The sequence below is a fragment of the Oreochromis aureus genome, linkage group 11 (genome assembly GCF_013358895.1).
Source record: "Oreochromis aureus strain Israel breed Guangdong linkage group 11, ZZ_aureus, whole genome shotgun sequence".
In the NCBI taxonomy this organism is placed as follows: domain Eukaryota; kingdom Metazoa; phylum Chordata; class Actinopteri; order Cichliformes; family Cichlidae; genus Oreochromis; species Oreochromis aureus.
Window position 1 is genome coordinate 24,626,475 of NC_052952.1, and position 108,161 is coordinate 24,734,635.

General features: G+C 41.9%; 4 protein-coding genes across 4 annotated transcripts; all 4 read left to right on the plus strand.

The window, feature by feature from the left end:
- Positions 1-800: 800 nt before the first annotated feature.
- On the plus strand, positions 801-6,290 carry trim35-28 (tripartite motif containing 35-28). Its single transcript, XM_031726113.2, has 6 exons — positions 801-1,447; positions 2,268-2,363; positions 3,117-3,347; positions 3,453-3,475; positions 3,680-3,798; positions 4,388-6,290. Exons 1-6 carry the CDS (start codon positions 1,034-1,036, stop codon positions 4,960-4,962), a joined length of 1,458 nt encoding a protein of 485 aa, XP_031581973.2. The 5' UTR covers positions 801-1,033; the 3' UTR covers positions 4,963-6,290.
- A 1,738-nt stretch (positions 6,291-8,028) lies between these two features.
- On the plus strand, positions 8,029-31,460 carry LOC116309522 (multiple epidermal growth factor-like domains protein 8). Its single transcript, XM_039619733.1, is given in 40 exon segments — positions 8,029-8,154; positions 8,870-9,056; positions 9,143-9,306; positions 11,644-11,853; positions 12,012-12,192; positions 12,465-12,553; positions 14,341-14,554; positions 14,655-14,838; positions 15,329-15,474; positions 15,554-15,658; positions 16,131-16,294; positions 16,434-16,535; positions 16,698-16,845; positions 17,233-17,370; positions 17,373-17,395; positions 17,726-17,929; positions 18,228-18,425; positions 18,537-18,797; positions 18,900-19,018; positions 19,115-19,246; positions 20,241-20,354; positions 20,508-20,591; positions 20,703-20,936; positions 21,041-21,225; positions 21,366-21,579; positions 21,681-21,921; positions 22,006-22,138; positions 22,244-22,488; positions 22,763-22,873; positions 22,972-23,090; positions 25,373-25,598; positions 25,687-25,858; positions 26,026-26,189; positions 26,285-26,420; positions 26,503-26,734; positions 26,833-26,959; positions 27,051-27,261; positions 27,373-27,587; positions 28,696-28,891; positions 29,013-31,460. Coding segments are annotated over 40 exon segments (6,504 nt in total). The 5' UTR covers positions 8,029-8,109; the 3' UTR covers positions 29,144-31,460.
- Positions 31,461-32,322: 862 nt separating this feature from the next.
- LOC120442699 (multiple epidermal growth factor-like domains protein 8) lies at positions 32,323-55,390 on the plus strand. Its single transcript, XM_039619732.1, is given in 44 exon segments — positions 32,323-32,763; positions 33,480-33,669; positions 33,757-33,920; positions 34,030-34,239; positions 34,397-34,577; positions 34,850-34,938; positions 36,351-36,564; positions 36,664-36,847; positions 37,340-37,485; positions 37,569-37,673; positions 38,155-38,318; positions 38,458-38,559; positions 38,727-38,874; positions 39,262-39,425; positions 39,757-39,960; positions 41,792-41,989; positions 42,101-42,361; positions 42,464-42,582; positions 42,679-42,810; positions 43,567-43,680; positions 43,834-43,917; positions 44,029-44,268; positions 44,373-44,557; positions 44,699-44,912; positions 45,014-45,254; positions 45,339-45,471; positions 45,577-45,821; positions 46,124-46,234; positions 46,333-46,451; positions 47,243-47,468; positions 47,561-47,732; positions 47,900-48,061; positions 48,064-48,294; positions 48,377-48,608; positions 48,707-48,833; positions 48,925-49,135; positions 49,247-49,461; positions 50,574-50,769; positions 50,889-51,057; positions 51,144-51,336; positions 51,436-51,606; positions 51,738-51,868; positions 52,063-52,195; positions 52,325-55,390. Coding segments are annotated over 44 exon segments (8,745 nt in total). The 5' UTR covers positions 32,323-32,739; the 3' UTR covers positions 53,816-55,390.
- A 1,012-nt stretch (positions 55,391-56,402) lies between these two features.
- On the plus strand, positions 56,403-60,061 carry LOC116309490 (zinc finger protein 2 homolog). The gene is made up of 3 exons (XM_031726099.2): positions 56,403-56,587; positions 56,838-57,307; positions 57,907-60,061. The coding sequence occupies exons 2-3, from the start codon at positions 56,869-56,871 to the stop codon at positions 59,289-59,291; spliced, it is 1,824 nt and encodes a 607-aa protein (XP_031581959.1). The 5' UTR covers positions 56,403-56,587; positions 56,838-56,868; the 3' UTR covers positions 59,292-60,061.
- Positions 60,062-108,161: the final 48,100 nt, after the last annotated feature.

Here is a 108,161-nt window from a genome sequence, read left to right on the forward strand (position 1 = left end):
TCTGTTTAAATGGGACTTCAACACATTTTTATCCTTTGCTCTCCCCATACTGAAAAAATGTTCTACATTTTGATTACCTTTAATTTTTAAAAATCAACACCGTAAGGGAAGATGGTTTTCTAACATCTGGCTGCAAAGCACCAAAACGTTTCATTGTGGGTCTCCTGCAGGCTAAGGTGTTATTTAGTTTCCACGCTGCAGCGAAGTGGAAAAATGTTTGTCACTGCAGATTTTAAAGGTTGTGCAGATTTCTTTGGAATAGGCTTTAAAAAAATAACCACGAAGAGAAAGAAAAACAGCCACAAGAATTGCAAACATCCACTGGGTGAAACTTGCTGACGGTGACTGGCACAGGGTTTTCCCCTGTGTTGACACCTATCTGTCAGTGTCATGAGAAAGCTGTCGTTCTGAAAGAAATGTGCTAGCAGATGGATGGATGGATGGCACCATCTCTGAAACCTGAACTGAAATAACAGCAAGGAGCTCATATAAATGTTACTGGGACAAAATAGAGAATACATGAAAGTAAAACTATGATTGAAGGAAAAGAAGAAACCTCATGTTCCTTTAAATGCTGGCTGTTTATGGAATTTTTGAATGTCAAATTTAAGAAAAAATAAATTTCTTCACATCCTTTTCAGCACTAGAACCGTGTCCCTCATTTTTCCACACAAGCAAACTCTTTGTCCTATATTTAGTTTGTTGGGATCTGCTCATCCTGCTCCTCACCAGATGTTTACTGTTCCCTCCAGGACCACTAGAGGGCAGTGCTTCAAAAAACAGTGAGTAGATCTGCTTCCTGTAGCACAAACACGGAAAAGGAGTTGGGGAGGGAGAAGTTGTTGAACTTCGTCAACGCAATGATAGTAAATTTTCGTTATTTTTTGCTTTCTGTTTTAATCTAACCAACATTTCGCCAGTTCTCGCCGTGGCCTAACCCACGGAGGCGGGTGGATTCGTGTCTGTCTGCCTTTAACTGTCGATTTTCGGTGTTTTTGAAAGCGAAAGCAAATTGAAGCGGGCCTGTGAAGCCATGTCTGACAACATGGATGAGGATGAGCCTTTACCTCTCCAGCAGGACCTGACCTGCCCTGTATGCCAGGGCATATTCCGGGACCCGATGCTGTTGCCTTGCACCCACAGCTTCTGTCGGGAGTGTCTGGTGAAAAATTGGGAATACAACAAAAAGTGTCCCGTCTGCAGGGAGGTGTGTGAGGAAGACAAGGCCATCGCCAATCGTGCGCTCAAGAGCGCCTGCGAGACCTTCCTTAAACAGACGAACAAACGACCGAAAACCATTCAGCCCAGTGAGGCAGTCTGCAACCTGCACCTGAAACCCCTGGAGCTGTACTGCGAGAAGGACGAGGAGCCGGTGTGCGTGGAATGCGTCACTCTGCACAGCACCCACAGGCTGTACACACTGAGCGATGGAGCGCCCATGTGCAAGGTAAGAGTTCCCCCAACCAGTTTTTCAGACTCTTCTTGAGAAAAAATGGTATGCAATCCTGTTTCCACAAGGAGGAACTGGTTTGTTTGAGATTTCTTAAAAGCTGACAAACTGTAGTTGAGGTAGAGCTGCCCATTTAGTAATATGTTATGTAAAGGTGTGTAATTAACAGTAAGTTTCCCAAACGTGGTTTAAGGCCAGTGCCAGACTAAAAAATAAGTTTACAAATAAGTTTTTAGTTAGCGTTAATGCCCTTTCTATCAGCTATGTATGCTCTGATATAATGTCATCAGCAGGAACGTTGACAAGTTTGGATCTTCTGTAAAAGGAGATCATCAACAAATAGATCAGATGCACATAATCTGCCATTAAAGACAGAAAATTGTTCACAGGATCGTTACTGCAGTTTGTACACGCCCCCAAAGCACCACAGTGAATGCTTGTGAATATCTTGGCCTGCAATAAACGGTGTCACCCTTTTTTTTGGTAACAGCTCTCTGGTAACTCTTTGCCCCACAACATTTTTTGTTGAAGCACAATCTTTTGGGCAGCAATGGCTCTGGTAGTAGAAAGGGTCAATCCCCAGATCCTACGGTCTGTTGAAGTATCCTTGAGCAAGATACTGATAGATGGCTAGCCCTAGTAGAAAGAACTTTGAATGCTCATATTAAATAGAAGGCACAATATAAGTATATAATATAAGTACCAGACCATTTACAATTTGATGTCATCTTATCTGTCTAACATATGTATATTTGTGTTGTGTGTGTAACCCTTGTCACTGGCCTAAAGGATTTTGTGATAATGATGTTTTTTGCAGAAAGAGCTGAGCGACAGAGTCCACATTTTTGAAAGGAAAGTGGACACTTACAAGAAAACATCTCGCAATCTCAAAAACGCAGTGAAATACATCAAGGTAGGGTCACTGACATGTCTCACGGTGTTCTTATTACATGTATAGTGACTAAGCTGGTTATTAATAGCAGCAGTACTGGTATTTTAAATTCAGACGTCTTCAGTTTTTAAAGCGTGGCTCCCTGGGGCGATCTGTAAAGTACTTTGCCCCCTTATGCTAAACTGATCCGGTGCAGATTACATTCCAAAGGAAAGATGAGACTATAGAACATGTAGATGGGAAGTTATGGAGAGAAATATGCCTCAGAAGCATCTCAAATACGTACGATATTACCCACAGGCAAAAACTACACTGTACACTGATTTATGTGCAACTTCTGTGGACTCCAAAATACAGGCTTCAATCCACACAATAATACAAAGCAATTTGACCACACATGCGCTGTTCTGTTTATTGAGAACAAGAAAAGACTTTTTCATTAAAAAAAAAAATTTATACATTAAAAAAAAAGACAAATACGGAGAGCGATCCCAGATGTGTCCATTTCACTCTGTGTCATGAAACAAAAGTTTCACAAATCACTGTACACAATTGTACGCTTGTGGATCATATCGTTCATATTTGCAACGCTTTTAAAGCATATTTCTCTCCATGGGATATGGGGTATTCATTTCACTGCTGCACATTAATATTTTTCTGGTACACAGCACAAATGTACAGTACAAATGCAAAACATAAAACACCAGAGGCTGCTCACGTCTGATTTCATACGCGATGTTCCATAAACAAACTCTCTGCTCTGTCTTAATACAGTATCAGGCTGAAGAAGCAGAAAAACAGATCAAAGCAGAGTTTCAGAGGCTTCACGACGTGCTTACTGCAGAAGAAGCCATGCGTCTTAAAGCACTGTCTGATGAGGAGGGGGAGAAGATCACTGCCATACACAAACTGATTGAAAGCACAGAAAAGGATGTTGTCGCTATGAAGGAGCTCATTGATACAATTAAGAAGGAGATGGGCAATGAGGATCTACCGCTCCTTCGGGTAAAAAAAAAAAAAAAAGTCTCTTATCACAATGTCGTTTTGTGTCTCACAAGTGCTTTACATGACTTGAATCAAACTCATTTCGGTCACTTTTTTTTGTTTCAGAATTTCCAGAATTTAAAAAGACAGTAAGTCCCTGCAAAGCTCGATGTAATCAGAAATAATCTTTGCAAAACAATCTCTGTTATAGATTAAATATATCTAAAAAATTCATTACAAAGATGTTTTTAATAAATATTTGCACAATCGATTTTCTTTATGTAGCTCTCTTTTTCTTTTGCTAAGTTACAACTGTCTCTCGTTAACTTTACACATTGCCGTCTCTTGTCTAGAGCTCACTGGCCTCGTTCAGAGCCTCGCCTTCCCTACGGATCCCTTTTGAACGTGGCCAAACACGTTGGTGGTCTGGGCTTCAACGTATGGAAGAAAATGCAGTCTCATGTGAAATATTGTGAGTACGTTACACGGTGGGATTTTGGAACAGTGGAACTGCCTTTATTGTCTGAAATATACACAAATTTTAGAAGGCCTCATTTTTACTTTGAACCACTAATTGGTAACATTTCCCCCTTTTGAAGACACACATGCGCTAGAATGCATCTCATAGGCTAAATTTTATTATAGGAATTGTGAATGTAAATCAGCATTACACTTCAGTCATTGCCTGAAAACCAGTGTTGTAGTGGACTGAGCTGTTTATCATGTATTTGGTATCATTTAACAGTGATCCAGATCCTCCATGAAAACTGAACTTGTGCTTGTTGATGGCTATGCTACAGACAGAAGGCAAAAATAACTAGTCTGTTTATTTATTTCAGACAGAAAGAAATGCTACTGAACCTTGGAATCAGTACATTTTAATACTAGTTAGTCTTTTCCTGCCAGCACTTAATAGTGGATGCAACAACAGTGTTTGTAGTCTTGAGCTCTAGAACAGTGCATGGAGATTGTATGTGACTTTCATACATTTCATACATTTAGCATATCTCTTCACAAGAAATCTGACCCCCATTGTGCCTTTTCTCACCCTGTGTGTGCAGATCCAGTGCTGTTGAACCCGAACACAGCCTCGCCTTGGCTGTCTTTGAGTCCAGACCTGGTCAGTGTGAAGGAAAGCTCAGAGCGGCTGACCGTCCCCGATAACCCAGAGCGCTTTGATCCCTGCGTCTTTGTCCTAGGTGCTGAAGGTTACACCTCCGGGAAACACAAATGGGATGTCCTTGTAGGTGACAACCCCAAGTGGATAGTGGGAGTGTGCAGAGAGTCATTGCCGCGTAAAAAGAAGTTTACAGTTGCAACAAACCGCGGTGTGTGGGCCTTAGGACTGAGCAAAGGGGTGTATAGTGTAATGACAACTAAGCGTGAAGAGCTGCAGCTTCAGCAGCGACCTGAAAAGATTCGAGTCAAGCTTAATATAGAAAAGGGAGAGGTGTCATTTTGGGATGGAGGGTTAGGGAAGCACCTGGTCACACTTACACACAAGTTTGAAGGTGCGATATTTCCTATTTTTGGTCCTGGCCTCCATAGCTCGCCCATGGATCTGGTTCCAGGAAAAATAGCTATACACATGTCAACAACCCAAGATAAGGTTATTGACGTAAAGATGCAACATTGAAAATCAATGATGAAAAACTTTTAAAAGCAAGATAAACTCGACAACCCTTTACCAGTCGGTCAGGGGTAACGAGAACATCAAATAAAAGTTTAAAAGATTAAATCTGCCAGTAGATGAAACATCAGTTTAAGTATAAAGATGAAAATAATGACGCTGACATAATGTTCGAAACGCATGATAAAACACAATGTCAGAAACGCAATTTAGAGTGAAATGCCTAAACTTTAAAACATGCAAACCAGCCTGCAAAAGACAGTCAAGATGAAATGTGTTGACGGCGTGCAGAAGACAGAAACCAAGAAGTGATCAAAGGATGACACTTTGTGCCGTAGTGCCTTTGCTGAGGGAAACCGAATCCACTGATCTTTTGGCACCTTGCTAGTGACCGACCAAAGGAGGAAAAAGTAAACTGAATTTGGGATGTCACGGTATGTTGTATCGAAGATGATCGCCATGATCGAAAGTTTCTTGCTGTGTTAATATTACCCATATGATAGTCTCATAAATAATTAACAGTGACTGTGATGTATGACACCACCAACATAGGTGGTGATATTACAGCTTAATGCGGGCTGCCGTTCAGGCTGCGATTTACAACCACAGTAAGGATGTGGTTATTTATATCAGAGCGATGAGTTATCAGCCTGTGGTCCACACACAGACACTCATGCTTTTTGTCCCGTCTCTACTCATAGATGTATTTTGTTGTTTCTTTCTTTTTTCTTTGTTTTCATTATGCATTGCATTGATGGAAGATTTCAGGCCTTATTGATTTGTTTATGAGTTCACGGAGTTGCCTTTACACAGTTTGTTTTGCACAACTGTTTTCTGGCCCTCTGCACCTCCCTACCCTCGTGTTTTGAGCGTAGTTAATGTGGCCAAACAGAAACAAAACACATGACGAAAACAAAGGATTGGACTGATAGCTTTATTTATTTTTTTAACCAATGAAATAAAGGCGATGATGGTGATTGTTTGAAACTTCACTGTTATATCTAAAGTCACTTGCTTCTGGGTTTTAGGGGATGTTATTGTAGTTGTTGTTAGCCTTTGATTCAATTTGATTTTTGTGAGGAATCAACATTTTCTCAAATATACACTTAAAAAAACGTGTTTCAAATGTTTTTGGTGATGCTGATGTTTTGGATTAAAATGCAAAATGAAACTGCTGATTGTTGGGATAGTTAGACTCCTATGCTGGCTATCATTCACTATACTAAGTTCATGCTTAGCAACACTTTGTGATATAAAATATACTACTGCAGTGTGTAACCTCAAAACATTAACAATTGTGTGTCGGTCTTCAATTAAAAAAGTTTCAAATTAAATGTGTGTTGACTTCTTTTCAAAACATTTACAAACAGTATGGGGAACTTTATTCAGCAGGGAGCAGAGGAGTTCAGCAGTGGTGAAAATAATACTTTAACCTGTTAATTTGCAGAAATCAATAAGTGCTTACAGATACTCAAACAAAAAGCAAGAACATAAGAGGGAGAATGAGAATGACAGTGGGACAGATGTAGCAGTGTAGATACAAGGAGTAGAGGTAGTGACGGGAGATGAGTTTAAATACCTGACATCAACGGTCTGCACAAGAGCAGTGAAGAGAGTCCAGGATGGAGGATGGTGATGAGTCTGCATACCAGCAGGAAGTTGAGCGGCTGGTACTCTGGTGCAGTCAGCACAATCTGGAGACTCTTAAAACTGTAGAAATGACAGTGGACTTCAGGAGACTCTGCCCCCCCTTACCATATCAGACAGCCCTGTGTCGACTGTGAAGAGCTTCAAGTTCCTGGGTACCACCATCTCCCAGGACCTGAAGTGGGAGACCAACATCAACTCCATCCTCAAAAAGACCCAGCAGAGGATGTACTTCCTGAGACAACTGGGGAAGTACAGTCTTCCACAGGAGCTGCTAATCCAGTTCTACACTGCGGTCATTGAGTCTGTCCTGTGCTCCTCCATCACAGTCTGGTATGGTGCAACCACTAAACAGGACAGGAGCAGACTGTACGGGCAGTAGAAAGGATCATCGGTGCCCCCCTGCCCTCCATCCAGGATCTGTACCTCTCAAGAACCAGGAAACGGGCAGGGAAAATCATCACAGACCCCTCACACCCTGGACACAGACTTTTTGATCTCCTGCCCTCTGGCAGACGGTACAGAAGCCTGCAGACCAGGACCACCCGACACAGGAACAGTTTCTTTCCCCTCGCCATCTCCCTTCTAAACAGTTGACCTGTCACACTGCTCCCACTGCCAGACTGCAACTGCACCTTATGTACATTCTGTAGTATTCATTCCACCTCATTTCATTCCTGTATTTTATGTATATAAGTTTAGATTAGTTATTTATAGTTGGTTTACACAGCTTTGTGTATGTATGTGCATGCATGTGTAATGTATATATGGACACGTGTGTGTGTGTGTGTGTGTGTGTGTGTGTGTGTGTGCGCGTGCGTATGATTTACATGGCTGTGCTTGAGAGCCACCATCTACCGGAACCAAATTCCTTGTATGTGTCTGCGCATATACTTGGCCAATAAACACGATTCTGAGATGAGAATCAGGGGTAATTTGTGATGGAACGAGAAGGTTCAGAATAAGGTAGTGAGACCTGTGATGTGTTGCTCTGACCAAAAGCACAGGAGGCAGAGCTGAAGATGCCAACATTTACAAGCAACCAGAATGGACAAGATTAGAAATTAATTTTCGAGAGGAACAGCTCAGGCTGAGAAGTTTGGACACGTGCAGAGGAGGGATTGTGGATGTATTGGACTAAGGACGTTAAATATGGAGCTGTCAGGTAGGAGGAAAAGAAGACCACATAGAAGATTAATGGATTTATAGTAAAGGAGGATATGTAAATGGCTGGTGAGACAGGGGTGGGGGAAGATACAAGTGATCCACCTTATCCACAAATAAATGACATAAATAATGAACAAAATATTTCATAAACAACCCTCCGTTTATGGCTTACACAACATCCAAGTGTAAACCTTGAATGTCTCCGCTGGGTGGCAGTAGTGGGATGGGTTATTCGCTGCACTGTCTTTGTGTTGGTCACCGTTGGCTATTGCTCGCCTGCCAAAAAGCACCAAAACACACTGGCTTCTCACCATAACATGGTCCGCAGGAGTAGCGTCGATGCTTTTAAAACGTGTCGCTGATAGCTGCAAACAGTTTTCCGAGGTGTACCATCGTAGTTTTTGAGCCATCATTTTTTTATTACATAATGAAGAATTACTCTCAAGAATGACTGATTCTGTTAGGGTCTGCAGCAACCAACGATTGCGCATCTGGATTTGGCCGAGCCGCTCCCACTAGCTAGCGGACAGGCTAGCAGAGCAGAACGCTGTAGCGCTGTCCTCTGCAGTGAATCCAATTTAGCTTAGCTACCCTTTCGTAAACTGTTTGTGTGATATTTTAATGCAACACCACAGATGTGGAGTATCGTCCTTTCACCTTATGTTTGTATTGTATGATTTCTGGAGTCGTAATGTTTGCGAGCTACTTCCTTGTGCATAATCAGCATAAGAATTTTTGTAGTGGCTTTTCTTGAGTCTGGCAGTTTGTAGTAATCCTTGTAATCTGATCATTAAGCCTAATGGGTTGTTACTGCAGGGTGAATGGCACTGCAGTTGACATATGACTCATAGCGTTTTAAATTGGACCCTTTCAGTGGCATAAGACTGCACAGCGAGACCTGAGAACAACTAGGGGGACTAAGATTGCGCTTTGATGTCCATAAGACATTCCCTTGTATCCAGTTAGCATAGTTTAGTTGTTATATGTGGTCGATAAACTTAACTTAAGACATATATGGTCTTCATATATGCTGCAAATGTTTAAGGTCTGTTATTAGGAGACCAACACCCACCTTGCTCTTTCCCTTTCCATCCTTCAGGCAGTGCCAATGATGGCCTCCCCCCTCCCTGTCTCCTTCATCCTGGTGGTTCTCCTGTTGGTCAAGTCACCTGTGTGCCAGGCAGGGGCCTGTAAGGGCCACAGGCAGGTTTTGAGGGGACCACCTGGCTATGTGACAAGTGGAGGAGGAAACTCTCTCAATGGGAATTGCGAGTGGCTCATCAAAGGTGGAGAAAATGTTTTTTGTCATTATTTTTTGTTGTTTTCTGTGATTGTTCAAAGTGATATTTATCTAATTCTTCATATCTTTCAGCTCCCAGCAACAGTCACCGCATTATCTTGAATTTCATCTTCATGGACACAGAGTGCACTTATGACTACCTTTTTGTGTATGATGGGGACTCCTACCAAAGCCCCCTGCTAGCCAGTCTGAGTGGCAACAAGGTGCCCCAGCCCATTGAAGCAAAGTCTGGCAAGGTAACCAAGAAAAGATACCACAGCTGAAAGGCCAGGGTGATTCTTGACACTCCATTAGCATTGAATTCTAACTTAATTTGTGTTTTGATGCATGCTCTATCATCCAGGTAAGTAAATCTCCAAAAGTTGATTCTGTTCATCTGGCTGTAGCCTCATACCACAGGCTATACCCAGGGGAGTCTACACCAAGACTGTATGGTTTACCGAAAATACATAAACAGGGTTCACCTTTAAGACCGATTGTCTGTATGATCAACTCGGTCACCTATAACATCTCCAAGTTTCTGGCTTTGATCCTCAACTATGGGCTCAAAATGTGGTCATAAATATTTTGTACTTGTAAATCAGTTTTGTACTTGTAAATCAGGATTTGTGTGTGTAAAAAAGATTTGTATGTGTAAAAAAGATTTGTATGTGTAAAAAAGATTTGTGTGTGTGTAAAAAAGATTTGTATGTGCGTAAAAAAGATTTGTGTGTGGACTTAGCCAAAAAAAAACCCTGCAAGTTACAAGTACGAATTTTGACCCTATTTTTCTTCCTTTCATCTGATTGGTCAATGTCATGTCAATCACAAATGTAACAATCCAGTCAGAGAACAGATGGGTTTGGCTGTCGGAGGGGCACTTTTTTGAACTGCAGGTCCTTGAAGGGTAATACAGTTTGAAGCTGGAGGATCTCTATATAAATATCCGATAGCAGCTAGTCAACCCGCTGGTGGGCAGCTCTGAACACCACATCCAGAACACTCTGGATTTTGTTGAGAAGGTGAGAGATGTCATTATGGAGGCAGATGAAACCATGGTCTCGTACGACGTTACATCTCTCTTCACTTGCATCCCAGTCACGGAAGTGTTGGAGGTAGTCCGTAAGAGATTACAGGTTGACCCCAACCTCAGCAACAGGACCACTCTCAGCATCGACCAAGTGTGTTTGCTTTTGGAACTGTGTCTTCATTCCACCTACTTCACATACAAGGGTCAGTTCTACAGGCAGAAACATGGGTGTGCCATGGGCTCCCCAGTTTCACCCATCGTGGCCAATTTGTACATGGAAGAAGTGGAAAAGAGGGCTTTTCTATCCTACCCTGGAACACCACCAAGCCATTGGTTCAGATATGTGGATGACACCTGGGTAAAAATCAAATCTCAGGACGTACCACAATTCACGGATCACATTAACTCGGTGGACCGACACATCAAATTCACCAGAGAGTATATGAAAAGTGGCAGGTTAGCCTTCTTAGACTGTGAGATTTCCATCAGTAATGGGGGACATCTAAAAGCTGATGTGTACCGTAAAACTACACATACGGATCAGTATCTAAGGTTTGACTCTCATCATCCACTGGAGCACAAACTGGGTGACATCAGGACGCTACAACACAGAGCGAACACCATCCCCACAGACACAGCGGCCAGGGAGGCAGAAGAACAGCACATCAAGAAGGCCCTGAGTAAATGTGGTTATCCCAGCTGGACTTTTGTCAAAGCTGGAAAGGCACCTAAAGAAAGCTCCAGGAGAGAAGGACAACCGCTGCCCAAGCGAAAACCTGTAGTGATCCCATATGTGTCAAAAGTATCAGAGGAGTTGAGATGCATTTTTTCTAAACACCGGGTCTCTGTGGTTTTTAAACCCCAAAGCACACTGCGCTAAAAATTGGTCCACCCCAAGGATCAGGTCCCCCGACACAAACAGAGTAACATAGTGTACGCTGTTAAGTGCCAGGAGGATTGTCAGGATTTATACATCGGGGAAACCAAACAACCTCTGGCACAACACAGAAGAGCCACCTCATCAGGCCAGGACTCTGCAGTCTATTTACACCTACAGGCCAGTGGACACTCTTTCAAGGATTAGGATGTACACATCCTGGACAGGGAGGAACGCTGGTTTAAGCGCAGAGTCAAGGAGACCATTTACAGAAAAAGAAAAGACCATCTCTGAATCGAGGAGGGGGCCTAAGGGTACATCTTTCGCCATCTTACAATGCTGTGATTGCAGCCATTCCAAACTCTCTGTGAATGGTACTCATGGCCATTGATCAGTGTTCTTTGATCAGTTGGTTTTGGCCAGTGGTTGTTGATCAATGATCATGAAAATTTGCATAATTAAGATTAAGGAACTGACCTCCTAGCCCATTGTTCCTTCAGTGGGCTGGTTTCAGTCATTATGCAAATGTACTGTTTATAAGATTGGGGAAACCTGCAGTCAGCTGAGACTGAAGAAGTCACTTGGATGAGTGATGAAACGTTTCTCCCACAAAACGCTACGTCCAGATGAACAGAATCAACTTTTGGAGATTAATTTGTGTTCACTGTTAAACTGTGTTTGTTCCAGATGCTGCTTCATCTCTTCAGTGACGCTAATTACAACCTCCTGGGTTTCTTTGCATTTTACACCTTCTCTTTGTGCCCTGGAGCGTGTGGCGGTCATGGCCGTTGTGATTCCTCTACATCAAAGTGCCATTGTCATCAGGGTTGGGGTGGGCCCTCATGTACAACCCCTCTGTGCACTCAAGCTTGTTCTGTGAACGGCCAGTGTGACAAGGTAAGAGTAGGGATAGGGATGATTAAATGAACACACACACAAAAAATATATACTATAGCCGTACAGTAACTCGTTTCTCAACCTGATTAGGTTATTCATTTGTGTGCTGTGATAAAACTTTTCATATTTGCCTTCATTCATTTATTTATTTTTTTCAGAAAGGAGAGCGTTGTGTGTGTAAGCCAGGCTTCGTGGGTCAAAGCTGCCAGCTTGGTCTCTATAATGACAGCGGTGCAGGGAAGTGGTGGCGTGTGAGTGAAGAAAACCCCTACACACCTCCCAGGACAGGTTCTGCAGGCGTGTACCTCTCCTCCACAGGAGCCATGTACCTCTTTGGCGGTAAGAGCAACATACAGTTAAATTCCACTGATACAATGTTTTCTGTTTAGAAAACAACATTTTTAACACACAAGACAACGGCAAGGTTTTTGACTCTGATTCTTTAGTATATGTTAATAAATCATAACTCAACACAATTTGTTGTTGTGTTACATATTAACCATCAGTGATATTGATGTCTTTGTTATAGCTGAATGTTCACGTCTGAGTCATCAGTCTCATATCTCATTATTGGCCTTGTTTGAATAATATTTTGCTTATCTTCTTTGCAGGATTTGATCTGAACAGAGCTCTTGGTGACTTGATCAAATACAATTTCACATCCAACCAATGGGAAAGCAGGTCTTATGGTCATTCACCTGTAAGTGAACACACTCAAACAAGTGCTGTTTTTCTTTCCTTCTGCTATTGCATTTGCTTTGTCATTCTCTATGCAAACAAGTGTTCAAGTTACTGTCAGCACTTTACAGTAAATTGATCCTCAAAATGTCATGTAGGCAAGAAATCTAGTTTCCTTAATCAGGAGAATGGATTCAAAGATTTTCTCTCAACGAGGAGGTGTATCACTTCTCCTGTTTTTCACCTGGAGACAGCGTTTGCACTGTAATCTGCCTTTGGTGGCTTTTTGGCAGCAACTGTGACATTCACTAGTAGAACTGACACACAAAACAAAACTATCGACTGCACTACACACAAACTGCACAACACAACACACTAAGCACACAACAAACACGGTAAACGTCACAAATCTCTCACGTCTCAAAACTCGCTATCTCTCTTTCTTTCGCTCTCTCGTTCGCTCTCACCGGCGTCACTCCTAAAACTCCTTCCTCTTCCTAAACAGTGCCACATGTTGCCATATAATTTTTTGATTGGTCGACTTGGTACACTTAAACACCAATAGGGAAGGGGTATTTTTTCTTTTTTCTTTGCTTGCTCACAAGCAGAGAGTGCTTGCTAGGGCTGTCCTTAGAAAATGCTGTTTTTACAGTTTCTTCCCCCTCTAAGTACAAATGTTTTATTCAGAACAGTGGTGTATATTTTTATCATAATTCTGGTTTTACATGGTCATCAACACAATTTAAAAACAGGTATATAGTTTGAAGTCTGCACTTTCAACCCAAGTTGAAATGGAGACTCTGGGTCGCTGCATCTTCTTGCTGTGTCGTCTGAAATTGGTCATGTGATTTTGACGCACCAGCGCGTCCATCGACCCCAGAGGGTTAAAATACAGAAATATATAACTAACGAAAACGGAAATATACCAGTTGCACAAAGTTGGTCTCTACAGCTGTGTAATATAATTTGTAATATTTTAATACAAATGTTTGTTTTTTTTCACTCCAACAACTCAGTCAATGCAGTTCATTCTTAACAATTTTAAAAAAATGCTGCTCTCTGGTTGCTGTCCATAGTTACTGTCCAAACATATGACCTAATCTGACCATAGCACAACTGTTTGACCAGTTTTTGACAGTTAGCAGTTAGCAAGGACACAGACAGCTCCAGACACCATGGATGGTCCTGTCTCTTAGACTTATATGAAGTGTGCCTGAAGGGCACATGGTAGCTAGTGCTCTGTGATGCAGTGTTTCCATGGATGCATTCATCCAGTCACAAAAGACTGGCAGGCATGCAGAGATCTGCACGAATCCTTAAGGGTCACCATCTAGTGTTGAAATTTCCATCACTTGGATTTAAGTAGATCCTAGCAAACTTGTGGATATCAAAACTTTTAACATGCCTTTCTTGTTTTCTTTTATGTATTTATTTATTTTTGTTGTTCAGTGCTGATTGACCATATTTAATTAATGCCACTTTGTGGTGATAGAGTATTACATTCTACTGATTGCTTGTTAAAAACAAGGGTAAATGGATTAAGTCAAGAATATTTGCTTAATAATGTTGTAACTGTTTAAGAATTTATTTTTTAATTTATCAAACCTGTTTACCAAATGTGAATTGTTATTTTTTATAGAAATCACTTTATTGCAGTGTATACTCTGCTCACTCACTTTTCTTTAATATACCCTATTTGTTTGCACATGTAAACATAGTCGATGGGAATTCTATTATTCTCATCTTTTGTTTAACATCTCAATCGTATTCCTTTCCTTCGTGCTCTCTTTGGCTCTCCTACTCTGTCAGGTGGCTCGTCATTCCCACACAGCAGTAGAGTATATGGGTAAAATGGTTATCTTTGGTGGAGAGCTAGCCAACGGCTCCCTGGCCAATGATGTGTGGATGTACCGGCCTCTCAATGATGACTGGCAACAGCTTGGCTTTTCCACTTCACCTGGTGCTCCTAAACTGGCTAATCACGCTGCAGCTATAGTAGACAGTTATCTCTATGTGTTTGGAGGTGGGTTCGCACGTATACTGTCACGTTGCACTTTGTCTTTTTTTTTATATCAGCATTTTTAATCCACTAAGAAATGAACAAACCCAAATTTGTTTCCCAGGTCGTACTGAGGAGGACATGTTTTCCTCAACTCTGTATCGGTTCGGCCTGCATGGCTCTGGACGGTGGGAGACGGTTCAGCCCACAGGTGGGAAGCCACCTGCCACTGCTGGGCACTCCATGGTCTTCCACAGCCCTTCCAGGACATTGCTTGTCTATGGAGGGCACAGGCCTATCACTGCCAGGTATGTACCTTCTCCTACATTACAGTAATGACAATACATTGGTTTTAGGTATCTACTGATGTTGAGTATTAATCTGGATTGAGAGGAGAGTGGGAATCTGTCTTTTATGTATAAGACCACATCACACTCACTTAAACATTGCTTTCCTAAGTTTACTAATTATACGATTAGTTTAGTCTATGTTATGTTATCAATCCCTCCTGCTAGTGATGCACTGCTGCTGACATTTTGTGTAAGCATCACATATTATGTTCCCTAGTTTGGCTCATTGTCACTGATGTCCAATTTAGCTTTTTAAGTTAGTATTGGACCAATTTTTAACCAGTGGATCCCAACATAATAAGAAATATTTGATCCCAAGATTTAATTTTTTTGTGATAACTTGCTACACGAAGATAGTTAAATGCTACAGAAAAATCCAGGAAGTGGGGATTTAAAAAAATGACAACTTATAGACACTAGAAATACACATACTCTATATGTTTCTTAGGTTTAGTGCCAGGGTGAACAAAATAGTCGTGTTCCATGTGGATCGACGATTTTGGACATCCTTCCCTTCGCGTTTCGCAGCAACTGGCCCAAGAGAGCGAGCTTTCCATTCAGCCACTGTCATCGGAAACTACATGGTTGTCTACGGTGAGTCCTGAGATAATTAGCAAAGTTTGTTTCATAATCAGTCCAGCCATGTTTATATTTATCTCTGTTTGTCTTGCAGGAGGGAATGTGCACATTCATTACCAAGAGGAAAAGTGCTATGATGAGGAAATCTTTTTCTACCATCTGGGTTGTCACCAGTGGGTCTCGGCAAAGGAGAAACTCGGTGAGTATGAAAATGAAAGCTCAGTCGACTTCTAGATTGCACCTTACTTGTTTTATTTATTTTTCTAACGCATTATATTTTATTTGGTCTTGAAATGGTCGTGATTAGACAGCCAAATAAAGTCCACTTTGTATATGTAGATGAAATAAACACTAAATGTCTTTATGCTCCATGGTGAGCATATTTGTACAAGCCTAAGGACAATCAGAAGGGTTTGGGGCTAAAATCTGTTTGAGATCTGAGCAGGTTGCACAAATGCACAAGTTTATTTTCACTTCTCCTTTTTACTTCAACATTTTTCATTTTCATCATTTTCAGTTTTTTCCTGAGTGGGTAGCCTCTTGCCAGAACTCTGAAATGCGAAGGCACATGCAGTTGCAGTTTTTGTTGTTGTTGTTTTACATTTGTTTATTTATTTAAGGTCCATTTTAAACATCATCCATCTTAGTGATTATTACCTGTGCATGTGAAGTGTTCACAGAAGGTGGAGATGCTGTGAGGGGGCGTTACTCACATGTTGCTGCAGTGATGGAGGGACGAGTGTTGCTGGTTGCTGGAGGTTACAGTGGCGTTGCGCGTGGAGACCTTGTGGCTTACAAAGTTCCCCTTTTTGTCAGTAGCGACCAAGGTGACAGGGTGAGTGAAAGCGCTGTAAACCAATAGTATTTGGAAGACTGGCTGTGGCTGGAAGAATCTCAGTGGCTGAAAATTATGTTGATCAAGAGGATATAGTAGTAATGAAATAGTTGTGTGTGTTTGTTTGTTTCATCATCAGGATGCTGTTTGTGCTGAGGCAGTAGATGAAAGTATGTGCCTGAAGAACCCAGAGTGCAGCTGGTGTGAAGGCCGCTGTCGAGAGTACCAGCCCACTAACCCGGTAACACTTCTCTCAGCCTTTTTGTTAAATTGTAACAATGCCTGTTTTTTTGTTTTTGTTTTTTTTTGGGGGGGGGAGGAGATCCATTTTTACATTTCCAGAAATCTAATCCTTTCCTTTTCAGACTGTTTACAAAGTGCATGTTCTGTTTTCTGGTCGCAGTGTGGAAGTACTGGTTGCTTGGGCCTTGCTCGCTTCCTGTCTGACTGCCAGTCCTGTCTGGTGTTCAGTGGCACTCCAGCTTCTCTGGCCCGTGCCCCTGGTGAATTTGGCTGGTGTGTTCAGAATGAGTCCTGCCTACCAGTGTCAGGTGAGACCCAGGGAGGGAGGAATGAGGGCAGAAGAAAAGGGTCAAGACTGGAAAATGATGTTGGGAGTTGACATGGGAGGGACGTAATTGACTGGTGTTTGGTGTGTTTCAGAGGTGAAGTACAGTGACTTGGCTACACCCAGCTGAGACTGGACAGGCTCCTCAAACCACGGTTTGACTCGCCTGTCTAGTCACATACTTCTGGTGCAGTGAGGTCATTTTACTCCTTCAGAACACACGTCAAACAAGAGTCACCAATTACATTCATTTCAGTACAGTAGTGCACAGTAGAAAGCTGCTGTAATATGAGATTTAAGAGGCCCGATGTGTGGGGGTATTTTGGGTTTTTTTTGTGTATGTGCTGACCTTTCCCTCTCGGTCTCACAGAGCGAAGTGCGTGCCGTGTGGACCAGATCTCAGGGGCGTACGGCTGGTGGGGGGAGCGTACCCTTTTCCTAACCTCCCTCCACTCCTGTCGCACCGAGAACTATGTCCCGGGACTGCACCTGCTCACCTTCCAGCACCCCATAACGACTCCCAGCCTGACCAGGTACGGAGTCCAAATGTATTGATTTTACCAGTTGAGCCTGTAACTACTTCCCTCTCTGCTTATACTTACTCCTCCTTCCTGCCACCAATATTGCATTCGAGTTTGGATATAATGATTCTCTATTTGTTATTTTTTCTTTGTGCTTTATGCTTGTTAACCTCGTCATGTCTCTTTTTCTTTTTCTCTGTTTGTTTTGGGTAGAAAGGATATTTTTGTTCAAGTAGTTTGTGAAACTGTGTGGAGCCGTTAGTAGAGAATAGTGCCTCTGTTGATGTGTTTCCACTTCCATCATCCTCCACTGTCGTCCATCCTCATCACCCCTCACATTAGGTAACCATCCTCCGCACCGCCACCATCATGCTTGGCCCCACCACAGAAATGGACGTAGCCTTACAGTTTAGGGGGTTTGTCCATCCATTGTGGGGCGGGCCTCCACCTGCACCCCCTCCTACAGAGACTGTCTCCATGTGGGCTCGCATCCAGAGGTTTCACTTTGAGGCTCGAATGGCAACAGGACCCAACTCCAGCCAGATGGTGAGGATAAGTGCATGTCAGCTGTAATCTTTATTTCTTTTTCTTTCTTTTATTTCAGCAAATTGAAATACCTTTTGTCTCTTTTTTAAATCCTTCACTGGATTTGTAATAGATTAGATAATAAAATTAAGTAATTTAAATTTCATATGGACAAATATTGGAAGGCTTTAGAATTCTCAGTGAAAGCCAATAACCTTGTACCGAGGGCTGAGTGTTGTGATTGAACGTTTTTTACTGTTTTATCCATATTTTCTTCATGTCCAATTTTGTATGCATTGTGAACCCATTTGCTGATCAGGAGGTGGTGGGTCGCTGGGCAGCTCAGCAGGAAAAGGAGCTGAAGCTCCTGACTCGACCAGATGGGAGTCGACTTTTCTCTAACCTCACTCGGGGAAACCATTACCTTGTTCAGGCGGAGGGCTACCTGAACAACTCTGGCTCAGGACAGACAAGTGAGATGGCCTTGATTTGGAACAGAACGTTGCCTGAAGGAAGTGTGAGTTTAACTTTAGCAGCAAAACTAATTTATGCAAAATTCCTTTGTGATTTTTCTTAGATCGTGAAACAAGCATAGTGTTAATACCCTTTCCTTTACATCTCCTTCTAGGAGATCAACTTCCTATTCTTGGAGCCGTACCGCTCAGGTTCCTGCTCAGGGTACATGTCCTGTCTGGCCTGTCTGTCAGACCAGTCTTGTGGCTGGTGCCCGTCTTTGTCCCGCTGTCTGCTGCGTGACAGCCCAGACCTCGAACCCTGCCCTGAGGGCCAGAACAGTGAAGGGAAGATGGAAGGTCAGCGCCATCTGCTGTTGGCACCCCAGCACTGCACCATGTGTAAAGAGTACACAGACTGCTCTGCTTGTACTCAGGTACAACACAGATGCACATAAAAACTGACATTGTCTGCCATTCTGCTGACTTGTATACCATAACTGTATTGTTGACTCATGCTGTGCTAACTTTGATTGTAGGACCCTTATTGTGAGTGGCAGATAAACTCCAGCAAGAAAGGCAACTACCAGTGCAGTCGGCGGGGAAGAGTAGATGGATCCATACGTGATCCAAGGGGGTGTCCTAAATTGTGCAACCAGTAAGTTGAAAAATAATATTCATTTTAGATATTATTTTAGGTCATACAAACATCTGCAGCTCATCTTTTCTACTGTACTATCACTTTCTTTTACAGGAGAAAGACATGTGGTGAATGCCTTTCCAACTCCAGCCTCTGTGCGTGGTGTGAATCTGCTCAGGCCTGCTTCCATTTTGCTGCCTACCTCACAAAGTATCCCTATGGACAATGTAGGGATTGGTATGACAGGTAAGATGAGAACATTGTTAAGATTTTTCAGTTTTTCCTTTTGTTTTATTTATAATCATTATAATATAGTCATTATGTCTATAATGCTGTAATGACTATAATCACTTTCTTTTTCACATTTTAAATGTAAAGCCATGCTTAACATAAACAAATGATACCTAAATTCAGTAAAATCATCATATTAAATATTTTGTAAGATAAGATAAGATAACCATTATTAGTCCCACACGTGGCAAATTTGTTTTGTTGCAGCAGAAAGTGGACAGTGCAAAGGTGTATAGGAAAAATTAAAAACCCATAGCCATCTGCATTTTTTCCTTGCCTTTTTCTGGGCGTTAGCAACTGTACAGTTGGACTGAGATTACATAATTGGCTCTGACATTTCAAGACTGTTCTAACTGTATTTTTATCCTGTGAAATGATGAAATGTGTTTGACTGCCTCTAAAAATTCAAGTTATGTTCTTATGCTCATCCATAAGACTACTGCTGGTCAGGGCTCCTGCTTGTACCGGTCTTATTTATAACTTACTTCTTACTATAACTAATGGGAAATAAGTTCATATTGCTTTTTCTGAGCCTTATTATGATGAGTTGTAGTACTACTAGTAGTAGTAGTATTTCCCTTACATAGCAAGGTCAACACAGACTAAGAACTCCACTTCAATTTAAATTGCAACCTTCACCACATAATCAGCTGTGAATGCAATTTCTTCAATTTAATTAAATTAATTAATTTAATCCTTGTATTTTCAATTTAAAACAAGGATTTTGGATTTGGTATCAAAAGCAGTGGCCAGTATTTGATTAAAAATGGAAGGTTACTGAAGCCTAAACCCTGAAAAGCAGAGAATTCATTCTTTACTTTCCAAATGCTTTCACATGCAGTAAGATGAACAAAAAACACGAGAAACAACACATTTAGATTTTGCCAGACAGTTGAATTGACCCTTTAATGGCAATCAATAATAAAATACTTATTTTTTTGCTTGTCAGTGTTCACTCAGTTCCCCGGTGTAAGCAGTGTTCAGCTTTAAACACATGTACAGAGTGCCTGAGGACTTTCCAGTGTGGCTGGTGTGGTGACTACAATAATCCCACAATTGGAAAGTAAGTATGGCAAACCCATAACAACACAGAAAGTATACAGATTCCCAGAATTGCATATAAGGCAAATGCAATCTTTATATTATCAGGTTGCTGATAAGTTAGCAGTCATTGGGATTTCTGTATATATTTCATATTTTCTGCCCTTCTTTTCAGGTGCTTGAGGGGAGACTGGGCAGGAATGGATGATCCATCAGTGTATAACTGTAGTGTGGCTGTGGCTGAAGCTCGGGCTGCAAAGTGAGATATCTCTCATCATGTTTCTTGTACATATAACCTGAACAAACTGATAGCCAGATGTGTGTGTAGTATATCAGTCCAAGTTTACATTTCTCTTTCTTGCTTCTCTAGCCCTGAACCCCAAACTTCAGCCCCACCGCGCCCCCTAGAAATGGAGATGGAGCATTTGAGTCATGAAGAGCAAGATGCAATCTGGGCTTATGGCACTTGTCCTGATGTAGAGGAATGCAGGCTGGGCCTCCACAACTGTCACCCCTCTGCCACTTGCATCAACACTCCCACTTCATATGAGTGCCGTTGTAAGAGAGGATTCACAGGGGATGGCACACTGCACTGCAACCAAACGTAAGTGCATAAAAATACAGTAATCCATGAATTCCTTCCTTAAATCTCTTAATAAAATCTTTTTATCCGTCTTGCTCATTGAGTTATCTTACTTTGTCCCACAGCTGTTACAATGAGTGTCGTGAGGGCCAGTGTAGCGGCAGCCCACGGTTTGAGTGTGAGTGCGCCCTGGGCTGGACATCTGATCCCGCTACTCTGGTTCTGAGTGGTGTAGAATGTGATGTTGACTGTGGCTGCAACTTCCACTCCACATGTATTACTGCTCCAGGGATCTGTGATGAATGCCAAGGTCAGATTTTGATAAATGGATTATAGTGATTTGATTTCAGTCACTATACATAAAACTGAAACTGTGGGAGGCATTTTGGTGTTTGGTAGATAAAGGCTATTGTGTTGTTTATTGGTTAACATTCACTTGTTCACTTTCAGACTGGACTACAGGGCCTCACTGTGAGCACTGCCGTCCAGGTAGCTTTGGCTCAGCCCTGGCTGGTGGTAGCGGCTGTGTTCCCTGTGAGTGTAACGGACACGGCGACCCTCTCCAGGGATACTGTCACAACCAGACAGGCCAGTGTTACTGCACCCACAACACTCAGGGACCACACTGCGAGTCCTGTCTGCCTGGTTACTATGGAGATCCCAGGTAAAGATCTTCAATATCTTGCTCAGTAGAAACAATTTCCTTGGATGATTTTTAGTGTATTCTGTGATTGTGACTTGTCTGTACTATCCTGTACCATCTAGGAACAATGGAACATGTTACCGCCAGTGCCAGGGCCGCTCTGTCCTGCTGTCCTCCACTTCCTCCACCACTATTCCCCTGTCCTCTTCTTTGGGGTGGCGGAGTGGCACAGAGGGGAAAGGTGGGCTTTCTCATTGCCTGTGGGTCCTCTCTGTGACTGAGAACCTGGCACCCTGTCTGCCAAGACAGTTCTGTCCCCCAGTAGCTCTCACGCTACACCCAGACTCTCATACACATTGTAAAGTGAGTTCAAATAAACACAAATTACTTAACAGCTCACTGTTCCTCAAACTGTGTTCATGACATTCAGGATGCTTTATTTTTCAGAGTTCGTATGTCTACGTGTTCGATGGCCTGCCTCGTTTTCTGGGTAACGGAGTCGTACATTCTGATCACAATCTAATTGGAGCATTTTGTGGCACCACGAGGACTCAGCCTATCACAGTGGAGGCCACTTCAGGTTTATCCTTAACTCATTGATTAATAAATACACTGTTTAAACTACAAAACCAGTTTACATATACACAATCACTCAGCATCGTATAATCATCTCTTCTACCTCCAGGTGTGATCTCAGTCTACTTTGAAGCCAACGTCACTTCAGACAGACCTCAAGGCTTCAATGCATCTTTCTGGGTACGACGGTGTCAGCAGAGCTCTGAGGATGAAGATGGATCTGTATGTCCAGGTGGAGCCCAGTGCCAGGGTGGGCTCTGCCAGTGCCCTCAGGGATATGGGGGACCACACTGTGACCGGCTAGTGTGCCCTCAGGATTGTGGAATAGCAGAAGGAAGAGGAACTTGTAATATAGTAAGAGCTGTGAACTTTTTTTTTTAAGTTTACTTTTCTTAAATTTCCAAGTGTCTCTTTGATCAAAAGTAAAACTTAATTTAATATACTGTGACATTTTTTATTTAGTGCCTTTGTAACGCCCATAAAAACATATTTCTAGTTGTGCACTGTATAATTATTGTTTTTTTTGTTAACCAGGACTTTGTTTGTTTGGTTGGTTGTTTTGTTTTGTTATGTAAGTCAGTTTAAATAAAACACAGAACATTAACCAGCATAACTTTGTTTGTCTTAGTCTCTGGGAGTGTGCGTGTGCTCAGAGAGCTGGGTTGGGTCAGACTGCTCTATTCCTCGAGACTTCAACAGCTTGGTGTGGGAAACCTTACTGGACGCACAGATGACTGTGGTAAGGACCAAAGAAAAATGAACCAGAACAATACTGAAGTGTGCATGGCTGAGACAACGCAGCACATACAAATAAACATTTTGCTTCCCCCCCAACAGAACCAGGCCCACAGGTTCCTCCACAGGATGGGACACTCTCTGGTGTCTGGACCACAGGGAAACCTCTGGATGTATGGAGGGCTTTCTCTGACAGAGGGAATTCTGGGAAATGTCTATAGGTAAGAAAGTGCAACAACAGGCTATAAATGCTTAGACAAAGGGCTTGTAAGAATCAATTTTCAGTAGTATTCATGTTTCAGGGTGGGGCACATGTGACTCAGGAGCTAAAGTAGGTCGTCTATTGGAAGGTGACAGATTAGAGACCTGGGCTACTCTAGACTTCATGTCAAAGTATCTTTGGGTAAAATACTGAAGCCCAAGTTGCACTTGATGAATCTATCAGAGTGAGTGTGTATGAATGCTAGGTTATAGGCACTGTGTGTTTGAATGGGTGAATGGGTATGGTAGTAGAAATACATTTGTACTGCTCAGAGAGAAAAATGCCAATCAGGCAACAAGCCCATCCATTTGTGAAAACTACTGAAAACCTTCTGTCTTATTACTGTGAAAGTGTTATGTGTTTAACTCCTTAAAGGAATTTGCTTGTGTGAATAAAGCAGTGTGTTTGTAAAACACAAATACTAAACACAGACTGTTGAACTGATTGAAAATCTACAGTCACATAATCTACAGTGTGAATATTTCAGAACTCAACATTCGTGTTACCAATTCCATTAAACCAAAAATCAAAATGTAACTTATTCAGATCCAAAGTGAACAATGGTTTGTCCCATATATGCATCTTAAACATTTTGAACTATAATCTACAGCCATGTCTTAGACATTTTAATCTATCACAATCACCTTTATTGGCATAATAATAATCTCCTAAAAGAGAATTATGGATTTGATCAACTGGTCTCTGAATGCTATTGACACCCTTTTCTCAACGAGAAGTCTGGGCTCGGGAGAGCCCGAGTGCCCTGGAGGTACTTTCCCTGCCGGATACACGATGGACGGGTGGCAGAAATGGAGGATCGTGTGCCTGGCGGGACTGTCAATCGAGGACGCTGAAGATATCTACCTATTCGGAACCATGATAACAGGGTTCTTGCTGATCGGAGCTGGCTTGGCCCTGGCTTATCGAAGAATTAAGACAGCGGAACCGGCTGTTCAAACCCCCCCAAGGCTGCCCGCTGGGATTGAAACGATGGGACGAGGCGCGACTTCTCAGAATGGGCTCACTGAGTGCAGCATGGTTAAGATCTTGGAGAAGCTTACGGGTGCCGTGAATAAGATACTTAGAATAAGACCTCTGAGCATACATTGGATTACATCATGGAGAAGTTCACTCAGAATAACACATCTGAGCGAAAGTTGGATCACATCTTGGAGCAGCTCACTGCGGTCGTGAGGTCTCAGAATCTGCTCTTTGAGCACAAGAATGACAAGACCACTGAGCGCAAGTTTGATAACATCATGGAGAAGCTCGCGGCTCTCCAACGGGAGATTGAGAGACCAGTGTTGGACTGTTAGAACAGCTTTGAAATTCTCATGAGTTGTTCGCATAAAAGAAAAACCACCATCATAATGCGGCTATCCCTTCGGCGCCAGCTGTGGGCTCAAGGCTGGAGCCGAACAAAAACTCCCTGATAACGACTGTGTTTAGACTGTTCCTTCCCATTCCGTGCAAGGCCACCTGGGTTGGCTGGAAGACTGTTTACTTAGCCTGGCAGGGTGAAGGACACTGTCTCAGCTGAACTCTGGACACTCACACACATACACATACACTGATACGCACTCACTCATCCCCCCTCCCTTTCCAAACGCCTTCGATGCTTGTTCCCTCCTGGGGAACACGGCGGGTCTGAGCCCGCGCTGGAATAATAGCGCAGGGCAGGATGGCTGCTGTGTTTGCTTCGGATTACTCCTCAGCCCCCACCCAGCCCTGTGGCTTGTCACGTGTTCCATAATGTTGTGCTGTGGACATTTATGTGCCTTTTGTGAAGAGGAGTTTTTTTTGGTTTCCTGTTCTCATGCTGTCCTCCCATAGGAGCCCAGCATGAGTAGAGGTCTCTTTTTTTCCTCTTGTACTTTCCCATTGTAGTGTACATTTCAGTGTTTTTCTGTAAGGCTACCGATCTCCGACCTGTATCCCCATGTGATGTCTGTGTTCTGTGTGTAAGGTCGGGGGGGGTCCCATTTCACTGCAGGGCAACCTGCATGTGGCGAATAAAGCCTTGATTGATTGATTGATTGATTGATTGATTGATTGATTGATTGATTGATTGATTGATTGATAATATTCTCAGACTGTAGCATAGGAACAATAAAACTTACATAACCTTGTTGCATATATCTTGGCAGAGGCATCCAATAACAAGTTGGTTAGGTAATCTCACAGTCACATAGTGCAGTGTTGCCTCTGTGTGTGTGTAATAATTCCTTCTGGTTGGTTTAGATATTCTGTGTTGGAACGTCGTTGGACCCCAATGTTGACAAGCTCTGTGGAAGAAGGGTCGATGCCAAACCCTCGCTACCATCACGCCTCTGCAATGCTGACTCATGAGTCTGGCTCTGGAGCCAATCACAACTTTATGTTGGTAGTAGGCGGGGTCACTCGAGACGGCGTTTCCATGGATACCTGGACTCTCAATCTTAGCAGTTTAGTTTGGAGAGAGCACAAGGTTGATATCTGACTTGATATGGAAATAAAGAATATGTGAAAAAACTTTTTTTTTATTCTTTAACTAATTAATTTTCTTCTGCTGACAGAGCACAGTGCTTCCTCCAGTGGCAGGTCACACTTTAACTGTACGGCGAGACAGCTCTGTGCTGTTGATTGGCGGGTACTCTCCTGAAAATGGTTTCAATCACCATTTACTTGAGTTCAGCCCTCAGTCTGGAAACTGGACCATTGCCCCCCACACTGGCACACCACCTACAGGTTTTTGAAGCCTTTCATAATGTCAATAACTCACTGATGCACTGCTTATTGTTATAACAAAACAGAATCACATTGTGAAAATCTTTTTTTAAAAAGAGACAAATATAGCTCTAAATACTCTTTTCATTGCACATAAACCTATTTTGCTTGCTTTGTTCTTGGATCAGGTTTGTATGGCCACACGGCAGTCTACCATGAACAGACTGATGCCATCTATGTCTTTGGAGGCTACCGCTTTCACGTGGAAAGTGTAGAGCCATCTGCTGAGCTCTACAGCCTGTATTACCCCAACCTCACCTGGTCTTTGCTGGCCACCTCTCAGGGTATTAAGGTAAGAAGTTGGAAAATCCAAGCAGTTGACATCCATCCATCCACTTTAGAAAGATAACTTCTGTATTCCTGCTGTGTCATCTCTCTCCTGTGTAGCCCCTGTCCCGTTTCTTCCACGCTGCTGCACTGATTAAAGACACTATGGTGATTGTAGGCGGCAGGACGGAAGCAGAAGACTACAGTAACTCTGTCTCTCTGTACCAGATCAACTGTAACACCTGGATACAACCAGGTAACTATACATTTCTAGCTGCAGATTAATTTGTAAATCATAAAACATCATAGGCTAACCTCTTTTTATGTTTTTCTTTTAGTGTCAGCTGTTGGAGATCCGGTTAATGGTTCGGTGTCCCTTGCCATGACGAGCTGGGGCGGTCGTCTCTTCCTGTCAGGAGGCTTCAATGGCGTCACCCTTGGCAGACTCCTAACCCTGTCTGTGCCCTCTGACCCCTGCGCCCTTCTTCCCACACCAGAGGCTTGCAACACCACCACAGGCAGCTGCATATGGTGTAGAGGGAGCTGTGCTTCTTCTGACACTGCTGAGAGGTAACACATTGTTTGACAGCAACTCTGAGCTTGAAGTTATGTGCAGCTATGAAATAAAATGCATATGACATTCACTTCTGTTCCTTGTTTTCCATCAGAATGGAATGCTTCACTGGACAGTCTCCCTGTTCTCCAACCCCTCGTGAGCCAGACCAATGTCGCAGACTCAAGACATGCAGTGAATGCCTTGCACGACACCCTAAAACATTTTCCAGTCCATCCCAGGTAACATGTAATGCTCCTTCTCAAACACAGTTAATCACTCAAAGAGAGACCGTAACTGTGAACTAAAGTCTGTTCTTAATAAATTCCCCAGCCTGTTTTACAGTGTAAGTGGTGCACAAATTGTCCAGAGGGGGCTTGTATCAGCAGCTCTCTCAGCTGTACAGCTGTACAAGACTGTCGAATCAACCAGAGAGAGATCTTCCTGTCCAGCAACTGCACTGAGACTAGCTGTGAGGCTTCTGACTGCCCCAAGTGTACAGCTTCTGGAAAGTGCATGTGGACTCGCCAGTTCAAACGCACAGGTACCCAGGTTCAGATAATTTGTGTGTTACAGAAAATGAATTTTATGATTAATAAATCTTTTCCAATAAGAAATGTCGACCCCCTTCTTTTTTTTTTTCCCTCTCCTCCAGGCGAAACGAGGCGCATCTTGAGTGTGAATCCCACTTATGACTGGACATGTTTCAGCTACGCTCTGCTCAAAGTCTCACCCATGCAGGTGGAGTCATCCCCTCCTCTGCCGTGCCCTCCGCCATGCCACAGTCTCCATAACTGCAGCCTTTGTCTGAGCTCCAATGGCTCTGATGGGGGCTGGCAGCACTGTGTGTGGAGCATGGCCCTGCAGCGGGTAAGATTTGAATTAGAGCAATCGAACCATGTCACATCATCAAGATAACACCTGTATGAATTCCTACATGATATAAAATGTCACGTCATAATATCACTGCTAAAACAATGCAATTTAATACATAAAAAATGAGCTACTTCAACAACCTCCAACAAACCTTAATACTTGGCAAAATATGCAAGAAAATAGTTCCAACTGAAGGTGGAAACGACCAACGTTTCACCAGTTGAAGCAAAAACACTAACAAGTGCAAACAGGATATGAAGGAGGCAATATTAGCGATTGGTGTCGTGCTGTCAAAGTGTGAAAGAACCACTCTACCCAGTGTCGCTGTAGCACTCGCTAATTTCACTCGCAGGTTGCACATGACAGAAAGAACAAACAGTGGATGTAGTTGACTTTTATTTGGCTAAAGATATGATGCCAATACAGATTGTGGTGAAAGGGGCTTTGACCAGCTGGTAAACACTTTACTCAAGAAATGATATCCCAGGTAGAAAACATTTTTCACTTTCTCATGTAACAAAGTAGTGGTTTACATGTTCTCCTAACAAGTAGCAGATCCCTATCCCAATTCTGGGTGGATAGCTTTATGGTTGCATCAGGAAGAGTGTCTAATGTAAAAATCTACCAGATCAAACATGATGTGGCGACTCCTTGTAAGTGAGGGAGCAGTTGAAATTAGCTCTGATCATGCATTATTTAACACTAGCTAAGCTAAATTTTTGTGCTTAGGTTTGACTTTACTCTCACTGTTTGTGGTGCTGTGTCACTACTATTGCACTGTGTTGCTGCTACCGCTGGCACCTTGTTTTAGAAGATTCACATTTCAAATTAGTAAATTTGGCATCAGTAGTAGCTCATTGGAAAAGGAGGATAGATAATGCAGTTCATTTATTTACAGTAATAAATGCTGCTGTGTGCAACCATTCTTAAAATGTTCCTATATTTTTTATGTTGTAGTGTTATCATTAAAACATAAGTTTTCTGAAAATATCGTGACATAATTTTGAGGCTGTATCACCCACCCCTAATTGGAATGTTGGACTTTAAGTTAATTCATTTTCTTTTTAATTTAAATATGCAAATATCTTTCCCCTTCCTGTAGTGCATGAGCCCATCTTTTGTGCCCCTCCGGTGTGAGGCAGGCCAGTGCGGTCGACTGCTTTCTAGGGGAGACTCCTGCTCTCCCCAGTGCTCCCAGCTCACTCAGTGCTCCCAGTGCATTGCTAGGCCTCAGTGTGGTTGGTGTTCTTCTCGCGGGGGCAATGGGGCTGGACGCTGCCTACAGGGAGGACTTGATGGTGAGAACAATGTTAAATTTTGAAGAAGCTGAGCATCTTAGCATGTAATGAGTGGATTGTTTTGTTATTTATCGGCATACCTCTGTTTCTTGTTTTTCTGTCTTTCTTTTTTTTCCCACAGGTGTGAGTGAGGGTGTTTGCCCTTTGACAAACAGCAGCTGGTCTTTCCTCCATTGTCCAGAGGAGGATGAATGCGCCAACAGTCATCACAACTGTTCCTTTAGGAACACCATGCATTTGGGAAATGCATAGTGGGCATGCTGTAGTCTATGTTGTAGTTCATAGGTTTCATTTCTCCTTTCACTGGGGTGAAAACACCTTGTGTTTTATATGGGACTGCAACATATTTTTAACCTTTGCTCTCCCTTCCCACATACTGAAAAAATGTTCTACAGTTTGATTACCTTTAGTTTTATAAAATCAGCACCCTAAGGCAAGATGGTGTTCTAACATCTGTGTTCTAACAAAACCTTTCATTAGGCGTCTCCTGCGGGCTAAAGTGTTATTTGGTTTCCACGCTGCAGCAAAGTGGAAAAAATGTTGTCACTGCAGATTTCAAAGGTTGTGCAGATTTCTTTGGAATAGGTTTAAAGAAAACACACACATTTAAGAAAAAATACATTTCTTTACATCCTTTTCAGCACTTGAAGGGTGTCCCTCATTTTTCCACACAAACAAACTCTTTGTCCTATATTTAGTTTGTTTGAATCTGCTCATCCTGCTCCTCACCAGATATTTATTGTTCCCTCCAGGACCACTAGAGGCCAGTACTTCAAAACACAGTGAGTAGAGCTGCTTCCCGTTAGTGATGGGATTTCCGGCTCTTTTTAGAGAAGCGGCTCTTTCGGCTTGGCTCACTAAAAAGAGCCGGCTCTTTCGGCTCCCAACTGGCTCTTACCTAACCAACTGGCTTCAACGTATGGAAGAAAATGCAGTCTCATGTGAAATATTGTGAGTACGTTACACGGTGGGATTTTGGAACAATGGAACTGCCTTTATTGCCCGAAATATACACAAATTTTAGAAGGCCCCATTTTTACTTTGAACCACCAGTTGGTAACATTTCCACCTTTTGAAGACACACATGCGCTAGAATGCATCTCATAGGCTAAATTTTATTATAACAGCCTTGCCTTGGCTGTCTTTGAGTCCAGACCTGGTCAGTGTGAAGGAAAGCTCAGAGCGGCTGACCGTCCCCGATAACCCAGAGCGCTTTGATCCCTGCGTCTTTGTCCTAGGTGCTGAAGGTTACACCTCCGGGAAACACAAATGGGATGTCCTTGTAGGTGACAACCCCAAGTGGATAGTGGGAGTGTGCAGAGAGTCATTGCCGCGTAAAAAGAAGTTTACAGTCGCAACAAACCGCGGTGTGTGGGCCTTAGGACTGAGCAAAGGGGTGTATAATGTAATGACAACTAAACGTGAAGAGCTGCAGCTTCAGCAGCGACCTGAAAAGATTCGAGTCAAGCTTAATATAGAAAAGGGAGAGGTGTCATTTTGGGATGGAGGGTTAGGGAAGCACCTGGTCACACTTACACACAAGTTTGGAGGTGCGATATTTCCCATTTTTGGTCCCGGCCTCCATACCTCGCCCATGGATCTGGTTCCAGGAAAAATAGCTATACACATGTCAACAACCCAAGATAAGGTTATTGACGTAAAGATGCAAGATTGAAAATCAATGATGAAAAACTTTTAAAAGCAAGATAAACTCGACAAGCCTTTACCAGTCGATCAGGGGTAACGAGAACATCAAATAAAAGTTTAAAAGAATAAATCTGCCAGTAGATGAAACATCAGTTTAAGTATAAAGATGAAAAACCACAACCACAGTAAGGATGTGGTTATTTATGTCTGAGCAATGAGTTATCAGCCTGTGGTCCACACACAGACACTCATACTTTCTGTCCCGTCTGTACTCATAGATGTATTTTGTTGTTTCTTTCTTTTTTCTTTGTTTTCATTATGCATTGCATTGATGGAAGATTTCAGGCCTTATTGATTTGTTTATGAGTTCACGGAGTTGCCTTTACACAGCTTGTTTTGCACAACTGTTTTCTGGCCCTCTGCACCTCCCTACCCTCGTGTTTTGAGCGTAGTTAATGTGGCCAAACAGAAACAAAACACATGACGAAAACAAAGGATTGGACTGATAGCTTTTTATTTATTTTTTTAACCCTTCAAGGAAATAAAGGGGATGATGGTGATTAAGTTTGAAACTTCACTGTTATATCTAAAGTCACTTGCTTCTGGGTTTTAGGGGATGTTATTGTAGTTGTTGTTAGCCTTTGATTCAATTTGATTTCTGTGAGGAATCAGAACATTTTCTCAAATATACACTTAAAAAAACGCATTTCAAATGTTTTTGGTGATGCTGATGTTTTGGATTAAAATGCAAAATGAAACTGCTGATTGTTGGGATAGTTAGACTCCTATGCTGGCTATCATTCACTATACTAAGTTCATGCTTAGCAACACTTTGTGATATAAAATATACTACTGCAGTGTGTAACCTCAAAACATTAACAATTGTGTGTCAGTCTTCAATTAAAAACAGTTTCAAATTAAATGTGTGTTGACTTCTTTTCAAAACATTTACAAACAGTATGGGGAACTTTATTCAGCAGGGAACAGAGGAGTTCAGCAGTGGTGAAAATAATACTGTAACATGTTATTTTGCAGAAAATCAATAAGTGCTTATAGATACCCAAACAAACAAAAAGCAAGAACATAAGAGGGAGAATGAGAATGACAGTGGGACAGATATAGCCGTGTAGACGCAAGGAGTAGAGGTAGTGACGGGAGATGAGTTTAAATACCTGACATCAACGGTCTGCACAAGAGCAGTGAAGAGAGTCCAGGATGGAGATGAGAATCGGGGGTAATTTGTGACAGAAAGGTAAGAGACAGAAAGAAGGTTCAGAATAAGGTAGTGAGACCTGTGATGTGTTGCTCTGACAAAAAGGACAGGAGGCAGAGTTGAAGATGCCAACATTTAGGAGCAACCAGAATGGACAAGATTAGAAATTAATTTTCGAGAGGAACAGCTTAGGCTGAGCAGTTTGGAGATTGAGGTCGACAGACAAGGCTGAGACAGTCTGGACAAGTGCAGAGGAGGGATCGTGGATGTATTGGACTAAGGTTGAATATGAAGCTGTCAGGTAGGAGGAAAAGAAGAAGAGCTCATTGAAGATTAATGGATGTATAATGAAGGCAAACGGCTGGTGAGACAGGAATGGGGGAAGATACAAGTAGATGATCCGCTGCTGAAACCTCTAAAGGCATTCACTTTATCCACAAATAAATGACATAAATAATAAGCAAAATATTTAATAAACAACCTGCCGTTTATGGCTTACACAATATCCAAGTGTAAACTTTGATTGCCTCCGCTGGGTGGCAGTAGTGGGATGGGTTATTCGCTGCACTGTCTTTGTGTTGGTCACCGTTGGCTATTGCTCGCCTGCCAAAAAGCACCCAAACACTGGCTTCTCACCATAACATGGTCCGCAGGAGTAGCGTCGATGCTTTAAAAACGTGTCGCTGATAGCTGCAAGCAGTTCTCCGAGGAGTACCATCATTTGTTATTACATAATGAAGAATTACTCTCAAGAATGACTGATTCTGTTAGGGTCTGCAGCAACCAACGATTGCGCATCTGGATTTGGCCGAGCCGCTACCACTAGCTAGCGGACAGGCTAGCAGAGCAGAATGCTGTAGCGCTCTCCTCTGCAGTGAATCCAATTTAGTATCGACTGGATAATTTAGCCAGCTGTCAGTTTGCAGCCCTCACTAGTTAGCTCGTGCAGTAGCTGACGTTTAAAGGCCTGCCGAAAATGTAAACCACCATGCAAACAAAGAGACGGGAAATGGTAAGTGTTATGTTGAATCCATACCAACTGATGAGCCCAGATTAACTGTATTCCGTTAGCTCCCTTAGCTTAGCTACCCTTTCGTTAGCTTTGTTGTGATAGCCTGCAGAGACCCTTGCTGATAATTGTCGTCGGTTCACCCTTTGGCTAGTTGGTTCTAAGAAACGCAGTTGATAAAAGTTAACCTGTTTGTGTGCTATTTTAATGTAACACCACAGATGTGGAGTATCGTCGTTTCACCTTAAGTTTGTATTGTATGATTTCTGGAGTCGTAATGTTTGCGAGCTACTTCCCTGTGCAAATGGGGCTATCACTTGTTAGCAAAATCAGCATAAGAATTTTTGCAGTGGCTTTTCTTGAGTCTGGCAGTTTGTAGTAATCCTTGTAATCTGATCATTAAGCCTAATGGGTTGTTGCTGCAGGTTGAATGGCATTGCAGTTGACATATGACTCATAGCGCTTTAAATTGGACCCTTTCAGTGGCATAAGACTGCACAGCGAGAAGTGAGAACTACCAGAGGACTAAGATTGCGCTTTGATGTCCATAAGGGACATTCCCTTGTATCCAGTTAGCGTAGTTTATTTGTTATATGTGGTCGATAAACTTAACTTAAGACATATATGGTCTTCATATGTGCTGCAAATGTTTAAGGTTTGTTATTAGGAGACCAACACCAACCGATTCCCACCTTGCTCTTTCCCTTTCCATCCTTCAGGCAGTGCCAGTGATGGCCTCCCCCCTCCCTGTCTCCTTCATCCTGGTGGTTCTCCTGTTGGCTGAGTCACTTGTGTGCCAGACAGGGGCCTGCAAGGGCCACAGGCAAGTTTTGAGGGGACCACCTGGCTATGTGACAGATGGAGCAGGAAACTACTCTGTCAATGGGAATTGCGAGTGGCTCATCAAAGGTGGAGAAAATGTTTTTTTGTCATTATTTTTTGTTGTTTTCTGTGATTGTTCAAAGTGATATTTATCTAATTCTTCATCTCTTCCAGCTCCCAGCAACAGTCACCGCATTGTCTTGAATTTCACCTTCATGGACACAGAGTGCACTTATGACTACCTTTTTGTGTATGATGGGGACTCCTACCAAAGCCCCCTGCTAGCCAGTCTGAGTGGCAACACGGTACCCCAGCCCATTGAAGCAAAGTCTGGCAAGGTAACCAAGAAAAGATACCACAGCTGAAAGGCCAGGGTGATTCTTGACACTCCATTAGCATTGAATTCTAACTTAATTTGTGTTCACTGTTAAACTGTGTTTGTTCCAGATGCTGCTTCATCTCTTCAGTGACGCTAATTACCACCTCCTGGGGTTCAATGCAACTTACACCTTCTCTTTGTGCCCTGGAGCGTGTGGCGGTCATGGTCGTTGTGATTTCTCTACATCAAAGTGCCATTGTCATCAGGGTTGGGGTGGGCCCTCATGTACAACCCCTCTGTGCACTCAAGCTTGTTCTGTGAACGGCCAGTGTGACAAGGTAAGAGTAGGGATAGGGACGATTAAATGAACACACACAAAAAAAATTATACTATAGCCGCACAGTAACTCGTTTCTCAACCTGATTAGGTTATTCATTTGTGTGCTGTGATGAAACTTTTCATATTTGCCTTCATTCATTTATTTATTTTTTTCAGAAAGGAGAGCGTTGTGTGTGTAAGCCAGGCTTCGTGGGTCAAAGCTGCCAGCTTGGTCTCTATAATGACAGCGGTGCAGGGAAGTGGTGGCGTGTGAGTGAAGAAAACCCCTACACACCTCCCAGGACAGGTTCTGCAGGCGTGTACCTCTCCTCCACAGGAGCCATGTACCTCTTTGGCGGTAAGAGCAACATACAGTTAAATTCCACTGATACAATGTTTTCTGTTTAGAAAACAACATTTTTAACACACAAGACAACGGCAAGGTTTTTGACTCTGATTCTTTAGTATATGTTAATAAATCATAACTCAACACAATTTGTTGTTGTGTTACATATTAACCATCAGTGATATTGATGTCTTTGTTATAGCTGAATGTTCACATCTGAGTCATCAGTCTCATATCTCATTATTGGCCTTGTTTGAATAATATTTTGCTTATCTTCTTTGCAGGATTTGATCTGAACAGAGCTCTTGGTGACTTGATCAAATACAATTTCACATCCAACCAATGGGAAAGCAGGTCTTATGGTCATTCACCTGTAAGTGAACACACTCAAACATGTGCTGTTTTTCTTTCCTTCTGCTATTGCATTTGCTTTGTCATTCTCTATGCAAACAAGTGTCCAAGTTACTGTCAGCACTTTACAGTAAATTGATCCTCAAATGTCATGTAGGCAAGAAATCTAGTTTCCTTAATCAGGAGAATGGATTCAAAGATATCCACTCCAAGATTTTCTCTCAACGACTTGTCAGGCCCCAGCTTATCCTTTGACGACCAGGAACTCAGGAACAACTCCAGAATCAGGATTTTCTTTAAAGATATATTAAGACTCATAAGCTTATTGTTTCCGTTCTGTTTTACATATATAAAAATAACTTGAAAGACAATAGTATAACTATAGTAATAGGATTAAAGGCAAAACCTATCACTATTACTTACAACTTCATGCTGTTTTTTTCCTTTGGTGGATCATCTGATATACATTTACTTATGGCCATTTATTACAATAGCCTAAATGCAAAATCTTAAAATACAGAGGTGTCTAACTAACTAAAACAGAAATATACCAGTCACACAAAGTTGGTCTCTACAGCTGTGTAATATAATTTGTGAAGTTCTAACACAGATGCTTATTGTTTTCACTCAAACAACTCAGTCAATGCAGTCCATTCTCCGCAATTTTTCAAAAAGAAATGCTGCTCTCCGGTTACTGTCCATAGTTACTATCCAAACATACGACCTAATCTCACCATAGCACAACTGTTTAACCAGTTTTTGACAGTTAGCAAGGACACAGACAGCTCCAGATAGCATGGATGGACAAGTCCTGTCTATTACACTTATTTGAAGTGTGCCTGAAGGGCACATGGTAGCTAGTGCTCTGTGATGCAGTGTTTCCATGGATGCATTCATCCAGTCACAAAAGACTGGCAGGCATGCAGAGATCTGCACGAATCCTTAAGGGTCACCATCTAGTGTTGAAATTTCCATCACTTGGATTTAAGTAGATCCTAGCAAACTTGTGGATATCAAAACTTTTAACATGCCTTTCTTGTTTTCTTCTATTTATTTATTTTTTGTCGTTGTTCAGTGCTGATTGGCCATATTTAATTAATGCCACTTTGTGGTGATAGAGTATTACATTCTACTGGTTGCCTGATAAAAACAAGGGTAAATGGATTAAGTCAAGAATATTTGCTTAATAATGTTGTAACTGTTTAAGAATTTATTTTTTAATTTATCAAACCTGTTTACCAAATGTGAATTTTTATTTTTTATAGAAATCACTTTATTGCAGTGTATACTCTGCTCACTCACTTTTTTTAATATATCCTATTTGTTTGCACATGTAAACATAGTCGATGGGAATTCTATTATTCTCATTTTTTGTTTAACATCTCAGTCGTATTCCTTTCCTTCGTGCTCTCTTTGGCTCTCCTACTCTGTCAGGTGGCTCGTCATTCCCACACAGCAGTAGAGTATATGGGTAAAATGGTTATCTTTGGTGGAGAGCTAGCCAACGGCTCCCTGGCCAATGATGTGTGGATGTACCGGCCTCTCAATGATGACTGGCAACAGCTTGGCTTTTCCACTTCACCTGGTGCTCCTAAACTGGCTAATCACGCTGCGGCTATAGTAGACAGTTATCTCTATGTGTTTGGAGGTGGGTTCGCACGTATACTGTCACGTTGCACTTTGTCTTTTTTTTATATCAGCATTTTTAATCCACGAAGAAATGAACAAACCCAAATTTGTTTCCCAGGTCGTACTGATCAGGATATGTTTTCCTCAACTCTGTATCGGTTTGGCCTGCATGGCTCTGGACGGTGGGAGACGGTTCAGCCCACAGGTGGGAAGCCACCTGCCACTGCTGGGCACTCCATGGTCTTCCACAGCCCTTCCAGGACATTGCTTGTCTATGGAGGGCACAGGCCTACCACTGCCAGGTATGTACCTTCTCATACATTACAGTAATGACAATACATTGGTTTTGGGTATCTACTGATGTTGAGTATTAATCTGGATTGAGAGGAGAGTGGGAATCTGTCTTTTATGTATAAGACCACATCACACTCACTTAAACATTGCTTTCCTAAGTTTACTAATTATACGATTAGTTTAGTCTATGTTATGTTATCAATCCCTCCTGCTAGTGATGCACTGCTGCTGACATTTTGTGTAAGCATCACATATTATGTTCCCTAGTTTGGCTCATTGTCACTGATGTCCAATTTAGCTTTTTAAGTTAGTATTGGACCAATTTTTAACCAGTGGATCCCAACATAATAAGAAATATTTTATCCCAAGATTTAATTCTTTTGTGATAACTTGCTACACAAAGATAGTTAAATGCTACAGAAAAATCCAGGAAGTGGGGATTTTTTAAAAACAGCATCTTTATAGACACTAGAAATACACATACTCTATATGTTTCTTAGGTTTAGTGTCAGGGTGAACAAAACAGACGTGTTCCATGTGGATCGACGATTTTGGACATCCTTCCGTTCGCGTTTTGCAGCAACTGGCCCAAGAGAGCGAGCTTTCCATTCAGCCACTGTCATCGGAAACTACATGGTTGTCTATGGTGAGTCTCGAGATAATTAGCAGAGTTTGTTTCATAATCAGTCCAGCCATGTTTATATTTATCTCTGTTTGTTTGTCTTGCAGGAGGGAATGTGCACATTCATTACCAAGAGGAAAAGTGCTATGATGAGGAAATCTTTTTCTACCATCTGGGTTGTCACCAGTGGGTCTCGGCAAAGGAGAAACTCGGTGAGTATGAAAATGAAAGCTCAGTCGACTTCTAGATTGCACCTTACTTGTTTTATTTATTTTTCTAACACATTATATTTTATTTGGTCTTGAAATGGTCGTGATTAGACAGCCAAATAAAGTCCACTTTGTATATGTAGATGAAATAAACACTAAATGTCTTTATGCTCCATGGTGAGGATATTTGTACAAGCCTAAGGACAATCAGAAGGGTTTGGGGCTAAAATCTGTTTGAGATCTGAGCAGGTTGCACAAATGCACAAGTTTATTTTCACTTCTCAAATTATTTTAGACCTTTTCAACTTTTTTTATTTTCACCATCTTCAGTTTTTTCCTGAGTGGGTAGCCTCTTGTCAGAACTTTGAAATTCGAAGGCACATGCAGTTGCAGTTTTTGTTGTTGTTGTTTTACATTTGTTTATTTATTTAAGGTCCATTTTCAACACCATCCATCTTAGTGATTATTACCTGTGCATGTGAAGTGTTCACAGAAGGTGGAGATGCTATGAGGGGGCGTTACTCACATGTTGCTGCAGTGATGGAGGGACGAGTGTTGCTGGTTGCTGGAGGTTACAGTGGCGTTGCGCGTGGAGACCTTGTGGCTTACAAAGTTCCCCTTTTTGTCAGTAGCGACCAAGGTGACAGGGTGAGTGAAAGCGCTGTAAACCAATAGTATTTGGAAGACTGGCTGTGGCTGGAAGAATCTCAGTGGCTGAAAATTATGTTGACTAAGAGCATCTAATGGTAATGAAATTGTTGTGTGTGTTTGTTTGTTTCATCATCAGGATGCTGTTTGTGCTGAGGCAGTAGATGAAAGTATGTGCCTGAAGAACCCAGAGTGCAGCTGGTGTGAAGGCCGCTGTCGAGAGTACCAGCCCACTAACCCGGTAACACTTCTCTCAGCCTTTTTGTTTAATTGTAACAATGCCTGTTTTTTTTTTTTTTTGTTTTTGTTTTTTTTGGGGGGGAGGAGATCCATTTTTACATTTCCAGAAATCTAATCATTTCCTTTTCAGACTGTTTACAAAGTGCATGTTCTGTTTTCTGGTCGCAGTGTGGAAGTACTGGTTGCTTGGGCCTCGCTCGCTTCCTGTCTGACTGCCAGTCCTGTCTGGTGTTCAGTGGCACTCCAGCTTCTCTGGCCCGTGCCCCTGGTGAATTTGGCTGGTGTGTTCAGAATGAGTCCTGCCTACCAGTGTCAGGTGAGACCCAGGGAGGGAGGAATGAGGGCAGAAGAAAAGGGTCAAGACTGGAAAATGATGTTGGGAGTTGACATGGGAGGGACGTAATTGACTGGTGTTTGGTGTGTTTCAGAGGTGAAGTACAGTGACTTGGCTACACCCAGCTGAGACTGGACAGGCTCCTCAAACCACAGATTGACTCGCCTGTCTAGTCACATACTTCTGGTGCAGTGAGGTCATTTTACTCCTTCAGAACACACGTCAAACAAGAGTCACCAATTACATTCATTTCAGTACAGTAGTGCACAGTAGAAAGCTGCTGTAATATGAGATTTAAGAGGCCCGATGTGTGGGGGTATTTTTGGGGTTTTTTGTGTATGTGCTGACCTTTCCCTCTCGGTCTCACAGAGCGAAGTGCGTGCCGTGTGGACCAGATCTCAGGGGCGTACGGCTGGTGGGGGGAGCGTACCCTTTTCCTAACCTCCCTCCACTCCTGTCGCACCGAGAACTATGTCCCGGGACTGCACCTGCTCACCTTCCAGCACCCCCGCAACGACTCCCAGCCTGACCAGGTACGGAGTCCAAATGTATTGATTTTACCAGTTGAGCCTGTAACTACTTCCCTCTCTGCTTATACTTACTCCTCCTTCCTGCCACCAATATTGCATTCGAGTTTGGATATAATGATTCTCTTTTTGTTATTTTTTTCTTTGTGCTTTATGCTTGTTAACCTCGTCATGTCTCTTTTTCTTTTTCTCTGTTTGTTTTGAGTAGAAAGGATATTTTTGTTCAAGTAGTTTGTGAAACTGTGTGGAGCCGTTAGTAGAGAATAGTGCCTCTGTTGATGTGTTTCCACTTCCATCATCCTCCACTGTCGTCCATCCTCATCACCCCTCACATTAGGTAACCATCCTCCGCAGCGCCACCACCATGCTTGGCCCCACCACAGAAATGGACGTAGCCTTACAGTTTAGGGGGTTTGTCCACCCATTGTGGGGCGGGCCTCCACCTGCACCCCCTCCTACAGAGACTGTCTCCATGTGGGCTCGCATCCAGCGGCTTCACTTTGAGGCTCGAATGGCAACAGGACCCAACTCCAGCCAGATGGTGAGGATAAGTGCATGTCAGCTGTAATCTTTATTTCTTTTTCTTTCTTTTATTTCAGCAAATTGAAATACCTTTTGTCTCTTTTTTAAATTCTTTACTGGATTTGTAATAGATTAGATAATAAAATTAAGTAATTTAAATTTCATATGGACAAACATTGGAACTGTTGGAAGTAGGGCTGGGGCATATCATACCGTTCACGGTAATACCGGTATAATTTTAGGCAATGATAAGAAAATGAAATCTCGAGATAGAATATGGGTAAAACGCGCATGCGTAGTGCCTTTGTTTTCATACGCACATGGCGGCAACGTTGAATGAGAAGGGCGAAAGTGAATCGTCGAATGAAACAGATGAAACAGAATTGGTTTGTAAAAATGCTGCAACTTCAGTGGTGTGGAACTGGTTTAGCTTTTGTCCGTTAGATACACACCAAAGCACATTTTTTGGTAGAGCATGCAAGCGAGCCGTCGTTATTACCAAACCGATTTTATGTGGTACACGGCGCTCGAAAATCTGTCAAAAAATGCTTTAGTACGACTTTGCTAAGCTACGAAGCCGCACGGCTTGATGGATTGTTGGAGCATTACGGCTACCGTAGTCAGGAGCCTGGCGGAGTGATATGTACTGTGCTTCAAAAGAATATTACCGTATTGTGTGATTAACCTCTTTTTAAGTTTTCTGGATATTATACATTGTTATGCTGAGGATATGTCGGCCAATTTCCACTGGACATGCCTTTTGGTTAAACTGTCAGCAAGGAATTTGCATTTGCACTTTTAAATTTTTATATAACTTTAATGCACATAAAAAAACAGCTGCTTGTTTAAGTGAAAATACATTGATGGGTTTTTTGGGGGTTTTTGCACTAATAAAGTTGTGGAGTTGTAAAGTATTTTGTCTTGTGTCAATTATATCGTCAGTTAGGGCTGTGCGATATGACCAAAATCTCATATCCCGATATTAAGACATCTATCGTCGATAACGATATAAATCACAAAAATGTAACATTTCCTGTAAATTCTGTGAATGTCGGGCAGCTCGACTTGCGTGAAGTGTTTCCAGCTGGGCGCTGAGTGTTTTAACTGATGCATGAAACGATACATTGTTAGACATAGGTTGTAAGGCCACCGTTTTCTTTGTGAGTATTTATTACACAGCGTGCTGCGGGGAAAAAGCCTGTTCTAACGTTTGAGGCTAAGGTTTATTTTTAGCACCTGGCGGCTCTTTTTGCTTTCTCATCCGTAAATACTCTGCATCTTTCACGTGATTCAGTTTATTTTGAAAAGTCTCAACAGGATCTTGAGCTTTATTGTGAAAGGTTTATGTGGAAAATAAACAAGCGGACACGAGGTGGTTTTACCGTCGTTGTTGCTAACGACAACGCATAAAAACAAGCGCTTGTCCGTCTATAGTGTGGTTGTATTAAATATAAGAGAAAGAGAGAACTTTAGGAAATTAATATAGCCACTACAGTGACCATCAAAATAATGAAAAAATATTGCCGTAAACAGTTTATTTTGCGACACCACGAAACAAACGATAGCGTAAAATGAAACGATAGACGTTTTTATATCGTCATCCGATATATATCGTTATATCGAACAGCCCTATCGTCAGTTGTATCGTTATCGCAAATTTTCTAATATATATCGTGATAAATAATTTTGGCCATATCGCCCTGCCCTAGTTGGAAGGCTTTAGAATTCTCAGTGAAAGCCAATAACCTTGTACCGAGGGCTGAGTGTTTTGATTGAACGTTATTTACTGTTTTATCCATATTTTCTTCATGTCCAATTTTGTATGCATTGTGAACCCATTTGCTGATCAGGAGGTGGTGGGTCGCTGGGCAGCTCCGCAGGAAAAGGAGCTGAAGCTCCTGGCTCGACCAGATGGGAGTCGACTTTTCTCTAACCTCACTCGGGGAAACCATTACCTTGTTCAGGCGGAGGGCTACCTGAACAACTCTGGCTCAGGACAGACAAGTGAGATGGCCTTGATTTGGAACAGAACGTTGCCTGAAGGAAATGTGAGTTTAACTTTAGCAGCAAAACTAATTTATGCAAAATTCCTTTGTGATTTTTCTTAGATCGTGAAACAAGCATAGTGTTAATACCCTTTCCTTTACATCTCCTTCTAGGAGATCAACTTCCTATTCTTGGAGCCGTACCGCTCAGGTTCCTGCTCAGGGTACATGTCCTGTCTGGCCTGTCTGTCAGACCAGTCTTGTGGCTGGTGCCCGTCTTTGTCCCGCTGTCTGCTGCGTGACAGCCCAGACCTCGAACCCTGCCCTGAGGGCCAGAACAGTGAAGGGAAGATGGAAGGTCAGTGCCATCTGCTGTTGGCACCCCAGCACTGCACCATGTGTAAAGAGTACAGAGACTGCTCTGCTTGTACTCAGGTACAACACAGATGCACATAAAAACTGACATTGTCTGCCATTCTGCTGACTTGTATACCATAACTGTATTGTTGACTCATGCTGTGCTAACTTTGATTGTAGGACCCTTATTGTGAGTGGCAGATAAACTCCAGCAAGAAAGGCGACTACCAGTGCAGTCGGCGGGGAAGAGTAGATGGATCCATACGTGATCCAAGGGGGTGTCCTAAAGTGTGCAACCAGTGAGTTGAAAAATAATATTCATTTTAGATATTATTTTAGGTCATACAAACATCTGCAGCTCATCTTTTCTACTGTACTATCACTTTCTTTTACAGGAGAAAGACATGTGGTGAATGCCTTTCCAACTCCAGCCAGTGTGCGTGGTGTGAATCTGCTCAGGCCTGCTTCTATTTTGCTGCCTACCTCACAAAGTACCCCTATGGACAATGTAGGGATTGGTATGACAGGTAAGATGAGAACATTGTTAAGATATTTTCGGTTTTTCCTTTTGTTTTATTTATATTTACTATAATAATATAGTCATTATGTCTATAATGCTGTAATGACTATAATCACTTTCTTTCTCAGTCTGTATCTCAGTCCAACTGTACAGTTGGACTGAGATTACATAATTGGCTCTTACATTTCAAGACTGTTCTAACTGTATTTTTATCCAGTGAAATGATGAAATACATTTGACTGGGCTCCTGCTTCTACCTGTCTTATTTATAATTTACTTCTTACTGTAACTAATGGAAAATAAGTTCAAATTGCTTTTATTGCCTTATTACTATGATGATTATTAGTAGTAGTAGTAGTATTTCCCTTGTTATGGCCACATAACACACAGACTAACAACTCCACTTGAATTTAAATTGCAACTTTCACCTCATAATCATCTGTGAATGTAATTTCTGCTAATAGCAGCAAGCACCCTTTCATTTGGTCACTGTATTCATGTAAACTCAATTTAAAACAAGAATTTTGGATTTGGTATCAAAAGCAGTGGCCAGTATTTGATTAAAAATGGAAGGTTACTGAAGTGTAAACCCTGAAAAGCAGAGAATTTTTTTTTCTTTACTTTCCAAATGTTTTCACATACAATAATATACTTACATTAGATGAACAAAAACACGAGAAACAACACATTTAGATTTTGCCAGACAGTTGAATTGACCCTTTAATGGCAACCAATAATAAAATACTTTGTTTTTGCTTGTCAGTGTTCACTCAGTTCCCCAGTGTAAGCAGTGTTCAGCTTTAAACACATGTACAGAGTGCCTGAGGACTTTCCAGTGTGGCTGGTGTGGTGACTACAATAATCCCACAATTGGAAAGTAAGTATGGCAAACCCATAACAACACAGAAAGTATACAGATTCCCAGAATTGCATATAAGGCAAATGCAATCTTTATATTATCAGGTTGCTGATAAGTTAACACTTATTGTGATTTCTGTATATATTTCATATTTTCTGCCCTTCTTTTCAGGTGCTTGAGGGGAGACTGGGCAGGAATGGATGATCCATCAGTGTATAACTGTAGTGTGGCTGTGGCTGAAGCTCGGGCTGCAAAGTAAGATATCTCTCATCATGTTTCTTGTACATATATCCTGAACAAACTGATAGCCAGATGTGTGTGTAGTATATCAGTCCAAGTTTACATTTCTCTTTCTTGCTTCTCTAGCCCTGAACCCCAAACTTCAGCCCCACCGCGCCCCCTAGAAATGGAGATGGAGTTGGAGCATTTGAGTGATGAAGAGCAAGATGCAATCTGGGCCTATGGCACTTGTCCTGATGTAGAGGAATGCAGGCTGGGCCTCCACAACTGTCACCCCTCTGCCACCTGCATCAACACTCCCACTTCATATGAGTGCCATTGTGAGAGAGGATTCACAGGGGATGGCACACTGCACTGCAACCAAACGTAAGTGCATTACAATACAGTAATCCACAAATTCCTTCTTTAGATCTCTTAATAAAATCTTTTTATTCGTCTTGCTCATTGAGTTATCTTACTTTGTCCCACAGCTGTTACAATGAGTGTCGTGAGGGCCAGTGTAGCGGCAGCCCACGGTTTGAGTGTGAATGCTCCCTGGGCTGGACATCTGATCCCGCTACTCTGGTTCTGAGTGGTGTAGAATGTGATGTTGACTGTGGCTGCAACTTCCACTCCACATGTATTACTGCTCCAGGGATCTGTGATGAATGCCAAGGTCAGATTTTGATAAATGGATTATAGTGATTTGATTTCAGTCACTATACATAAAACTGAAACTGTGGGAGGCATTTTGGTGTTTGGTAGATAAAGGCTATTGTGTTGTTTATTGGTTAACATTCACTTGCTTCACTTTCAGACTGGACTACAGGGCCTCACTGTGAGCACTGCCGTCCAGGTAGCTTTGGCTCAGCCCTGGCTGGTGGTAGCAGCTGTGTTCCCTGTGAGTGTAACGGACACGGCGACCCTCTCCAGGGATACTGTCACAACCAGACAGGCCAGTGTTACTGCACCCACAACACTCAGGGACCACACTGCGAGTCCTGTCTGCCTGGTTACTATGGAGATCCCAGGTAAAGGTCTTCAATATTTTGCTCAGTAAAAATAATTTCCTTGAATGATTTTTAGTGTATTCTGTGATTGTGACTTGTCTGTACTATCCTGTACCATCTAGGAACAATGGAACATGTTACCGCCAGTGCCAGGGCCGCTCTGTCCTGCTGTCCTCCACTTCCTCCACCACCATTCCACTGTCTTCTTCTTTGGGGTGGCTGAGTGGCACAGAGGGGAAAGGTGGGCTTTCTCATTGCCTGTGGGTCCTCTCTGTGACTGAGAACCTGGCACCCTGTCTGCCAAGACAGTTTTGTCCCCCAGTAGCTCTCACGCTACACCCAGACTCTCATACACATTGTAAAGTGAGTTCAAATAAACACAAATTACTTAACAGCTCACTGTTCCTCAAACTGTGCTCATGACATTCAGGATGCTTTATTTTTCAGAGTTCGTATGTCTATGTGTTTGATGGCCTGCCTCGTTTTCTGGGTAACGGAGTCGTACATTCTGATCACAATCTAATTGGAGCATTTTGTGGCACCACGAGGACTCAGCCTATCACAGTGGAGGCCACTTCAGGTTTATCCTTAACTCATTGATTAATAAATACACTGTTTAAACTACAAAACCAATTTACATATACACAATCACTCAGCATCGTATAATCATCTCTTCTACCTCCAGGTGTGATCTCAGTCTACTTTGAAGCCAACGTCACTTCAGACAGACCTCAAGGCTTCAATGCATCTTTCTGGGTACGACGGTGTCAGCAGAGCTCTGAGGATGAAGATGGATCTGTATGTCCGGGTGGAGCCCAGTGCCAAGGTGGGCTCTGCCAGTGCCCTCAGGGATATGGGGGACCACACTGTGACCGGCTAGTGTGCCCTCAGGATTGTGGAATAGCAGAAGGAAGAGGAACTTGTAATATAGTAAGAGCTGTGAACTTTTTTTTTTTAAGTTTACTTTTCTTAAATTTCCAAGTGTCTCTTTGATCAAAAGTAAAACTTAATTTAATATACTGTGACATTTTTTATTTAGTGCCTTTGTAACACCCATAATAACATATTTTGTAGTTGTGGACTGTATAATTTTGGTTGTTTTTTTTGTTAACCAGGATTTTTTTTGGTTTGTTTGTTTGTTTTGGGGTGTTTTTGTTCAGGAAGTCAGTTTAAAAAATATTATTATTAAATAAAACACAGAACATTAACCAGCATAACTTTGTTTGTCTTAGTCTCTGGGAGTGTGCGTGTGCTCAGAGAGCTGGGTTGGGTCAGACTGCTCTATTCCTCGAGACTTCAACAGCTTGGTGTGGGAAACCTTACTGGACACACAGATGACTGTGGTAAGGACCAAAGAAAAATCAACCAGAACAATACTGAAGTGTGCATGACTGACACAACGCAGCACATACAAATAAATATTTTGCTTCCCCCCCAACAGAACCAGGCCCACAGGTTCCTCCACAGGATGGGACACTCTCTGGTGTCTGGACCACAGGGCAACCTCTGGATGTATGGAGGGCTTTCTCTGACAGAGGGAATTCTGGGAAATGTCTATAGGTAAGAAAGTGCAACAACAGGCTATAAATGCTTAGACAAAGGGCTTGTAAGAGTTGTGTTTCAGGTTGGGGCACCTGTGGCTCAGGAACTAGAATAGGTCGTCTATTGGAAGGTGAGAGATTTGATACCTGGCTACTCTAGTCTTCATGTCAAAGTATCTTCGGGTAAAATACTGAAGCCCAAGTTGCACTTGATGAAACCAGAACAGTGAGTGCGTATGAATGCTAGGTTATAGGCACTCAAATGCATGCGTGTTTGAATGGGTGAATGGGTATGGCAGTAGAAATACATTTGGAGTGCTCAGAGAGAAAAATGCCAATCAAGCAACTGCCCATCCATTTGTGAAACTACTGAAAACCTTCCCGTCTTGCTACTGTGAAAGTGTTATGTGTTTAACTCCTTGAAGGAATTTGTTCATATTTGGGACAAACCTTTGTTCAGTTTTGGATCTGAATAAATTACATTTTGATTTTTATTTAATGGAATTGGTAACACGAATGTTGAATCCTGAAATGCATTGCTTTCTTTGCAGCAGCATCTTAAACCTTTTGAAATATAATCTTCAACATTTTAATCTATCACAATCACCTTTATTAGCATGATAATAATAAGGAGAAGAAGAAGAAGAATAACAATATTGTCAGACTGTAGCATAAGAACAATAAAACTTACATAACCTTGTTGCATATATCTTGGCAGAGGCATCCAATAACAAGTTGGTTAGGTAATCTCAGTCACATAGTGCAGTGTTGCCTCTGTGTGTGTGTAATAATTCCTTCTGGTTGGTTTAGATATTCTGTGTTGGAACGTCGTTGGACCCAAATGTTGACAAGCTCTTTGGAAGAAGGGTCGATGCCAAACCCTCGTTACCATCACGCCTCTGCAATGCTGAGTCATGAGTCTGGTTCTGGAGCCAATCACAACTTTATGTTGGTAGTAGGCGGGGTCACTCAAGATGGCGTTTCCATGGATACCTGGACTCTCAATCTCAGCAGTTTAGTTTGGAGAGAGCACAAGGTTGGTTTCTGACTTGATGTGGAAATAAAAAATATGTGAAAAAATTCTTTTTTTTTTTATTCTTTAACTAATTAATTTTCTTCTGCTGACAGAGCACAGTGCTTCCTCCAGTGGCAGGTCACACTTTAACTGTACGGCGAGATTGCTCTGTGCTGTTGATTGGCGGGTACTCTCCTGAAAATGGTTTCAATCACCATTTACTTGAGTTCAGCCCTCAGTCTGGAAACTGGACCATTGCCCCCCACACTGGCACACCACCTACAGGTTTTTGAAGCCTTTCATAATGTCAATAACTCACTGATGCATTGCTTATTGTTATAACAATACAGAATCACATTGTGAAAATGTTTTTTTAAAAAGAAACAAATATAGCTCTAAACACTCTTTTCATTGCACATAAACCTATTTTGCTTGCTTTGTTCTTGGATCAGGTTTGTATGGCCACACAGCAGTCTACCATGAACAGACTGATGCCATCTATGTCTTTGGAGGCTACCGCTTTCACGTGGAAAGTGTAGAGCCATCTGCTGAGCTCTACAGCCTGTATTACCCCAACCTCACCTGGTCTTTGCTGGCCACCTCTCAGGGTATTAAGGTAAGAAGTTGGAAAATCCAAGCAGTTGACATCCATCCATCCACTTTAGAAAGATAACTTCTGTATTCCTGCTGTGTCATCTCTCTCCTGTGTAGCCCCTGTCCCGTTTCTTCCACGCTGCTGCACTGATTAAAGACACTATGGTGATTGTGGGCGGCAGGACAGAAGCAGAAGACTACAGTAACTCTGTCTCTCTGTACCAGATCAACTGTAACACCTGGATACAACCCGGTAACTATACATTTCTAGCTGCAGATTAATTTGTAAATCATAAAACATCATAGGCTAACCTCTTTTTATGTTTTTCTTTTAGTGTCAGCTGTTGGAGATCCGGTTAATGGTTCGGTGTCCCTTGCCATGACGAGCTGGGGCGGTCGTCTCTTCCTGTCAGGAGGCTTCAATGGCGTCACCCTTGGCAGACTCCTAACCCTGTCTGTGCCCTCTGACCCCTGCGCCCTTCTTCCCACACCAGAGGCTTGCAACACCACCACAGGCAGCTGCATATGGTGTAGAGGGAGCTGTGCTTCTTCTGACACTGCTGAGAGGTAACACATTGTTTGACAGCAACTCTGAGCTTGAAGTTATGTGCAGCTATGAAATAAAATGCATATGACATTCACTTCTGTTCCTTGTTTTCCATCAGAATGGGATGCTTCACTGGACAGTCTCCCTGTTCTCCAACCCCTCGTGAGCCAGACCAATGTCGCAGACTCAAGACATGCAGTGAATGCCTTGCACGACACCCTAAAACATTTTCCAGTCCATCCCAGGTAACATGTAATGCTCCTTCTCAAACACAGTTAATCACTCAAAGAGAGACCGTAACTGTGAACTAAAGTCTGTTCTTAATAATTTCCTCAGCCTGTTTTACAGTGTAAGTGGTGCACAAATTGTCCAGAGGGGGCTTGTATCAGCAGCTCTCTCAGCTGTACAGCTGTACATGACTGTCGAATCAACCAGAGAGAGATCTTCCTGTCCAGCAACTGCACTGAGACTAGCTGTGAGGCTTCTGACTGCCCCAAGTGTACAGCTTCTGGAAAGTGCATGTGGACTCGCCAGTTCAAACGCACAGGTACCCAGGTTCAGATGATTTGTGTGTTACAGAAAATGAATTTTATGATTAATAAATCTTTTCCAATAAGAAATGTCGCCCCCCTTCTTTTTTTTTTTCCCTCTCCTCCAGGCGAAACGAGGCGCATCTTGAGTGTGAATCCCACTTATGACTGGACATGTTTCAGCTACGCTCTGCTCAACGTCTCACCCATGCAGGTGGAGTCATCCCCTCCTCTGCCGTGCCCTCCGCCATGCCACAGTCTCCATAACTGCAGCCTTTGTCTGAGCTCCAATGGCTCTGATGGGGGCTGGCAGCACTGTGTGTGGAGCATGGCCCTGCAGCGGGTAAGATTTGAATTAGAGCAATCGAACCATGTCACATCATCAAGATAACACCTGTATGAATTCCTACATGATATAAAATGTCACATCGCAATATCACTGCTAAAACAATGCAATTTAATACATAAAAAAATGAGCTACTTCAACAACCTCCAACAAACCTTAATACTTGGCAAAATATGCAAGAAAATAGTTCCAACTGAAGGTGGAAACGACCAACGTTTCACCAGTTGAAGCAAAAAAACACTAACAAGTGCAAACAGGATATGAAGGAGGCAATATTAGCGATTGGTGTCGTGCTGTCAAAGTGTGAAAGAACCACTCTACCCAGTGTCGCTGTAGCACTCGCTAATTTCACTCGCAGGTTGCACATGACAGAAAGAACAAACAGTGGATGTAGTTGACTTTTATTTGGCTAAAGATATGATGCCAATACAGATTGTGGTGAAAGGGGCTTTGACCAGCTGGTAAACACTTTACTCAAGAAATGATATCCCAGGTAGAAAACATTTTTCACTTTCTCATGTAACAAAGTAGTGGTTTACATGTTCTCCTAACAAGTAGCAGATCCCTATCCCAATTCTGGGTGGATAGCTTTATGGTTGCATCAGGAAGAGTGTCTAATGTAAAAAATCTACCAGATCAAACATGATGTGGCGACTCCTTGTAAGTGAGGGAGCAGTTGAAATTAGCTCTGATCATGCATTATTTAACACTAGCTAAGCTAAATTTTTGTGCTTAGGTTTGACTTTACTCTCACTGTTTGTGGTGCTGTGTCACTACTATTGCACTGTGTTGCTGCTACCGCTGGCACCTTGTTTTAGAAGATTCACATTTCAAATTAGTAAATTTGGCATCAGTAGTAGCTCATTGGAAAAGGAGGATAGATAATGCAGTTCATTTATTTACAGTAATAAATGCTGCTGTGTGCAACCATTCTTAAAATGTTCCTATATTTTTTATGTTGTAGTGTTATCATTAAAACATAAGTTTTCTGAAAATATCGTGACATAATTTTGAGGCTGTATCACCCACCCCTAATTGGAATGTTGGACTTTAAGTTAATTCATTTTCTTTTTAATTTAAATGTGCAAATATCTTTCCCCTTCCTGTAGTGCATGAGCCCATCTTTTGTGCCCCTCCGGTGTGAGGCAGGCCAGTGCGGTCGACTGCTTTCTAGGGGAGACTCCTGCTCTCCCCAGTGCTCCCAGCTCACTCAGTGCTCCCAGTGCATTGCTAGGCCTCAGTGTGGTTGGTGTTCTTCTCGCGGGGGCAATGGGGCTGGACGCTGCCTACAGGGAGGACTTGATGGTGAGAACAATGTTAAATTTTGAAGAAGCTGAGCATCTTAGCATGTAATGAGTGGATTGTTTTGTTATTTATCGGCATACCTCTGTTTCTTTCTCTTTTTGTTTTTTTTTTCCCCACAGGTGTGAGTGAGGGTGTTTGCCGTTTGACAAACAGCAGTTGGTCTTTCCTCCATTGTCCAGAGGAGGATGAATGCGCCAACGGTCATCACAACTGTAACAGCACTCAGGACTGCCACGATCTGCCACAAGGATACCACTGCACCTGCAAACAGGGTTACATACTTAGCAGGTAATATAAGAGGATAGTTTGAAGTTTATTGTATAGTGACTGAACAGGTTCACTGAAATCTCCGCTTTTTGCTTCCTTCTGTGCAGTGTTTCTGGTCAGTGTGAGCCAGTTTGTGCACAAGGCTGTGTGAATGGGACATGCACATCCCCCGGAGTTTGCCAGTGTCACTTTGGCTTTGTAGGGGATAACTGCTCCTCTCAGTGCAGCTGCAACAAACACAGCAACTGTGCTGGTGTTAACAAACCAGATGTTTGTTTGGAGTGTCACAATAACACCATGGTAAGTGCTTATAATCTACATTCACGTGCTTTAAACGTTTTAGTTCCTTTTTTACATATTTCAGTTATCCACTTTGTTTCCTCTATGCCCCAAATCTAGGGTAAACATTGTGAGAAGTGTAAGCCTCTGTTTGTGGGCTCTGCCAAGGGGGGTGGCACTTGCCATCCATGTCGGGAATTTTGCAAGGGAAACAGCGCTGTGTGTCTATCCCGGGATGAACTTAAGAAGGCACAGGATAATCCACAGTTATTTCCTCTTGACCCTAACAGCGTAAGTAACTGAAATCCATGAGGGTTTGTGTATGTGAGTGTATTTAAAAAAAACAAAAAAAACAATAAAAACAAAAACAAACACAAAACACTTTAGTTTTAAAGTTTTTGTCCTTTTTGTCCTCCTATTAGATTCAGTCCTGGGTGTCTGAGGGTCCTACAGAGGAGAATGCTGTATGTGTAAATTGTCAGAACAACAGCGTAGGAGATCGGTGTGAGAGCTGCCTTAGTGGCTACTTCCTGCTGCAGGGGAAGTGTGAGAAGTGAGTAAAATCTGCTGCTGAGCTGTCACTTGAATGTTATTATATAAAGTTATTATGTAAGATTTTAATGTGTGATTTTGATTACTCAGTGCCTGGTCTGTCAGTTATAATCAGCAGATGTGTGTTTTACTATTAAGAGAAATGCTTATACATGCACAGTTGTAGTGAATTTTAATTTCTCCTCTTCATCGCAGGTGTCAGTGTAATGGCCATGCAGACACATGCAATGAACATGATGGCACAGGCTGCCCCTGCCAAAACAACACAGAGACCTCCTCCTGCCTCAGCAGCCCCCAGAGTGATCGCAAAGATTGCTACAGGCAACAGGTATGTGCATGCTGGAGTTCACGTTTTCCACTTTTTTACAATTTTGACTTGTTGAAGTCCATAGTTTTTGTATTTTTTTTGTCAGTGAATGAAACATGCTTAAATTCTGTGTTTTACTCTTTCATTTAGTGTGCAAAGTGCAAGGATTCTTTCAATGGCACACCAGTGAATGGGCGTCAGTGCTACCGTCAGTTTAATGTGGACACAGAGTGCTGCTTTGACCCCACATCGCAGACCAACTGCTTCCATGATCCCACTATTCGCAACCTGCCCAAGGGGCGCACTGTATTCTTTGCTGCCCAGCCAAAGTTCACCAATGTGGACATTCGGGTCACCATTGATGTCACTTTTGGTGAGGTGGAGGTGTACGTGTCCAACTCTCATGACACCTTCATTGTGGACGTAGATCGATACACAGGGATTCACACCATCAAGATCGAGGAGGAATCTGTAGTTCCAGGGAAAACTGCCGGGACTGAAAAGGATTCCCCTCCGTCCCCTATAAAGGTGTTTGCCAATACCTCATCCAGCTTTGCAGGTTCTGTGCTCTCCCAAAGCCTGCAAGCAAAACCTCCAGGAGCGGAAAGGGAAATCAGAGAGGAACGTGCTGAAGGACTCATCACTTATATCACCGTGTGGAAACCCCAGACAGTGCTGATTGTCCGTGGTGTTCGAGATCGCGTGGTGATCACCTTCCCCCATGAGGTGCACTCCTTGAAATCTAGTCGCTTTTACATCGCTCTGAGAGGTGTGGGAACTGAAGAGAGACAAGGAGAGTCCCAGGGCCTGCTGTTTCTGCGACAGGACCAAGCCCACATTGACCTTTTTGTCTTCTTCTCTGTCTTCTTCTCCTGCTTTTTCCTCTTCCTGTCTGTCTGCGTCCTCCTGTGGAAGGTTAAGCAGTTCCTGGACTTCCGTCGGGAGCAGCGTCGCCACATTCAGGAGATGACCAAGATGGCATCAAGGCCTTTTGCTAAGCTCACTATATACCTTGAGCCGGAAGAGCCTCAGCTCATCTACTTGCCTTCATCTGGTGGAGGCGTAGGGGGCAGCACTGTGTCGCTTGCTCATGCCCGCACAAGCAAGTTAAGTGGAGTAGTGGTTGGCCAGAGGGGCAGAGCAGGACCTGTCTCCTATAAACATGACCCATCCTCCGGACCCACAGCCCATCACCACCATCACCTCACCTTGGGTGGAGGAGGCAACAGCGGCCAGCATTTACCACTGCACTACTTGAACACCCATCATTATGCCAGTACCACAGCTGGCAACCCAGCCTCACATCATCACCACCCATCCACATACAGCGCTTACCAGCACTTTTGCCGTCCTGACCCTTTCCTCTCTCAGCTTATGGGCTTTTCCTATTCCTCCTTCAAGGTGGGGCCCATTACCCTGGAGCCCACAGATGATGGTATGGCTGGAGTGGCTACAGTCCTCTTCCAGTTGCCGGGGGGTGTCTTGGCTCCAAACCGCGCCTGTCTGGGCTCCGCACTGGTTACTTTGCGACAGAACCTGCAGGAATACTGTGGCCACGGCAATGGAGGCGGGCATCCAGGAGCGGGTGCGGGCCGCAAGGGGCTGCTAGGGCATCAGCACCTGACCACTATGGCTATGTAGAGAAACAAGTAACATTTTTATGAGAGAATAAGTCTTTAAAGTATTTGGTATATAATAAATTAATTTTGAAAGAAACACAGCCACAAGGCAATGACAAAATCCAAAAGTAAGAGCAGCTTGAGCATTTTGAAGAGATGTACATATACTGTATAATGAATTTAAAGTGTCTTTTATTCTATTATGTGTTGCTATACTGTATTTCAGTGCTTCACATGACCAAGCCAGCTGTCTCTAGAATGCACTACAACTGCTATACGTATCAGCAAAATGCATCACATCGTGTCTGTGATCACTAAAGAGGTATGAGTGCACTCGACAGATTATGCGACTGAAGACTGAAGCTGACTCATGTTAAAATTATTCTCATTGACCAACAGAGGTGTAAAACCATGTGCTTGCTTTGGAACCAACATGTGCTTTATACCCCCCTCCCCAAAAAAGTGACAATCAGAATTACCATTGAGAACAAAAGACTGATGTGCAACATTTTGATTGTCAGCGCAGGAAAAAAGTCTGAGTTACCTGTGAGATGGTTTTTATATCATAGTCGATATGAATGATTTATTAATTGTTGCTAAGTATATGGCAGGCTTCTAAGCTACACTTTTGTGTTAAACAGACTCTTCAGTATGTTTCCGCATATGCATTCACTTGCTCTGTTACGTTATACATCTTTTTGCTCGTCTGCCTTCACTTCTTGCCTTGTCTGAGTCAGATGGCTTACACTGAATACTTGTGTTAATGGTGGTGCAGCTCCTGGAAGATGTAAAACTGACATTTAGAATTTTCTTTCATAAGTTGTTTTGAATTGAGAAGTTGTGAAGGATCATGTTTTCAGTATCATTTTTGCACTCGCAACACTACAGTAACTTAACAGAACTCGTCCATTAAAATGAAGAAATTGTCCTTTTTATGATTATTTTTTGTTCACATTAAATGTGTGTTGGTGTTGGGATGGTTCATTGAGCTGCCTTTGTTTTTTTTAAGGCAGCTTGCCTTCTTAGGTGATTGTATGCACCAGTCAAACTATGGTCTAACTAAAAATAAATAAATACAGTATGAACAGTTACATTTCATTAACAGTGGAAAGTTCTCCTGGTGAGAGGTTTGGAAAGGTTTTGCAGCATTATTTTAATTGATTTACATGGTCACTGGTTTGTGTTAACGTGAGTATTTTTGATTTACTTTTTTGCACTGCACGGAGCCATAGGGCTTCAGAATTCATGTGAAACACAAGAGTGGGGTGTCATCCATGCTCGGATGGCAAACATTGTCGTGGACGAACTCAGAATGGTGCTACTGGCGTTTTTTCTTTTTTTTCTTTTTTTTTGGGGGGGTAGTTCAGCAAAATAAAGCTCATATGAATACTGTCACTGTTTATAGCAGCCATGCCCAAATGAGCATTAAAATTGTTGTGTCTTGTATCTCTGTGTAATTTTTTTTAACATGCTTTATTTTTGTACATAACTTTTGTTGTGTTTGTATTTTCATTTTCAAAGAAGGGAACAGTGTTGTACAAAGGATTGTGTGAGGAGTCTGTCTTGAGTCGGCTGAAATAAAGTCTGTGGAACATGATTATATGCTCTTTTTTTTCTGTTACAAGTAAAAATCTGTTAATAATACTTTAATACTTTAATATTTAAAAGCTGTAAAATTCTTGCGTTTGTGGCTCAGTAATCATGTCATCTGGGCACACGTTGACAGCAAGAAAGCTAGCAATGGCTTACAACTGAATTTTTAATATAAATAAGCATGCTGTAATGGTAAAATTTTAATGTTGAGGTAAAAGTAATTTACAGTGATTTTAAATTTTTTAATCTTACAGTTATGAGTTCAAAACTGCAAGTGACTTGCCAAGAAGGTACTCCCCAATACGTTATTTTGGAGGAGAGCTGGGGAAAACCCTACAGCATATTTGTATCTGGTACAGACTAATGTGCTTCTAATTGAGAAGCCTAGTATTTCACGTTCTTGCATATATCTTCTGATGTAACACATCATCAGTGATGTAATCTGGTTTCAGTGAGTGTTTCGGGTTGTTCAAGATCATACACCCTCACCCGTGCAACCCAGTCCCTGGCTTGTGTCCAAGTAGCAATTGTCATCCATGAATTGGTCCGCTTGATCCAGAGGCTGCTTGGCACCTTTTCTGCTGTTCTTGATGGCTCTATGGTTTTGGAGTCCTCTAGTGCCCAGACACTTCAGTGCCTGCAGAGACTGGCCTGCAAAGCCTCTGCAGCTTCACCCCCCGCCCTGCTTTGGCATTCAAGGCCACGGCAAATCAAATAACCACTTGGCATCAAGGATATGTATCTGACAAATCTACAAATCTGTAATGCTCTCATGTCAATATGTAATGTTTCCAACACCTTGTTGAACCTATACCATGAATAATTAGGACAAAGGAGGTTCTAACGTATTATTATCAAGCACTTAATGAATTGACCAGTGAGAATTTGTCAAAACGGAGGATAATTTTCTTTTTGTAGTTTTTTTTTTTTAATCTTTCTTAACCCATCTACATCACTTATAGCATGACAAATAACATGATGCAGGATGGCGTGATTTGTTGTGATGCTTTTTTGTTTGTAGCTGTCACTTTAAAAGCGGGTTGAAGGTAAACAAGGCTGATGTGCTCTGGTTGGCCAGCACCAGAGGAAGTGTGCGATGCTCTTCCTGTGTTTTTAGCCATTTACAACTGATGCAGGCTGCCAGTAAATGGTCGCTTAAATGAGAAGAAGCTGCTGCGGCTTAAGCGCCTGATATAATACTGTAAGTCTCTTCTTTGTGGCGGAACATAAGCGAAACGGTGACAGTTGCACAGCTGTAGGAAAGTTAACGGCGTTAGCCTGCTGCTAGGCTAATGCTGCTTAGCTAATGTGAGCTAACAAAGATCAGATAACCAGAATCAGGGAGCATTTAGATGACGCTTGCTTCTGTTCCCTGTGTTTCTCGGACTGCTTTTTTTATCCAAGTGTCCCTCGAGATATTCGCCATAACGGTGTTTTCCTCTGCTCCACAGCACGCCACGACGAAACTCTAATGGTGATTACATGAAGATGAAATCCACAAAGGGGGAGGCAAAGATAGAAGAGACACAAAGCGATGCGGTCACTATTAAAGCAGAGCATAAATTAGAGCAGGGGAGTGATGGCGAGGAAGGCTTCAGTGAAGTATACACTAATGGGCACGGCCTCAACATCAAGATAAAGGAGGAGCCACATTTGCAGGAGATTAGCGAGGAGCACAGTGGAGACACAGAAGACTGTTTAGACACTAAGCCTGACACTATTACAGATGCTTATATTTCACAAGGACACATAAAGGAGGAGTTTGACTCCGACCATTCACCACATTATGAATTCACTGAAGCTGCTGTCAAGGAGGAGCCGGAGTCTTGGGTTAAAGAAGAGAGAGAGAGTGAAGAAGAGGTGGAGGATGCAAGCAGTGCCCGAGAGGGGTTTGAAGAGGGAGAGGAGGAGGCTTGCAGAGGTAGAGACCAGCCTTAAGCCTGGGTGTTTTCTCTTTTTGCTTTTAGTTGTTATTCACCTTTTCCAAATTTTACAGATAGCCACTTTTAGCTTGAAAAGCGTGTATAAGAAACACGTTAATGCAAGCTCTAGAGGTGTATCTGCATCTGTATTTTTTTAATCAGCTGAGAGTTAAATACATATGTTTTTAAAAAGTTAAGAAATAACAGGAGCACTGCTAGTGATCTTTAAACCAGAGACCCTCATTGAAGGGAATAGCAAGACAAGAAAATGGAAAGATTCTGACCAAAAACTTGCATTAAAAAAAATCCAGATCCAGCCACTCAATATATAGTTATGGCCAGAAGTTTACATACTCTCATCATGGGCATGAATTTGGGGCTTTTAATAATTTAGTTGAACTTTTCTTTTTCCAGAGTGGAATTATTGTACAGCATGCATCTTTAATAACTTTAAAAACAAAAATTGGGTGATACAGCTTAATTGTCTTTATTATAAATCAAGAGAGTTTCCAATTACTGTAACAGGAAAAGTCTAATCATACATTCTTACCTTAGCTTGATGTGACTCCTGTCTACTGTTTTTTTCTGTCCTATGTAGAGTCATCATCTGAGTTTTTTCCATGTCCGCACTGCACCGTCTCCTTTACTGACTTGGACTTCCTGGAGAAGCATGTTAAGTGGGTCCATCAGAAACAGTACCTTGCGAAACTCAACACATGCTTCTCAAGCCGCACATTAAATCTCATCCCCAAATACAGCTGCGGTGCATGCAGCAGTACCTTTAACTCTAAAGTACACCTCAGGGTCCACGTACGTGAAGTCCACCCTTCTGCCCCTCCCCGCAGGCTTCACCCTTGCCCAACCTGTGCTCGCAGCTTCCAGTACCTGAAGAACCTAAAAAATCACTGTCAGCGCTGGCACAACATGTCTGTGGTTACTAGAGGAGGATATCTCAGTTGTGCCGATTGTGGGAAGAGTTTCAAAACTACCTGGGGTCAAGGACCTCATTTGTGTCATGAACTGGATAGCACAGAGCATGAAGATAAACCAATCTGTCTGGACACTGGTGTTGAGTGTCCAGAATGTGGCAAGAAAGTGCGCACACCTCAAAGCCTGGAAGACCACATGCGCACCCACACAGGCGACCGGCCGTTTGTCTGCAAGGACTGCGGCAGGAGGTTTGTAGAGCGCAGCGGCTGGCGACAACACATGAAAATACACACAGGGGAGAAGCCCTACAAGTGTCAGGTGTGTGAGAAAGCCTTTTTAAGGTCCCACCATCTTAAGTGCCATTTAACCACACACTCTGGCAAGAAGGAATATTCCTGCTCGGAATGCGGAAAGGAGTTTGGATTGAAGTCTAGCCTGGATCTACACCTGAGGACACATTCAAGTGAGAGACCCTTCCACTGCAATGTGTGCGGGAAGAATTTTAACACTCAGAGAAACCTGAGGGTTCACACTAAACTTCACACCAACGAGAAAGCTCATCAGTGCGGAGACTGCGGGTTGAAGATCGGAGATCTCGGCGCTTTAAAAATACACTTACGGACACACACCGGTGAAAGGCCTTACCACTGCACTGTCTGCGGCAGTAGGTTCATTCGCCTTGCCCATTTAAGAAATCACCAACGCACCCACACTGGTGAGAGACCCTACAAATGTACTGAATGCGATAAGAGTTTCACACAGTCCGGTGACTTGGTGAAACACAAACGGATACACTCTGGGGAAAAGCCCTTTGAATGTCCCGAGTGCCACCGCTGTTACACTTCATCTGGTGATCTGGGGAAGCACAGAAGGAGTCACACTAACTTGCGCCCTTACACATGTCAAGAATGTGGGAAAAGCTTTCGCCTGTCAGGCCATTTAAAAACTCACATGTTAACTCACACGGGCGAGAAGCCGTATTCTTGCCCTAAATGCCTCCGCAGGTTTGCCCGCTCTCACCATCTTTCTGGTCACGTTGCAAAATGCCGCTAAGCTTCAATGAGAAGATTGTAAATAGGACAGTGCTGACTTTAAGTTGCAAGTAAAAGTGCACTACCCAGTCTGGGTTTTTTTGTTTTTTTGTTTGTTTGTTTTACCTTTTTTTTTTTTTTTTAAAGAATGTGTTAAAACAAACTCTTACCTGTAAATGTAATGCATGAAATTTTTTACCCATCAAACTTAAAAGGCTGACGTATTGTCACCACACTGCCATGCAGGCAGTGGAGCAGCGTGGGGAACCAAGTTTGTGTAGAAATCTGAGTTCAAATCTCAGTGAGCTCAATGTAAAGGTCAGAGGTCAGCATTTCTGAACGTCATCTAGTATTTTCAAATGTATACCATAGGTCCATCTGCAAGGAGGCTGATGGGTAGAAATGGCGGTTGCCAGTAGTTTTTCTTTTAACGGCACTGTCTCAACAATAATCTGTTTTTGCAAAACACTATAAAGATAGCTTGAACAAATCATATGAAATTCTGCTAATGGATTGTTTTTTTTCTTCCACTTGTTGATTACTAAACTATCTGTAATAAATTAATGAAAGTTTGAAGTGCAAGGTGAATCCCTGTATTTATTGCCTGTATATATTTATTTTTAGTACTATGTTTTATTGTCTTTAATTTATATAATTAATGTTGTGAATGGTTTTAATGTCATTCTGTGTTGTTTTGGTTTTGCTGTGTGAAGCGCTTTAAGCTGCATGTTTGTCTGAATGTTTGTGTGTAAATAAAGTGGAGTTGAGTCAGTTTATGTGACGAACCATTAACACTGAGTCACGTGTGAGATCTAGTATCAACCTGACACACGCAGAACTAACACAGATCATCTAACAAATGCAGAATTAGCTTATGATTGGTGTTTTGCCCCCCGCTAATTACTTCACCATCTTAAAAAAAAATAAGCAGAAGTAGAAGTAAGAGTGTAGACTCTGTTATTTTTTTTAGTACCTGACTAATTCATTGGCCAAAATTGTATAAATATTTTGGGAGATGATTATATTCTTGAAAACCTATTGCACATGTAGGACACATCCAAAAATTCTGGATAGTCTTCCTGTACAGTTGGATTATTATTAAATCAGTCTTGCATTATAATGCCTTATTACAGTTTCTTTTATCCTTATATACTGTAATGTTGTGTGGGCAGCCACTTGTTCCACTAATCTTAATAAAATTTAAAGAATTTTGAGAATAATTTGTTGTCCTAAAGTTTTTTAAGACATTTTTTTGGTTTTAGTTTAATGTTCCTCAGTCTGACGGTATTGAAGCTTCCTCCGAGGTATGTAAGAAATTTCTGAATTTCTTTGTGGAAAAGGTGAATAACGCCAAGGCTCAGAAAACACCACCTGCTCTTGACCCTTCAGTCCCTGTTTCTTACTCTGCTGTTTTCTGCCAGTTTAAGCCTATAACTTTCTCTTTATTCTATGAGGTTGTTAGTCTGTTGTCTATCTGAAGCCCTCAGGTTCCCCTACTGATGTTGTTCCACTTCGATTATTTAAAGAGGTCGTTTCTACTCTTGGGCTGTTCATTCTTGCTATTGTTATTACCAGTTTCTCATCTGGTATTTTTCCTAAAATTTTGAAGCATGCTACAGTTCAACCTCTGCTTTAGAAAACTAGCCTGGATCCCTCTGTTTTATCAAATTTTAGGCCTATTTCCAAGCTTCCCTTTTCTCTAAAATTCTGGGGAAAATTACATATAATCAGCTGAAAACCTTTTTAAATGAAAATATTGTCCTTGAGATTTTTCAGTCTGGTTTTAAATCTCTGCATAGCACCAAATCTCTGTTGCTTAGGGTTGTTAATTACATCCTCCTGGCTACAAATGTAGGGGATCATGTGATCTTGGTTTTCCTATACTTACCAGCTGCTTTTGACACAGTGGATCACAATATTTTATTATCTTTCTTGGAACACTGTGTAGGCATTCATGGTACCGCTCTGAAGTGGTTTTGGTCTTACCAGGCTGAGAGAACGTTTTGCGTCAGTCTTTCAGATTTTAGATCCTCCTCAGCTCTAGTCTCATGTGGGGTACCACAGAGATCAATACTTGGACCTCTGCTTTTCTCCCCATATCTCCTGCCCCATTCCTCTATTTTTAGAAAGAAAAATGCTTTCCATTTATATGCAGATGATACACAGGTTTATATGCCCCTAAAAAAGACAAATGACCACTACATGCAAGCGCTAAATGACTGTCTTGAGGAAGTGAAAGCGTGGTTGGCTCTTTGGGTCAGGTGTCACTGGTGGGTTCTTTCCTGTGGACATGGGCCCTCTAGCACATCTTGTCAAAAGATGCTTTCAGAACAGTAATCCATGCTTTTATTACAACTCAGCTGGATTACTGTAACTCGTGGTACCTTGGTATTAGCCAGTCATCCTTGTCACATCTTCAGCTGGTACATGTTGAAGGGAGCATATTACTCCTATTTTATCCTCACTAGACTGGCTGCCTTTACATTTTAGAGTTCATTCTAAAATTATTTTGTTATTTTTCACTATCTCTCTGAGCTACAGCTCCTGCACACCCCCTCTTGGTCTCTTCGACCAAGCTGAGCAGTTGTTGTTGGATGTGCCGAAGACGCATCAGAAGCACCGGTGGATCGGGCTTTCACAGTTGCGTCTCCCAAATTGTGGAACGCACTGCCATTACAAATTAGAAAGGCCTCCTCAAGCGATCAAAGACCCACCTTTTCAGTTTGTCGTTTAACCCAGTATAGAAATGTTAATTTCATTTGGATGTCATTTTTGATGTTGGTGTTCTTTTTGTTTACTGTATTTTTATTTTTAGTATTTATATTTATATTTTTTCTTATTTTATGTTCAGCACTTTGGTCAGTGCTCGCTGTTTTTAAAGTACATTATAGAGGCAGTTTAAGAGGGGCAGAGGCAGGATTTAGTGCAGATGAACTTTTGTTATTTTTATTTACCAAAGTGAAAACAGGTAAATAAGTGTTACACCACAAATCCACCCCTGCGTTAAAATCTGCACTTCTCCGTAATACGTTGCATAACATAATATTATTTTCGGTTAATATTGTCTCTTTATCTTATAGCATCTGTCCACCACAAACGTAGCTGCCTGGAAGACCGATCAGTGTCATTAATCTCTATAATCTTCTCATATAATGTGAAACTAAACTAAGTTTTTGCTTTTCTCCACCAACCTTCAAGTGTTCAACATAAAAGCCACGCCTCTGCGGTGCACGAGGGAATTTAAAACGAGCGCTTCCTTTTCCGCTTAGTCGAGAGCTCCGGCAGGTAGATGGCTTCACCCAGAGTTTAGATAAAATGCAATAACACAAGCCAGTGTAGCTTACAAGTGAACTGACGCTCCTTCCGAGATATTCCATCTTCATTAATAACCAGGCTCAAGAAAACCGTGTCCAGATGCGAGTTCATTTTAGGTATGTACGAAGTACTGTACCCATCATTAAAGGTTCAAGGAACACCAAAAAACAAAACCAAAAAACCAAAAAAAAACAAGTCCGGAGTAATAAGCAATAAAGTGAATGATGCAGTAAGTCAGTTAAATGGGTTTAGTTTTATCACCAAGTGAAGTTAAGGTCATCAGTTTTATTGCTGAGGAAAGTAGCATTTAATACCTTTAATCCACATTTCTTTTCATATAATCCCATTTAAAATAAAAACAAAATGTCAAAATATAAAAATTATTAACCAGAAAAAAATATTTTCATAACCAAATGTACAAAATTTATAGATGGACAGACAAGCTGGCTTTTATAGGCTAATGTTAGCTGAAAACATGTCCATGTAAAATAATAGATGCCTCCACTGTGGATTACAGATAGCTGTAGACACTAGATGGCTGTTGTACTTTTCTCCCGACTTTTTCTGGACTTGAGATGATTTAAACCATATTTTTTTCAAAATTGGATTAATCACTCCATAAGACCTATTGCCACTAATTTTCAGTCCAGTTCTAGTGTGATTTGGCATACTGGAGCATTTTCTCCAGTATGGCAGAGAAAATGCTTCTTTAGAATGGCTTTGTGACAGCTACACATCCACTGAGACCATTTCTGACAAGAAAACAGATCAGTTGAATAGCCAGATGTATCTCTCAGGTCCTGTGTTGCTGGAGATTTACCTATTAAGGGCATGACTTACAGAAATTGTTCATCTGATGTAGGTAGACCAGCCCCTGAAGTTTTTGGCTAATAGCTCTTTGGGAATCAACGTGCTGGTGCAAAAAACATGACCTTTTTCCAGTCTGTGTTGTCTTTGGCATTTTTGGTTCTTTGCTAGGTTGTCTGTTATGCATAGACAAAATACTCATTCATCCCTTGAGTTAGATGTCGTTTTTTTCCCCCCTTTTATTTAGTGTCAATCACAACAGCAGTCAAGGGGCTTTATATTGTAACCCCAACAATCAAATGACCCCCTTTGAGCAAGCACTTAGTGACAGTGGGAAGGGAAAACTCACTTTTAACAGGAAGAAACCTTCAGCAGAACCAGGCTCAGAGAGAGGCAGACATTTGCCATGACTGGTTGAGGGCTAGGGGAGAAAGACAGGACCAAATACACACTATGGAAGAGAGCCCAAGATTAATTACATGCAGAGTGGTGTGTAAGCACATAGTGAGTGAAAAAGGCAGGTAGGAAGGCCCCAGCCTTGGCCTAGTGCAGAGGGAGAATCCAGGGTTACCTTGTTCAGCCCTAACTATATGCTTGAATATGTCAGCATTAAGTGGCTTAACAAACAAGACATTCCTTGGAAAATGGTCAGGTGCAAGGAGTCAACTGAAAATGAGTGAAAAAGCAGCCAATATCCAAAGACCAACATTAAAGGACCTGTAGAAAGCCTGGAGAACTATAACTCGAGGCCACTTTTAAAAAACTCATAAAGTCTGGCTCCTTGAAAGCAGACTATCTAGAAATCAGGGATGGCTCAAGACTTTTTCACAGTACAGGCATTTGAAGTAGGCATTTGCGTTTGGTCCTTAAAATGACCTTAATCTAGTATGCATAAACCACGGCTACCCATTAAGTGGCATGTACCACTGTTAATACACCTGTGCTTTTCCTGCTATGATATGCCGGCCAGGATTGCCTCCAAGACATGTCCAAGACGGTGCTGTTGAGTATCATATGCTTAAATTGGCCTCTTCAGTTTGTCATATAATCAATAACTTTCCCTTTGTACTTAAAATGAAGCGAGGGGATGTGACACATTTTCATTTGATATGTTTTTAGTTCACACTTCTGCTTTCATAACTACACAGATGATGTAGAAACACTGAAAATAATCTCAGCAAACAAAAACCTCAGAGACTGAAACCTCATGGGATTTAGGCATTAAGTAACAAGACACAGAAGTTCAGTTTGAGTCGGTCCTGTTTATGACATACCTCAGTACTACTCTTTGTAATAATGTAAGCATTTCCTTTACATTAAAATGACATAATAATAAAATCCCTTTTTAAGTTAATATATGACATTAAATGTCTGTACACTGCAGTTAATTTTGTCTATATTGATGAGAAGGCAGCTGGTAAGATGACCAAGCCTGCTAAGACAGATTGCAAACACCATGCAGAATTCAAAAACATACAAGACTGCCGTTATAAGCCTGAGACTGCAGGAGATGAGGCAGATCTTTGGCCAGACTTTGTTCCCCAAAATCACCTTTTTGACCCAAAACCAAAACTCTAAAACCTACAATTTTCAATCCCACAAAAACTTAGGTATGTTGACAGGATTGCCTCCAAGCAGTCCTAAAAGAGCATTACAAGCTTTGGGAGAATGACAGACATCATCTTGCACTGAGAATACTTTACAGTGCAGTGAATTATACACGATTAATAACAACTTGGTCAAGTCTGCAAAATCACCTAAAATCACACTACAAAATATAAAGGAGAGATGAGCAGTGAACAAGAGAGCTCAGGCTGGAATAATGTTAACTGTAAACAATTCAAAGAGGTGCCAGCAGAAACCAAGATGCATGAAATGTGCCTTTTAACAAAGTTTGGGTATTGGGAATTTAAAGGCTTGGAGGCATTTGTTAAGGAAGATACTGATGCATGCTATGAGGTGACATCACAAGCTCAGGCAGTGGAAAGCAACATTGGTAAGTTGCTTCATACATAATCTTTTACTGATCCTTCTCTTTCAGCTACAGGGAGTGCAGAATTATTAGGCAAATGAGTATTTTGTCCACATCATCCTCTTCATGCATGTTGTCTCACTCCAAGCTGTATAGCAGGGGTGGGCAATTCCAGGCCCCGAGGGCCGGTGTCCCTGCAGGTTTTAGATCTCACCTTGGGTCAACACACCTGAATCACATGATTAGTTCGTTACCAGGCCTCTGGAGAACATCAGGACATGTTGAGGAGATAATTTAGCCATTTAAATCAGCTGTGTTGGTTCAAGGACACATGTAAAACCTGCAGGGACACCGGCCCTCGGTGCCCACCCCTGCTGTATAGGCTCGAAAGCCTACTACCAATTAAGCATATTAGGTGATGTGCATCTCTGTAATGAGAAGGGGTGTGGTCTAATGACATCAACACCCTATATCAGGTGTGCATAATTATTAGGCAACTTCCTTTCCTTTGGCAAAATGGGTCAAAAGAAGGACTTGACAGGCTCAGAAAAGTCAAAAATAGTGAGATATCTTGCAGAGGGATGCAGCAGTCTTAAAATTGCAAAGCTTCTGAAGCGTGATCATCGAACAATCAAGCGTTTCATTCAAAATAGTCAACAGGGTCGCAAGAAGCGTGTGGAAAAACCAAGGCGCAAAATAACTGCCCATGAACCGAGAAAAGTCAAGCGTGCAGCTGCCAAGATGCCACTTGCCACCAGTTTGGCCATATTTCAGAGCTGCAACATCACTGGGTGCCCAAAAGCACAAGGTGTGCAATACTCAGAGACATGGCCAAGGTAAGAAAGGCTGAAAGACGACCACCACTGAACAAGACACACAAGCTGAAACGTCAAGACTGGGCCAAGAAATATCTCAAGACTGATTTTTCTAAGGTTTTATGGACTGATGAAATGAGAGTGAGTCTTGATGGGCCAGATGGATGGGCCCGTGGCTGGATTGGTAAAGGGCAGAGAGCTCCAGTCCGACTCAGACGCCAGCAAGGTGGAGGTGGAGTACTGGTTTGGGCTGGTATCATCAAAGATGAGCTTGTGGGGCCTTTTCGGGTTGAGGATGGAGTCAAGCTCAACTCCCAGTCCTACTGCCAGTTTCTGGAAGACACCTTCTTCAAGCAGTGGTACAGGAAGAAGTCTGCATCCTTCAAGAAAAACATGATTTTCATGCAGGACAATGCTCCATCACATGTGTCCAAGTACTCCACAGCGTGGCTGGCAAGAAAGGGTATAAAAGAAGAAAAACTAATGACATGGCCTCCTTGTTCACCTGATCTGAACCCCATTGAGAACCTGTGGTCCATCATCAAATGTGAGATTTACAAGGAGGAAAAACAGTACACCTCTCTGAACAGTGTCTGGGAGGCTGTGGTTGCTGCTGCACGCAATGTTGATGGTGAACAGATCAAAACACTGACAGAATCCATGGATGGCAGGCTTTTGAGTGTCCTTGCAAAGAAAGGTGGCTATATTGGTCGCTGATTTGTTTTGTTTTGTTTTGAATGTCAGAAATGTATATTTGTGAATGTGGAGATGTTATATTGGTTTCACTGGTAAAAATAAATAATTGAAATGGGTATATATTTGTTTTTTGTTAAGTTGCCTAATAATTATGCACAGTAATAGTCACCTGCACACACAGATATCCCCCTAAAATAGCTAGAACTACAAACAAACTAAAAACTACTTCCAAAAACATTCAGCTTTGATATTAATGAGTTTTTTTGGGTTCATTGAGAACATGGTTGTTGTTCAATAATAAGATTATTCCTCAAAAATACAACTTGCCTAATAATTCTGCACTCCCTGTAGATGTATGATAAGGTATTTTAAGCATACTCTCATTGCAATATCTTTTTTTTATTTGTTCAGATCAGAGCAGGGTTGTTTTGAAGATTCAGCTTTCGTTTTGCCATTTCTGCTTATTTTTTTGGTTATATTTCCTGCTGTAGCAAACAGTCAATCCCTACTGCTGACTGTAAATGAAGTTCAGGAGAACTCATACAACCCCAGTTGATACCTTTTCAAACCATTCATTACAAGTAAACCATGTACACTCATGCAACTCCTCATCTAAATCCCTTTTCAAATAGAGTAGTTGGATTGTGTTGGTCAACACAAAGTTATTATTTTCTGAACAGTAAGATTTGAATGCTGTAATTTGTCTGGCCTCTCAGACCCAGATTGAGGAGAAAACTCCTAATGCTGCCACTATTGTTGCACTACAATAAAAAGCACAGCTGAATTATTAAAATTTTCAGTCTCTAAGCAGTTCTTGATAACTTGACCATCACAATGTTTTAACCTTCATCTAAAATAAAAACACCTAAGAGAATAAATCAGTTTCCTAAAATGAAAGAGGGTTTTTATTTTTGCAAATACCAAAGCACTAAATGCCAGCACTGATATTTGATGTTTGTTGTGTAGGAAACCAGAAAGGCGCTGACCAGCATGTAAAAACAGATCAACAGGCCATAAGAAATAATAATAAGAAACCTTCCCGTTCTCATGTCATTTCTGGGAAATCACACACGACCAGTTTGTTTTGAGGAGTTGCTGTCACCAGGTATAGCATGGTATTGGGAATAGTGGTAACTACACTGCTCCCATTGTACAGGTAATATCTGTAGTTCCTGGTGACACACACCTCATGAGTGTGTCCACAAAAAAACAATAGAAAGGTGCAGGAGTTGAAAGTATATTCACATGAAAATGCCAGAGAAAAGGCCTTATGACTGCAAGGTGCATGACAGGCTGTGGGATCTATTCGATCTGTGAGGTCACACAGTGGTGAGACTGCACAGAGATGGTGACAGACCTAAAGTTGTAACTGCATTAAAGGCCCAGCTGAGCATCCCACAGTAGGAAATGTAGAATTTGATGTTGTCCATGGGTCTCAAGTTCAGGCAGTCATTGAATGCAAAGGATTTTTATCCAAGTTTAAAAAAGAGTCCTTGTATTTAAAATTATCCCATTTGTGGAGTTAGTATTGAGTTTTCTGAAAATGCGGGACCATTTTAAAAATTTGTTGTAATTACTAAAACTCAAATTTGATATTTTGATGAATTTGAAAGTCTGCATTTTAATCACATCTTAATTTTTTTTAATTAAAAAAGACAGATCAAGATGTTTTAAAGTCAACTGTGGTAGTGAACAGAGTCCAATTTATAATACATATGTCACTGTCTTAAGACCTATGGGCCTGACTGTGTATTTTCATTCATCATATAAAAACTTTGATGTTTGCAGAAAATTTTTTTTATGCATTTGCGTGGTGCAAAAGTCTTAAAGTCAGCAGCATAGCTACACAGAGCAATAAATAACATATGATACTTCTCATTTGTGTTTGTCTGATTATGTCTGCAAAAGATTAACAGACTAGCATAATCAAGGCCTTTTTTGCCAGTTAGAAATGTTAGATTATTATAGGACACACAAGACATCTGATTAAAACCCCCAAAACAAACGGATATTTTGAATATGAGAAAAGAAACCCCAGCGGGCCTAATGGAATATTTAGTAGGAAAAAAATAAATCATAAACTTAATAAATGACAAAGCTCTGTGAGAGGGAAACATTCTGAAAACAATGCATAGAAAAGAAAAGCTCCATTTATATCTTTCAGATGTGTAAAACGCATTGCTTTGTGTCTTCTTCACTCTATTTCCTATTTGGATTGTTATATATATAAATATGTGTGTATATCTACCTCTAGTAAGGTAGTCATCAGAGGAAAACCTTGTTCACGTTCATTTACACCCAGGATATGCATCACTAGGACACGGGCCACAACCAAACCTGTCTCGGTCAATTCAGTGGGAATTGGTCTATTATTTTTATGTCCGCAATTACAGGGACAGAGTAGTAACTACGATTCCAGCACAGATAACAAAGATATATTTAGGAGTAAATAATATTGACTGTACCTTTGTTTAAAGCTGGAATCAATACTTCTTAAAGCGTGTCCATTTTTCATTTAGCCGCGTCATGTCTGTGTGGAGGAGGGGCAGAGAGATGAATGGGTGGATTCTCTAATTCCCCCTGTTGCAGTTATCATAATTGTTGAACAACCACGGTTTTTAAAGATCGGGCTCGAGGAGAGGCAGGCCACACAAAGAAAGTTAATAGATTTGGAAAATTGAGATAGATTGCACAGCAGCCATTTTTGGAATGTTCCATCGGCGTGGCAGGCAGATGGACAAATATGATCCAGGGATGAGAAGGTGGTGGGGGGAGCGCTGCGGCACACAAACACAGGATGGGAGAGAATGGGTCCTGATAAATAATGGTGTTACTGTTTACCCTTTCCATACAGTGTTATGCGTATCTTATCCCCAGTTGAGTGACAGCTGGATGCGTGACAGTTTGAGGCCTACACCAGTCTTAGACCGGGCGAGTTGGTTGAAGATTTCTCCCCAAAAGACCACCTTTTGAAATGGCAGTAGTTCCTCTCTTGAGACACCAGGGGGAAATGGATAGCTGTGGAAAGGATGCTTTGGGGAATGAGTGAGCTCAGGAAATGTCTCCTACTCAGAAGTTTAGGCTATTTGTTTGAACTACAGTATGGAATGAGCTTTGTGGTTGGCACTATATGTAGAAAATATGTTTTATGTTCCATTGTAAAGCAACATTATACCTCCTCCCTCATCATAAACAGTGCTGCTTCATCTTACAGCGCTCCCTGTGAAAGACCTCTGACCTTCTCATTTGTCGGCTGAAGATGGCTTTTAGGATCTCTAAAAGAGATTTTACAGCAGTGATTTATCCACAGGGGCCCGCATTTGTTTCCATCCGTTTTGATATCCATCATTGTTTTCACATTTGATGCATTCAGGCTTTCCTCTCCTCTTCAGAAATCTTTCCCATATCCAATTTTCGCCTTTCCTATGTCCAATTTTCCCTAATATTCAGATGATTATGGCATGATGCTTTCCTTCCCCCCCTCTCAGCGTTCTGCTCTTTTCCTCTCCTGTTTCTATTTTCCCTTCATCCTTTTTCACTGTCCTTCTTGGATTTGAACATACAGCTGTATTATTTCAATGTTTACAGTGACATTACATTTTATCAGGGAAGATATAGAAGCACTAAAATGGCTGAGAATCTACTGCAAATCATCAACAAATTGACAACGTAAAACCTTACATTTATTTAGGTTTCCCTGTCTGAAAGCCAAATGGCAAAAAACATTTTCAATCAGCCACCTTTGACAGACACTTGGTAGTGTTTTAGGTTGCAGACTGAGAATTAAATTACCCCATATTGAATCTTATAAAAGTCCAGTTGAGAGGATTTTCTTTTTGTGATGTAATTTGAGCTATCCAATTTTCCTTGTATTTACTGTCTATATTTTTGTCAATTTGGCAGAGGAACACATTGCGCGCGTTGGCGCTGCGTGTCACTGATGTCGTCACGCTACAGTGGTTTTGGTGTTGGCTGGCCTCCGAGGTCAGTGTGTGGGAAGAGATGGTGGCTCTGCAGGGCTTTGCGGCGGCTCTTGGCCTGTCCCTTTGGGCTCTGGTAGGCCCACATCCATTCCTCTCATTCATGAAGGGGTCAACACACGGGTCAAAAGACACAGTTTGACTCGCTGCAACACACTGCTGCATGTGGGCGTAGATGAAACCAGGTATTTTGTGGGCCTTTGGTAAGCTGCTGCTGGTAGCGGCTCTTACTTCTCTCCCTCTCAAGTCCACTTTGCCTAAAAGCATGGCTCACACAAAGGAAGGAGAGAGAAAACTGAGAGTGGGCTGCCGAGTTACACATAAAAGGATGGAAAGACGCTGTTTATTCCCTATTAGCATCACCACATTGACAGCTTGGTCGAGAGGTACGCAGGATTTCTCTCTCACTCCGACGCCAAACGCTAGCATTGACACACTATGCTAGTCCATACTAATGTGGTCCCCACCAGGCCAGCTGCTATCGTGCTGACTGCTGAAGTGGATCTCTTTGCATTGGCCTCCCTCCTCCTCTCATCCCACTGTAACCTCTTGCTCTCTCTGTCTCTTTAGTGGAGGAATAGAGATGTGGAGGGCAAGAGAGACTGACAGTGTGCGCTCCCCTGCTCAGTAAATATGAACTGCACCCAGCAGACAGACTCATTCATCACAGGGGAAAGAGGGGGGAAAGAGGGTGTAGAGGCAGGGTGGAGGGATACCGAAAGGACCAAGAGAAGTGTCCAAAAGACAGAAAGAGGGAGGGAGGAAGAGGAGAGGTGGGAGGAAAAGGAAGCAGATGGAGAGAGAATGAAAGAAAGGAAAGTGTTCTGGGAGAAGTGAGTGGGAGAAAGGGATAAAGGGTTGAAAAAGAAGAGAGTGTCTTGGATGATTGAAGGATAAATAAAGGATGGAGGAAGGGATGTGCAAGGGAGGAGAAACCTCAAGCATGGGAAAACTGATGAAATATAGGAGGACATTTTATATCTCATCACCAAGAGATCTTGTGTTGTGATTGGTGCCCTTAAGCATCTTGTTACAACAAATATTAGTTTTTCTGCCCTGTAGTCAGAAAGCTTGTGTCTCACACAGACCTGTTGCTTTTAGCCTTTTTTACCTTAAATATGTAGTTGTACTACATAGTGAGTGTATTAATTTCTGCATAAACATGCCCCTCCCCTCCAAAAAAAAGTTATTAGATTTTCAAAAAAAGTCTTAAGATTACATTAAGAGTACCTAGTTTGCTTTTTTTTTTTTTTTAAAGAGAAAAAAAATAAATGTCTTGATTTATTTAATGTGGGAAATAAGCCAGTATCACATATCTGTGCATGGATGAAGTATGTGATCCTTGTGTAATAGTCTTAGAGGTCACTAAAGGAGCAAGGCTAATCCAAGCCACTCAATCCCTCTGTCATATTTGACCATGCTTATAGTGGCCCATCAGGAGAACCCTAAACAAAAATGAGCTGCAAAGATAAAGTCAGTCTGAGCAGAAAAGAACATCATTGGCCATCTGCATCTTGCTAAATATCACAGGAATAAATTGGAGGGTTGTTTTAACTATGTTAATGAATGAGACCAATAAGAAACATTGTGTTGGGAGGAAGGTAAATACCTTATCTCATCTGTGAAATGGGGTGGTTGTAGTATCATGGTGGAGCAATGAATTGTGAAATATACCAGCACCTTTTAATGGAAAATGTCTTTGAACTAAAAAGAAAAAAAGCTGGTCATGTAGAAAGACATTGTTCTACCTTAGTGCTTTTAATGAAGATAATGCTTTGAAAATGTAAAATCAAAGTCCTGACAGTAATCTAGCTGAAAGGTTTGGACTTTTGAAAATATTTAATGTAAGCAGTCCATGAGAGCACACCAACCATAAAGGCGGTCTTATATCTTGGGCTGACTGACAGATATTTAAATGCATTTATTGCTTCGCAAATGTACTGAAATATCTTTCCCCCCTCACAGATATGCTATATTTCATTCTTGAAGACTAAGATTATGCAATGACAATGTTTCCATCCACCATCATCTCTACAATTCATAGGAATCACTTCTTCTCACATACTTTGGGTCTTCACCCAAACTGCACTTAAAGGGGAAAGTCAAATTCTGTAGTAGGAGAATTGCTACTCCTACTACAGAATTGACTGTTTGTCAGCCTCCTTCACTTCTCAGTGGATTTTAAGTCTCATCATTTTGAACAGTTCAGCCAACTATGTGATAACTAAACTTATAACTTTCTTTCTGTACTCCACAAATTACAATAACCTGTGAATTGTGATGGATCATGAGCAGGGTGAGCCACTACATCACTGACATTCTAGTTTTCTCATTTGTTGTACTTTAAGGATGCTTTAGGTCATATCTTTGCAGAAATAGAGAAAATATTAAGGGGTTGACAAACATTGTGTATGCGCTTGGATATTAGGTCGTATTTCATCCCTGGAAACAATTTTTTTTTTCATCCATATTATGAGTATATTTCCAGTTAGGCCTCAGTCAGGAGAATGTACTAGCTCTCTATACCTAAATCTCATGTAATGAAAGTTTAAGGCTAACAATGCTCCAGGTTTTATTTCTGTCAGGAAGTCATGCATAAAGCACTTTGTCCCAGTACTTTATATGCCTCAAACAAAATATTTCTTGGAAACCCATATAGTCCTTTGCCCTTTCTGGTCCATGTCCACAATTTCCAACAACTTCCCCGTCTTCACTCTCACCAGCACCACCTCCTCTCCATCTTTTTCCACTCCAAAGAAAGACAGGAGAGAGGGAAGATGATGTGTGACAGATGCCATATTTCGACTTTCTGTCAGAGAGATTAATATTGACACATTGTGTTTCTTGGGGCTTGTTGACTGTGTGTGTTGGGCTTTGATTTCATTATCCTCTGCTCAGTCACTTTTTTCTTAAGAATCAGACAATAACAGATGTGGCGACTGAAATAGAGACACCGATATTGGAGGGGCTGAGTGAGCAAGTCATATTGGGTGGGTCGGCCATCAGTCCTGTTTGCTGTGGAAGTGCAAACCCCCCGAGGATGTCCAGAACACAGAGACCTTTCCATCTTATCAAGCCTTTCAGCTCATCAGTAGCACAAGCCTTAAGCTTCTGGACATCTTCTCCTACAGTAGTTTCCATGCATAAATGCTTTAGTTTGAACTTAATTTGGCAGTGTATCATTATAGCATAGAACATGCATGTTTTAAAATTCTGTTATAGACTGATTTACTCCACTTTATAGCCACATATTTGTCTTTTAATACATGTATTTGGCAGTTATAGTCAATAATATATTATATTAAGAGTCTGAGCAAAAGATCAAATTTGTTTTAACACAAAAACTATGAAGCAAGACTGATATGGACTAGATTTTTTGAAGTTGATATTTGAATTTAAAATACTCTGATACAAATGTATCTGCCAGTGCACCTTTTATAAAGAGAAACACACATTTTTAATAAGAGTTGAGCTTTAACACATTTTAAAGATAATATAAAGTGAACAGTTTAATCGTGTCACAGTTTTTAAATGACTCGGTTACATCTCAAATGAACTTCACGTTGACCAAGAACTGTTATAAAAATCTTTCTATAAATATAAATGAATGAAAATGCTGTTTATACATGATTTTGGATCCTTAATCAAGGATTGATGATGTTTTAGCTGAATGACAATTATTTTGCGATATATCAAAGTACTGGTGACTGTGGTCGCTTTGCCTCGCCATAAATTGCCTTTCAGGGCTATAAATGAACCCCTAAATTTATCAGTGTAATAAAATCAAATTAGTTCAACATTAATTCCTTTTGTTGATATGTATACGATCTAAAAGTGGTATCATTTCTCCGAGACAAAACTTACCGCCCTTCATCTCCAACCTGTAAGCCTTTGAGAACTTTCTGATGATTATCGAAATATTTCTGAGGTGGAGACGAGAGATGGATTCTACAGCTTCCTGATTTTGTAATTTCAAAGTGTGGGGCTTGCTGTTAGTGGAAGAATAAAATCAATAGGCCTCTCTTGAGAGGAATAGGTATAGGCTTGTAGTCCTATGATATGAGAGAGGATCCGAAACAGGAAACGCAGGCGAAGGATGAGGAAATAGGGAGGAGCAAAGCACCTTCAGTGAATAAACAAATAGAAAGCAAAACAAGAGAGATAATGCAAGAAGGAGACGAGAGACCAAGGGGGGAAACAGTTGTCGCCAGAGACTTTTATTGACTTTTTCCCCCCTCCTCTGGCCACGTGACTACCAGATAAATTCACACAGAGAGGGAGAAGGGGAGTGAGGGGAGAGAGAGAGAAATGAGAAAATAAATTACTCTGGAAAGATATGACGATAGGCTACACGCGGCTTTAAATCTAAAAGGGAATTCACGACACACTCGACCAATTTGTCACTGTGCTTTTTGCCTCTTTTCATTTCTTTTTTGATACTTTGCCCCCCTATTATTTTTCACCCCCTCTATACCCCGATGCCCCTAATTTACCCCACTTTTCTCATGCAGGCCTGTCCAATTCTTCTTCACTTCATGTTTTCCAAATCTTCTTCAGAATCTACACATTGTGGAGACATCATTGAGTCTTTCTTTCTTTCGTTCGTTCTTTTTTCTTTCTTTCTTAAACGAAATTCCCATGAATAGAAAACCTGTAAATCCATCCAACCTAACTCATCCTACCTTCATCTGTAACTACAGTCAGATCCACGCCGCCTTCTGCTTCGCAAACGCAGGTCTATCAAAATCTAAGAGAAAAGAGGAAATGAGATGCATCGTAAAAAAGGAATGAGCGGGCCCACAGTAAAGGATGGCTGGAAAAGAGGTGGAAGAATGGAATGGAAAAGAGAAAAGAAAGAAAATGCAGACTTAAAGTATACCCCCCTCTCTTTTATTTAATTTAGACGCCAGGCGAAAATCGATCCTGCCATTCGATACGCAATCCGAATCAAGGCGAATTAAGCGGGCGGAAATTAACTCTGAAAATATTTTTGATGGAGTGGCTTGTAGTCTCTCGGCCAAATGGACTGCAAAGTGGAACAAATGACAGGGGCCTAGTGGTGGAGACAGCGCCGCTCCATCTTCCATTAGGCCGTAATGGGATAGGTCCAGCCCCCTAGCTCGACTCGGCTGCATTAATCAAAACAGCCGCTATATGAAGATTTATGGTTCTCCACTCCAGCGAAGCCGGAGCTGGAGCCAGTTCTCAGCGTGTATGTTTGAAGGAGGGGGTCGGGAGTCTCTCTCCCCTTCTTTCTCTCTCCTTCCTTTCCATCTATCCTGTAGACTTTGCCCCTACCTGTGGGCCTACACACACACACACACACACACACACACACACACACACACACACACACACACACACACACACACACACACACACTGCATCTTTAATCCAGGGACTGTGTAATCGCATCTTGTCATATATTGTCAACATTCATGTCAAGTCATTCATGTCAAGTAATATACCTGTAATAGCCAGTCTATATGCATATGAGCATGCTCTTTAATCAAACATTATGTTAAGTGATGTGGTGGGAAATAAAAAAGGGATCTAGATGACCTTCAGATGATGTTAGGTAAACTATAAACAGTAAGTCCGGCATTAGGAAAAAAAAACAACCACATTTTCTTTATTTAAGAAAAATCTGTATTGTGGATAAGTGTGTTTTTCTTATCCCCTTAGATCAGAACAGAAAACGTTGCCAACACTTGATTTAGTGCTTTGAATTGTTGTTTTTGCTGCTTTTCTGTGTTTTCAGATCTTTCATTTCTCCTTCTCATCCACTGCCTGTGCAGTTTTCCTATTGCCACATATTTCTCGTCCAACACAACAAACAGCAGACAAACTAACACGGGGATCCTCTGCCGTTCACAAGTGAGACTTTAGATTATAGCCTGTATTGCTGCAGCTCCTCTCTCTGTGGCAGCCGATTAGGAGCGTATAGCCCAGTAAGCAGGCCACTGCTGTGACGAGCCAAAGGGACAGACAGGGGGAGACAGTGTGACGGAGAAGAGTGTGGCGCCTTGAGTAGATTGGAGCTGGGAGCCATCCAAAAAACTTCAGCCAAGTTTTGATGAGATGAGACTGATGGGACCCACTGCTGAGAAACCCTGTTTTACTTTCTTTCTTTCTCTTTGTTTCTCTCTGTTTCTTCAATAGGGGGAGGATGGATGAACTCTTCCCAACAGATGGATCGTACCTCTATCTATTCACACACACACACCTCTATTACCTAACTTTCACAGCTCTTTCCTATTCTCCTCTCCCTTAACCTGTGTATCTTGTCAGTGTTTTTCCCCATTATTTGTGTCCTATCTCTGCTCCTTCTAGCTCCCTATCTTATTCCACTTCAGTCTATATATTCCTCCACTCTCCTTTCCTCTCCTCTGGCCTCTAACTCTCCCATGCGGATAAGCAAACCAGCACAGAGACATCTCAATATCCATCTATCTATCGCTCCTTTCCTTTTGCCCTCCCTTTTTTCCCTTTTTGCTTTCTTCTCCATCTTTTCCTTGCAAGCAAAGGGGAAGCTCGCTGCCAGTTTCAGTCTGCCAAAGGGTTTATTTAAATTAGAAACGCTTCAGTCTCCTCACCCCCCTTTCCCTTCTCTCCCCCCTCTCTCTCTCTCACACACACACACACTCATTTCCTTTCTTACCTCTTTCTCTTGGCTGGGGGTGAGTCCCTCCTTTCCCTGCTGACAGCCTCTCGGGTCCCGTCAATGCCAGGCAACTTTGTTTTGTAGATGTTATTGGTGGAAAGGAGGCTTGGAAGGAGAGAGGAAATGAGGAAGAGGAAAAGTAGAGTTGGGAGAGCGGGAGTTGGAGAAGGGTCAGGGGAGACCTGTTAGTCGGTGTACTTTAGTTCCTTCTTCCTCTCACGGCTCATTCCACCCAGATTAGGACCTGTAAATGGCTTTAGGCTACCTCACCTGGCTTTGGATTTCCCCATTTCACAGGAACACAAGCAAACTATTACCTTTTACTCCCTCATTATCACAGCCTCAGATATGCCTTGTACAAAAAGGTCAGTCTTTTCTCACCTTTGTCATTTTTTTTCCCATTCTGGCGCAGAGTTTGACCTCTAATTATTGCCAAACAACTCTTCCACTATTTCTGTGACCAGGAAGGGCCACTCATTGCACCTAATCATCTCGTCTGTTAACAATGACCCATCTCCCTGATAATCCTTCTATTCCTCCCTCCCCAGGCTCTAATCCCCCTCACGCCCACCCTTCTCACCCATTAACACACAATTATCTCGGGGGGGCCGACACGGGCGAGGGGGAGGAAACGAGGTGTGGAGAACACAGAGAGTCTGTCTCTCTAATGGCTGACTGACATCAGACGAGCTCATAGATCATGGAGATTATTAATACCACTGTTAAACACCCCATTCAAGGGCCACCACTATCCGCACGCACTATCGCACACAACCGAAATCCACACACCCACATTCTCAGATCCCCCATCATATCTCATTCCCAGCACACATCTTCATATGAGCTGTCATTCATGCTTGGTGAATCGGCATCAATTTCATTTGAGTCATTTAAAAAATGCCGGGTGTTCATTACAGCGTGTGGTTTAGGGGTAGAATCAGATTTACAATTACAACTCTCATTGGCAGTGTTGGCTATTATTCACGGAGTCGTTTCCTTATGATTCGCCTCCTGCAATATATCTAATGATGGTAATTCCAGGTTTGATCTGATTATTGTGCATACAGTGAGGTGAGAGATTCTCTTTGACTCACCAGTAATGACCAGGGAAATGTGGCCTTTATGTGGGAGTGGGAGCCTATCTAGGGGAAGGGAGATTGAAAGATAGGCAGAGAGGGGGTGTGTGTGCGCCTGTGTGTATCAATGACCTGTCCGTTTAACCGGTGGGGTTCTGGGGAGATGGCAGTGGGAGCCAGGCATCCCTGGGGAGCAGGGTCTGGGGAAATCACACTCTCACTTTCACCAAACAACAAGGAGGCTGCATGGCAGCTGGCAACAGCCAATAAGCACACTCCCACTCTCCATATTCTACTTTATATGCAAAGAGATTGGTAAACACACTTGATCTGCAATGTATAGACTATGTAAAAAATGATATGTGGCTCCTATGCCAGAAACAGCCACTGGTTCTATTTCTTAAACACACCGGAGAAGGGAACCCAAACGCATCCAGAGCTTCATCCATTATTGTTAATATTTATTGGAAGTTTTATTTGGCACTTGAGTGGCGTTTTAAAACATCCCTTGCTTTCTGGATTGGGAGGTTACGCTTGCAGAAATGAGCCAATAACAAAAGGAGTTTGTAGTCAGAGCAGGGGTGTAAAAGCTTACTTTGGAGTTCTACTGCTCCATTAGCTGATCCCAGGTCTCCCTGTGAGCTCTGCTAGTGCCAGCTCATTGATTCCTTAACTAATCACACTAATTAAAATGCCTTTTATTCATTCAGTGGTCTACATGCCAGCCTACTGCTTGCATTTAAAGATCAATTGCCACTCAGATATACAGAAATTTCTGTCAACAATTTCAGTGTTTGCTTGTCTGCCTGGTGTTTTTTTTTTTTCTTTTTTGGTAAAGCTCTGCATTTGTACAGATTTTTTTGTTTGTTTGTACCCTTGTTTGGCAATTCACTATTTGATTAAGTAAAATGATGCTGGTTCAAGCGAGGAGCAGACCAGCACAACATGCAGCGTGAATGTTGCCACTGGCTGGCTTTTCCTAAAAATAATTTGTCACCTGAGGAAGTTAGTTTCCTGTTTATGCTGCATTGTTCTCTTTGTCTATGAGTAATTCAGGCAGAAAGAACATACAACCTCATTATTTGAAGAAATTAGAATGGTATAGTCATTAAATAATTAAATTATACTGCCAAAGAATTATACATTGTCTCAAGCTGTCTTATTTTGATGGATGTCTGTTTATGACTCGTTCCGCCTAGAAATTCCTACAACATTTCTTTCCTGATAATATATCAATTTATCAGCAGAGATTTTTATGTTAATTTCCTCCCCCTCCCCCCCAAAACAAAGTATCTCACTCTCAAACGATCTCGAACTAATTAAGCAAGCGTTAATTAAAAATTCGAGAGAGAGAATAAACGTGGTAGGATTGTTATGGAAACGTTGAAGTTAATCAAGCTTTCAAATTATTGATAACATCCTTAGTACAGTGATCGATCGGGAAGACATTAAGTGGCAAAATAAAGCAGCAGCATTCAGATGTGATGGGTGTCCTTACGTGCGCGCGCAAAGCAATGTGCAAAAACAATTAGGCCCATAATACATAATATTAGTCCGCGTGTCAAAGAGGATATCTTCTGTGTCATTCTAAACTTGCCTGCGTGCGCGTGCGAAACCGCGCGCCGCGCACACGCACACGCACGCGGGTGACTGAGTGCAGGGCGGAGGCATCTCTTTATCACGCGAACGCCATTAATCAAATGCGTGCGTTCAAATTGCGCCGTGAACTCCGCCAGACTGAAATATTGACGTCTGCTGATATGAATATTTCCCTGTTTGCGCCTGTTTTAAAAGCGGCGCGCTTCCCCGCGTGTTTACATGTTTCTCCCCGGCCTGCATGTCTGTTTACCCCGGTGTCAAAGCCTGTGTGGCATGTACTTACAAGGCGCTTCATCATCCCACCAGCGATAGGAGCAATTCACCCATAAAGTGGGTCTTTCGCCCATAAATAATATTCAAGTCCCTCTATTGTTAAGTGAAAAGTTGACTGGTGTTTGATTTTTTTCTTATTTTTTTTTCTTCTTCTTCTTTTCCGCGGCGACCTCGGGTTAGGACTCATACATCACGGGATGACAGCTATAGAAAGGCCCTAAATTAGCAACTAAATCGAATATTGATCAGCTATGTGCGGCCCTGCGAGTCGCGCCTCCTTGCCGTTTTTTTTTCCAGAGAGAAAGAGAGAGGGAGTTGGGGGAGAGGAGGAGGGGGGCGAAAACGAGAGATAGAGGGGAGACGGAGGAGGAGGGGGGGGGGGGGGGGGTGAAAGGTGCTTCACTCCTCTCTTTTTCTCTCTGTTTGAGTTAAAGTGTTTGTGTGCATTTTATTGTCCATCGCTAGAGCAAAAGCATATGTCCTGAAATGGTTATTATTATTATTATTATTATTATTATTATTATTATTATTATTATTATTGTTATTTATACATTCGTACGCCTGTTTTGTTTGTTTTATAAGGTGCGAGTCTACAGTGACACTAGTCTTTATATCTTAAAGCAGACTCTGGATCGTTGCTTGTCTATCCATCAAGCAGCTCCATATCTGCCTCGTTCTCCCAGCAAGCCAAATATAGCTTCTTATTGTTATATAAAGTTCAAATAAAGTCCCTCATTACCCGCTCGCCTATTGGCTCCTGTTTATGGATCATTGACTATGTTGCATCGACCCCCCCCCCCCCTCTTATCCCCGCTGCTGGGACGTGTGGGAGGTCGGCGGCGCGCACTTGCGCTTAAGCGGGGACGCATTTGATGAAACGATCAAGCGGGCTCTTTTGTCTCTCCTGGGAAGCTTGTGTGTCCGGGGCGGCGATGAGCCAGGCACAATGCTGGGGGGAGTGGGTGGTCAAGGTTGCGCCGGGTCAGTGAGATTAGCCAAGGCGTGCTGTGTAACAAAGGGCCTGATCATCAGGTACCTCAAAGTTCGGATCAAAGTACTGGTTGTAAAACAAGGCTGCCATAAGACAGGGATGAGCTGTGGATTACAGGGGGCTAATTGGAGAGGGTACTTTCCCTTAGCTGGTACTCTTATATGGATCAGGGTTCCTTAATTGTTGATGTTTCTTTGCCTTTTGCAAAGATTTTGAATAAGGGTCCGGAAATATGCTGCATTTCGCAGGATAAGCGTTTGGGGATTTGCAGCGTCCAAGCGTTGTGGACGAAGTGCTGAAACTTTTTAGTGGAATTACCACGTCGTAAAATGCTCTGTTGAATGAAAATGTATTTAAAATGATATTTAATATACATGGATTCGGTTTTTTGAACAGATTTTGTTTTTTAATTCTCTCGTTTTACTGCGATTTTTCTTGTTACAGTGGCATCACTCTGTCTGACACGCAATCATTCAATCGCCGCACTCCTGTATTTAGTTCGCAGTTGCCTCTTTCCGTAAATGACACAACTTCAGTACTGTGATTACCTCACCAAGGTCAGCACTTATCGGTGTTTTTCGCTTCGCTGACCGCGGTGCTGAATTTGCCCCCCCCCCCCGAACATAAAGTTTGCTGTCCGAGGTGCTGAAACCACCGCAGCACACACTCTTCAAGTTCAAACTCTCGCCTTCTTTTCTTCTTTTGGCCACTTTTTGAGTTCGACGCAGATCAAGAATGCCAGTTTATCTTCCCAGGGTTTTTTTTTTAATAACAAAAAAGGTTAGCATAAAACAACCAATAAATACCCATCCGTAACCAAGTAACCGGAAACCACATCTCACCCTGAAGAGGTCACGTCATTTAACTCCAAGCTTCTCTAGCTTTGTCATATCAGCGACCCATGAAACAAGACATGCTTCCTGCTGAAATCTGTCATGCTGCAGTTCATATCAGCGGGGATGCAGTGGTGAAATAAAAACTGGTAAACTTAACCTGACAGAGTAGCTTATCATTCCAAGGTCTAAGACATAATATAGCTACCTCTGTTTGGGGCTGTTTGCACTATACCAGAATAACAAAATGACTGATAGACTTGAAGAATGAGTGAGCTTAACTGTGATTTATAGAAAGAAAATGAGTGGTGTCTTTTGATCAAGACTTTTGGTTTTTGTCTTCTGCCAGGTTTCTGTTTCTGTTTCTACTATTGCATTTAAAAAAAATCTTTTCTGTTTCCCATCTCACAATTTCTTCAATCACTGCATCAAAATAAAGGAAAGTTTTAAAATGTGGCAGTATCCTGGAGCTGCAGATGTGCCAGCTCAGCAACAACACCAATGATAAACTGAACGATAACTTTAGGCCCTCCATTTGCAGGCCAACTGACAGACTACTCACTCGTTTGGCCCCATGGTAGTGACTCTTGAGGTTACCGTCTAGCTTTATCATCAAGAGTGCGCTTGTTTTTAAGTGATGATAGCACAAAGGGGTGGTAAACTGGTGGCAGGATAGCTCAACTGTTGGTGCTGACATGTAGATTGGGGGGGATTTTGTCTTTTTCCCAGATTTTATGAGTTGGGAAAATGTTGTGTAGGTGCTTCCACTAAAGCTCTGCATATAACTGTTTGTAGTCTAAACAACAATGGTGTTCTATTAGGTTAGATGATAAGGTAAAGTGAGTAAGATAACAGTGAACTGAATCTGCTTTAAGAGCTCACTGCGTGGCAACATAATCACATTGAACTATTATTAAGTATCCTAATGGAGCGGGAAGATGGAGAGCTACAGAGAGAGAGAGACACGAGAAGTTAAGTTTGTCTGAGAGACATCGCGCTCCCTCCCTCCTTCACGCGCCTCGCGGGCTAGTCGCAGCTCCTCTGAAGTCTGCTCGAGGACATTCCGGGAACCATCTGTTTCCGGCAGAGCGCCGGGCGCGAGGCATACAGGAAGCGAGGCTCACAAATTTGCGAGGAAAGGGAGGTTGTCTGCCAATGTGCTTGTTGAGAAATACCCCTCCCCTTGAATTCTTATCAGTCTTGTTATAAACCTAACAGGAGCAATGAAGTGCTGCAGAACAGAGCATCGGCCTGATAACTCTGCAGGAGGAGAGAGGGTGAAAGCACAGTGCAGTGTATTACAGAGTAGATGACTGCATACAGACGTGAGCAACTAACCTGTTAATGGCAGTTTGGCCTGGTCCAGGCAAACACAGGACAGGTGTTAGGGCAAATCCTAGGTTGCTAACGATATTACACATGGGCATAAATGCACTTCAAATGAAGTCCCCTCATTTGCAACATCCAGTCCAGTAATGCAAGAAACATATGATCCATGTTTCTGCTCTGTGGATCTGCTTACGCACATACGGAGAGTACTGTCAGCAGCACGATGACTGATAACATGCTTGTTTCAGCATACAGCAATAAAGCCTTTGTGTCCTCATCTCTTTTGTATTCTGTTGCTGGATTTGGGGCTAATCCATGAAAATTTGCTCGTTCTCTCTTTAGGAGGCAAGTTTTTTTCTACTCGGCTTGATTGTGCCCTGCAGAAGTGTCACCTGAGACCAAAGTAACCCACAGACACTTTAACAGTGAGTGGAAAGTGTTAACAGGTCTGTAGCCTGAGGTCAAAGCGTGCGGTGCCTATTAATGTATATTCAACAGAACACATTATTCCTATGTGATGCGCTGTGAATGGATTTCATTGTTGTATTTGCTGCTTTATTAATTAAATAATTCAAATTACCACATACAGAATTCACACAGTACTCTTGTTTTAAATTGTACAGATTTTTTTAAGCAGAATTAGGGGGAAAAAAACATGAAAATTAGACTTCGCTTTAAACCTATAAATGACAGGGTTTAGATAAAACAGTGCAAACTTATAATGAAACAGACTTTAAATACACACAACCTGTAAATAACTTAATCACAATTACAAATGCTGCAACAATCATTGCAGGTACAATGCCAATTAGCAGATATCCTCAGCCAAAAACAGGTCTGGCAATTAACGCTTTGATCTGTGAGTTTTCAAAGAAACACGAGGCAGCTAACAGAAAAGTCAGGCTATCTGTGAAAAAAAAAGGAGCATTTCAGTCAACAAAACTGCAAAATGATTTAACCGCTTCAGAAACAACTTAAAATCTGGACAAATAGCATCAGATAATTACTTATTCAACAAAGGGATGTGATGAATATATTTATATAGACCTAGCAGACACTGCAGATGGTCATGTATCCTAAAGTAGCATACCTTTTTGATGCTAAATCTGGAGTAGTAAATTGGTGGTTGTTTTTCTCACCTCTACATTTGTTCACAAGTGTAATGTATGGTTTTTTTTTTTTGTTTTCTTGGCCAGATTGCAGAGGCTCAGAGAAGAATGTTATCACATTTGGAGAGTGATATTGATTAATGAGAACCTTGTTGTCACACACAGAGGATACGGGAGACTGATCACTAAAGATCAAAACAAAGAAGAGAGCCAGGTAAGAGCAAACAACCAGGAACAATAAGTACAACTGACAATGGTAGACACGGTGTTGTTAGCAGAACATGACTGGAGAGACAAAGAAAAAGAGGAAAGAGACACTAAAAAAAAAAGAAAAGAAAATCTCAGAAAGTGAATCTGAGTAGCACCTGGAGGAGAAGGATAGAAGTCTTATAAAGAGAGGGAAAGAGGTAGGAAAGAATGAATGAGGGATAATTGCATTAGAAAGAAGAGAGGGCCAAAAGGAAGGAAATGATTAGAGGAGAAGGGACTGATATCCGATAGAAAGAAGGAGCATGGAGGAGAGAATGGGCGGGAGAGGAGGGCTCACTTACCGCCCGCCGTTCGATACATGCTGACACTCTCTCTGTGTGTCAATACACACTGTGTGTGTGCGCGCTGGTATAGGTCTGTTAATCCTAGTCTAGCATCCTATCTCATCGCTGTCCCATCCAGACTCTCCAAGAACCTTCATGTCAGCCTTGTTTGATCCCTGCTCTTCAGTTCCTACTCAACTTCCACATTGCCACCTTGAATTTAAAGAAAAGACCTGGCAAAACAAAATTTTCATCATTTGTAACCACCTGCTCAAATCTTTTTGGCAATAAAATTAGCCAAATCACAACATTTTACTAGAGTCTGAACCATCACTAAATATTGTCTTGTTTGACCTTGACACCTTCTTTCAGCTATGAGCTTACATTTCATTATTTTGCCATCTCTACTTCATGCTTCTCTTCCTTCCTCTGTCTGCCATCTTCCCATTTGTTTCTTTTGTCTTTCACCTTGTATGTCTTTTGCTTCAGCTGTATTATCTCAGTGCATATCTTGTGCCTCCCTATCTCTGAACCTTCTTCCCCTCCTATCCCCTCAGCTTTCTCCCTCCTTTCTGTGTTCCCTCTTTCCAGGCGGCCTACCTTTTGTCATTGACCCCCTGCCCCGGGTGTCTGGGCATTGACTGGCTCTCTCCGTGTCACTGGAGCTCCCTGTCAATACTTACCAGGTTTGGCCACCCTCTGCGCTGTGGTCAGAGAGTCGGGGAGAGAGGGAGATACACGAGATGCTCCACAGCACCGGGAGATAAAATAAAAATGAATGTGAGGGAGAGTAAAACAAAGAGCGATGGCGAAGAAAATGACAGAGTGAGGCTGTGTGTGAAACAGCTGGTCAGCAACCTTATAAGGCTGTTACACTTTGGTGGCAAACTGTAACTCTACATCTTCTTACCCTGCAGCAGATTATGTCTGGCACATAAAAATGTAATGAAGAAATATGACATCGACCATTTTTAAAATAATTAAAACTGCAATTAACTTAGCCAGTTTATGGGCAGACAGCTGCATTTAGTCAATATTTATTTTAAAATTACCGTTACAAGTCAAACGCCTGTTATATTGCTTATTAATGATTGGTTAAATGACTGGATTCATATTGGCTAGTCTGTATTTTTGCTCACGCAAACTACAGTTAGCTTAGATTCACTTAGTCACTGACGCAAATAATCCCCCACCCCCCCATTCATGTTCCTTAAATATGAAAATACCTTAAATATCATTTATTTTTTGTGATGTAGCCTCATGGAAATAAATCAGTACTGGTAAATTGGCTAAATATAATTTAATCTTCAAGTATATCTGAAGAACTAAAACATATATATTTCGGTTAAGCTAAAAATCTTGCAGTAATACAGTCTAAGAATCCAAATGTGCAACATTGGTCAGAAAAAAATTAATAAGAACTATAAAATATTTGTCAACATTTGGAGATTCTGTTGTTATTGGTGGACAAACCAAAGTAAAACACACCCACACAGAAGAAACCAATACTGAGAATAAGTGAAAGCCAAAGATAATGATTGCTGGTAATATGCATTTATTGTTCACACTGTTTCGACACACATTCATGTTGTACACTGAGGTAAACAATGACATGTATCCGGTATGAGGTTTCCCAAATCATGGTTTACGGTTGTCATCGTAAATTCATAAAATATCGTTTATAAACTATGTGGGCGTCACTCCCTGTTTTACAGTCTACTCCATCTGCAACACGCTCGGCCTCCCATTCCCTCTTCCCCTCTTTCCTCTTTACTCTTTTCATTTCCTCTAATCTCTCGCTCCCCCTTGCTCTACCTCCATGTCACTTTGATTTCCCTATCCACTGGCCTGTGGCGTGTGTGTGAGTGAGTGAGTGAGTCAGAGAGAGAGGAAGGAAAGAGTGTGCATGTGTATTGTGTGTTAAGAGAGCAAGACTTAATTGTATAAAACAGTTTCACAATTGTAAGTGAATCAGCGGATGTGTCCTTTAGCACATCAGTAGACGTGGCATTGGAATTACATGGAAAGTCTTGTGTAATCCATGTACCCCAGAAACACACACGCTCACATTTTTATTTTGCTTGCAGATGTCCCAAAGCATTTTCTGCTTTATTTAAAAAGAGTTGATATTGATATCAGCGAGAGAGGTTTTCATGAATACATATGTGAATGTCTCCAAATATATATATGCATGTCTGCGAGTCCATCCGTGCATATGCGATTGTGTCGTGCATATGTCTGTGTTTACCGACGTGCGTGTGTAAATGCAGTAAATGTGTGTGTTTTCGTACTTGTGTGCATGCGTGTGTGTGTGCGCACAGATGCCCCTGCGTCTGGGCTCAAGCCTGGATGGGCCTGTGTATATGAGAGTAGACAGTGTGCGCGAGGAGAGCAGGGGAGTGAGAAGGACGTAGCGGCAGTTGGGGGGGGGGGAGGCAGGCCAGGCCGAGGGGCCCCCCTCTCGTAGACAGTTTGACTGATGACATGCATTAAACAGTTAATCTGTCTGATTGAATGTTTGCTTCCTCCAAATTGAAACATTAAACAACAAGGCGAGAGAGAGAGGGAGGGGAGAGCCCGAAGAGGAGAGAGGGATATGGCTTCATCTATTGCCCAAATCATGCAAAGCATGAGACTGGAATATATAATACTGTCCTGTGAGCTAGAGAGGGGGGGATGCAAGGGGAGGAGAGAGATTGGAAGGGACAGAGCGAGGAGTGTGAATGAGGGAAAGAGAAAACGAGTGAGGGAGAGAGATGAGAATGGAAAGGTTCAGGGTAGGTGGAGGGGATGGGGGGGAGATGGGTGAGATGCAGAGGATGCAGCAGAATAGGCCCATGGAGAGGAGGAGGCTCTGTAAAACAAAAGTTTTATTTATCCTACAGCCCAATGGAAATGCACAGATTAAATTGTATCTTTAAAGGGATTATATCTCTATTTTAAACAAGAAAACACTTTAACAATTAAGACAGTTTTGTGTCTTTCGAAACTTCTTTAGTGAAGACAAACTTTTGGGCATTTCCATTTATTTATTTGTCAAAAATGCCTTGTTGTCTGGCTTTAAGTTCCAGGCAGGACGTTTTGAAACAGCTGTCGTCTGGTTTTACTTCCTGGGTTCATGACCCTTCTCGGGCATCTTAGAAGCTCCTTATGTTATCAGCGCTCTCCTGGGGGAACGGACACAAAGTAAGGTGCTGCTTTTCAAACAACATAATGTGATCATCGATTACATCCATCTTTGGGTAATTTCATCAGTATTTCTGATACTGGCAGGATTTGTCTTTAGTGAGAGAAATGTACAGTAAAGTATAAAATTGCTCTAAAGTAGACCAATTATATTCACACTTTTTTTTTTCACAAGTCATTTTATGGACCAAAGATGCTCTGCTTTTATTTTTTATAGCACATCAGATGATTTCATGGGCAGAAGAATAGAAGAACACTAAAAGACAGACATATAAACGAGACATTAGCTTTGAACAGAGCTGTTGCCACAGAAATGCTGCTACTAGATTGGGAGAAATTGGGTGACCCCTAGCTGGTAATGTGATATGTCATTTAGCCTTAGCCTGACCCTGTCCCCTCCCAGGGTTCACCATCATCACCATGTTCCAAATGGGCTTCCCTTCCCTTTGTCTCAAGTGCATATTCTCCTCTGTCAAAATGACCCTCATTTTCTCCAACAGCTGATTTTGGTCCAGCTCTAAGACTGTGGTATAATTGCACAAACACACACCTTGTGTCTTGATGAGCACATGAGCTTAAAGCCACTTTACCACCCAACAGCCGGCACCCAGAGAGAGAAGGGGGGAAAAAAACAACAGGGAAAGATGAAAACATTAATGGATAGGTTGCAGGATGGATGGATAAATTGATAGATCTTTTAGAGAAGGTCAAACTTCTGTGCCCACACGCGGGACCATCATGAAGAGAAGAGAAATTGATTGCCGCTCACAAAGGCACTAAAATGACTAGAGAAATTATTTTCTGGGCAATGAACATTCTAGGAGGTATGGTGGTGGTGGTGGTGGTCGGGGGGAGCGCTGGGGGAAAGTGCAAACCTTTCTCAAAGGGTACAAAATGGCTCAAGCAAGCTGCTGTCAAGTGCAGTTGTTGGTGAGAAAGCCCAATGAGTGTATCTTCAGGTAGATCCCCAACAAGCTCAGGTTGTTAGGGCATGTATGTGTGTAAGTGTGTGTATGTACAGTACAAATACACACCAGGTGGTGTGATGTCTACAAAGACTGTGTGGGGTCTCCTATTAACAGATACCTCATCCAAACTGCAGCAGAGCCTTGGTATTAAATAGCATCTATCTTTTGTAACTCATGTGACAACTGAATTGTCAGCACCTTCTGAAATTTTACAGGTCATTTTTGCCAACATAAATCCACAGACACTGGTGCGGTTTAGCTTTATTTAAGCACAGAATAAGTTAGGCCTGAGTTTAAATTTGTGGAAACAGTTCAAACTCTTCTTTTCACAGAAGGACAGGGCACCTGCTAATGTAGTGCAAATGTGGGAGAAATCTCACTGCTGAAATATTTGCTTTGGGTGAACTATAGGCTATATTTTTTATAAATTCCAAGGAGTATGAATTTTGATTTGCCATATAATCTATGTTTTAGCTCTTTGAGTGTACAGGTAGAGTAGAAGAGCGCTGTATAAGAACTAGTCCGCTTAACATTTACTTTCAGACATCAAACAGTGATGCAGCACTTGCTATTCTTTAAAAGAATACAACCTCAACAGCTTTTTGCTGTGACTCTTACATGGTTTTAACTTTGCTCCCTTTTTAGTCATCATAAAAGCTATTTCCAACATGTCCACGTGTGTGCAGTTTTATCCCATCTGAACATATTGTGGCTCTTTGTTTGACGATCCTTTAACTGTGGTCCTTTTGGAAAAGCTATGAACACCTTTATCATCGGCTGCTTCTACCTCCAAGTATTTTCTGCCTTTTCACTGGAGTTGCACTAGGAAGGGAACTCTGGTGAGAATGATCACAATGGCAAATGGGTCTTTCACTATACATATGTCTTTACTAACAAAGGCCCAGAGTGGCATCACTAGTATTGCTCATCTAATTTAGCTATCAGTGTTGTATTAAACACCTCCATCGTGAATGCGAAACAATAAACAAACTGCTCCCATGAGACTTCAAATGAATTCGTTTTCATCACATTACAAGAGTCACACTCCTTGAGCGCTCCCCCATTAAACCCCACACCTAAAATTACAAGATAATGAATTAATCCCATTCTTGTTTATGCTGTGGGTTGGATGAGGGATGATGAGTGATCCCTTGACACACGAAGTCTTCTTTCTACCAACTTATTGCTGCACTTGGTAAATATATTAATTCCTTCATACATAAACAAATCTTTGACCTCCGCATCTAAACCTCATCACAAAAATGAGTGATCCTCCTGTCTGCTGACAGTCCCCACTTTCTGATGACAGTGGGGCTCCTTCCTCCTCTGAGCTTGCCTAATGACACTCAGATTGATAGAGACCTCCACCAGCAGCCCAATAAATGGCCCAGCTTCAGGACCAGAAGAATGGAGTACAGTGGCGGATATGTAGATTGGGGGGAGCGCAGACAGAGATGGATCAGGGGGGCTTATGTGTGGATAAACAGAGTGAGTTTGATTGCTAGCACAGAGAGGGGCCATTACGGCGAATCCGCACGCTAATCATAATGAATCACTTACTTATTAAGCGTTAATTATGGCATGCAAATACATCCCATGCAGGCGAGCGAGCAGGGATGGTGCTTGCCACTGTTCTGGGGGGTACAGGAGGAGGCGAGGAGGCCACATTAATTTATTCTTATTTATTAATTTCCCTAATTAAAACAACAAGGCTGTGGAATAGAAGTGTTTTCTTTGGGTGAAACAAATGAAGGCCCTGGAAAAGCGATATGAAACCAGGCGTGGCATGGTGTAAACATTAAATCATGTGAAGTGATGGTGCTTGTTCAGCTGTTCATTATTAGAATAGCTTTATCCAATTGGGCTGCCCCCTCTTACCCTTTTTCTTTGTTATTATACCACACGGCAGCCCCTCCTCAGTCATGAGGAGCGCACACACATTCCCAAACACTTGTACTCCTGTGATGTGGATGGCAGATTTCATCATCATTATTCAGTAAATGGTTTACTTGCCACAGGCAGTATCACAATAAGCCACAGTTCCTCTTTGAACGCATCCTGCACAAATGCCATAAAATCAGACAAACGCCCCATCTTCCCCATTTGATTGTCAGATGTTTATACCTCCTCTGCACAACTGTAGAGGCCTTTACTGAATCTAAACCGCTTCTCCCATTTTCTCAAATTCATCTATCTCATCGTTACCCTCCCTCCTTCTCCACAGCGCCTTCTCTCAATTTCCTGATCTCTCTCTTTTGGTCCCGGAGTGGCCCACCTGAGCGGGCGGAGCGCGATAATGGCGTTAATGCCCGGTAATACGGGCCAGATATTATAATCTCAACACTGTCACATTGCGTTAGCTGTGGGAGACTGACGTGTCAATGCCACGGCGAGCAGGTGACGCACGGGGCTCAGGAAGCGTGGCCCGGTAATCGTCCAATACAGACACATTTATTTTAGAGTTGAATATTTCGCCACGCTGCTTTTGCAGGAGCGCAGCAGGTATTTGTGGGGAAACTTGTGTCAGCCTGTCCAGGGATGAGGCACAGCACCTTCTGGTATAAACTTTTTAGCTGCTCTGAAATAGGTTTCTGTTTTCTTGAGCTGGTTAAAATTGAAATCTCTGTGATTTCTCTGCAGTGCATAGGTGGTGCTGTGAATACAGATTACTATAATAACTACAGGATTTATAGAGTATCACAGATTATTACAGTGTTTGTATTTTACAGGTCTGAAACTGAATTTTTGAATCAAGAAATGCAGCAGCCTGGTTATCATTTTTGCTTTTTCATGTTGATAATAATGTAAAACCCAACTGTAGGTCATGTAATGTAAGAATATTGCTGTAATTGTATTTTAGATACAATTCACAAATTGTGAATTCTGCCTGATTTTGCTGAAACAAAAGAGCAAAATCTTTATGATTCTTTAGATCGTGGTAATACCGTTATTTTACGCATAACATCATCAGCATCAGAAGACCTTAAAAGGCTGTGTCACTCCTAGTATATTTAAACACTGCAGATGACAACATGTACAGAAGGAAACAGGCGGTATTAAATCCGGATTAATATACAGGATTATCACACACATAGCGATAATACAGATACAAACATTTTCCTTACACACATACATAATGCAGAAAAATAACTCATGGGGTAATTATTTAAAAATGGTTGTCGGGGACCAAACAGTAAGGCATAAAGGACATAGGTGTTTAATTCAAAAAAGGGGTTTTATTGACCCAAAAGTATGAAAAGAATATTTAACAAAGCCAAAACTTAAACAGGCAGACCAATAAAAGAGGTCAACTCAATAGACTAAACTCAAGATAACAATTAACAGAACTTCAAACCAAACATAAGACAAACTGACCTCCTGAAATGACACATGGGGGAACTTAAATACTGGTTTAGCTAAACCAAATGACACACATGGGGGGAAACAAAATGGCTGCCATATAACCAACTAATACAAAACAATTAAACAAACATGAAACACCCCCCAGGCAATGAAGCATGTAGTTTCATCCAATTAGGCTGTCAGTGGTACTTCAGCTCTCCCAGCCCTTTGCCACACCTTTTGCCAGACAGGAGGAGAAGCCGAAGCCCAGGTAACTCAAACAAAGAAAGATGTATTAATATAACAAAACAGAACTTTGACCTTGCAGTGTTAATATGTGTGCACGCCATATAAACATTGGAAGGTGTGATGGAAAAATAAATACATTTAATAACGAAACAATATTGAACAATAAGTAGAATATATTAAAGTAGCGACTGTAAATTAAACTAAAGTGAATCAACTGGTGGTGAGGTGTGGAGCTTACCATGTGTGGCATGCCATCACAATGGTCTTATCCCATAATTTGTCTACTTAAGTTCCCTGATTTCATTGTTTACAGCATTCCCAGGCTGCAGCACATGTAGCAGCGTAGCATTACTCTGCTCTACCAGATAAGATAACATGTAACAGGATACATTTCATACTTTAATACTGATCGTTGGGTGTTTGAGAAATCAGATTTGTTGGTGAGTCTTGCAAAGTTCTTCACATTCAATATTAAGTAGTGCCATATACACTCATGGGACACTTTATTAGGTACTAATGTTGGTACTGAGTTGGACCCCGTTTTCAGCAAGGTGCTGAAAACAATCCTCAGAGGTTTTGGTTTATACTCACATACTGACGTGATTATTGGTAATAATCTGACTCTCTGCTTTTGGCCTGTCTCTCTCCGCTCAACCCCAACCAGTTGCAGCAGATGGGTCCTGTTTCCTGAGCCTGGTTTACTCAGAGGTTTCTTCCTGTTAAAAGGAAGTTTTTCCTTGTCCCTGTCACCAATTGCTTGCTCATAGCGGTTTGTCTGATTGTTGGGGTTTTCTCTCTATTATTGTAGGGTTTCACTTTACAATATAAATCACCTTGTCGCCCCTTCTCCCAAAGGTGCTCTGTTGGATTGGATTGATGACTGTGGAGGGCATTTAAGTACATTATCATGTTCAAGAAACCAGTTTGGGAAGATTTGCGCTTTCTGGCATGGTATGTTATCTTACTGTAAGTATAGCCATCAGAATATGGGATGGACAGGTAAGGACAAATACTCAGGTAGGCTGTGGAGTTTAAATAATGCTCACTTGGTGCTAAGGGGCTCGAAGTGCGCTAAGAACCATTACACCATATGAGGCACTGATACAAGGCAGGAGGATCTGTGCTTTCATGCTGTTTACGTCAAATTCTGTTGCAGCAGAAATCGAGATTCATCAGATCAGGTAATGTTTTTCCAATCTTCTGTTGTTCAATATGGTGAGCCTGAGCAGATTGTAGCCTCAGTTTTCCACCCCATCTGACACCAACAACCACACGACGCTTAAAGTCACTGTAATTACCTTTCTTCCCCATTCTGATGTTGGGCTTGCACTTCAGCAGGTTTTCTTGACCATGTCTGCATGCCTAAATGCACTGAGTTTCTGCCATGTGATTGGCTGATTACATATATGTGTTAATGAGCAGACAAATAGGCATGCCTAACAAAGAGGCATCATATGTTGCATTTCATTGCTGAATGCTAGATATATAGACTGCTTACGCTGTAAATCTGGTACATGGTGTAATGTTATACACAATATTTTGATAAAGCATTTTGATTCCCAAACCAGTCTATCTGCAGTGACTCCATATTTTTTCCATATTGTTTTTGTCTAAGCCCCATATCTTTGTATTTTAGCAAGACAGTCAATAAAATCCCCCTTTGTAAAGGTTTATAGCTCATTTTGGTGACAAATCCAACAATTGCTTGTATTCAGGTGAACTTTGTTTGCGCTGGAACTTTGATTTTGGGACATTGTCAGACAAATAACATATTATTACATATGTTATACATACATGGTATTTTCAAACAAAGAATAAAGTTAATAAATACTTTGTAAGCTCACACCATTCCAACTCTGCATGCAGCCGTGCTCTTCCTTCTACTGTATATACCTCTGAAAATTTTTGTTCTTTTCTAGCTGCAGAAGAAGAAGAACAAAAAAAAAGAATGGAAAAAGAAAATGATCCATCCCTCAAATGTCTGTGTGGGGACTCATGGGTGCACGGTTCGTCAGTGATTTATGCGTGTGTGTAATTGAGTGTTAATAAAAAGTGTGTCCGGAGCGCGTGTAATTGTGTGTTTTCAAGACCCACCATGTGTGAGCTTGTGTGTAATTGGGTGTTATCGATGTTGTGAGAGTATGTCGGGGATGAAAGACCAAATGGACAGGTTACAGTGTGATTGCTGTGTGAAAAGTCGAAAGTTTATTTTTATTTATATAGAGTTGGTTGGATATTTTTATATTTTCCAGGAAGGAATATTTTATTATCTTCTTGAACTTACAGTTAACAGATTAGAAATAATAGCAGCAACCTCTACTCTGTGCTCAGTTTGCGTGAGAACATGGCATTGAGAAATCTATCTTATAACATAAAAGACTTAAGAACAGGTACAATTTAAAGTCAGTTAGTCATTTTTTGTATATATTTAGAAATCAATTGCCCTGGGAACATATAACAAACCAGCATGGCTATAAAAGATAGATCACTAGAGATCATATGGACCATTTATTTTTTGCGTTTTGCTTTTTTTTGTTAGTTTTGATATGCGTGCATGCTGTATTTGTGCACACGCCTATGTTAAGTGTTGCGGTAACAGAAAAGGCATGCGTATGGAAGGTGTGTGTGTTTGTATGTGGTGGTGATGGTAGTAGATAGAATAGGTATATGTGTGTGTGTGCGTGTATATATAGTGCGGTGCGGGTGCTGTTTAATTGATGCGGGCTGGCCATCGATCCCTCCCGCCCAGCCTAATGAAGGCCTGATTGGTTTGTGAGGGCTGGCTGGTTCTGCTTAGCTGCCTCTGTCTGCTGCCCTGGCTGCACACACTATAACACACACACTAAATTCAAGATCATTCTTTTTTCTCTCTCTCTGTCTCATGCTTTGTCTCTGTCTCCCACTTTACATTTTTGTTTGGACTTTCTCTTTGTCTCAGTGTCTCTAACGCTCTCTGCAGCCTTCTCTGGTTTACTCTTTGTGGTGGCGAATCCATTCTCTCTCTGAATCCTAAAATGGCAACGAAATTCCCCATAATTTACAGCAAAGTGCTACACTTACTGATAATGAAAATTCATTTTGTGGTGAAATTTCAAGATACAACACTCAGTGATCCATTAACTGGAAACCTTGTGTGCTCAAACTTGACCCGAGCTGTGTGAAATCTTGGCCCGCTCTTTTTTTGATCGATTTGAAAAAACTTGGAGCCGGCGTGTCAATACAATAAGTAAAATTATGTTGACATATTCCCGTGTGTTGCTATCCCATGTGTAGCCTTGTAGAACACGCGACTCTTCCCTTACTCGGACGTGATCCATGTCCCATCTCTTGTCTCCATCGCTGTTTCGGTGGTGTCGGTGTCTCTGTGTGCCTTTATCTGTCAACCAGCTTGCAGTCCACTCACTCAGTCAGTCAGATGTCACAGTGCTTCTCCTGTCATGGCAGTGCCCATAAATGTCTTTCTGTGTCATTCAGCTCACTACAGACACAGGCATTACACCACCCTGTTAATGGCTTTGTCAGATGGCCTTTTCACAGAGCCACTCACGAAGACAGACGGGACCTTCTATCAGTTCGCGCGTGTGCGTTCCTGTGCGCGCGTGTAAATGTGTATGTTTCACTCACTGGCATCTGTTCAGGAAATAAAAGACCACCCAAATATCTGCCAGTCATGTATCAACAATATTCCTCAGAGTGGCTTTTCAGTCAGGCCACTGAACAGTTATTCTTTTCTGTCACTGTCATTCAACCTGTCATCGCACTGAGGAATCTGTCTGATACATTGTTCCTCCAAAAGCAAAATTACTTCCCAAACCAGGTCACTTAACAAATCTGCATCACGTAAGTTAGAGTTTACATCTCTGCGGTGTAGTCTATGATCCCATTTAGATCTGTCATTGCTGTAGGGCCAAAACTGGATGCTATAAACTGTGGAAACAGTACATCCCAATTTTTCTAGTGTGTTTACAGTATTAAACTCTTAATGTGATGAAGGAAATGTATCTTTAATGTGATGATGCAGTTGCTTTTAGCTATTTTAAAGGTTGAGGCTAGTAATGCTTTTGCCATTTTAATACTCCAGATTAACATGCAGAAAGAATATTTACATCACCAGGACCTGGTTTAAAAAAACCAACAAAAAACCTGTCATTAAAGAACACAAGTGTGTTTTTTAAATGTCTTTTTAATATTTTGAGCTTTTAGTTGTGATGTGTAAAAAGTATGAAACACACATAACATTGACAGCTAAGTACATCCTTTAAGGCCAGACGAGGCTCACAGACAGTATAAAAGTGCAGCCACCACAAGGCTTATTCCACAGCGTCTGTATAAATATTCAGCGTTCTCTGTAACCACGCACATTGCGGTAGTTGCAGTTTTAGAGCAAAAGGGTGTCGACAGTGACCGGCAGTGCACTGATCAAACTGCTTTTCAACCTGTTGTGCATCTTTATTTCACGTCTGTCCATCTGCTAAGGCAGCCGACACCTCTGGCCTCATATACCACAGCCTTCACCTCTCCAGCCTTCACCAACAAATACACAACAGCATACACTGTGATAAGTGGTGTGTGTTTACAGCTTGTTCATTTCCACTCTCCAGCTCTCAGCAGAGGAAAAAGAACGGGGGAGAGTGGGAAAAAAGAGAGAAGGGTAGAAACGATGGGGAGAGAGAAGGGGGCTATCGGAAAGTAGAGGGAGGGCTTGCGGGGAGTGTTTTTGTCCTGGAGAGAAATAGCCCTCTAGGTTGTAATTGGAGGTAGAGAGAGGGACAGAGGGAGAGAAAGAGAGTGAGGGAGAGGAGGGAGGAAGAGACAGCAGAAATTGCTTGGCTGGGGCTGTGTGGGATGATAGTGTTTTTGACAGGTAAATAAGGCTGTGATTGTCGACAGTTACACTGCACCTCGCTGACCCTCACACACACCGGCCTCCTCCATCTATATTTCACTCTGACACACATGCTGACTCTCTGCCTCTCTCATGTCTCTGCTTACACACACACACAAACAACCACACATGCATTTATGCACGTGAATGGCATGAATGGCATGCGCACAAGTTTGCTTATGTTATATTAAATGCACATGTTAAGAGTGCTGTTGAAATGATCTTAAGCTACTGTCATATGAATGATCACTGAAGAGCAACTTCCCACTTCCAAGAGCATTTCTCATATGTAGTGATCCTTAAGTCCACGTTACTTGAATGACAGTGACTCACTGCAAAGTTTACCACATAACATTTTGAAATGCACAAAAAACCCCAAACAACATCAGTGTACCATCCATCTGCCCCAGCATCTAAATCTAGGCACGGAGAGAATAACAGGAAACATCATCAAAAATAACTACAGAGTTATTTCAACATATCTTTAACGAAATAGAGACACACCTAAGATTCTCAAATATGGCGGTTATTATTTCAAGTGGATTGTACGTCTAATTTTATCCACCTTTGTGTAGATCTGCCTTTATCTTCTGCTTTTAAAGATAGATAGATAGACTGCTGCTGTTTCTGCAACACCACCAGTAGTATCTCTTCTTCCTACCCCCTTTCCCCTTCCTTCCATCTTCCCATTCTCTTTTATCAAGTCAACAGCCGTCTCCCCCTCCCCTCCTGCCTGCCCTTGCCTCCCTCCTCTCCTCGCTCCTCTCTTGCTCACTCCCTCTCGCACTCTCTCTCCCTCTCTCACTTCAATCTCAAGTGTTTTCAATTTTATTCTAGAGTGGAATTAACTACCCCCGATGTCAAATTGCCGACGAAATCGATAATAATATCTTTACAAAAGAGGATATTCCAGTCTCTCGCGTCGGCTTTTGAAAAATGGAAAATTTAGCCGAGATTGATTCATTAGTTGACACGTTATAGGACGGTATAAGTATTGATCGCGGCCTGTCATGTCCCATCTCGGCTAATCGAAGCTGAGGCGCTCTGTCGATGGGCGCATTTTTCATAATTCCGTCGCCGGGGAGAGAGACCAGCCGGCAGAGGCGACTGCAAGGCACAGAGAGAAAAAGAGGAGAGTATAGGGGGGCAGAAGAAAGATAGACGGGGGGAGAGAGATGACTTGGGGGGAAATAGGTAGGGGGCAAAGAGTGGAAGAGCGAGAAATAGAGTGAAAAAGAGGCATGGGGTAAAAAAGGAACAGGGAGAGAAAGAGAGAGCGGTTTTGTGTGTCTGTGCGTGTGCGCGGCTATAGCCGTGTGTCCATACGGCATCTCCAACCCAGAGGCCTCAGGGTGAGGCAGTGATGGAGCCACGGGAAGGAGAGGCTATGTTAATGGTGCAGGTATTGGGGCGTAGATAATTAATGCATTAACTAATTAAAGCCAAATGGGGGAGATAACGAGGTGGAGGGAAGTATAAGGAAAAGGGAAAAGACAGCGGGGTGGAGAATTAGGGCGACAACAGGGGGAAGAATGGGTTTTAATGGCGAGCGGGGAGATGCGGAGAGGTGTGAAAAGGGAGAGATGAGAAGGAGGATGAGGGAGACGGGGGAGGTGTTGGGTAGCGGGGGTGGGAGAGCTTGAGGAGTGGAGGGGTGAAATAAATAGAAATTGAATGGTTTGGGTGCGAGCAGAGAGAAGTTCTGAGGCGGAAAAAAATATAAAGAGGAGTGAGAGAAGACACAACGACAATGATGGAGAAACTTTTGATAGTTGTGCAGTTCGTTTGGAAAGTTGGCATTGGCGTGCTCAAGACTTATAAGTCCAACATAATGCCACTCCTCTGGCAGTCTTGTCACGAGCTGCACAAATCCAGGGTCCCCGTCAATCAACAAAAGGAGTTTGTTGGAAAGGAATGGAGCCTACCTGTTTGTCTTTTGGTCTAAAGTCTCAAACCCGCAGACTCTATTGTCCCCTGTTGGGTATAAAACGCTAGATTATAGGCCATCATATTGCACAAGGATCCATAGAGGTTTTCTAATAAATGCCAAAAAGGTGCAGTCACCTACTCCACTGAAAGATCCAAGCAGACGCCCTAAAAACACACTTGGTCAATAGTGCCTGTGCACTTTTATCCTTGAGATTTTTTCGCTGGGCTCTTTAAGCTTTTGTGTTTAAAATGCTAAAAGCGTATTAATTCATCATAAAGTAGACCATACTGTCCCAAGAAAGGATCTCTAAAAGGTCAAGTGGATCTGTCATGAACTCACCCTTTCATTATTTATCATCTCATAGCCCCAAATAACCCAAATGTCATGTTAATTTCTTGACCTGCCTCTACATTTTGGAAATTGTGGCAAGGAGCTTCACACATTTTTACGCACCAAAAAAATAAAATAAAAACCCCATAAAGAAAAACCAAAGAGTTCACCAGGAGACACCGTCAAAGAGTTGCTATGTGTTGCAGTGGCTAGAGCCTTTGCTCTAACATCTAGGCGGGAGAGAACTAGCGAATCTCAATCCCATAATTGATTTTGATAAACTAACATGCATGGTGTGAGGAAGTCCTTTTGCACTGAGAGAAAATGAGAGTGTGTCCGAGAGGCCACCCCCAAATCAGCAATGATAAAAGTGGAGCTGAAATGGGTTGTGGGATGGAATCAAGAGAAATGAGATACACCAAATTAGAAGAGATTGGCCTGATGGACTTGGATTAGAAGGAAAAGAGGTATATAGGGAGGGGATGACGAGAAAAGGAGGAGAGTGAGTGAGGGAGTGTGTGAGTGAGTGCATATGTGGAAGATGGGGGGGAAAGGGGAAGGGAGGAGGGGGTCTCGGTACTTGGCAGTCTCTGGGTATCTCAGGTTCTCTCCGGCCGGGAAAGCGGTCGATATTTAATTGTTATTGCTAGCATGGAACGCACGGAAGCGGGGCCTGTACGAAAATTTCTCATTTATTTGGTATTCTTGTTTTCTCTCCTTTTCCTCCCTTCACCCACCACCCCTGTTTGCGGGGTGGAGGAAAGTGAAAGGAGGTGTGGGGGTCTTGTGCGCACACTGGGGGCAAATGGAGAAAGGGGATGAGATCCTTGGATGACTCTGAAGGGGGGAAAAACACTGCGTCCTCCTCTCCCAAGTTTAGTTTCTGTCCCTAGACACATCATATCCACCCTCCATCACCTCCACTCTGCCCCCCACCACCACTTGCCCCCCACCTCACTCCACTCTATCTACCCCCACCTGTCCAAAATGAAAAATCCGTCATTTTCATCAAACGTCCAACCAAATATTATCTACACTCCATTCCCGAAGATCGAATCTTATTTAGGGGCGACGGGATTCGCCATCTGTTTTTAAATTTCATTCCTCCATGAACTTTATTTTCCCTCGACTTTTGGACAAAATTATAACCCGATCGATCCGCTTTCTGGCCACCACCCGTCTACATATATTTTCCTTGTGCGGTCTCTTCACTGTGTGGGTCAATTTTCTGTCTCACGTCCACATGAACACGTGCAGAACACCGTCTGCAGCTGATAGAAACTTAAATGCAGTCGGGCTGATGTGAGGTGGAGGTTCAGGCTCAGCACCTTCTTTTTTTAACCTCCCCCCTATTTCTGCGCTCTCATCCTTACATCCCTCCCAGCGCCCGGATCTCTACCTTTTCGCGCTCTCTCCCCTCGCACCTCTGACCGTTTCTCCTTGTTTTCCTTTTCATGTTTTGGTAACATTGCTAATGTAAACTATATCATACCATAATTCGGACAGAAGCAGATTGGAGTCCCCTTTTTTTCTCGTCAACTTTTTTTTTCCTCTCCGAGGATAACTTTTCTCCGGCTATAGTCCAGCGCGCTGTTTGCTCATCTCACTCATCTTGATTTTTTTTTCTGACGCCCTACGGGCGGTATTCACTCATATTGCCACTCATACGTCATGCCAATGTAACACTTCACCAATGTGGTTTAATGCAGGAGGAAGGATTCGCTGTCCGATCTGTTAAATTGCTCGATTACCACCAGTCCTCTGCGCACGTCGACAGGATTCCCATCAACCTAAGTAGGAGCTGCCGGACAAGTCAATGAAGGTGCTTCGATGAAGGTAAGCATCCTACTTTCCCATTCTGTTACAGACAAGTGGCATTAATAATAGAGAAAAGCGTCAGGAATAAGAATCCCACGAGAAATATAATGCACTTTAGTGCGGGGGAAACATGTGCACCTCCTGCAGAAATTGATTGATGTAGGCTGTGTACGCTTGTGCGCCGGAGTTTGTCGAACAGCACGCTGTACGCGGTACTTTCCCTCCAAATAGATCGGCAACAACTCCTAAAAGGTTTCTGCTTTAAAGTGAAAACGTGTTTATGCGTTGGATTCGTGGGTTTGTATCCTACAGCGGCTTCAGGGACCCAGACGTTAAGGAGAGGGGATGAAGGTAAACAAATGTGCGGTGGAAAGTATAGCAGCTGTCGGGGAACTGAAACACGAACTTGGCAAATGAAGATATTCGCTTCAAAAACTTGTTCAGCCCGGAAGGCGCGTGTCCGTTTGCGAGCGTATGTTGCGAGTATTCCATGCATTTAATTCCAGTGTGTTTATGCATAGCATTATGGATTCATATTAATCGTAAAAGTGGCTAAAGACATATAGATCCTAACCTGTACCTCTAGAAGAGTTTACACGGGCGTATTTAACAGTAGTTTATGTCAGTAAAGCTAAATGCACATGCAGCTGCTTCTTTTGTGTATTATGCTTCACAAACGCCCATCTTATTACTTTTGAAAATGTTTATCTTTTGGATTATGTCAAGTGTAATGTGTGGATGCTGCGATGAAAGGGAATTTCACACAGTTCAAGGTCCCAGCATCATCCTCGTACTCCGGGGTTTTTTGTGATTATGAAGAACAACCCAAACACAGACAGCAGAGAAATGAGACTCTAATCTTTGATGTCCCACTGATGCTCACTCTGCAGCTGCTGCTTTGATGCAGGATTGCAGACTGACTTTGTGTATTCATACAGCACTGGAATTTTTATACTTTTGATACTTTTTCATGCATTTTGTTGTGCTAATTTTAGTTACAAATCAGTGAAGGTTGGCCAAAAGGTCAAGGTCACATGGACCTTTCCTCTACCTGTGTCCTCTACTTGTGTATAACCTTTTTTCATCTAACAGTTCTTCACATTCACAAACCTGAACATGTGCAGTTTTATTATGATCATTTTTATGACCAGTCCTTAAATAAATTCAAGGTGATGTTTTTTTATGTAGAATAATAGAAAATATACTGAAAAGCACTGCGAACATTTTAGTGTAAAAACTGTTTTTCACTCTCTGCCCTGTTTGCGGGTCCACAGTGGCCTGAAGGGCAGTCTGGATACTGTCAGCTTGACCTTTGCATTGATTTCAACTTCACGTCACACAAGGTCAAAAGCATCACACTGATGGCTCTGGCGGTTTTCTCATTTGATCTGAATCAAATATACACTCGAAATGATGCATTTACATGGACATGTGTGCACGTCTCAGTAGCTTATGCAACTGCTTGCAATTTATTTATCTATGTAATTATGGATTAATAATAATGCATTCTATCATGCATAATTATTAATCAATCAATATTATTAATTACACAGATCCTCTCAGATACTAATCTAAGAATGTAGAAGAGTTTACTTGGACATATTTATGTCTGTGCCAACAGACATAAAGCACCCAGGAATTATTTTGAAAATAAGAAATGTCCTCTATGTCTGTGTTAGCCGTGCAGTCACATGTGAGAGACAGACTGCTGCTGTTGTTGTTAGATGATATATAATATACAGTGTTTAGGTAATATTCTGAAATAGTATAATAAAAAAATCAGCCCAAACAGCCTGAAAATGGCTGAGAGCGTTTAATCTAAACGGAGAGCCAAATTGATTATATGTTTTTGCCGCTAAGATGTGACAAAATTGGTTTTCTCTATATATCGTTGAGCAGAACCCAAAGACGTTCCATAACATGAGCTTTAACCCCCCAAAACAATCTTTAATACATGCACAAATTCCATTTTAGAGTCATATTAATCATTACTGTTCATAAATGCACGTCATTGCTGTTGCCAAGATGCTGCCTATCAGTGACATCTGTGCCACTAATGAGAAAGAAACCTGTTAAAATATTAGAGAAAACTTTTGCGTTACTAAAAATAGAAAAAAAGCTTTTCCTTTTTGTATTTCTGTATTGTTTGTGTTTGCTTAGTTTTGAAAGATAAAAACTCATTTAAACATATGATCAGATTGCTCATATGAACATTTTCACATAATTTAGTGTTTTTGTCCTTGAAGTATTTGAAATGTAACAGAGTGCCTCGCTTAAGGCTTCGGAAACCATCTTATCTCCCTTAATCACGCGAGGAACCTTCCTTTTGTGAACTGGGAAATGGTTTGATTTCCTAGGCTTGTAGAACCTGGACTCACAACTAATCTGTAACACCGGCACCCAACAATGGGAGAGTGACCCTGCTGTAGAGTTAAGTCTGAATTTCTCTCAGGGGCTGGCAGGAAGGTTTGTAGTTCCCACTGCAGTCTTTTCATGTTTTTTTTCCACACAGCTATCCCAGTACCCCTGCAGTTTTTACTTCTTCCTGAAAAACCCTTTCCTATTGACACTGATAATGTGTTAATCAATATGGTAGTTTTGTGCTTATTCTAAACAACATTATATCCGCACCCACAGTATGAATCAAGGCTCTGCGAGGGCCCACTCCAAGAGAGTTCCCCTCCATTGATTAAGTATTAGCTTCAGCACCTCCAACGCCCAGCCACTTGTTTGCAAACGGTGCTCTATTTCCGAGGTAATTCAAACGATCACTAAGCATGGGAGCCAATATTTATAGAGGCTTTAACAGGTTCATTATAGTCAGAGGAGCCAGTTCCACCGGGGGATGAAGCACTCATAAAGGGCCCAGCAGAGTTAGTCCCTATCCACTGAGCATTTGACAGTACAGTCAATGACTCCAATCATTCCTCATCTGCTTTATGGCTGCATCGATGTTTATAGCTGTTATGGGGTTAAAATAAAAGCATTAACGGATGCAAAGGGTAAGGTGGTGCATTTAATCAAAGGTCACTCTGTGTGAAGTCCATAATCCTCTTGGTGACAACTAGAGCCATCCAGAGTTTTGACTGTGTGCACACTTTGTTGCTTGAAATTGTTGGCAATTGTTGAAATGCACTTTTACTGTTTGGGGGGGGAGGGGTCCTAAACATTGTTGTTCGCTTATATTCAGTCTAGTTTTGATGCTGAAAGTTTCACCAGCTAAAATATATACAGACAAAAGCAGAAGTTTCCATAGTTTTGCATCAATTTCATCCATTGATAAGCTTTTTCGGGAATACTTTCGGTACTTGTTAAATGTAAACACTTTAAAACCCCTGAATGCCCCAAGTCAGATTTTATTCCCTTATACTATTTATATGTATTCTGACATGCAAGTGCTGCTGAAATGTAGTTTCTGTCTTAACACACACTTTTATTTCCTTTCATGTGCTCAGAAATAGACTTAAACTTGTAGCTCGTATACACTAATTTCTCTTTCACGTCATTGTTATTCTCTTACACTTCCTGCTTTACCTTCTTCAGACCTGCTGGACGTTACTAAAACTATCCATTTGTGTTCCTGCTTAATTTTCTATTGTTACCATCTTCTTCTGTTCCTAAAGCAGCATTTCTTTTAGACAATTTGAACCCTGTTTTGGAGTCACTGACCCCCCTACTCGGCTTCTCTTCTCCGTACCCCGTCTCCCACTTAACCCCATATTTCACAGCTGAACTACGGTTAATTTCCCCCCAGTCCTGTGAACAACGCTCTCTATACTGCTGGAGCACGCTTAATTACCCACAATTAAAGCCAAACGCTAACAAGAAAATTGCCCTGTTATGAAATGACTTCAAAAGGACTAGAGTAAGTAGAATAGATTGAAGGAAAAGTTGGGTGGTAGCCTCGGGTGGAAGAGAAGAGATTCTCTGCTGTGTTCTTCCCTCAAGCTGTCTCAGTGGAAGTCAGTAAGCAAAGTCTCTGTTGGCAATACCCAAAGCTGTAGACTCCAGTTTTTAACAGTTAAATTCAAGCACTGGTACTGAGAGTAAGCACAAGTAAGGCTGTTCATTTTACTAATGGAAGGACTCTGTGAAAGCTTTGTTTTGAAAAGGGAAACTTTGGCTTCATCTTTGGTTTCTTTTATAACATCAGTTCAAAATATACTCACCTGGACAGCTTAACTTATGTATCTCACTTAAAAAAAAATATACTGTGGATCATGTTTCATGACTGCACAGGAATAATCATGGTCACTGGAACAAGTGTGGCCAAATGAATTCCAACAGCTTGCCATAAATGACTCTCAAAGATATGCATCATGTGTAACCCTGTTACAAATGTAAAATGTAAATCACAGAATTCGGTGCTTTTATAATGATTTTAAACCTGAATCTATCTTCAGCGTATCCAGTTCAGGTACAATGTGGAGCTGATACGCCCTGAACAGGCTGCCAGTTTTTCGCGGGGCTAATACAGACAGATGGGCCGCCCGTAATGCTCACATTCATTTTGGAATTTTAGAATCCAGTAATCCTGATCCATGCATAACTTTGGACTGTGACAAAACACCAGGGAAAAACTCCTGCAGATCCTGGAGGAACATGTAAACTCCACATAGAAAGGTCTCGGCCTGGTTTCAAACCCACGGCCTTCTTGCTGTAAAGCAACAATGCTAACCACCACATGTGGCACCGGCCAGAAAAGACAGTTCAGTAATATAAGATCAATACATGAGCTCTGAAACACTCTATCCATGAATGCAAGTTTAATCTGCCATACAGTGACAAAAACGTATTTACATAAGGTCCTGAAATTCCATTAAATTCTCTTGGTACACCAAATAGACAGAGGTGAAGTGGAAAGCGCATCCTCTGGGCTGAAGAGGAGACGGATCATTCAGCTTGTTAACAGCACACTTTTAAAAAGTGTATCAACTCCTCGTGTTCCTCTCGCGCTTGATATGGTAACTTTGCCACCACTGCTGTGTGAGTCTGTGTCTCAGTGGGTGAAAGACATTATAAAGCTCTTTATAGACCCAAGCTAAAGTTAAAAGATATAAGTGCAATCCTTTTACTGCTCAGTTATTTGCATATCTATGAACGCTGCATTAGGAGAACTTATGCTGCCATACAGACATCTAATATATGGCAGACCTAGCTTATTTCAACAAGACAACGCCAAAGCAGACTAACCTCACATCACAACAGCGTGGCTCCATGTAAGAGTCCTAAACTGGCCTCCCTGCCATTCACACCTGTCATCTATTGAAAACTTTGGTGCATTATGAAAAAATAAATACAACAAAAGAGAGCCTTCACATTTGAGCAGCTGATATATTGTATCTTGCAGAAATGAAAAATACAATATTTCCTCCAGCAAATTGAAAATAAATATATATATATCAGAAAACAGTCACATTCTCTGTTCAAATGTTTGCTGTGTCCTATTTAGCAATTAGGTACATTGTTCGAATTATTGCCATTTGTGTGTGTTTTTTAAAACTAACCTCACAGTATCTGACTTTTGGGAAACCGGCGATCTATATCAGTCACAGGTGCATCTTTGAAGAAACTCTCAGGCAATCAGCTGCAAATGATTTTAGTCACGTATTTGGACACAGGGCTGCAGAGTTTTGCACCCTATAGGTGAGGGTTCACAAAAACATGTTTTTTTTTCAACTTCAACAAAATATAATGCTGCACAGTCAAGAATTTGACATGGTCAGCTCACTCAGATGTTAACACTGAAACATTTGGAACCTGCGATTAAAAAAAGGCAAGTAGACTCTTTTAAAACATTTGTCTAGAAAGCATCTGCTTTCTTTACTTAACACCATGCTGAACAAAAGCTATTGTCAGTATTTTGATATATACAAAATAAAAATGTTCAAAAGGTGTAACTACATTTAAGGTTAAGGGTCTGCCAAAGTTATTAGAGTTTGGAAGACATGGATTTTACTATGGTGTTTGACGAAAATTCAGGGAATAACCAGAGCCAAGGGGCTTCTTCCCTTGGCTATTATTGGATGGTAAACGTTCCACTAATTGTTGAAAAAAATTTATTCTGTAAAAAAGTAATAAACCAACCACAAAGGGATACATTTTTGTAGAGAAATGGTTGTTTCACTCTGGAAAATTCACCAGTTTTATTAAGAAAAGCATAGAAAATAATGAAAAATCTTCACATGTTGT

Coding starts and splice junctions, on each gene's coding strand:
- LOC116309490 (XM_031726099.2), top strand. CDS start 56,869: ATGAAGATGAAATCCACAAAGGGGGAGGCAAAGATAGAAGAGACACAA. Junction 57,308..57,906: donor AGAGGAGGAGGCTTGCAGAG/GTAGAGACCAGC, acceptor TGTCCTATGTAG/AGTCATCATCTGAGTTTTTT.
- trim35-28 (XM_031726113.2), top strand. CDS start 1,034: ATGTCTGACAACATGGATGAGGATGAGCCTTTACCTCTCCAGCAGGAC. Junction 1,448..2,267: donor ATGGAGCGCCCATGTGCAAG/GTAAGAGTTCCC, acceptor TGTTTTTTGCAG/AAAGAGCTGAGCGACAGAGT. Junction 3,799..4,387: donor GCAGTCTCATGTGAAATATT/GTGAGTACGTTA, acceptor CTGTGTGTGCAG/ATCCAGTGCTGTTGAACCCG.